The sequence below is a fragment of the Pinus tabuliformis genome, chromosome J (assembly GCF_031772625.1).
Source record: "Pinus tabuliformis cultivar Carrire ecotype Pingquan chromosome J, CPIR1, whole genome shotgun sequence".
Taxonomy (NCBI): Eukaryota; Viridiplantae; Streptophyta; class Pinopsida; order Pinales; family Pinaceae; genus Pinus; species Pinus tabuliformis.
Window position 1 is genome coordinate 594,745,527 of NC_142295.1, and position 144,179 is coordinate 594,889,705.

The 144,179-nt window shown below is 39.7% G+C and overlaps 1 protein-coding gene across 1 annotated transcript; it reads left to right on the forward strand.

Annotated features, from left to right (window-relative positions):
* Window positions 1-40,677: 40,677 nt before the first annotated feature.
* LOC149228391 (programmed cell death 2 C-terminal domain-containing protein) lies at window positions 40,678-97,158 on the forward strand. Its single transcript, XM_089378182.1, has 8 exons — window positions 40,678-40,948; window positions 79,815-79,916; window positions 80,028-80,111; window positions 80,239-80,336; window positions 80,579-80,961; window positions 95,813-96,050; window positions 96,235-96,442; window positions 96,524-97,158. Exons 1-8 carry the CDS (start codon window positions 40,907-40,909, stop codon window positions 96,608-96,610), a joined length of 1,242 nt encoding a protein of 413 aa, XP_089234308.1. The 5' UTR covers window positions 40,678-40,906; the 3' UTR covers window positions 96,611-97,158.
* Window positions 97,159-144,179: the final 47,021 nt, after the last annotated feature.

Consider the following 144,179-nt stretch of genomic DNA (forward strand, 5'->3'; position numbering starts at 1 on the left):
TCATGATGTTACTTATATCATAATCAATTTATCCAAAGACAACTTGTCAAAACCTTTCTTCTTTCACTTCTTCAGTGGCACCAAATACAACTTCAGTATTTCTCAAGTCTTTTTCACAAACATCCATATGTAATTCTTTTATTCATTATTTGGTTTCAATTTTTCTTCAAGGTGTTCATTATGACTGTCATAATATGCCCTACCTCTTAACTGGGAAGATATACCCTTTCTTCTAACCATGCTCCATCTCAACTTAAGGAGATCAATAACTTCATCATGCTCATCATTATGGACATCTTCAACATCTTGAAGATTGTGTACTTGCAAAATTTTAATAGCAAGTACAACCAAATATAAATATACAAAAGTATGAAGTTAACTATATCAAAGTCATATCATTATAGTGGAAGCATAAAAACATTCAAGCTTTAGACATTAAATACCTAAACCTAGTTAGGTTCATAATCAACAAGGATCACATATTTTTACATACTAGACTTCAAATTCTTGCTAGGGTTTTGTCATAAACCCTAGACTCCATCTTCGATACACAAAGCCTTAGATATTAGTAATTTAATCAAATAATAATCCAATTGTAGTGCTATACATCTATAATTTCGACAATATGCTTTTAGAATTACATGTCAGAGTCTAAAAGGGTTTGTTGCAAACCCTAGATTTTATCATTAATCAAGATAACATGGTTGCATATACATATATAGGGTTTCATTATCATGCACTGGCATCTCAAATAAATGTCTATTAGGTAAACCCAAGATACAAACATCGAACAATTTTGACCAGGTTAGGGTTTCAATCAAACAGACGAATATACACCTAGGTTTCATTCCTCTGAACTTACTATAACTATTTCAAGGCTTTTGTTCATAAACCCTAATTCACCAAACCCTAAAAATCTACGACCTCATTATCTAACTTAGACATTAACATCAATCCATAAAGGACTAAGGTTTTTACCATAACATTATCAAAACTCTAAACTTCAAAAGGATAGGATTTCTAGACTTTATCAACAACCCCTAATTAGACTAGGGTTTCATTATTTAACATTGACATACCCTTAGCAACAAGAGGCTAGGGTTTTACAGTAAACCTAGAGGTTAGGGTTTCATTGGAATGATCAAATGAAAAGATACAATGTAACGAGGGTAGATTCAAAACCCTAAACATAATGATGTCAATAATATAAAGCAAATTTAAAAAAAAAGAATGATAATGCATTTTGTATGGAGAGAACCTTGTAAAAAAACTTGCAGTTTATGACATACCTTAAGTTGTTCTTTAACAAACCTTGTAGGGTATCATTCTGAAAGGCTTTCTTTGAAATACAACTTCTTTCATGATTCAATTCTTTCCTTAGAAGTCTCCTCCATAACCATTGTGCATTCGGAAATCTTTCCTAATCAAGGAAAATATAAAGGAAAGGTTATTAATATACAATACAAGAAAATCTCGATGCGAATAGGAAACCAAACATAAAAGAGGAACAAATAACAAGACACTTATATTTTGGTAAAATGGTGAAGGCTCCCTCGCAATCCAATCTTTATGAGGGATACCTACAACTTATCAAAACAATTCAAAACTTCTAAAAATATATATTAGATCTATGAACTCTAAAAACACAAAAGAAAGACATTACAAAACTTAAAGTAGAAGGATATGCAAGGGATAGTATCCCTAAGATACTTTAGCAAATAAGTCTTTAACTTTGGATTCTTCAGGCTTGTTCTTCTTAGGTGGAGCTTCATCGACAACATTTGCATGTTCTCTTTCTCTCTTCTTATTCCTTGCATTCTTAGGACATTGATTTTATAGTGTCCCTTTTGTGACAATTTTAGCACTCAATCTTATATAGATTAACCTTCTTCTTTGGTCCTTTAAACTTCTTTTATGTTCCCTTCTTCTTGTGATGAGAAAAGTAGGCATTTGAAGTGTTGTCTTATTCATCCTCCTTCTTGTGATTTACTAATGAGATGCATGATTCTTCTTGAATGCATGCATTCCACAGTTGTTCAAAGGTTGGAGTATCTTTCCAACTGCTAATTCTTGATGCAAAAGCACTCCAAGATTTTGGTAAACCTAGTAGAGAAACAATCACAAGTTCTTTCTCTGGTACAACTTCATATATAGCTTGGATTTCATCTCTTATTCTAGATTACAAAATATGATGACACTGTATCATCTTTAGTGTCCTTAGTTCATTCTTGAGGCTAGCTATCTGACCAATGTTCTTGATGGTAAATAACTTGGAGAGGGCTTCATACATTTATTAAGTGAAATCTATATTGGATATGTATGGGATTATATTTTACTTCACTCCATCTACTATTAGATTCATGTCCAAGATGTTTCTTTCCCAAAATTTATCTTTTCCTACATCATCTATAGGTTTGTTAACTTTTCCTTGAACAAGATCCAAAACTTTATGCTCAACGAGAATAAGATCTATCCTCTTCTTCCATGCCTTGTCGTTTGAGGCTCCTTCTAGCTTGTTTTTCAAACTTCATTGTCGTGTGTTCTTTTCTTGATATAGATTCTATAATTTCCTCTTCTTATATTATCCTTGTTTTGATTCTTCCTCCTTTTCCCTTCTTTCAATTGACCTTCAAGCTTCCTTTTTCCTTCCTTCTTAATCGTGCTCTAAAACCATGTTAGAAAGTCAAAAAGGCAGAAAGATTTTCTTATGTTGATACTTACTTGTGATATTCTTGTATTCTTATTATCTTTTATGTTCTTCTTTTATGCTCTTTTCATCAAGAAATCATCAAATCAAAGCATGAAGATCAACAACACCAGTTGTAGGCACTCAGCGAGGGCTAAAACCCCTCCCTAAGGGAAAACCCAGTCAAACTCTTCCACTAATCAAATTGATATATACCAAGACTTTAGACCTTCCTCCTCCACCAAGTCAGCCTTCCAATGTGATTCAACAAACTTCAATAGTCTCTTCTAGTCCAACAGCTACAACCCAAAAACAATCCAAAATTTTGGCCTAGCTACTCCAGAATTTCGGCCCAACTACAATACTACAATTTCGGCCCTTCCAGCAACCCAACAAATTCGCATGTGTGAGATATAGAGAGAGAAAATTTAACTTCAAAGATTTCCTTCTCCTTCACTAAGGTTTCATTCCTCTTCCTTGAATTCCACACCGTTTTTCTGCCTCCAACAACTATAGATCGAACTTGTTGTGGATGTGCTCCAAATGAGTTGAGTTGTTGCCCTTTTATAATGGGTTTTGCCTCTCCAATTAGGCTAACTTATCCAGGCTGAGGCCAACTTGGTGGAGGGGGCCTAAGTGGCCTATTTTACATAAAAATAAATTTCTTTCTTGATTGACAAAGCCCAAGAAGGGTGTTTTACATTATGACATGGACAAGGGCACTTGACATTAACCCTATAAGCCTACAATGAAGGCTTTGACCTAAGAACCATTGACCCAAGCATGAAACCCATGCTTTAATAAGTCAATTTATTTTATAATAAAAATTCTTTTTCTTTCTTTTGACAAATACATTACATCATGGCTCAAATACAAATACATTTTTCAACAACTTTTACATGTGCAAGGGTCTTTCCTTCGAAAATGGTTTAGTTTCTTCCAAGCCAAATTCCCTCAGCAACTATAAGCAAAAGGGCTTATATAAGGTCTTTATGGGGGTCAAGAGTCATCTCTTTAAATGATTATTAAATGATGGACCTTCCCATAACAAGACATGTTGTTCCATATTGCTAATTCCTTCATGACAACAACAATGAAGGGACAACAGATGAATAAGTTCTCTACTGATTCTTGGTCTGATCAACATAGAATATATTGGGTCCAATGAAATATGTTTTTTGTAGGTTGTCCCAAGTAAGTGCTTTATTTTTTAGTAAAAGCCACATAAATAAATGGGGGAACAACTTAAGTACCAAATGCATTTTCCCCACAATGGTTGATCATTAGAGGAGTTTTCTTGTGCCAATGCTAGGTAGCCAAATTTCAAAGAGTAGGTTCCAAAAGGACTTGGATTCCAAATCAATTGATCCTCTTGGTTTAAGATCATGAAATGTGAAAAAGTGAGGCTGTGAATGTACTAGTCGTAGAATTTGACATCTAAACCATCTAGATGTAGACCCGTAGAGGACAACCAAGATTGTTGTCCATGATTTCGAGAAGAATTTTGGTTCAAAGTGTACCATGCATTCTTTAGGGAGTGTAACAAAGGTTCTAGGAGCACATTTCATCCTTGCATTCCAATCTAGGGGTCCCTCCCAATGAGAATTTTATTGCCATTTCCAAAATTTTAACTAAGATGTGAACCTACTAAAGGAAAATATTTTATAATTGCTTTCCAAATTATGGATCCATTTGCAATTTTTTTCTCTGTTGATTGGATCTAGTCTAGAGTAGAAAAAGATCTGATATATTTCGAGAATAAGATTATGGGCCATAAAATAATACCTTGAACCAGTTTTCAAACTCCTTTTATAGCAAATTCTCTTGAGAACCAACACAATTTTTAAGCTCCATCCCCCTTTAAGCATTGACAATGTGATTGAGTCCCAGGTTGTAAGGGTTTCTTTTTCCTCTTTTCAAGATCACAAGATACTTAGATATAGTTTCTTGATATTTTGCAAGATGCTGGATGGAATCCATGCCATGGATGCTCAATAAACTGGAATAACTACAATTACTGACTTACATAAAACCAACCTACCATCCCTAGGTAGCCATTTGTTGATCAATTTCTGATTTGTGTTTCAACCTTTTTCAGGATAAAGTTCCCGTCAAATTTTTTTATAGCTTTTAGATTTTGAGATGAAACCAAAGTATTTTACTTCTTCATTGAAATCATAAATTGTTAAGGATAAAATATCCTTTAGAATATATTTCTCTCTTATTTAGACCCCGTCCAATGATGATGAATATGGCATGGTTGATGAGCGTTTTGGTGGCAATTTAAAAAGGATCCAAGATAGATTTTAAGGAATTCGAGTGGTCCAATGAGACATCAGAGAAAAATAAAATTTCATCTACAAATAGAAGATTAATTAGACAACAATGTAGGGAAATTAAGATTCCTTTCAAATTACCTTTGGATCTGGCTGATATGAGTTTGCTTAAACATTATGCAATAAGAAGAAAGAGAAGCGATGATAGAGGGCATCCTTGCCTTAGGTCTCTTTCTCCATGGAAGAAAGGAGAGGAAACTTCGTTAATAAGAAGGGAAGAGGAAGGGGAGTTGAAGCAACTCATCTAGGTGACAAAGGTATGGCTTAACTCAAGGTGAAAGAGAAGGAGTCTAATGTAGATCCAATTGACTCGATCAAAAGCTTTGGATAGGTACACCTGTTGATGGTGCTGGACCCGCCAACATTCAAGGGATCACCTTGGTATGAAGTCCCAACTAGACCTCACACCATTTGGTGTGGGAGTCCCATATGGTATGATGGCCTGGTTGCCATTATCTTAAATATTTGCCTCAACTCTTGCTTTTCAACACAAGAGAGTGGTCTGCTTTGTCTTCGAGTAGTGAGGTTCGCATGCCTAGTGATTTCTAGTGTTACTTGTGTCAATGGTTCTTTCACTATAGAGGGAGAGGGTGGGAGTGAGTCCCAAGTCAGATGGGAGGAAGCCCCAACTCTGTTAGGAACACACAACACAACAAGACGTGCACAACTTCCAGAAGAGCAGTCCACACAGATGCGGTAGTCACAACACACAAGGAAAGATAACACATACAACACACAGTGGAGGAGTCCGCACGAGTGCGACGATTGTTATAGAAATTTTACGTGAAAGGTCTGTCTGATGTCCGGGGAGGTAACCAACACGGGCATGACATCGTTAACAGCTCATACAACAAATTTTCATTAATATATATGTATTACAACAATTGAATGAGTTCAAGTGTTAAACACAGGTTAAAGCAACATGCATTACAAGTGTTCAAGATCAGTCTTACAATAGTTACAATACATGTGTGAAAATGTGTTGGCCTGTTAGTAGGCTTCTGAATTAAGAAAAAGTTCCAAGACACATCGTTGCACCATACATCACTAACCCCGTGGAGCCATTGCTTACTCCTCAAAGAAAAGATTACAGACTCTCAAGGCTATGTGGGAGGAGCCGAGGTGAAAAGTCTTTTGCATGTACAAATGAGGGGGTATTTATAGCCAAGGGTGAAACTCACCCTTGTGGCTATTCAACTACCCTCATGATTGTTTGACTTCCACGACCTTTCGACTTTACATGACTCTTCATATGACAAGTGGGTCTCTTCGACTTCCACATTACATTACATTGATTGACAGTATGACCCACATTAGAGATGTGGATGGCATGACTCATGACAAGACTCGACGTGATAGTGCTTGGTACATTCGTGCTGCTGCTGGTGTGCATGTCGATCTATAGTGTTGCTGGTGATGGATGTCCTCGTGGTGTGTCACAGCTTCACCTCCGCATGGCAAGGTGCGCAAAGTCTTCAATGGTCGTTGGTTTCGCTTGATGTTGCATTTGCATGTTGCTCCTTGCTTGCATGTTGGCATGCTTGACAGGTTCGCTCGTTCGTGAAAAGTGCATGTTCATCCGTCCATCCATCCGTGAACACATCTTGCATGTTTGCTCGTCTGTTCGTCTGCGAACACATCTTTGCATGATTTCCTATTCATGAGCACATCTCTTTGCATGCATCATTTGTTCGTCTGTTGGCAAACATGTCCTTCTGCGTGTACTCCCTTTGTTCATCCCATCTGTCTTCGTGCCATGTTTTTTCGTGTACCTATATCTGTAGTCACTCATGCTAAGATGACATCAAATCCATAAACCTCCTAGTCTACCATGATGCATGATCGTTTCAGATGCAAGTTACCCGAATAGGAGACAAGGGTGCGAGTTTGCGAGCTGGCATGCAGGCTTCGGGCACTACTAGTGAAAACTACGCAGAAGTCACTAGGTGATGGAGATGGGAAATTCAGATTGACAATGACTATCTACGGGGTCTGGCTCAGCTGGCGGGCAAGACTGCGCAATTTTTTAGAGGAGCAGTCCGGGTTGCGGGAAGGCTGGGCAAGCAAAATCTGCACAATTTTCGGAAGGAGTGGGCAGTGGGAGCCTGGCAGCCAAAACTGCGCAATTCCTGGAGGGAACTGGCAACTGGCTGCTGTGACATTGGTAGCAAAAACTACATAATTCCTGGAGGGAACTGACAGTCAGCTACTGTAGCTTGGCAACAAAAACTGTGCAATTCCTGGAGGGAACCGACACTTAGCTGTTAGAGCTTGGCAGCAAAAATTGCGTAATTCCTGGAGGCAACTAGCAGTCAGTGGTTGGGAGCTGTTGGTGAGGAAAACTGCGTTGATACTGGGAGGTTGGCCTGCTGATCACTTCTGCGCAGTTTCTGAGTTGAACAAACTCCTGGGTAACAGAGGGATTTCTCGTGAAAACTGCATAGTTTTCCAAGTGAGCAGTCGGTCGACTGACTAGAGGGCTGGCTGGAAAAATTGCACAATTTTCTGAGGGAGATAGGGACGGGCACTGGGTGTCTGTTCGGCCTGTATGTGCAATTTTATTAGTCAGCGGAGCAGACAAGTTCTACAGCCTTTGCACAATTTTATTAGTCAGCGGAGCAAACAAGGTCTACAGCCTCTGCGCAATTTTTGAGGGGAATCAGTCCCGGGGTGACTACCGGGTCAAATTCTATGGTTGACCAGTAGAAAGGTTGATTGATCCGCTTGCGGGTAGCGCAGCTTGAAATGGCTTTCTTGGTGCTTCTGTGTTGTTCTAGGTGACAGTCAATTGAGTCGATGGCGGGGTGAAGGTCTGGCTATCAGAGGGGAGTCTGGTCATCAGGACTTCAACAAAATGGCTAAGTGTGTGAATGAGTGAAAAGGTGCATACGTGATCTTACAAACACACACTTACATGACTTGACGATGAGACGACTCAAACCATCCAAACACATATGCTCAACATGATTGACTGATAGTGTGAGCGACAAGTTCGACACTTGTGATTGATCATTGGATGACCGCAACAATGTTTGCATGACAATGAATATAACTCTGTGTGTGAGTGCGACGAATGTTTACATAGTGAACACAACATGTACACACAAAGCGAAGACCTTGTGTATGACCAGAACATTGTCACAAGCACGACATTGACATCAACATGCAAAAGTTGTCAGTGGAATGATCAAGAAAGGTGGGTGCGAAGACTCACACAAGCTCACGGAGTGAACTTGTGTGCGTGCAATCATCAACTAAAACTCTCAAAGGAGGCTCTGAAATTGGACACATGCCAAAATTTTGGAGGGTGTCGGAGCTGCTACAACACTTGGTGACACATTGGTAAAACTCTAGCTTCTCTGTTTTGGTTCATTGTCAGCACAGGGCCTTGGTCTTTCGGGGAGTATTGAATCACTGTGCAGGTTACTTCGGCTTCCCCACTTACCCCATGGACATACATGGTTCACCTTTTTCCAATTCAATCAAACATAATCAAAAGTTCAACTTGATCACAGTGTTTTGAAATCGAGAAGGGTAGTTTAGCTCGCGAGTTGAAGATTTTCAGAGTCTAAGTTTTCATCTTTGGTGTTGCTCCGCTGCCAGCAGGCCTGGACAGTACCCCGACAGAGTCACGTAGGAACACACGCATTTCTCCACTACCAGCGAGCCTGGTCAGTACCCCAGTGGAGTTGCGTGCTTCACCTCTCTGCACAAGAAGCGTTTCTCTTCTTTCACCTTTGTATTTTTTTAAGAGGATTGTGCATAGGCACTTATTTATTTTTGGGGCGGAAGAGGGATCCCAATTTATTGAGAATAAAAGAGGTTGTTCCTTCAGAGAAGCATGCAAGACCTTTGACATAGGTTTGCTCGTTTATATTTTCCCCTTCTCCGTTTCTACTAGTTGGATGAGCTTGAACACACAAAGCAGAAGTCTGAGTACAGGCATGGGGCTTCCCAGTGTGGACATAGGTTCATGGTTGGACCAAAAATTCCCTTGCAGATGGCTCGTATTTTCCGTCAATACTTCATCGACCGAAGGTTATAACCAAGCACGGAGAAGACGGACACAAGACTGGCCAAGTGCTGCAATGTCACAAGTCTCTTCATATCTCAGCCACATACTCATTCAAAAGCCAGAACGCAGTAGATGGCAACACTTATTTCTGGAAAACAAAAATAGCAAGGTATTAAGCAACTCAAACAAATGAAAACAAAAATAGTAAGCGAAGCAAACAAAATGAAAACAAAGATAGTAAGCAAGGCAAACAAAATGAAAAAAACAAGCAACAAGCAGACTATGTACATGGCATGGGGCGCGGCCCGACCTACTAGAAGTAGTGCTTGAGATCTTGGTCATTGACGGGAAGGTTGTCAATCTTCCCATCAATTGATTGCATGCGGTATGTGTGTGGGCCAAGCTTCTCATGGACTGTGTACGAACCAATCCACAGGGACAGAAACTTCGTATGCTTGCCTTTGTCTTCATGGGACTTATCCCATTTCAGAACAAAGTCACCAACATTGAAGTTAGATTTCCGTGCAGACTTCTTATCGAACCATCTCTTGATATGGTTTTGGTGGAGCGTAATTTTTTCTTTTACTTTCATCCTTTCTTCCTGAAGCTTGTGGAGTGTATCCATCTTACGCTGAACTAGTTGGCAAGGCTTGGCTTGGGATTCTTGGGATAGCTGAAGTGTAGGCAAGTAGATATTAGTTGGAAGGATGGCTTCTTTACCATAGACCAGGAAATATGGTGTTGTATTCAGAGAAGTTTTGGTTGTTACGCGGTCAGCCCATAGTGCATTCGTCAGGGCGATATGCCAGTTGCGTTGCTCAGAGAAAACGATCTTTTTGATTATGCAGATGAGATTTTTATTCGTGGATTTTGCTAGACCATTTCCTTGCGTGTAGTAGTCGGATGAATGTTTCAGCACAATACCATTTTGTAATACAAAATCATAAATCTTTAAAGATGAAAAGTATGTTGCATTATCAAAAACAAGTGATACCCGAATGTCGAAGCGTGAGATGATGTTCTGTTGGAGGAAGTTGATGACCTCCTGGTCGTTCACTTGTTTGAGCAGAATTTCTTCTATCCACCACGTGAAGTAATCAATTGTTGTTAGAATGTAGCGGTGTTGTTTTGACGAATGTGGGGAAATCTCCCTAATGATGTCCAGGCCCCATTGTTATAATGGTTCAGTCATTGCAACAAGGTACAATTGGGGCTTCTAACCTTTGTGCTCTATCGGTGCATCGCTAACAGACCGGGCACTTGCGCGCATAAGAATGTGCATCCTTGAATAATGTAGGCCAGTAGAAATTGACTCACATAACTTTGTGCGCAGTGGTGTTTCCCACAACTTGACCCCCGGTGGGTCCATCATGTAGATCCTGTAATACCTTCTCTGATTCATGTGCCTCTAGGCACCAGAGCAAGAATTCGTTGTTGTGCTTCCTGTAAAGCACTTCGTGCACCAACTGATACACTAAAGCTTTGAGGTGAAATTCCCTCTTCTGTCTGATGGAAAAGTGAGAGGGTATGGTGTCATGCTCTAGGTACTGGTGCACATCTACATATTAAGATGTTTCATCTTCAGTGGGTGTTGCTCGCCTCGTATCATAAATCTCAACTTCCTGCTCCCAACTGACGAGCTCTTCTTCACTCTCCGATGCGTGTACTGATTCAGCTGCAAGTCTGCAGAGCCCGTGTCCTTTGATCGTGTGAACTCACTTGATTTCAAGATCATACTCTTGCAAGCCTGTCATCCAGTTCGCATGTCATTCACCCAGTTCTTATTGTACAAGCAGTGTGCGGACTGTTGGGTGAGGGACATAGACTATGCAGTGGTTCTTTAGCAAGTAGGGCCTGAAGTGTTTCACCGCCTTGTAAACTGCATATTCTTGCTTGTCAACGGCGGGGTAGTTGAGCTCTAGTCCGTGCATGCTTGCGCTCATGAAGGAGATGGGATGTTCATCATTCATCTTTTCCTTCTGAGTGAGTGCTGCAGCGAGTGAATTATCGAGACGAAGGTGTATAGCAGGAAATCCTTCTTGAAGTCTGGGTTGTAGAGTGCAGGCACTTCTGCAATAGCCTACTTAATATGGGTGAATGCATACTTTTCCCTCTTGACCCATATGTAGACTACATATTTCTTGATCATGTCCTGCATGGGATTGACTATCTGTGCATAATCTAAGATGAACTTCTAAAGGAATTTTATCTTGCCCAAGAAGGACTACATGGATTTCTTGTTGGCTAGGTGAGGGATCTGTGTAATAGTCTGGACTCGTTCCGGATCCACCTTGATTTTTATTTTGGTAACAATGTGTACAAGAAGGTTCCCCTCAAACACTACGAATACGTTATTTTTGAGATTCAAGGAAATCCCGTATTTGGCATCGCTCAAAATTCTTCTTCAGATGGCATATGTGGTCTTCACGTCTTCTTGAGAACACAATCACATCATCAAGGTATACCACTACGCCCTGTCTGATGAGTCTGCGAAATGCGATGTCCATGGCGTGTTGAAAGGTTGTGCCTACAATCACAAGCCTAAATGACATTCGTCTATAAGATAATGTACCCCTTTTAGTATGGAAGGTAGTCTTAAGTCTGCCAGGTTCTGCTACCAGAACCTGATTGTATCCTGAAAAATCGTCGAGTAGAGAAAACATTTGTGCCCCAGATACTATTTGCAGAATGTGGTCCATAGACAACACGTGGTAGTTGTCTTTGTTAGAGGCACAATTCACGTTCCAGAAATCAACACACAAGTGGATTTCCCCAGACTTCTTGCGTATAGGAACAAGGTTTGAAACCCACGTGGAATAACGAACTTTTTATATGATCTGTGCATCCAAAAACTTGGTAATATCTTTCTGTATGAGGGGTTCAAGTGATAGGTGTACTTTCCTTAGCTTCTGTTGATATGGCTTGACCCCTTCTTTGGTCAGAATGATGTGTTGGATTATCCGCGTCTCATAAGTTTTCAGATCATCGTACGTCCCCGCGAACACATATTGGTATTGTTTGAATAGGCAGACAAAGGCTTGCCACTCTTTCTGTGTGCAACATGTGCCGAGATTGACGAACTTCAGATCTTGTTATGTTCCCAAGTTTATTAGTTTGTGCATCATGGTGGAGTTGTGGGTTTTGTTGTTCCTCGGCCCCTGAAAACGTTCTTGCAAGTCATAAAGATTTTCCAAATATGCCACACCCTTTGTGATTGTTATGAAACCAGCTCACAAAAAGATAGAAAAGATAGATCAACGACTTAGAAATCAACCTCTTCAAGGGGGCAACCTCCTTTACATTATACAAATGAACAATTCTTGGATGATCCAAATGACAAAATGTCCTTTCTATATATAGGAGTCTAAGGGGTCACAATATAACCCAAGCCGACCTAACAATAATAATATAAGGGCACAAAAATAGCAATAGTGGGCTTCTATGGGGCACAATCATAACAATATGGGGACAATAGGGGCACAACAATAATAATAAGGGATACAGTGACAATAATAATGGGGGAATCACTAGTATTATAGGGACCTAACATGTCCCTTTCCTTCAAAAAAGTGTTGTCCTCAATGCTTGAGTAGTTTTGGATGCTTCTGTATAAAATTTTCATCTTCCTATGTGGAATCTTCAACGGGTAAGTTCTTCCACTTAATGAGATACTCTGAAATTGATTGATTTCATAGTTATCAAGTTCTTTTTTCTTTGACTGCTTCAGGTTCCAATATGATTGTTCCTTCCTCATCAAGTTCTGGCAATATTGTTTGAATTGGGAGCTTGTCACCTATAACCTTCTTTAAGCATGAAACATGGAAAACTGGGTGCACTCGGGAAGCTGCAGGAAGCTCCAATTTGTATGCCATAGTACCTATCTTTTGCAACACCTTTTATGGACCATAATACTTTGGTGATAATATATTATCCTTCTTAGCTTGCTTAAGGGACATTTTTTTATATGGTTGTAGCCGTAGGAATACCCAATCACCTACATCAAAACTTCTTTCGCTGCGATGTTGATCTGCCTGCTATTTCATTCTATTCTACGCCAAGGTGAGGTTATCCTTTAAGAGTTGGAGAACTTGTTGTTGATGCTCGATGTGATCTTCCACTGCTTGAACCTTAGAATTTTCTCTTAAATATGATGTGATGGATGGTGGATGATATCCATAAAGTGCCATAAATGGGGTCATTTTTGTTGCAGTATGGAAGGAAGTGTTATACCACCATTCAGACAGAGGCAACCATTTGACCCATTGTGTCTGTTTATCATATACAAAGCAATGAAGATATCCTTCCAAACATTTGTTTACTATATCAGTTTTCCCATCAGATTGAGGATGATAAGATGAGCTATGACCTAACTGAGTACCAAGATAAGAAAATAATTCTGTCCAAAAACTTCCAGTGAAAATGGGATCTCTGTCACTTACAATAATCTTTGGGTTTCCATGTAGCTTTTGAATTGTTTCCATAAATGCATTAGAAACTGTACTCGCTTTAAATGGATGAGATAATGCACAAAAGTGTGCATACTTGGTAAGTTTGTCAATTACCACCATGATAACACTCTTTCCTTTGGACTTGGGTAAACCTGTGATAAAATCCACTGAAACCTACTCCCAATGTTAGTTGGAATGGATAAATGTTGTGTTAGACCTGGGGTCTTAATTGTTTCAACTTTATTTTGTTGGCAAACCAAGCATTTTTCCACAAACTTTTGAATATCCAATTTAAGGCCATCCCAAAAAAAATCCTTCTTAACCCTGTGGTAAGTTTTTAGAAATCCTGAGTGCCCTCCTAAGGGAGAGGTGTGCAATTCCCTAACAATCTTTTGTTTGAGCTGGGAATTCTTACATAGGTATAACCGATCTTTGTACCATAACGAATCATTTTTCCAGCTAAATGTATCAAATGTACTGGGATCTTGTTGTAACTTTTGAATGAGTGTCGACACTTCTTCGTTATTCTTCCATTCATCCCTTGCTTCGATTATCCAATCTAGTTGGATAATAGAAATGGCACAAAGAAATGCTTCCACATCCTCATCCTTTCTTGAGAGTGCATCTGCCACAACAGTTTGCTTCCCTTTTTTGTAGATGATTTCAAAGTCATAAGCCAACATCTTTGTGACCCATTTTTGTTGCTCTTCTGAAGATAATCTTTGTTCTAAAAAGTATTTAAGACTATCATGATTTGTTTTTACCTTGAAGTGTCTTCCCATTAGGTAGGGTCACCATTTCTTAAGTGCATGTAGTATTGCCAAAATTTCCTTCTCATGAATAGCTTTGTGTAAATACTTTCCTTTGATTGGACAACTTTCAGAAGCAATGGGTCTTTCTTCTTGCATTAAAACAACACCAATTCCATTTCCTGAGGTATCACATTCCACAATAAAGGTTTTTGTGAAGTCCGATGTAGATAAGACCGGTGCTTGGCACATTGCCTCTCTAAGATGTTCAAAGGCCTTCGTTGCTTCTGGAGTCCATGAAAATGCATCTTTCTTCAATAATGTTGTTAAAGGTGCTCCTCTTCTCCCATAATTCTTAACAAACTTGCGATAATACCCTCTCAACCTGAGAAATCCTCACAAATGCTTTATGTATGTGGGGATTTTCCATTCCTTAATGGTTTTAATTTTGCTAGGGTCTACCTTAACACCTTCATGAGATACAAAATGACCGAGATATTCCACCTCTTGTACTCCAAAGAAAAATTTGGAGCTTTTTGCATATAATTGTTTCTTCTCCAATAGTTTGAGCACCTTGTCAACATGTTGAACATGATCCTTCTAAGACTTGTTGTAGATTAGTATATCATCAAAAAATACTAACACAAATTTTCTAAGGAAGGGTTTGAAAATGGAATTCATTAAACCTTGAAATGTAGAAGGTGCAATGGTAAGGCCAAAAGGCATGACCAAAAATTCATAATGACCCTCATGTGTTCTAAATGTTGTTTTCGGAATGTCTTCAGTCTTCATTCTGATTTGATGATATCCTGAATGAAGATCCAACTTGGTGAAGTAAATTGATCCGTGCAATTCATCCAATAATTCATCAATGACATGAATGGGAAATTTATCTTTAATAATGAGCTTTCTAAGCTCCCTATAATCTGGACACATGCACCATGATCCATCCTTCTTGTGAACCAATACCACTAGAGCAGAGAAAGAACTTTGACTAGGTTGAATTATACCAACCTCTAGCATTTCTGCAACCATACATTCAATTTCACTCTTTTGGGCATAGGGATATCTGTAAGGCCTGATGTTTGGAGGAACACTTCCTGGAATCAAATGAATAGCATGATCATGATCATGAATAGGTGGGAGGCCTTTGGGAGTCTCAAATACCTTGGAATGATTGTCCAAGACTTTTTGGAGATCTGGAGAAATAGATGATTTCGATGTGGGAACCTCTAGTGAACATAATTGTGCAATTATGCCTCGTTGTTCTTTCTTTAGAAGCTTTGTCATTCCGTTAGAGCTGATTATCTTTCCTGGATTCCTTGCAATACACCTTAATTCAACTTCCTTTCCTTTTGAAGAAAATTTCATGAAATTTTTTGAAAATTAAAAGCTATTGTACCCAAGGATTGTATCCATTGGACTCCTAGTACAACATCAACACCACCCATTGGAATTGAAAGCATTGGGCTATTCAATACATATTCTCCCATGGATAGCATGATACTATGGCACTTTCCTGAGAAATTTATTGTTCCTCCACTTGCAACCATCACTTGACACTCTAGTGCTGGATATAGGAAGCAATTCAATTCCTTGGCTATCTTACAATGAATAAAATTATGGGTACTGTCCGAATCAATCAACACTATTACCTTTTTTCTTCCTGATATGCCCTTCTATCTTGATACTTTAAGGAGTGGTAATTCCAACCAATGCATTACAAGATATGGTCGAATTCATTTCTTCTTTCTCTAGGGTTTGTTCCTGGTGTATATCCTCTTCTTTTGATGTTTCTTGTTCCTTTTCTTCCTCCTCTTCACAATCTATGTAAAATAATTTATTCTCAGCACACTTATGACCTTGAGTGTATTTGTTATCACAACTGTAACAAAGCCCTTTTGCTCTTTTTTTCTTCCAATTATTGTGGTCTCAACCTTGTAGGTTATGGATGGCTAGGGGCAACAACACTTCCATCTTTATGATTCTGAGTGGTAGGTTTCCTTGTTGCCATAATTTTGATTTCCATTTTTCTTGCCAACCTGAATGCTTTCTCCAATGAATCGGGTTCCCAAAGGTGAACCTCATGTTGGATGTTATCCTTTAAAGTCCCTATGAACACATCAATCCTATGCTCCTCTGGAATATATTTTAGTCTTATATTCAGTTTTTGGAAGTCCTCAATGTGCTCCATCATTGAACCCTTTTGTTTGAGATTTATCAATTGGCTAAAAAAAGTGTTGCTTTTTGTATCCTCATAATGTGCTATCATTTCATCCGTAAAAATAGCCCAAGTGACAATTTGTTTACGAGAGCAAAGCCATTGATACCATACAAACTGATTTGGTTCCAAATATAAAGTTGCAATGCGTACCTTTTGTGTGTTTTGCACATTATGGAGATCGAAAAATTGCTCCATTTGTGGTATCCATGTTATGGGATCCTTGCCATCAAACTTCCTCATATCGATCTTTGGAACATGGTGGGTCTTCGATCCAACGTTAGAGTCTATGAAATCATGATTAACATTTATTTTGTTCTCATCATGAGTTTCCTTTACTACCCTTTCGCCATTGGTAAGCATTTATTGTAAAAACTCCTTCTTACCTGGGCCAATCGACTCCTTTATACCTAGGTCCATATACTAGTTCCTTGGGCCAATGGACCAACTGCGTAAACCAGTCCCATCACTATCTCCAAGAAAAGGTACCGCTAACAGGCTTAGTCATGCGGTCACCCTCTTGTAGGCTAATAACTGCGACCAATACAAACCAGGAAAAAACAATCCTAATTACTACTTTCCAATTCACTAACCTAGAACCGTATACTTGTTTCTTGGTCCAGGGACCCATCCCAATAACTGAGACACTCAACCATAGGCTTATTACTGTGATTACTAAAGGACTATGCGATTAGTCCATAAACTGAGGCGAGTGGTTCAACTGAAGAAACTGCTGCTTCAACTGTCAATGCTCCCGAAACAACTATCTATGTACCAAAAGTAGGAACAGGAAGTAATGCTAGGAAAGAAGTTGATGCTCTAGCTGCCTTTGACTCTATTACTACAGTATCTGGCACTCGATCTGGTTAGGTCAAATCTGTCTTCAAGTCTTCCATCTTAGCTTCCACACCTTTCTTTAAATCATCCATCTTAGCTTCCACACCATCCATCTTAGCTTCCATGTCATTCATCTTAGCCTCTATGACTTTCTTTAAACCATCCATATTAGCTTCAATTACTTTTTTTGAGAGTGAATTTTGTTGCACTTGGTCTCGTAATTTTGATATATCATGTGGCATTTCCTCCTCTTCTTCGTGAGTCATGCTAGAGCTTTCAGGTTTCTTACTAGGTGTTTCCATTTTCTTTTTTTGGGGCATCAATTAATGATAGTAATGCTTCACTATGCCCTTTGAGTTCCTTCAAACTATTTTTTCAAACCAAACTTATGCAAAAATTTAAAAAAACTACACACCTTTTTTCACTTTGTAGGAGCTCGATATTGAATCTGTTGTATCTCTGTAATTTCAGATCTCCAAGTTCTTAAATTGCTTCCTGAGGTAACCCTTTGAGTCCTCTTTCTAAACCTGTAAGTCTGATCAAGGTTGGATTCTCCAATGAGGAGTTATGCCAAATCTCTCACGATGACCTGATTATAGACTGGTTCAGTAAAGTGAGTTTGTATGAAGTGCCATGTGTCATTGTTTTCACCTTAGGACCTGAAACCGATACACATAAAACTACAGGCTGTCCTCTTTCTATAAATTCTTACAAAATTTATATCTGATGCTCAAAAGACGAAAAAAATTTATGGCGATTTTCCCCATGTAACCTTTTTGAGATATAATTTGGGATCCTGCAAAAACCCTAACTTCCTTGGATCATATCTCCAATAATGTTGTGAAAAAAGATCTGAAATTCAGACCCGAGGTTCAAAGAGATTTCGGCTCAAATAGTTTTTTTTTTTAGCTTCTTAAAGGTTGCAGCAAAAAAAAAAAAAGTTACAGTGAAAATGCCACGATGACCTGTTTGGAGCAGTGAAACCCTAGAATCCAAGGTCTGATACCAAATGTCATGAAACCAGCTCACAAAAATATAGTAAAGATAGATCAACCACTTAGAAATCAACCTCTTCGAGGGGGCAACCTCCTTTACATTACACAAATGAACAATTCTTGGATGCTCCAAATGACAAAACCTCCTTTATATATATAGGAGTCTACGGGGTCACAATATAACCCAAGCCGCCCTAACAATAATAATATAAGGGCACAAAAATAACAATAGTGGGATTCTATGGGGCACAATAATAACAATATGTAGACAATAGGGGCACAACAATAACAATAAGGGATATAATGACAATAGTAATGGGGGAATCACTAGTATTATAGGGACCTAACAGTAATAAGGTGCCCTTTCCTGTTACCAGCTTATGCTTGCAGAGAGCACTCGTGCTCATCGTCATTTATCATTGCATCTTTGAAGATGTCAGCGTTGGCCATGAAACGCAGTATCTGTTGATCATAATTAAACACGCATAAGTTAGTTATGTTATTCGGGACAAATGGTTTGTACAAGATTTCAATAGTAAATCTATCCCTAATTGGTGACATTCTAGAAGCTACGTTTGCTAGAGCATTGGCATCCGCATTACGCGTACGTGGTACAACAATGATGTTAAATGATTGGAAGTTAGAGATCAGTCACCATACCTCTTGTTGGTAAGTTTTGAGATGCGGTGAAAAACAATGAATGGTGTTATGTACCTGTCGTACCACTATCTCTGAATCACCTACCACTTTGAGCGCGACCACGTTGAGGCTGATGGCTTTTAGTAAGCCCAACACTAGTGCTTCATACTTAGCAACGTTGTCTGTGCACTTGAACTCCAAGCGACTTGAAACCGGATGCTTCTTGTTGTATGGGTTGATCAAGACACACCCCGCTCCTGAGCCGTCCTGTGTCTTTGATCCATCAAAGTACATGGTCCACAACTTGTCTGTACACGGACCGTTTAACGCGCTTGTACTACTGCTACTACTGTTGCTATTGCTACTGCTAGTATTGGTGCAATGTATTGTACATGTTTCATTACCATCAGTTGGGCAAGGAAGGAGACCTAACTGTGTGTCTGGTGGGGTCGGAGATGGCCGTGCAGGATAACACCCCAACGTTGTTTCCAAAAGGCAGTTTCCAAACATAAATTCTGCGAAGGCCAACGATTCATTCTTGCCATTGATGGGAGTGACATTGTGCCTCATATACCTCTCAAACACCTGGATTTGGTTGTTTTTGAACTTGTACGAAAGCCACATGTGCGACCAGTCTGTAGCAAAATATTCGTTTAGCTTGCTGGACCAGTCTCTACTGAGTAGTAAACCGTATGAGTCCGGTATGTCCATAACAACTATGTTGATGCATTGGTGGACTCGACTGTCATGAGATATTCGGATGATCACATCTCGAAGTTCACAAATTGCTGGTACAGATGTTTGATCAAGTTGGATGACTTGTGTGGATGTCTCGCTCCATTGTGCATTGATCTTTTTTGCAATGGAGAGCGGCATGATGTTGGTTGTCGCGCCAGAATCAACCAAGCAGTTGTGAACATTACAGTTGAAAACTTCAAATGAGAGCAGGAATGGAGGGCAACCTGAGTTTTCTTCTTCCATCCGGAGTGTGTTTAGCATAGTGGAAAGTGATCCGAGAGGTGTGCTAGCTCCTTTGCTGGTAGAGGTTGCGATGTCTGTTGTTGTTTGCCCCAATGCACGCAGCAGGATGTCTCCCTGAATCTGGATCTTAGCTAACTCGAACAAACTAATGTTCACGTGAGTTTTCTTCATGTCATCTACAATGTTGTAGTCCATAGGTGGTAGACTCACCGAGGTGTCCGGGGTAGGATTGATGTTCGTGTTGTCCAGTGAAGTGTTATGCAATTTGCTTCTCATGGACGTACTCTTGTCTGTCGATGTCTTATCGGACTTGTTTTGTATTTTCTGCTTTGGGGCGGCTGGTGGATCAACCTTCCTCAACAATAGTCTCACATTTTATGTACTTCTCCAAGTGTAAGGGGATCCCCTTTTCTCATAAGATTGTAATGGTCATTTTGCTTGGGGGTTGTTTCTCGATGTTCGTCCTCAACGCTGCTTGCGAGCACTGATACATGTTCACCACATGACCAAAACTTGATGCTTCATCAGGTGCAACACCTTCATCATTATCTGTGTCTTCCGGTTGTTCCTGCATATTGTTTTCTGCATCAAATGTATGACTGCATATAGAGATTGCGACTCGCTTCCAGTCCAAACAAGAGTTCTCGGGGTGGTGTTCTTCATGGAATGAACAGAACTCATAATTTGCGCACTTATCAAGGTGGAACACAGAGCTCTGCACGGTTTTTGGAGTGTACCAGTTGTTGCCTGATGGCATGCTTCCTTGTCTCTGTCTGGGCAGATGACTGCTTGCAGACATGTCCGTTTTCTATTGTTTAAGCTTAGACACTTCTGTTGTCAAGTTCTTAATAAGGTGAGTGATGGTTTTAATATCATTTGTTTCCTTGTCTCTACCTTTGCTCGCCATCACCTGGGACTTTCTGCTCGCGTCTTTGGAGTCCTTTTTTGGTTCATCATCCTTAATAACTCCAATCGCGCGTAGATCTTTCTCAACAACAATAGCCTCTTCGCAATTTTCCAATAGAGTTGGTTTCACAACTTGCTTGATGAACTATGTAATGTTGGTCGGCAATGTGGACGTAGTAATCAACAGTGATGGAGTCATGAGGTTTGGTATCCGTTGTAAACTTGTTCAATATGTGTGTAAACCTCTAATTGAAATCTTTTACCTTTTCTTTCCCCTCCATCTTCAGGCTTCCTAATTCTTTGAGTAACATAGCTGGGGTCTTGTCATCAGCAAACTTTTCAAGAAACATGCGTTTGAATGCACCCCAGTTCTATATGGAGTTTGGTGGAAGGCTGTGATACCATGCAGCTGCGCGACTGTCCAAGGTACATGGAAACAATCTACATGCTACGTCGTCATACCATACCTCAAGGGTCTGCAGCTGCAGGTAGAATTTGTCCAAATGGTCTTCTGCCTTCACTGTGTTGTCAGGGTTGAACTTGATGTTCATTCTCTCCGCTTGCTTTGGGATCTTGTGAAAAGAAACTGGGAGAGCTAATGGTCCTTGATTCATCCATTCCAGATTTTTGTCAGCCATCTCTTCTTCTTCTTCGTCCTCCTCCTCTTCTTCAGAATATAATGGTTCCGACTCTGAGTCTGTTGGTTCGTCTCCACCTCCGCCTCCTCTATTGCCTTCCCCTCTGCCTCCTATACTAGAGTCTGATCCCAAGATCACAAGGGTGTATCATTCCCCTTATCGAAAGACCGGAGGTTTCTCTCTATCTTCAATAACTTTTGCCAGACCTTCAAGTGTGGCAAGAACTGCTTCTTCCACTGACGATACAACAACCCCTGTGGGAGTGGCTTTTGGCTTCCTTGATGTGTATGGAAGATGTTGTATGCCTGGGATCAATCCAACTGCTTTCGTGAACTGGCGAGTGATGGGATGGACGGAGCGAAGGTGATGATATGGAATTTCGTGTTTAGTCCTGGGAGGTGAGAAGTAACCAACTGCAGAGTCGCGTGTAGGTGAGAGGGAGTGCGAGTTACTACCTTGACCAGATGGTTGATGAGTGAGTGTGAGAGAACGTTCAACCATATACAACTGGCAGCCCTCCTTCTAGCACCGTGTTGAGATTGCAACAAGATGATGGAGCTTAGTGAAAAGAGTCGCCTTCACTAAGTGGGCCCGCAGGCTATTTTTGGCGCAAGTCTATTTTTAGACTATGTCTATTTTTAGACATATGGATCATGTCTATGGATTGCAGGTTGTTGTTTATGGATGATTGATCAAGTTGGGAAAAAATAGATGGACTTCTATTTTTGATGAAAGTGTGATTGATCACAGTGTGAGTGATCAAAGTCTATTTTTAGACTGGCTGTCAAAAATAGAAAAGTCAAATATTATTATCTCACAATAATATTTGGACTATAAACTTAATCTTATTCTCTTGGAGCACTTCAGTTTGAGCTACAGAGGTGGCACATGTAGCTGTCAGAAGGAAATACGCTTTTCTTATGAGTCAGTTGAGTTGTTGCATGCATGACTTCAGTTAGAACTCAATCAGTTGAGTTTGGTGGAGTTGATTGTGGAGTTGATGGAGTTGTGTTCAGTTTGACTTGGTTAAACTGGTTGTATTTAGTCTAACTAGCAAATAGACTAGAGATGAGTTGGGTGAATTAGTTATTAATTAATTCACAATTTATTAACTCATAATACAACTAATGAATACATCAGATTAACTCAGTTGCATGTCAGTGCATGTTCAGTTCAACAGGGACAGGTGGTAGAGAATCAGATTGCTATCAGTTGTGACTATAGTTGTGCACCAGATCTTGCACAATCAAGGGATTGAGTATGCCAATGAGTTTGCTCACGTATTTACCCACATTATAGCTTGTGCTCACGTCCAACAAAGTGTGAGTGACTATTTTGCAGGTGAAAAACGAGTTTGGTGAGCCATTCTCATCAGTTCTTGAGCAGGTATTGAGCAGTGGAGGTAGGCAAGCAGTGGAAGAGATTTGGAGATCAGATCTGAGCTGTATTGTGTGTAACAGAGGTGGAGATACTTGTGAGAAGTATTATGCTGTGTAATGTTACATGACTCAATCATTAATATACAGATAGTTGGGGTTTTTAGCGAGATGCTTTCCCCGGGATACATACTGTGTTAATGTGTGAATGCTCTTGATGTTTTATTGTTATTGATGCTGCTATATTGATGATCAACGTAGAGGAGCTTATGTATTGTGTATGTTATCCGCAATAGTACATGATCAGGATAATCTCCATTGAATATGTGTTAAATTATTCAAAATTTCTACATGGTATCGGAGCTGTTGATCATCAGATCTACTATTCAGGAAGTGTTTACATTCTATTTCTCTAGGCAGAGCCTGTAATCGGGCCAGGTAGCCTCTGGATTCATCCTTCCTTTGGAAGGTGAAATATTCCGTAAAAGCCCATATAGTCAATCTCTGTGCGAGAAATATTTTGTTCTCACGAATTCTAGATCGGAAGCAGTTGAGTTGGTTGCTGGTGGAATTCGAATTTGCAGCAGTGTTTTCTTGGTGACAACGCAGCAATGTCTTTCAACGGATTGCGATTGGAGTATGCTCTTGAGGGCAGCTCAAACTATATTGCATGGAAGGACAGGATGGAGGCAGTATTGGATGATAACGGGCTTAAGGAGTTCATAGATACGGATATCCCAAAGCCTACTGATGCTGCTGAGGCGGAAGTTTGGCAAAAGAAGACCGCAAAATGTCGAAGGATTCTGTTGGAGGGCGTGAAGGATCACATTGTGTCCAGCCTCCATGGAAAGGCTACTCCATATTTGATGTGGAAATCATTAACGGAATTATTCCAAAGCAAGAGCGATCAGAGGAAGCTGGCGCTCAAAGATAAATTCAGAAACATCAAATGCGAGAAGGGTGACAGTATTCCCAAGTATCTCACGAAGTTCACTCAGTGTCGAGATGAGCTGGGAAGTGTGGGGGTTACTGTCGATGATGAGGACTTGGTGAGCTTGGCTCTCCTTGGTCTTCCGAAGAGTTGGCATTCATATCAGGACTTTGTCAATGGTCGGGAGAAGTTGCCAGGATGGGAAAGACTATGGTCAGATCTTGTGCAGGAGGAGATCAGGCGGAGTACCAGGGACGGATCTTCGTCAAAGGGAGCTGATGAAGAGAATTGTGCTTTGGTTGCCAAAGCAAAGAAAGGGAAGAGCAAGAAATCTTCTCAGTCTGGTGCGAAAGGCAAGAAGCAGGATATGTCCAAGGTGAAGTGTTTTCACTGTCACCAGCACGGACACTATGCCACAAATTGTCCGCAAAAGAAGAAGAACAAGCAAGCTGCTGGATCTGCAGGGGGAGAGGCCTTAGCTTCTCAGTTTGAGCTTGATTTTTCATTGATCGCATGCTTGGTTTCAAGTGTGATGGGATCAGTGTGGTTCTTGGACAGTGGTGTGTCTTTTCACATGACGGGAGATAGAGATTTGTTCTCTGATCTGGAGGACAAAGATCTTGGAGTGCACATCGAGATGGGCGATGATGGTAGATACAGTGCGACCGGTATCGGTACCATTTCCTTTGAGAGGGAGTCTGGTAAACCCTTTGTATTGAAGGAAGTCATGCATGTTCCAGGATTGAAGAAGAATCTCATCTCAGTGGCGATGTTAGAAGACAAGGGGTATGATGTTGTTTTCAGCGAGGGAAAGGCCTTCCTGCGCAGCAAGACAACTGGTGAGACCCGGAAGATAGGGGTTCGAGTGAGGAACCTTTATCAGTTGCATGTAGATGGATGCACAGCAATGGCAGGCAAGGCAGAAGGATTGGTGAGCCGGGATGATGGCGAGTTGTGGCACAGGAGATTGGGTCACCTTCACCATGGAGCCTTGAAGATACTGCAACAGATCACTACAGGGCTTCCTAAAGGCACACTTGCGCAGTCAGATCAGTGCAAGGGGTGTACTTTGGGGAAGTTTGTGAAAGACACCTTTCACGAGAAGGATAGTCGCGCCATGACGATCCTTTAGAGAATTCACACAGACGTGTGTGGACCTTTCTCAGTTGCTTCGACAGCAAAACACAGGTATTATGTGATTTTTGTTGATGATTTCTCTCGTAAGTGCTGGATCTTCTTCATGCAGAAGAAGAGCGAGACATATTCAAAGTTCTGTGAATTCAAAGCATTGGTCGAGAAGGAGTCGGGGAAGAAGGTGAAGGCTCTTAGGAGCGATAATGGTGGTGAATACATCTCGGACGAGTTCAAGGATTTCTGCAAGACAAAAGGGATTCGTAGAGAGCTCATAGCTCCCCATAACCCACAGCAGAACGGGGTAGCTGAGCTGAAGAACAAAACGATTGTGGGTGCTGCACGGGCAATGTTGCATGATCAGGGCCTACCCCTTCACTTGTGGGCGGAAGCATGCAATACATCAGTTTATGTGCAGAACCGTTGTCCTCATAGGATACTTGGCATGAGTACACCTGAGGAGACTTATTCTGGTAAGAAGCCTGATCTTTCTCATTTGAGGATTTTTGGTGCTAACGTTTACATGCATGTGACGAAGGATGCCAGGAAGAAGTTGGAGCCGACTGCAGAGGTTGGGATATTTGTGGGGTACACTGATACGCCCCACAACTATCGTGTGTATTTGCCAGACAGTGGTAAAACTGTTGTGCGACGGGATATAAAATTTCAGGAGGAGAAAGCCATGAAGTGTTCGCTTGAGAGGGAGCTACACTTGCATGCAGATGAGGAGCTATTAGTTCCTAAGGATGAGCTTCAGGACGTGGATCAGCCACAGGACGAGGTTCATGGAGTGGAAGAGACCACTCATGCAGCGCCAACCATCAGAGGGCGAAAGCACTTGACAGAAGCTGAGCGACTGGCTCAAGATGCAGAGAAAGTTGTAGGACCACCTACAGCCCAACGCAGGCAGAGACAGTCACCTGATCGGTACACTGGATACATGGCTCTTATGAGCAAGTGTGTTGTGACTGAGCCATCCTCTTTCGAGGAAGCTGTGGAGGATCCCGCATGGGTAGACGCCATGGTGGAAGAGTATGATTCTATTGTCAGAAACAGTGCATGGGAGATTGTTCCTAGACCGGAAGGGAAATCAGTGGTGGGTTCGAGATGGATCTACAAAGTTAAGCAGGCAGCTGACGAGAGTGTGGAGAAGTACAAGGCAAGATTTGTTGCCCGAGGCTTTTCACAGATTGAGGGGATCGATTATGAGGAGACCTTTGCACCTGTCGCAAGGTATTCTTCCATACGGACGATTCTTTCTCTCTCAGCGCAGATGGGATGGCACATTCATCAGATGGATGTGAAGACTGCGTTCCTCAACGGAGTCATTGAGGAGGAGGTGTACATTGAGCAACCCGAAGGCTTTGAAGTCTTCAGCAGTGAGTCGCATGTGTGTAGGCTCAAGAGAGCGTTGTATGGGTTGAAGCAAGCACCACGTGCTTGGTACACACGGATAGACAGCTATTTCACAGGACTTGGATTCTCCAAGAGCGAGGCGGATCCGAACCTATACCAGATTGTGGTGGAGGGTAAGTTGCTTATCATTGTACTGTATGTTGATGATTTGATTCTAACGGGTGATGAGCTGTTGATACTGTCATGCAAGAAGGATCTTGCTACAGAGTTTGAGATGAAGGATTTGGGCCTCCTTCACTATTTCCTGGGATTGGAAATATGGCAGCGCAGTGGTGGACTGTTTGTTTCTCAGGGCAAGTATGCTCGGGAGATACTGGAGAAGTTCAACATGCATGGCTGCAAGCCTGTTGATACTCCTCTTCCTGGAGGTTGGAGGAAGGAGGATGCCACTTCGGGAGAAGAAGTGGATGCCACTGTTTATCGACAGTTGGTGGGGTCGCTGATGTATTTGGTCAATACACGACCTGATATATGCTATGCAGTTAACCAGCTTTCACAAGCTATGGTTAAGCCTACAAAGCTCTTCTGGAAGGCGGGCAAGCATGTATTGCGCTACTTGAGAGGCACATCGGGATATGGTTTGTGGTACAGACAGGAGGATGAGGTGAAGCTATGTGGCTTCACGGATGCAGATTGGGCAGGGAGCCCAACAGACAGAAAGAGCACATCAGGAGGGGTCTTCAGTATTGGATCGACAGCAGTTTCTTGGTACAGCAGGAAACAGAGATTCGTGGCACTTAGTTCAGCGGAGGCCGAGTATATGGCAGCAAGTTTGGCTGCATGCGAGGCTATATGGATGAGGAAGATCCTAGTTGGTTTGTTCGGTTCTCATTTGGATCCTACTGTGATTTACTGTGATAACCAGAGTTGCATTAAACTCTCGGCTAATCCTGTATTTCATGATAGATCTAAACATATTGACATCAGGTACCATCATATCAGAGATTGTGTGCAGCGGAGGATCATGTTACTTTCGTACATTCCAACGGAGGATCAGGATGCTGATATTCTGACGAAGGCTCTCACCAGGAGCAAATTCGAGTACCACCGAGGCAGGATAGGGGTTGCTGATAATCCATATCTTGTTGAGAGGGAGTGTTGAGATTGCAACAAGATGATGGAGCTTAGTGAAAAGAGTCGCCTTCACTAAGTGGGCCCGCAGGCTATTTTTGGCGCAAGTCTATTTTTAGACTATGTCTATTTTTAGACATATGGATCATGTCTATGGATTGCAGGTTGCTGATTATGGATGATTGATCAGGTTGGGAAAAAATAGATGGACTTCTATTTTTGATGAAAGTGTGAGTGATCAAAGTGTGAGTGATCAAAGTCTATTTTTAGACTGGCTGTCAAAAATAGAAAAGTCAAATATTATTATCTCACAATAATATTTGGACTATAAACTTAATCTTATTCTCTTGGAGCACTTCAGTTTGAGCTACAGAGGTGGCACATGCAGCTGTCAGAAGGAAATACGCTTTTCTTATGAGTCAGTTGAGTTGTTGCATGCATGACTTCAGTTAGAACTCAATCAGTTGAGTTTGGTGTAGTTGATTGTGGAGTTGATGGAGTTGTGTTCAGTTTGACTTGGTTAAACTGGTTGTATTTAGTCTAACTGGCAAATAGACTAGAGATGAGTTGGGTGAATTAGTTATTAATTAATTCACAATTTATTAACTCATAATACAACTAATGAATACATCAGATTAACTCAGTTGCATGTCAGTGCATGTTCAGTTCAACAGGGACAGGTGGTAGAGAATCAGATTGCTATCAGTTGTGACTATAGTTGTGCACCAGATCTTGCACAATCAAGGGATTGAGTATGCCAATGAGTTTGCTCACGTATTTGCCCACATTATAGCTTGTGCTCACGTCCAACAAAGTGTGAGTGACTATTTTGCAGGTGAAAAACGAGTTTGGTGAGCCATTCTCATCAGTTCTTGAGCAGGTATTGAGTAGTGGAGGCAGGCAAGCAGTGGAAGAGATTTGGAGATCAGATCTGAGCTGTATTGTGTGTAACAGAGGTGGAGATACTTGTGAGAAGTATTATGCTGTGTAATGTTACATGACTCAATCATTAATATACAGATAGTTGGGGTTTTTAGCGAGATGCTTTCCCCGGGATACATATTGTGTTAATGTGTGAATGCTCTTGATGTTTTATTGTTATTGATGCTGCTATATTGATGATCAACGTAGAGGAGCTTATGTATTGTGTATGTTTTCCGCAATAGTACATGATCAGGATAATCTCCATTGAATATGTGTTAAATTATTCAAAATTTCTACACACCGTAAATGTTGACAGTGCTGGACCCACCAACATTCAGGGGATCACCATGATATGAAGTCCCAACTAGACCTCACACCATTTAGTGTGGGAGTCCCATTCGGTTGCCATTATCTTAAAGATTTGCCTCAGCTCTTACTTATCAACACAAGAGAGTGGTCTTCTTTGTCTTCCAGTAGTGAGGTTCGTGTGCTTGGTGATTGCTAGTGTTACTTGTGTCAATGGTTCTTTCACTGTAGAGGGAGAGGGTGGGAGTGAGTCCTAAGTTGAATGGGAGGAAGCCCCAACTCTGTTAGGAAAACACAACACAATAGGACGTGCACAACTTCCGAAAGAGTAGTCCACACAGATGCGGCAGTCACAACACACAAGGAAAGATAACACGTACAACACACAGCGGAGGAGTTCGCGCAAGTGCGACAGTTGTTATAGCAAGTTTACGTGAAAGGTATGTCTGATGTCTGGGGAGGTAACCAACACGGGCAAGACAATGTTAACAACTCATACAACACATTTTCATTCATATATATGTATTACAACAATTGAATGAGTTCAAGTGTTAAACACATGTTAAAGCAACATGCATTACAAGTGTTCAAGATCAGTTTTACAACAATTAGTGAAAACATGTTGGCCTGTTAGCAGGTTTCTAAATTAAGTGAAAGTTCCAAGACACATCGTTACACCATACATCACTAACCCCATGGGCGAGGCGTTGGAGCCACTACTTACTCCTCAAAGAAAAGATTACAGACTCTCAAGGCATGTAGGAGGAGACGAGGTGAAAAGTCTTTTTCATGTACAAATGAGGGGGTATTTATAGCCAAGGGCGAAACTGACCCTTGTGGTTGTTCGACTACCCTCTTGACTATTTGAATTCCACGACCTTTCAACTTTACTTGACTCTTCATATGACAAGTGGGTCTCTTGGACTTCCACGTTACATTACATTGATTGACACTATGGCCCACAGTAGAGATGTGGATGACATGACTCATGACAAGACTCGACATGACAATGCTTGGTACATTCGTGTTGTTGCTGGTGTGCATGTCGAGCTGCAGTGTTGCTAGTGATGGATCTCCTCATGTTGTGTCACAGCTTCACCTCCGCATGGTGTGCGGAGTCTTCGATGGTCGTTGGGTTTGCTTGATGTTGCATTTGCACGTTGCTCCTTGCTTGCATGTTGGTATGCTTGATAGGTTCGCCGGTTCGCGAAAATTGCATGTTCATCTGTCCGTCCATCCGTGAACACATCTTGCATGTTCGCTCATCCGTACGTCCGTGAACACATCTTTGCATGATTGTCCATTTGGGAGCACATCTCTTTGCATTCATTATTTGCTCGTCCATTGGCGGACATGTCCTTCTACATGTACTCCATTTGTTCATCCCATCTGTCGTCGTGCCATGTTTGTTCGTGTACCTGTATCTACAATCACTCGTGACGAGACAACATCAAATCCATAAACCTCCTAGTCTACGATGATGCATGATCATTTCGGATGCAGGTGACCGGGAGAGGAGACAAGGTTGCGAGTTTGCGAGCTAGGATGGAGGCTCCGGGCACTACTGGTGAAAACTACGTAGAAGTCACTGGGTTATGGAGATGGGAAATCCAGATCGACAATGACTGTCCGCGGGGTCTGGCTCAGCTGGCGAACAAAACTGCACAATCTTTGAGAGGAGCAATCCGGGCTGTAGGAAGGCCGGACAGGAAAAATCTACGCAATTTTCAGAAGGAGTGGGCAGTGGGAGCCTGGCAGCCAAAACTGTGCAATTCCTGGAGGAAACTGGCAGTTGGCTTCTAAGACATTGGTAGAAAAAACTACGCGATTTCTGGAGGGAATCGACAATCAGCTACTGGAGCTTAGCAACAAAAACTACACAATTCATGGAGGGAACCGACAGTCAGCTGTTGGAGCTTGGCAGCAAAAATTGCAAAATTCTTGGAGGGAATTGGCAATTAGCTGCTGGCAAGGAAAACTACGTTCATGCTAGGAGGTTGGCCTGCTGATCACTTTTGCGCAGTTTCTGTGCTGAGCGAACTGTTGGGTAGCATAGTGCTTGCTCATGAAAACTGTGCAGTTTTCTGGGTGAGCAGCCAGTCGACTGACTGGAGGGCTAGCTGGAAAAATTGCGCAATTTTCTGAGGGAGACAGGGACGAGCACTGGGTGTTTGTCTGCCCTGTCTACGCAGTTTTCTCAGTCAGCGGAGTGGGTAAAGTTTGCAACCTCCACGCAATTTTTTAGGGGAATCAGTCCGGGGGTGACTACTGGGTCAAATTCTCCGGTTGACCAGCAAGAAGGTTGATTGATCTGCTTGCGGGCAGCGCAACTTGAAAATGGTTAAGTGTGTGAATGAGTGAAAAGGTGCATATGTGATCTTGTAAACGCACACTTACATGACTTAACGACGAGACGAATCAAACCATCCAGACACATATGCTCAACATGACAGACCGACGGTGTGAGCGACAGGCGCGACGTTTGTGATTGACCGTTGGAAGACCGCGACGACGCTTGCGCGACAATGAATATGACTCCATGTGTGAGCGCAACGGATGTTTACATAGCAAACACAACATGTACACCCGAAGCGAAGATCTTGTGTATGACCAGAACATGGTTGCAAGCATGACATTGACATTAACATGCAAAAGTTGTTGGTGGAATTATCTAGCAAGATGGGTGCAAAGACTCACACGAGCTCATGGAGTGAACCTGTGTGCGTGTAGTCATCAAGTGAAACTCTCAAACGAGGTTCTGGAATTAAATGCAGGTCAAAATTCTAGAGAGTGTTCCATTCGCTACAACACCACCTTATAGAGAACAACTCTTTTCTTTTTAATGTGAATGAAGTGTATACCTTTTTGGGCTAGTCTAATCACCTCGCGTATTTGTCTTCCTTCCCAAAACCTGAATTGTTCTAGGGAGATGTTGTTTGGGAGGACCTCTTTGAAGCAAAGGTCTAGTTTGGAGATAATTTTTTAAATATAGTTACAAAGGGATATAGGTCTAAAAAGATCAAAGGAGTCAACATTATCCACTTTAGGGATTAGGGCTTTGAAGGTTAAGTCAAAATAAGTAAGAATTTGACTTGTAATCCAAGAGTATTCCACTACTAAGAGTAGGTCCTCGCCCAAGAAATCATAACATTCTATATAGAATTCAATTGGAAATTCATTTTAACCTGGGTTCTTTCCCTTTCAGAAACTATGTAAGACCTTTTCAAGTTTCGATTTAGTGACTTCAACCTCTAAGGACTCATTTTATTCATGGGTGACATATATGGGAGAGAGCCTAGCTATATCCAAGATGTGTGCTATGGATGCTCTGTTGTTTTGCTAGAATATTTCTTTGAAATATTTGCACCCTTTATGGAGATCTCCTAGAAGGACGTGGCCATCAATACATCATATTTTTTTATGACTTAGATGGTGTTTATGATCTTGAGATAATTAGTTATTCGTTAAAAATAATTTGTGTTTTCATCCCCATCTTATAACTAGAGGGCCTTACTTTTCATTCTCCGTTCTTTTTCCTTGTCCTAAAGCATTTTCCTTCTTTGTTCCTCCAAATATTTGATGTAGGTTCTATGGGTTGAAGATATTTTTCTTGAGGAAACTAAACCAATAGAGTATTTTAACTTAGTCTCGATCTCATCCAAGGATTTGGCTACCTCAACCCTTTAGTGTTTTTTCCACCTTGAGATGACACCCTTAACTCTCTTAAGATTTTCCTGAAAATGTATAGGAGGGGATCTGATCAGATTAGGGAGAAATGGATTCATTGGAGTTTAATGGCTTCATGGAGAGAGGGATCCTCAAACCAGGTAGGATTTAATTTGAAAGAGTTTGTGGCTTGGATAAAACGCCTCCAATTCTAGAATAATGGGGAGGTGATTCGAGTCCCCTCCTATAGTGACCCACCATTTGAAATTAAGATTTTTATCCATAATATTCTCCGAGATAAGAAAACAGTCCAATCATTTAGAAACAAGTGCAAAACCAATTATGTTGCTTGACCAGGCGATAGAATCTTAACCGAAAGAATCTCACATAGGCTGATGTATTCCAAGTGATCAATAAGGAAACTAGAGAGATGGTTTACTCTTGTCATATTTACCTAGACCTCAAAAGAATCTTTCCCAATGATGGTAATGCCCAAGTTCATAAAAGGCAACTTTGTGAAGGATAGTTAGAAATCCTTTGGGTCATCATAAGGCATATTGACCACTAGAGTGGAACCTGATGATTATATGAAGACTCCATGCCCAAGGATGTACCAAAGGGCACTTGTACCATCAGATATCACCAATCAACAGAGTTTTTAAACTCTACTTCTATTTCTCATCATCTTTCTTGTACTCAGATTCCACACCTTGCGGGGAATTGTAATAAGTGATACTAGTAATGATGAGTTTTGAGTTTGTAATAGGCCTAGGATGTTGGGACTCGATCTGCAAAGAAGTACACCTTGGAGTGTTTATTTATTTATTTAATTATCCCTTTTTTCAGAGGCAGATAATTTTCTGGGTTTTTTCACTCACTTTTTACCCCAAATTTGTGGTGACGGTTTGAAGGTTGAGCCCCTAATACATCTTAGTGTCTAGAGTCAATGTATATTACCATACTAAATCACACAGAAAAATTCATGGAATTTGGTTAGGTCTAGGTAGTCATTTATTTATTTATTTATTTATTTTTATTTTTTACATTTCTCGCAGGTCAAAATTTGCAAATAAAATTGTATTTAAATTGTAATAAGTGTAGTCTAGAGAAGTTGTATGGGGTATAACTAATAAAAATTACACCTCTCACCTTCAACTTTTTACTATGACACACTTTGAGGGGTTAATAATGTGTTCTGGACCCTCAAAACCCACATTTCCTAAGTTTAGTGGAAATTGTGGCATTTAATTAAGCTATAATTAAATAAAATAGAGAGAAATAAATTATTCCATGTGACAGAATAACTTGGAAATTATCCAACTCAAAGAGTTGAGTCAACAGACACGTGGAAGATGATTGAGCACACTGCATTATAAATACACCATTATTTGGCGAAATCAAATTTCCCAGAGTTAAAGTAGCAGTTGCAGATGTGGAAAATCGAATTTATTAGAGAAACCCATGTACTGAAGGAATATTCTACAGAATATGTAGACTGAGGATTTTGTGGGGCCTTCTTTCATTGTTAGCTCAAGTTGTTTCTACACTTAGCACTTCACATGCAGGATTATGAGTTTCACTTGAGGAAATCACACAGTTCCTAGGGATCTGCGTAGAGTATCTTTGGTATCATCATCTGAAGTGGCGGTACTTGGTTTGAGTTTGATTTGGTTTGACTGGAGTTATCTCATTACTTTGGTTCACCCATGTATATGTTTACCGTGCCATATAAAATATTTCAATTTTCCTTGGGTGCCAATGAATTCGATTTGCCTTAGTGTCTCTGTCATCTCCTCTTGGAACTCGACCTGCACTTTCTTGCGATTTGCTCCAAGTTAAGTTCTCACATGCATTCTACCTTGGGATTTTTTCTCAACTCTATATAATGAGGCTATGTGCTCTCATATTGTATCATGTTACGAGCTATTGGGCTTGAGGAAACTCTGCCATTTTGTACTTACATACTTTCTTAATATAATTAAGACTTTAGGACTATCTGGCTGGTGTTCTCTTGGCGTTATGAGGTGATGTCCTTTCATGCTATTGTTATCGTGTTTAATTTATTTTTCATATTGAATTAATATTAGTTTATACTTGCCATCTTTCTTAGACTGATGTGTGCAAACTATCTTGCACATTATCATTGATTTAGAGTAGTATTCTAGGGATACGCTTGCCAATTCATTTTTGGAGGAATGCTTGGTCTATCTTATTCATTATATTGCTCTAATCCTTTGCAAACTAATACTTGTTCAAGTGTGTAGGAAAGATCTTTTGTATTGTGTGCAGGAATCCATCTAGAAGTGGGAGAAATATCAATTAGATCAACTCACTCCTAGAGTCAAAGCGATCCAACGAAGAGAAAAATAGAGTTTTCTTACTCTATAGCTACTTGATCATCCATTTAAATTTAAAATACTTATTTGATTCTAGCTCTTTCAAAGTTATATCTCCTATTCAAGAGTCATTTCCAAAGCTAGGCAAGTATGGGGGTTCACTCCCATTACTTGAGCTAGTATTTTGTATATTAAATTGTAGTTTAGTTTTGGTTTTTTTTTTCTAATTTCACACTGACAATTGATTTTGTGTTTTGCAGTCCATAGGCTTGAGCATTGGGCAACAAAGAGCTTGAGGAGAAGCTTTGGGAAACTACTCACTCGTGTGTATGCAGGACCCCCTCATGCTATCCAAAGACTGATTTCTAAGGAGGTCGTATGCACTTGGGAGAGAGTTGAAAACTCATTTAGGTCGTGGGCCTTTTGAGCCTTGTGAATCTCTTTTGGAGAGTTTTTTTTCCAACTTTAAGTTTGTTGTTATTATATTTTTTGGGAGAGAGTCTAGCTTTGTTAGATGCTTATCTTTGTAAAGATCTCTTTCATATTGTGGACAACCCTCTTAGAGGCATTTTTACTCACTTGAAGTGCTAATAAAACATACAAAAAATTGTTTGAGGGAGCTTGGTATTTTTCCCATGGCATCCCCCTTCCTCATTTAGAGGAGGGATTCTTGTGGGTGGCCTAATTTTGCTTCTAGTTTTTTTTAGCTTTCTAGCATTTAATTTCATTTTGTGCATACTTAAAATCAACACATTTCACTCCACATGCAATTTTTACTAATCTTGTATTTAAATTCCCACATGCATAAGCTTCCAAATTGTAAACTTGAACAAATCTTATCTTATGCGCAAACACTTCATACTTGGACAAGTTTTAATTGCTTCATAATTTTTTCAAGTATATGCTTCACTACTTGGTCAATTTATGTTATATGTCATGGAAACTATTGGAGCACTATCATTTATTTGAAACAATTGTAGCTTAAAGCAATCTATTCCATTTTACTTGCCTATTTTCCATTTAATGGTGCAAACACATATGAACTCATTTACATTCTAGTCTCTCAAGTTTTGCAACTATCTTATTTCTCTTTGAAGCATTTGCATGTAGCATTATTTTAAATTGGGGACTTAACACAATTTGCACTTTATCTAGGCATTTTAGTATAGGAAGGCCCTAAGTCTCATTAAGATTTTATCTCCAACATAAGTTGGTCGAAGTAGACATCTTAGGAACCCTCTACTCCTCTATTGACTCCTCACTGTGAAATCCATATCTTTAGGCGAGGGAGAGGTCTGAGGATTGAAGAGACATTTATTTTACTTGTCTCTTGATGGTTTGAGTTTTCATATGCAAAGTCTATTCCAAAAGCAAGTATTGTAATCCTTTCAAACAAGTGCTTTCTTTTCATGCTTCAAGTTTAATTGCATATTGATGTCTTGGTTTAACACTTCTTTTCTTTTACATTTCCAAGTTAATTACTAATTGTTGGGTTTTGGAAAGATATGTTTTACATGTTTTGATTCATAAAGTTGATTATCTCCAAAGCATTTTTGTATCTTGCAATATCTTGTGCTGACAATCTTTTGTTTACATTTTAGGGTTACCTTGCTTTTCTTTTGAGATCATTGCATTTTACTTTGAGCGAACATATCTTTAAATTGTTGAGCAAAGTCCTTATAAGACACTGGTTTTATGATTTTTCTCATGTTAATGATTGACATTGTTATTTCAAGTTGCTCACATCATATTTGCTCATAAATCCTTAAAAGTAATCCATTTTCATTACAATACTTTCTTAGAAACTCACATATTTTAACTTAACTTTTCATTAGGGACCACCCCCCTTGGCTAACCTAAGAGATAGCTCAAATGTGACAACCCCTTCTTTGAGTTCCTTGCCACCAACCACACCTTGTGGGGTTGAAGGATTTTCTCACTAACTTGTAGGTAGGTGTAGGCAACAGGAGATAACAAGGCCCATTGATGTTGAAGCCATGAATAAACAAATCAAGCTCCAAGATATGAAAAAAAGAGGATATATTGGCACGGAAAGCCCAAGATGAAACCAAGTGGATATGTTTTGTGTGCCAACTTGTATTTATTCCTCTAGACCACCTTGTTGCATCATTGGCTACAAATTTCCAACAAGGGAAGGTTAATCTTAACCGAGTGGTTGCCTTAGCTCCTTTGATTATCAATTCTTGAATAAAAATTACACGAGGATTATTTGACTCAACTAGTTGTTTTAGAGCCAAAATTTTGTGGGGGCTAGAAAGATTAGGGAAGATAAAGGTAATGAGAAATCTTGGAGAACGTCCAAAAGGGCAGGGCCAAGGGAGAAGACAAGGGAGAAATAACCCATTTTAATTATATGCTCCGAAAATGATAGGGGGTTGAATCAAAGATACCTATGGACAGGGGGGGCTCCAAACAGTGAGAGGCCACAAGTATTAGTGCTGCTTTGATTTCTTGGGGTGATAAAGTTGTTTCCTGACCAACACCTTGAGTGGGAGTTATCTCCAGACAATACTGAGTATAGGGGGAGCTTTGAATTAGGGCCATTTGAGCCACAAATACTACCAAGGAGAGAGGAGGAAAGACCAAATAGAGAGAGTATTTCCTTATCCATATTTTATTAGTAGTCCCTAGTGCACAGTCATTACTGAGATGACCATGTGCATGACAACAACCACACTTAAAAGACACTCCTTCATAGTCGAGACTCTGGTGGTGATTCATTGAGCCATATTTTATGTAAATGGAGTCAAGTAAACAATATACCAAATTGAGCCCGAATAGAATTCTGGACATGCCTGTGTATCCAGTTTGAAGAAAGGACATGTTTGTCTTGTAATAAAAACCTAGGGTGTTTCCAATTTAACTGAAAACATCTCCAGACCAAAATATGAGTGGTAATCCTGAGATTTGAACCCATACATGAATTATTACAGTTTCTCAAACCTTGCATCAAAATCCAGTGACCATTGCTTGACTAAAAGGGCTTGTGCGCCCCAATACCATTTTCCCTGCAAGATTTTTGCCATATCCTCCACAGAGGAGGTGATATAGAGTAACTAACCCTTCACTAATATCATGCAATGAGGTGTATACCCAATACAATGTTTGAAATGTTGTTCAAACCATTTTTGCATAACTTCCATGGACATCCGTTTACTGGAAAACCTACCCACCATTGATTGTGTCTACATATTGCTAATTTTATTGAGTTGCGCATCCATGCCCAGAACCAATCTAGGTTTGTCTGCCTTCATCTTGATATATTCATGGGTTTCTTGGAAGGAAAGTTAGTCGGAAGGGGTAATGTGGTCGCCAAACATGTAGGTGTCTCTCTGCCATGAAGCATTTCGAGCAAAAGAATGTTGCTCAGGAAATCAGGTTGGTAGGTAGGAGAGTGACATGGGAGGTAGTCCGTAGAGAGGGAGAGGTGCAACACCAACCCTGAGCAAGTGATAATAGAAACCAAAGGGGAGCGATGAAGAATGCATGTTTGGATGAGGAGGACGAAATATAAGGTGGAGGGCAGGTGGCCTTGGTAGAGAGGGTGGGTGAAATGATACCCTATAATATTAGATCCCATCATGACTAAGTATGGGGCTTGACGAGAGGGAATGAAGTCACTTGTGTTAGGTTGCGGGGACCCAAGGGCCATACTTGGCTGAGAAAACAAAACCTCCAAATCGACATTGTCAAAGGGATGCTTTGTAGGCCCACACCAAATGCTGACCTATTCCAAAGGGCAAAGGAGCATACTATACTAATTCCTCCATGGAGAGAAAATCTTAGCATATATTGACAATTGATCCAGGGAGGAAGGTTGCAGGCCCTGTACCCTTTTGGCCTTGAACCTTGGCTTCATCCTTAGCTCCACCAAAACCATAAATGCCTCAATGCTTAAGAGGATTAATATTGTAGTTGACATAGTTGAACGAGTTCCTAAGGATTTTATGAGGTTAAGATTCACATCGATGTTCATTTTATTAAGGAGTTTTCAAGATCTTGTTGAGAGTACCTTGGCTACATGGGAGGAAACTTGGGAGATTGAAGATTAAGGGTTCTAGGAAGGAGGCTAAATGGTCTTATGGGAAGTTCAATAAATTTAAAAGAAGTAGCCATTATTTCAAAGAACTTGTATTAGGTGATAGATTTCTTGATTAAGATGTTTACGATTTGAGATGAGATGAGATTTAGAGATAAAGGTAGATAATATATGGTAAAGTTTTAAAGAGGATGGTGGCGAGAGTTAACATGAAATATCTATTTGCATGAGTTTTCTTCTTGTAAATCTAGTGGCAAAGGGAGCCATCAATTTTATGACAATGATGAGTTATATGAAAGAAATGCAAAGATTTTTCTAAATTTGGGAAGTTAATTAGATTAATTTGGAAGGGTTCTTTAGTCATGCAAGACAAATATTTAAAAAATTCCAACAATGATACATGACAAAAAAGTTTCATTTATGTAAATGTTTCTAACATTTAGGTTTTATGCGAAAATTAGTAAGGGTGCATCTTGTGAGATGTTTCTTGAAAAGATTGCTAATGATAAGGTAGACAGAGTACCCCATAGCCATAGATTTAATTTTCCCATAATAATTTCCTTGGAAACTAAGAAAGGTGGATTATAGTCAAATTATGATATGGTTGGTAAGATTGAGGTCAACATGGAGGGAGACAACATCAACAACTTCTTTCATAGAATTTTTGGTGAAAATGGAGACAACATCAAAGCTAACACTCATGTCATGCTTCCTAAGATGAAAATTAGTATATGTTTGGATAAAATCTAAGAAGTCCCTAAAATGATGGGTTTTAATTGACAAAGGGTCAGAGTTTGTTGGCAAGGAAACTTGCAAGAGTGTAGGTTGGGGAATCAATGACACTCACAATGGGTTTGAATGGAGACTAATATTTTGGGAGTGCTGTAGATTCTGAGGGTTCGAGGACCATTAGAACTTAAACATTTCTTGGCCATTTCTTAAACATTTATAAAAAACATGCTTAGAAGTCTTTTTTTGCTTCTTTCTCATGAAATACATTTATTGAGAAACCTACTAGACACTCCCCCCCATTTTAAGGATGGTACCTAGGGTAAATTAGATTACACATAAACTTGAGGTTTTATCAACAACGTGCTCAACAAGAACTCAACATGCCACTTGCGAGAATTTCACTTACATAAAAAGTAACAATTCATTCTTACAACTGTTTAGGCTAAACCCGATTAACTACATGTTTATAAATCTTATTAACATGATTGTGATTAAGTTGTTGATCGATTTATAAATTAAGAAGACCACTTAATTTGGAAAGGTAATAACTAAAATGTGAATATGAATGTTTAAGTAATAATCAAAATGAAAAATACAACTTATTTTGTTTTATTTTTTATTTCGGGTAAACCATTATCCTTGATTATGGGGCCTCGCCCCAAAGGAATTGGAGAGAGTAAAACTCATGATTAGCAAAATAAGAGAATTAGAGAGAGTCAAACCCGTGATTAGCAAAATAACTAACAACAATATAAAAAAACCTTCATATTTCACTCTAGACCACTTGAAACTAACGCGTAAGACTAAAAATACAACTTAACTAAATATAAATTAATATATAACAATTTTTATATGAAATATCCTCTTTAACATAATAATGAATTTTTCAAATAAAAAAATAATCATAACTAAAATAATAACTTAATAAAATCACCTACCAAAAAGGAGAAAAATAATGTGAGTGGCCATCCTAATCCCATTGAATTATAATGCCCCAAGTTGAATCTATGCTCATTTCTAGTCCTCATAATATTTAAATAAAGAGAAAGTGGAGAAAGGAAACTAAACCCACCAAATACACTACGGGAACCGGCATCTCGCCACAAGAGCCTCGTCACGATCTGGGGGCTCATGGCCTGTAGCGATAGCGGCGGAAAGTGGAAAATTATTTTACTAAAAAATAGAAGGCGAAAGACCCACGAGTATACTCATTTGTATGATGTGTATTTACACAAAATATACGTACATGCGAGAATCGACTATAAAACACAAGCCAAGGGAGGCTCGCCGGGCAAATGGGGTTTTGATGAGATGAGTCACTGCTGATAGACTCATCTCATTCCCTCGTTTAACGTCTGCGGCCTTCAATTCCTCTGATTTCATCTCAGCAAGCAATTCACACTCACACTCATTCTGCGTTTTCTCCTGTCTAATTCCTCCCTTTCATTCCTCCCATCCATTGAAAGATAAAATTTGTAATCATAATCGAAAATATTGATTGCATCAATGGGTCGTCCGCTTCCACCAGGAATTGCCCTCGCAGATAAGGTACATATACCGATTCAACATTTTGTTTCATATTTTAATTTCTAATACTATGAATTCTCTCCCTCTCTCCTAATTCATGGGGTTTCAGGCTCAAAAATCAAATAGGTCCCTACCCTTTTCAAATGGGTTTTTTTTCCATTTTAGTTCTTTATTTCTTTTAAATTTTAAGTTTGTGTGTTTGGTCATATGCCTCCAATTTAGGTTCTCTGTTATGAATTGCCCGTGTGGGATCTTTTATGGATTTGAAGATTTAATAGGTCTTCTGCAAAAGAACAGGAAAAAATAAGGCACTAGGGTGATCTTTATACCTTTGATATGGGATCTTTTTTCAAACGAAGAGAAAGTTATATCCATTATTAAGATTCTTTAAACTAAATAGGATCGCTGTTGAGATAATTAGGTACTTGTGGAGATAATTGGCTGCAGTTGTTTCAGTTCTCCTATTTTCTATTATATGGTTTTGGGAAAACAAGTTGGATCCGTTCCATGAAAAATTCAATTCTGTTGGATGTTAAGCGTTCACATGTCTATTTCATTTCAAATTACACGTCAACTTGAGTTCTGAAAAGCAATTCATAGAGCCATTTGATGATCACTATGTTTTAGTAGCAATCATTTACTAAGTTATGTGTCCTCCATCTTCCTAGTACATATAGGAAATTTTTGAATCAGTTGAGAATAAAAATAATTTGTTTGTATGGGTTCACTGGTGAGATTGAGTAGAGTTATGCCATCCATTAGGGCTCCGTTTTCTTCGTGATCTACACTCTTAGAGTCTTTCAAAGGTATGACACCAGGTGCAAATCACAGGCTGTTTTGGCAGAATAGATACCACTGGGACCTGGCATCTGAGCCAAAGGATGTTTTCCAATCTGTGGTGCAGCCCCTTGGGTTCTTTTTTTTCTCTTTCTTTCTGATAAATAAAACTTTATGTATCAATGCGCGGATAGAAATATATTGCATGAACATGCTTCAAGATAACAGGAAGATTTTAATTTAGTTTTTGGAATTCACATTCACTGATCAGGGCACGCACAACTTCGAAACCTTTCCATTTCTTCACACTTTAAAAAAATTAAATGCAGATATGCATGGTACTAAAAAAAGTAGTTTTAACGTTGTAAATACTTGTAAATTTTAAATTTTTTTCTTTCTGTTTATGATGATAGACACCCCAAAAGGGATTTCACTACCTTAATTAGAGGGACAGTACCCAGATGGTGTTACAGCTCCAAGTTTGTATCTGCCATCTCTGCTAGATCCATGAAGCATCGACCTACCGGAGTGAACAGTTGATCCTGACTCTGGCCAGTATGTACTCTGTATAATCTTTGTAGCTATTGCAACTTGCAATGAGCGTCATGGATCAGAGGGTTGTGGCCTGCTTGCTGTCTGCTTTCTCCTCCTTGTGTTTTGCTGTATTAGTTCCTTCATCTCATACATCATATCAATCATAATGCTCCATCTTTTCTTGTAATCCTTGATTTTTTGCTGGAGGATCTATCCCATCATCCTTGATTTTATGCTGAAGATCCGTCCCAGAATAGCAAAATTCATTCCCATATTCTCCATGCTTTCTATGTTCTCTTTTACCACTGATCCGTATTAGAGCAACCTATGGCTGCTGCAATTCACCAACATGGATCCTCTATGTTTTCTTATTATACTGTGCAAATTTAATTACTCTGCAAGGAAACAATGCTGTATATCTTTCAAACCAGAAATGCACAACTATACAAACAACTTCACTCACAATAAAACATGGAGAATTTAAATTTTACCCTAGAGAAACCCAATTTAGGAAAACTTTAGTAATGAAATGGATTCTGCTCAGCTCTTTGTTAATCTTAACAATTACAGATTACAAAAGGTGCATGGAGCTCTGCTCTTGGCCAAAACTCAATTTTGTTGTTGTTGGTCTAGTGCTGTCTGTCCTTTTTCTGTGGTTCTTTCCAAGTTGGGCATTGTTCTGTCTTATAAAAAAGAATTTGTCTTCTTGTTAATAGCCTTTTAAATCTCCAATAAAAAGACAACCTCCTGTGCTTTTTATCTATGTCCTCTTACATAGCCTCTATTCATGCCCCTTTGGCATCCTTCTAATGCCCAATGCATCGAAGAAACAGTTACAGAATGATTCGAGCTGTAACTGACTTTTCCCAATGTGGCCAAGATGGGGGAACAAGTATCTTTATTGGTGACATGTAGCACTCTATGATTAGAGAATAGCCCATGTGTCATTCTTTGACTTCTTCCCATCTGTTTGCCATTGTGGCCAGGGTGGGTGTTAAAATTGGCAACTAGGGCCAACTTCCACCTTAGGACAGCTCATATGATGGAGATGATTATTGCATTGGATTCCTCTTTTGGAGAAGTACAATTTTGATATAAAGATCATTTCATTTTGACAAGCAGAAATGAAATTATGAATTTATTTCTCTTATGGAGAAATTTTAAAGGTCGGCCACAGTCAAATGTAGGCTCATGAAGCCCAATAGACGTGTCTCTTCACCCTCAACAAAATATATAAATAGAGGAGACCTTTTCCTCATTTGGACATCATCTCATGACATCATCTTCTCCCTCTTGGTTCATACAACTTGGAAGTGTCTCTCTCTTTCTTAGCACGTGTGGCTGATTCTCTCTCTCCTTCGGATGTGTGGCAAAAGGCTGAGTTCTTCTGGGTCAAACAGGCCGAATTTCAGAAGCGTTGACCAGGGGTGATTTGACCTGCGTTGACCTCGGTTTTTGGGCCAGAAGTTTGATATTCCTAGGCTGCATTTATTGGCACGAAAATTGAGAAGTTTGGGACAGGTTGACCAACGTTGACTTTAGATTTGATTACTGAAAATTACAGCATTGTTTCTCTCTCCTTTGACTAGGTTTGGCCAATTTGTTTTTGGCTGATTTTGACTCTCTTGGAAGGCCGAATTGGACTACTGTTGACTGAGCTGATTGGAGGACATTTTGGGCAGCTTTGAGCACCATCGACTTTCTGGTTAGGGCTGCATTGTCTGCTGATTTGTTTGCTGATTTGGCAGATCTGTTTTGGGCTCACAACTATGATATTTGTACTCTCTCTCTACCGAACTATGAAGAATAATAAAAAGATTTGATCAAAGGGTTTCCCCACATTGGGGTTTGTCCCTGGCATCCGCCACATCTTGTGGCCTCTTGTCTCGGCTTGTTTTTTGCATATGATTTTATGTTCTATCTACATTTACGGTCAATGTTTATAAGTTAAATGTGATTGCTATTGGATATAATTGGAATTTGTCATTGGGCTGCTAAAGGAACATTGAAGTAAATTGTCTTAAGCATAAAACATACCATTGTTATATAAAATTAACATGGTATCAGAGGTGAGGTGAAAACAAAGCCCAAGCAAGAGGGAAGCAAAACAATCACTAAGGGAAGCTGTTGGACAATGACCTGGAACTAGTCCCAATGATGACTACATCTTTCTTCAAATTCGAGGACAAACTTAAGGACAAATTTGACTATCATGCATGTAAGATGACTTTGGATTTGACTTTAGAAGAAAATGATGACATGGACTATGTCAAAGGAAGAATAACAGAGCCTCCTTCAAATGCATCTGCTGTTGCTCAAACCAAGTACAAGAAAGGTGAGGTAAAAGCTAAGAAGATTATTGTTGATTCCATTCATAAGCCTTTGGTTGCATATATTTCTGATTTGGAAACATCTAAGGAGATGTATGAAACGTTGGTTGGGATGTTCAAAGTGAACAATGCAAATCAAATTCTCTTTCTCAAGAACAAGTTGAAAGACATCAAGATGGATAGAGGAGAATCCATCCAATCCTACTTCATGAGGATCACCGAGATCAAGAATGATCTCCTATCTATTGGAGAAGTCATTGGTGACAGGGAGCTCACTCTTATTGCACTTGGAGGCCTTACAAGAGATTGGGATGTGTTCAATGCTACCATTCTCAACAATGACAGGATTCTGGGATTTGAGGAACTATTGGCCGGATGCAGTTAAGAAGAAATAAGGGTGATGGAAAGAGACAAGCCCTCAAATGGAAACAATCCTACTGCCTTCTCCGCTCATTCTAGAAGAAGGAACAATCAAGGACAAGGGTTCAAGCCGAGGTTCAAGGAAGGAAGAAAAGGAAGGTGCTTCAATTGTAACAAGTTTGGCCACTTCGCTAGAGAGTGTCCTCACAAGAAGGATACTCCAAGAGATGATGACAACAATAATAACAACAACTTCAAGGGCAATGGCAATCAAAGGAACAACAGGTTCAATAACAAAGGAAAGAGGAATGCTCCTGTTGCTCGAAATGGAGGTGGTCGTCCTCCCAAGAAGTCGAGAAACTCCAGGTATGATGAAGCTAATGTTGTAAAGCAAAATGAATTTTATCTTATTTCTGCCCTCTCCACCGCCTCTCCTCTGGATACATTGGACCATTGGTTGATTGATAGTGGTGCCTCAAGGCACTTCACTGGGTACAAAGAAGCTCTCTCAAACTTGGTTGAAAAGAAGACAAATATGGAGATTATACTTGGGGATAATGCCACTTATCCTGTGAAAGGAATTGGGACCATTACTCTTCACTTAAATCAAGGTCAAACCCTTCACCTACAAGAAGTGCTATATGTACCTGACTTGAAAAAGAACTTGGTTTCTATTTCTGCGATGGAAGACAAAGGTTTTAAGGTGTCATTCATTGATGGGAAGGTTCGTCTTTGGCAAAGGAATCCAAGAGATGCATTCACTCTAGGATTCAGGGTTGAAGGTCTTTATTAGGTTGGAGGAAGTCCGTTGGGAGCAATGATTTGTGACACCTCTCTTCAATCCGAATTATGGCACCGAAGATTTGCTCACCTTCATTTCAAAGCCTTACCCGATGTAAGGAAGATGGTCACAGGGATGCCCGAATTCAACTTAAATCATGAAGGTGTTTGTCAGGGATGTGAAGCTGGAAAACATACAAGGGACCATTCCCCTCAAGTGAAACTCAAACCATTGATATTCTTCAATTGGTCCATTCTGATCTATTAGGTATGTTGCCCGTGACAGCTTTGGGTGGATATTTGTACTTATGCTATTTTTGTGGATGACTTCTCTCGTAAGGCATGGATCTATTTCTTAAAGAAGAAGAACGAAGTATTCAAATGGTTCCTCTCCTTCAAAGCCTTGGTTGAGAATCAAATAGGGAAGAAGATCAAAATATTGAGGACCGATAATGGGACCGAATATGAGTCTAATGAATTCAAAGACTATTGTAGAGAAGCTGGCATTAAGAGGGAGACTACCACCACATATACTCTTGAACAAAATGGTGTTGCCGAAAGGAAGAATCATACTATCATAGAAGCCACCCGGGCTATGCTTCATGATCAAGGTCTTCTGAAGTTCTTATGGGGAGAAGCTGCCAACATTGCTATGTATGTTCAAAACCGATCCCCACATCAAGCTTTGGACCTCAAGACACCTGAAGAAGTATTCACCAGTAAGAAACCCGATGTTTCTCATTTTAGAATTTTTGGTTGTCCCGTATATTTTCATGTGTTGAAAGAGAAAAAAAACAAACTAGAAGCATCTGGGGAGAAAGGAACATTTTGTGGGCTATAGTGAAACTTCGAAGGAATATAGAATCTATGTGCCTAGTTAAAGGGAAATGGAATTAAGTCATGTTGTCACTTTCGATGAAGATTTTGCACTTAGAAAGATTCAAGATCTTCCTATTCCTAGGAAGGCCAATGATGATGTTGATGTAGAAAAGCAGGATGAATCTCCGTCCGATGAACCGATGCCCGATGTTGAAGGTCCAATGGATCCCATTGATCCACCTCCTTGTGATCCTTCTACTACAAGAAAGAGGCCTTTGTGGCTTAAAGATACTCTTGCAAATGCTGAGAAACACATTGCACCGAGGGGGACATTTCGTGAAAGCAAGAAGCTGAATAGGTACCAAGGGTACATAGCTATGATGAGTACCATTGTACAATTTGAGCCTTGTACATTCGAAGAATCTGTGAAGCAACATGTTTGGAAGGATGCGATGAACGAAGAATATGAATCGATCATGAAGAATGATGTCTGGGATGTGGTTCCTAAACCCAAGGATAAGTCCGTGGTCATTTTGAAATGGCTCTACAAGGTCAAACATGGAGCTGATGGGAGTGCTGAGAAATTCAAGGCCAAATTTGTAGCTTGAGGCTTCTCTCAAAAGGAAAGAGTAGACTATGATGAGATATTTGCACTAATTGCCCGATATCCCTGATGAGCCTCATCATTGAGTAATTATATGGGCCTTAATTCACCTCCTAGCTTAGTCAAATCAACTATTCTCACAACTTATTACATACTTTTGATTATATTTTGTTTATGAAATGAGTTAGAGTTGGATATGTTGCTTTGTGGTCTAATATGCATGAAATGCAGGAATAAAGGATAGAAGCAAGGAATTATGGCAAAGACCTTGGTAAAACTAGAATGGGACAAGGGAGTAATTATAGTAGGTAAATCCTCCTCATTTACTATCGTTCCATTCGAATATTCCTTCACCAGCTCGGAGTGCAAACAACCATCACTTTGAAGACTAGAAGACAGTCGAGCAAGTGAAAAGGACAGAAACCAGTTTTTCTTGAATTAGAGGCCAAGCCTCCCTAGTGGGAAGAAAGTCGTTAGAGACTTCACACATATAAATAGAGAGGTTTAGGACCTCAGTAGGATTCAAACTTCTATTGTAAAACTCTGTTTTATTTCTAAGCTACAAAGACAGTTTGCTTTGTAATCCATGGTTTTTATAATAATAATGAGTTCTGTTTAAGCCAGCTCTGAGTTAACTCCGAGGGCTAAAGCTCTTGGGTTAGGGCCCGACCCAAGCAGCCAAAGCTCCTCTTTACTATACATGTATGCTAGCATAGTTTCCTGGTTTTCATTGTTCATTTGCTTAAATAGCTTCCTAGTTCTATTTATTTGTTTAAATAGCTTTCTGGTTCTGTTCAGTTGCTTAAGTAGGATTCATGGTTTTTCTGGTTATTTGCTTAGGTAGCTGCATTTTCATTACAGTAGTGTAGAGTAGATCGGTTGTGCTGTAGTTTACTTCCATTTGTGCCTTCTTTCAGTTTACAGGTTAGCTAGGCGAAAAAGATCACTAGCAGGTTGTGCGCAGGTGTCTCGGCCTCATCTCCTCCCTCTAGGACCATGACTTGAGGAAGAGACCCTTCAGCAGCCCCAAAAACACAGGTCTCTGGTTCTCACATGGGCTATGGAGTTTGTTGTTTAATGCAGTTATTTGTTCACCCGCACTGGTTTTCTTTGTCATTTTCATTTGAAATCGCCTCCAGTACGTTCCTCATGCATCGCTTCCTTGCCGTTCGATCACCAACAAACCTTCACAATCACTATTCGATTCACTATTTTCTCCAACTGTTGCCTCGCGTGGAGTCCACCACTTACTTTATGAACTTTAAGTCCCCATTGTCGATCTGCCTCGCCTGATTCGATGGCTATCGCGTCACTCGATCACTTTAGGCGCTTTAAATCCCCATTGTCGATCTGCCTTGCCTGATCTGACAGCTGTCGCTTCATCCGATCGCCAACTAGGTTGGCCGATCTCCATCGTTGATCAGCCCCGCCTGATCCAACGACCATCGCGCAATCTTGCGTGGATTAGTGCACGAACGTTATCCGCCTGAGAGCGCACGAGAAACTACTTGCTGCCTTAGAAATCCGCTCCCTCATTTCCGCACGTTTGTTTTCCCCGCGATGTGATCTCCGTCGTTCATCTCTTGATTTCACCCGCGCGATAAGATCTTAGCCGTTCATCGCTCCTGTTAGCCTCGTCCATCCATCTTTTGACTTCACTCGCGCGATTAGATCTCGGCCATTGATCTCCTGTTAACCTCGTTCGTCCATCCACTCACCTAATCCCTCGCGACACGATCGTTGTCGTTCATCTGCTTTGTTCCCTTGTTCGTCCATCCATTCACTTAACCCTTCGCGATAAGATCTCCACTGTTCATCGTGTTAGTTGACCTTGTTCGCCCATCTATCTACGTAACCTCCTACGATCCAATCTCCGCCATTCATTTGCCTTTCACCCGACTGATCCAACGGTTCTTATGCACTGTTGCTCCCTCACATCTTCATTTCACTGATTTCGACCTCCGATTGCTTTTTCCGCTTGAAACCTGATTTAGCCTAAGTTTCTTTGTTACACCTTAGTCTAGTTTTGATGCTCTTTACTTCTGCAACTTAGATAATTAGCATTAGATTAGTGTTAATTTAGCAATTTTGCTTAGCATAGCTGTTTAATTGGTTAGTTAGGTTATGGTGTAAGTTTAGCATTTCACGCTGTTTTCTTCATTACTGTAGTAGAGTAGCTCTCTCTTAGAATAGGTTTTCTCTCCTTCCATCAAAGAATTAAGCTTCTTCTGACCCTATAGAAGTTTGGCTTGGAACCCCTGGGGTCTCTTGCTAGACAAATAGTGACAACAAGCAAGACCTTCACTTCTACTTGTGCATATAGCATTGTCACCTCCAAGTTTGTACGAACCCCGGGTTGATAAGTAAAGCTGGTAGCCCTGGGAGTTGCAACATTATTGTTGCAATACCTAGGCTCATTACTTTTTGGCGCCATTGTCGGGGAGGTGTCTAAGTAGAAGTAATTACTGCTTTTCTTCTATTTCTAGTCTTCAACTTTCATTTCTTCTACTTCTAGTCTTCAATTTTCTTCCATTAGCCTATTTTTGCAAAAGTAATCTAGTTTCTTTCTTTCTTTCAGTTGTCATTATCTGCTTTCCTTTCCATTTTGCAAGTACTTTCTAGCTTTAAAGAAAATCTTACAAAAACCAACCCAAAATCATTTTCTTTCATGCCTCGTAGGAATAGGAACAATTTAGGGAAATTCTTGACAAATACCCCCACTACATCCAACAGTCAACCTTTTCCCTTCTTTGGTGACTGCGAAGTGGAAGAACCTTTAGGTGAGCAACCTTACATATTTGAAGAACCTACAACAGAAGAAGAAGAGGAAGAACCCATTCCTACTCAACCAATGGCTGGAAAACAAAATGACAGGGGAGATAGAGAGAGAATTGAGAATGCCTTCCCCATCAGGGAAACCAATGGGGACACTAAGATGAAGAATATAAGCCCCTCTGCTCTACCTCATTTCCATGGCCTGACCATAGAGTACCCTGACACTTTCCTATTTGAGTTTGCTGTTATATGCCGGACCTATGACTATACAGATGATGAGCAAAAGTTAAAACTGTTTCTATCTACCCTCAAGGATGCATCATTGCGCTGGTTCATGGGTTTACCTGGAGATAGCATCACATCTTGGGCTCAAATGCAGTAGACTTTTAACAACAAATATAGGGACCACTGTAGGTCAAAGGATACTAAAGAAGAGATTTTCAGGATGACCATAGGCCAGGATGAATCCTTAGAAGACTATGAAGAAAGATTCCAGCTCAGTTACAAAAGGGCCAGGTGCACACTTGACCCTGAGTCACTAACGCTGGTCCTACTTAGAGGAGTAAGGGAAGATCTTTTGGATACCTTACATATGATAGCAGGAGGAGATGTCTACCAATTACCCTATGAGGATATTAAGACTGTCTTTGGAAACCATTTTAGGGCAGCCAGGAAAAAGGGTAGGGGTAGTCAACTTATGGGCAATACATCATCCTCCAACTTATCCATCAAGGGTGAAATTGGAAATATGTTGGAAGATTTTAAAAGTGATATGCTGCAAACCCTTGCCCTGCAATTAGACACCATGAACATCAAAAGGAAGCAAGAGGAAGCAGAGAGAGCTTTGGCCATCTTTTGTCCTAGATGCACTAGGAGGCATCCTAGGAATGAATGTCCATTGAACTGTATTAAAATTTGCTTAGTCTGTGAAGAAAACCACTCCACAGACAAGTGCCCTTCTTTACCTGGACTCAAAGCTGTATATCAAGGGGCTGAAGGTGTCACTGAGCAGCTTTGCTACATCAACCAAAGGAGACCTCCTGGGCCTAGACCATATCAATAGGGTATGCAAGGGTCATCCCATGCATATTACAACCCCAACCAAACCACAACTATACCTTCTTGGAGACCCTCTGCTCATCCTTTCTGGTCTACACCCCCTCCTTGGTACTTATGCATCTTAGTATCAATCCCAGCCAGCCAGCCAACCAGTCATTTCAACCTTATGTTCAGCCACAACATTAGTGGAATACCCACCCCAGGGGTGGAGGCCCCAATTCAACAATGTTCCAGCCCTATTGCCTCCACCACCTACCCAACCACAACTCCTGCACTCTGCTCCACCTAAGCAACCCCAGATGCTTGCCTAGCCAAATCCGAACCCAAACAATAGGCAGGCTCAACAAGCATACAGTGGAGAGACATCATACCCAGCTTATGCTATAGAAATCTAGGAGATCAACCTAAGATCTGGGAGAATTCTCCCTGATAACCAACCTCCCTCTCCACATGGGGAGGTTGAGGAAGAAAGAGAGGAAAGCAACCTTAAATTAAATCCACCCTTTCCTGAGAGATTAACCCAACCACTCCAGCCTACCCTAAAAGAAACTGAACTTCTGGGAGAATTGAAAAATCTATGTGTAAAGATCCCCCTTCTCTAGGCAATCAAAGATGTTCCCATTTACAATAAATTGATTAAGGAGAAGTGCTTCAAGCATCCAGGAAGAAGAAAAAGGGATGCCCCTACCATTAATGTCATTGGGCAGTTGTCTGACTTAATGCTGGGGCAGGTAATATGTCCAAAATATTTGGACCCTGGAAGCCCTGTAGTAGATGTGCACATCAATGGCACCATTGTCCCACACACTCTGATTGATCTTGGGGCTGCCATTAATGTGATGACTAAGGACACCATGCTCAAGCTCAACCTCCAAGGGTCATTAAGGAAGACCACAACAGTTTTGCAACTTGCAGACCGTTCTTCAGTCACCCCTGAGGGAATTGTGAGGGATGTGATGGTCTCCATTGACTCCTGGGAGTACCCTGTAGATTTCATAGTTCTCCAGCCTAAGGCTAAGCTTATTGGTTACCCTCTCATCCTTGGGAGGCCATGGTTGCCACAACTGATGCTTACATTTAGCTGCAGAGCTGGGAATATGACCATTAAGAATGGGCATCTGTCCGAATAGTTAGTCTTATACCCTCTTGCTCAACTTACCCTAGAGCATGATTTACCTTTATGGTTAGAGGAGGAGGAAGAAGATGAAGTTTATTCTGCCCAACTTTATGCTTTGGAAGCAACCATAAGAGGAGGACGGCAAGATGAGGATGACTTACTTGAACACCTGCTCCAAAGTCCAACTCCTAGTTCATTACCATTAGAAGAGGAAGTAAGGGAAACCCAGAGCAATCATCCAATTAACTTATGCTTGGCCAATTCCAACCCACTCCGTGTCAAAACCATAGAATTTGGCCTAGAGAGAACTTTGAAAATTAACCCATCTCTTTTTGCTTTAGAAGAGGAAAAGCTATGCAACATGTTGAGAGAACACCTAGAAGCCTTCGCTTGGAGTTATAAGGAAATGAAGGGAGTACACCCTCAGTGTGTACTCACCACATTAATGAGGAAATCTATATGGATGATTTTACACCTTATGGCTATGATTTCCAAGAAGCCCTGACTAATCTAGGCAAAGTATTACACAAATGCATTGAAATGAATCTGTCTCTTAGTCCAGAAAAATGTGAATTTTTAATGATTGAAGGGACTGTGCTAGGTCATTTAATATCTTAGCAAGGACTGCAGGTGGACCCAAACAAAATAGCAATCATCCAAAGGGTCCCACCTCCACAAAAGCAGAGAGATGTCAGGAGTTTCTTAGGGTTAGCTGGATACTACTGACGTTTCATAAAGGACTTCAGCAAGTTGGCCTCTCCTTTGTTTGGGTTGTTGGCCAAAGATTCTAAGTTTATATGGTCAAAGAGCTGCCAAGAGGCCTTAGACATTCTAAATGATAAGTTAACCACTGCACCAATCCTTAGAGGCCCAAATTGGGCCCTCCCTTTTCTTATTCATGCTGATGTCTCACACAAAGCCATAGGAGCAGCCTTAGGTTAGGAAGAGGAGAAATTGCCCTATGCCATCTATTTTATCATAAGAACCTATCAAAGGCTGAGCTTAAACTATACTGTGACCGAAAGGGAACTCCTGGCTATTGTGCATTCATTGAACAAATTTAGGCATTACATTGCAGGCTATCAAACATTTGTGCATACTGATCATGCTGCAATCAAATATTTAATGAATAAACCAGATGTGAATGCTAGAATCATAAGATGGTTGCTTTTATTACAACAATTTGATCTAACTATTGTTGATAATCCTGGTAAGGAAAATGTTGTTGCTGACTTTCTATCTAGGATGAATTTGCCTGCAGGTGAAGAAGGAATGGTGGATGACCAGTTACCAGATGAGCATTTGTTTGCTATTTCAGTTCTTTCCCCATGGTTTGCTGATATAACAAACTATCTGGTATCATCACAATTCCCACCAAACTTGCCCTCCAAAGAAAAGAGCAAGATATTAAGAAAGAGTGCCCCCTTCACCTGGATTGGGGGCAGTCTGTTCAAACTTGGCCCAATCAAATCTTAAGAAGGTGTGTAAGGGAAGAGGAAGTCTTTGACATCCTTCCGACTTGTCATGATGGACCTTGTGGAGGTCACTTTGCAGAGAAGAGGACAGCATTCAAAGTGTTGCAGGCAGGCTATTATTGGCATACTCTTCATCAGGATGTGAAAAAGTATATTAGTCAGTGTGATCGGTGCTAGAGGATGGGAAAGCCTACTCCAAGAGATGAAATGCCCCTACAACCTCAAGTGACTTTCGAGCCATTTGACAAGTGGGGCATGGACTTCATTGGGCCTATCAACCCTCCTTCAAAGCAAAAACAACACATCATTGTGTGCACTGATTATTTGACTAAGTGGGCTAAAACCAAGGCAATTAAGGCAACAATAGAAGAAAAGGTGGCTGAGTTCCTAAGGGAGAATATATTCTACAAATTTGGGTACCCTAGAGAGCTAGTCACAGACCAAGGCAGCCAATTTACCTCTAGCATGATTGAAGAATTGCTCAGCCATCACAAAATCAAGCATAAGACCTCCACTCCTTATCATCCATAAGCTAATGGGCAAGTGGAGGTGACCAACAGGGCACTGGAGAACATCTTAACCAAGGTAGTGAGCAGCAGCAGGAAGAATTGGGCAGAGAGACTGGTTGAGGCCACCTGGGCCTATAATACAACATGGAATACCACCACTGGATTTACACCCTATGAGCTGGTCTTATGGGAAAAAGGCTTTGCTGTCCATTGAGTTTGAATATAACACATTGAGGATGGCAGCCTAACTAGATTTGGATCTCAGTTATGCACAGAAAGAAAAGTTGTTACATTTGAATGGCTTGGTGAATTCAGAATGCAGGCCCTCGTACATACAAAGATAGTTTAGCTTCAGAGGAAGATCTGGCATGACAAACACATTAAGGAGAAGCAATTTCAAGAGGGAGACTGGGCATTGTTATATGATTCAAGGTATAAAGACTTCAAGGGCAAGCTAAGGACAAGATGGCTTGGACCTTATGAGGTGGAAAGATGCCATGACAATGGTTCATTGCAAATCAGAACTATTGATGAAGAATCCATTCCATTGCTAGTTAATGGACACCGATTGAAAATGTATAAGAGGCCTTTATCAAAACAAGAGTTCATAGACAATATCAATAAGACAGTGATGATGGTGGAGCAAGTTCCAGCTCCTCCCTCATTAGGACACTGAAAAAGAAAAAAAGAATAAGGATTCAGGTGAAAACCTCCATGAGGCGCTTGAGTCCCATCTTTGGGTTGAAAACCTTGTGAGGCGGCCCAAGGATGAGAAAAAATGAAAAAGAGTAAGAAGATCCCTAGGTGAAAACCTTCCTTGAGGCGTCCAGGGCAGATATCTAGGGTGAAAACCTATATGAGGCAGCCTAGGTGTTTTTTTTCAAAAAATATATAATAAACATAATTGTTATTTGCAGGTGGGTGAAAAAGACAAGCAAGGAGCAAAGAGAAGATCCAAAGGCAACCCTGCCTCACATATATTCATCTCCTCCACTCCTTTCCATGCATCCCTCCATCAATTCCATTGTTTTTCACTTCATTGCTTCAATTCAGGTGAAGATTGTGTTTTCTACAGAATCACCTCAACCATTACTATCATCCCTGCATCCACATACACTCCTACTCCCTCTGTCCATTCATTACAGCATCCTCACAGCACCAGCCAGCAACATGATGAAGAAATTCTAAGGGAGACACCAAACATTGCCAAGTGGTAATCCAGGAGCTCCACAGCAGCAACAACATCAAATCTAGGAGCTCCACAACAGCAACAACATCAAATCTCTAGTCACAGACATCTGTAAAAGCTAATAAACCATCAGCAAATAATAGAGGAGGAAGAAGAACGACCATCAGTAGCACCTCTGATCTTTGACAACTACAACATGGCATCAAGACCACAGCTAAGTATCCCACGCACTCACTCATATGCATCATTTGATCAAAAGTTGTAAAGGTTATGAGGTAGTTGGTTTATAAGTGAAAAGGTGGAAAGGTGGCAAAAAGGAAATTCTTTAATAAGTCAAAAGAGAATGCAAGAGTCTATAGATACAGTGTTGTTATGACAACGATTTGAGAATGCTTGAAGAATTAAGACTTGGGGGAGAAACACTAGTTCACCAAAGACTCAGCATACCCTATTTCTTGATGCAATCACTCATAGACTCCAATAGCAAAGTAAAGGAAGGAAATTCCCAACAGTTAGTTCACCATGGGTTGATCAGGATCCTCATTAAGGATGCCCTCCAAAACCTCAGGATCCCTATAAAATGGTCAGTCTTCAGAGACTTACCAGCAGAGGATGACATCAAAACCCTCATCTATGATGTTAGTCCTTCTGTCATGGAGAAAGAAGAAACTAATACAGAGGAACATGATGAAAGAGAACACAAGGAGGATGATGCTGAAACAGAACACAAGGAGGATGATGCTGAAACAGAGGAAGAAACTGATGGAGATGAGAAAGAACAACAAGAGGAAGAAGGCATTGAAACAGAGGAGAAAGAACAACAAGAGGCCATCCAGTGTAGGATGCCAACTAAATCCTATGCTCCTTACCTCAGAGAACAATAGCTGCAATTTCAGATTAAAACACTAGCACAAAGGGGCACCATGCCATTTTAGGACTACAGGCAGTTTATTGAGCTTTGTGATCAAAATGCACTAGAGGATAGGGCCAAAATGGCTGAGTTTTACTTGCACAACATGGCCCTCACAGACATGAATATTTGGGATCTTAATGCAGAGCTAAGAGATCTACAATTAATGGCTTTGGCATCATCGATGAACCATAAGAAGTCAAGGGCTGCAGAGATGAAAAGAATATTGGCCAGAGAGCAAAATGAACCTTTTTTCATTAGAGCTGAACAATCAAATCCCATGGCCCTAATCAACACCCATAATCTAATTGCAAATGATCCTCAGTTGGCACCTAGATATCTTGCTGCCCAAGAGCATGCAATTTCACATTTTGAGAATATGTTTAGGTTGCTAAGAGATGATAATACAAATGCCTGCTAAAGGAAATGGAACACACTGCCACACAATTTGAAGATCAAAGAATATCACTCCCCTCAAAGGTTGAGAGAGGCACTCAACAAGACACCTATGTATAAGCAATCAATGCAAAGGTTGAAGGTCAATTGGATAGGCCTAAAACTCAGTCCACCACTACTCCTAGGGATGCTAGAAGGGAGAAAAGAAGAAGAGGAAAAGAGGCAGTGGGAAGAAGTAGAAAGGAAAACAGGGTTTTATAAACAAGAAGAAGAGACCACAACGGAAGCGTGGGATGTCAGAGAGGCTACCAGAGCCATGAAGGACATGGACATTGACTAAGTTGCTCAGAGGATGAGCAACACTTTCAGTAGGGGGATGATGATGAGCCTCATCATTGAGTAATTATATGGGCCTTAATTGGCCTTAATTCACCTCCTAGCTTAGTCAAACCAACTATTCTCACAACTTATAGCATACTTTTGATTATATTTTGTTTATGAAATGAGTTAGAGTTGGATATGTTGCTTTGTGGTGTAATATGCATGAAATGCATGAATAAAGGATAAAAGCAAGGAACTATGGCAAAGATCTTGGTAAAACTAGAATGGGACAAGGGAGAGTAATTATAGGAGGTAAATCCTCCTCATTTACTACCGTTCCATTCGAATATTCCTTCACCAGCTCAGAGTGCAAACAACCATCACTTTGAAGACTAGAAGACAGTCGAGCAAGTGAAAAGGACATAAACCAATTTTTCTTAAATTAGAGGCCAAGCCTCCCTAATGGGAAGAAAGTCGTTAGAAACTTCACATGTATAAATAGAGAGATTTAGGACCTTAGTAGGATTCAAACTTATATTATAAAACTCTGTTTTATTTCTGAGTTGCAAAGACTTGTGACAGTTTGCTCTGTAATCCATGGTTTTTATAATAAGAATGAGTTATGTTTAAGCCATCTCTAAGTTAACTCTCAGGGCTGAAGCTCTTGGGTTAGGGCCCGACCTAAGCAGCCAAAGCTCCTCTTTACTGTGCATGTATGCTAGCATAGTTTCCTGGTTTTCATTATTCATTTGCTTAAATAGCTTCTTGGTTTTGTTTATTTGTTTAAATAGCTTTCTGGTTCTGTTCAGTTGCTTAAGTAGGATTCATGGTTTTTCTGGTTATTTGCTTAGATAGCTGCATTTTCATTACAGTAGCGTAGAGTAGATTGGTTGTGCTATAGTTTACTTCCATTTGTGCCTTCTTTCAGTTTATAGGTTAGTTACGCGAAAAAGATCACTAGCAGGTTGTGTGCAGGGGTCTCGGCCTCATCTCCTCCCTCTGGGACCGTGACTTGAGGAAGAGGCCCTTCAATAGCCCCAACAACACAGGTCTCTAGTTCTCGCATGGGCTATGGAGTTCGCTGTTTAATGCAGTTATTTGTTCACCCGCACTGGTTTTTTGTGTCATTTTCATTTGAAACCACCTCTAGCACGTTCCTCATGCATCGCTTCCTCGCCGTCCGATCACTAACAAACCTTCACAATCACTGTTCGATTCTCTATTTTCTCCAACTGCTGCCTTGCGTGGAGTCCACTGCTTACTTTATGAACTTTAAGTCCCCACTGTCGATCTGCCTCGCCTGATTCGACGGCTATCGCGTCACTCGATCACTTTAGGCGCTTTAAACCCCCACCGTCAATTTGCCTTGCCTGATTTGACGACTGTTGCTTCACTCGATCGCCAACTAGCTTGGCCGATCTCCATTGTTGATCAGCCCCCCCTGATCCAACGACTATCGCGCGGATTAGTGCACGAACGTTATCCGCACAAGAGCACGCGAGAAAAGTGGTTTTCTCGTGCTACGTGTCGCGCAGTAAGGCTAATCGTGTGAAATTTCCAAATACTGCTTACAGCCTGAAGGGCGCGCGAGAAACTACTTACTGCCTTAGAAACCCGCTCCCTCATTTCCGCACGTTTCTTTTCCCCGCGATATGATCTCCGTCGTCCATCTCTTGACTTCACCCGCGCGATAAGATCTTAGCCGTTCATCGCTCCTGTTAGCCTCGTCCATCCATCTCTTGACTTCACCCGCGCGATTAGATCTCGGCCATTCATCTCTTGTTAACCTCGTTCGTCCATCCACTCACCTAATCCCTCGTGACATGATCTCCGCCGTTCATCTGCTTTGTTCCCTTGTTCGTCCATCCATTCACTTAAGCCTTCACGATAAGATCTCCACCAATCATCCGGTTAGTTGGCCTTGTTCGCCCATCTATCTACGTAACCTCCTGCGATCCAATCTCCGCCATTCATTTGCCTTTCACCCGACTAATCCAACGGTTCTTATGCACTGTTGCTCCCTCACGTCCTCCTTTCACTAATTTCGACCTCTGATTGCTTTTTTCGCTTGAAACCCGATTTAGCCTAAGTTTCTTTGTTACACCTTAGTCTAGTTTTGATGCTCTTTACTTCTGCAACTTAGATAATTAGCATTAGGTTAGTGTTAATTTAGCAATTCTGCTTAGCATAACTGTTTAATTGGTTAGTTAGGTTATGGTGTAAGTTTAGCATTTCATGCTGTTTTCTTCATTACTGTAGTAGAGTAGCTCTCTCTTAGAATAGGTTTGCTCTCCTTCCATCAAAGAATTAAGCTTCTTCTGACCCTATAGAAGTTTGGCTTGGAACCCCTGGGGTCTCTTGCCAGACAAATAGTGACAACAGGCAGGACCTTCACTTCTACTTGTGCATATAGCACTGTCACCTCCAAGTTTGTACGAACCCCGGGTTGATAAGTAAAGCTGGTAGCCCTGGGAGTTGCAGCATTATTGTTGCAATACCTAGGCTCATCAATACCACCATCCATTCGATCATAGCCCTTGCTGCCTCGCAAGGATGGAACCTTCATCAGATGGATGTAAAAACTGCCTTCTTGCATGGTTCGCTTAAGGAGGAAGTATATATGGAACAACTCGAGGGGTTCGAGGTTCAAGATCGTGAGACACATGTATGCAGGTTGAAGAAAGCCCTCGATGGGTTGAAGCAAGCCTATAGGGCTTGGTATGAGAGGACCGATAAGTATCTTAAGAAGTTAGGATTTACGAGAAGTGATCGTGACCCGAACCCTTACTTCAAGGTTGAAAAGGACAGACCTCTCATTCTGGTCCTTTATGTGGATGATCTCTTTTTGATAGGTGATGACCCTCTCATTCATCAATACAAGAGGGAGTTGGCTTCCGAGTTCGAGATGAAGGGATTGATGCATTATTTTCTAGGGTTGGAGGTCTGGCAAAAGCTAGGTGAGATTTTCCTTTCTCAGGGAAAATATATGGTGAAGCTACTTGAGAGATGTGGGATGGTGGACTACAAGTTCGTGACTACTTTGATGGAACTCAACTTCAAGAAGCTATGTGGAAGTGTTGTTGGGCCTGAATTGGCAAACCCTACCGAGTATCGTCAACTTGTGGGGGCATTGATGTTCTTGGTCAACTCTTGTCCTGACATATGCTTCGTTTTGAACACGTTGAGTTAATATATGGTAAAGCTTCATCACATTCATTGGATTACTGCCAAGAATCTCTTGAGATATCTCCGGGGCACAATCCACTATGGACTAAGATACACTGCCGGGAATTTGAGACTACATGGATATACAGATGTTGACTGGGCTGGCAGTGTGGTGGATCGTAAGAGCACGTCTGGGTGTTGCTTCTCTTTGGGGTCTGCTTCTATATCTTGGATGAGCAGGAAGTAGAAATCGGTTGCACTAAGCACCACCGAGGCTGAATACATTGCTGCAAGTATGGCTTGTTGTGAAGCATTTTGGTTGAGGAAGCTCTTCAGTGAGATATTTGAGCACGTTCTAGATACCACCACGATCTTCTGCGACAACCAGAGTGGGATTTGTCTATCAGAGAATCCTGTGTTCCACGACCGCTCCAAGCACATTGATATCAGGTACCACTTTATCCGGGATATGGTACAACAGGGAGCAGTTAGGCTCCAACACATAAGGTCAAATGAGCAGGTTGCAGATATTCTCACGAAGCTTCTTGGGAAGGTCAAATTCCTAACCTTCCGAGAGGAGTCATGGATCGACCCTCTTATGAGGGTCCCATATGAGTTGAACATAGAGCTTTGGGAGCTCCTGGGGGGCATGGGATACTTCTTGGAGCTAGCTATGAGTGACCATAGGGTGAGTGGTTCCCCTTCCCCTATGATACCCCATTATGGTTGACATGTGTGTAGGGTGAGTGGTTCACCTTCCCCTACCTAGGCACATGTATGTAGGGTGAGTGGTTCACCTTCCCCTACAAATGACATATGCATAGGATGAGTGGTTCACCTTCTCCTATGGCATATGAGCAAGATGAGTGGTTCACCTTCTCTTGTTGTTGCCTTGACACACATCCTACCCATAGAGTCCGGGACTCATCGGTAGTACCTCTCATCTGGCCAATGAGTTGGGAAACGCTGGTTAGGGACCATAGCACTACCGATGGACGCATCGTGTACTGCCGTACTCCCTATGACTATGATGCATGGTGTTCAACAACTTGATCTGGGATCAAGGATTGACTTTAATCAGTGGAGAGTGGTATGATACACTCTCGATCACTTCTTCATTATTACTAAATGGTTTAGTAGAGCAGGGCAGTGATGGTAGGGATCGTTCATGATGGTAGGTTGGCATAATGCTGGATTGGCTAGTGGAATTCTCCCTAGTTGAGAGGGAGTGTTAAAATTGGCAACTAGGGCCAACTTCCACCTTAGGACAACTCATATGATGGAGATGATTATGGCATTGGTTTCCTCTTTTAGAGAGGTACAATTTTGATATAAAGATCATTTCATTCTGACAAGTAGAAATGGAATTATGAATTTATTTCTCTTATGGAGAAATTGTTAAGGTCGACCATAGTCAAATGTAGGCTCATGAAGCCCATTAGATGTGTCTCTTCACCCTCAACGAAGTATATAAATAGAGGAGACCTTTTCCTCTTTTGGACATAATCTCATCACATCATCTTTTCTCTCTTGGTTCGTACAACTTGCAGGCATCTCTCTCTTTCTTCGCACATGTGGCTGATTCTTTCTCTCCTTCGTATGTGTGGCAGAAGGTTGAGTTCTTCTGGGTCAAACAGGCCGAATTTTAGAAGTGTTGACCAACGTTGATCAGGGGTGATTTGACTAGCGTTGACCTTGATCTTTGGGCCAGAAGTTCGATTTTCCTAGGTTGCATTTATTGGCATCGCATTTATTGGCACGAAAATTGAGAAGTTTGGGATAGGTTGACCAGTGTTGACTTCAGATTTGATTGCTGAAAATTACAACAGTGTTTCTCACTCCTTTGACTGGGTTTGACTGATTTGTTTTGGGCTGATTTTGACTCTCCTGGAAGGCCAAATTGGATTGCTGTTGACGGAGCTGATTGGAGGACATTTTGGGCAGCTTTGATCACCGTTGACTTTTTGGTTAGGGTTGCATTGTCTGTTGATTTGTCAGCGGATTTGGTAGATCTGTTTTGGGCTCACATTTATGATATTTATACTCTCTCTGTGCTGAACTATTGAAGAATAATGAGAAGATTTGATCAAAGGGTTTCCCCACATTGGGGTTGATCCCTGGCATCTACCACATCTTGTGTCCTCATGTCTTGGCTTGTTTTCTGCATATGATTTTATGTTCTATTTGCATTTACTGTCAATGTTTATAAGTTAATGTGATTGCTACTGGATATAATTGGAATTTGTTATTAGGCTGCTAAAGGAACATTGAAGTAAACTGTATTAAGCATAGAACATACCATTGTTATCTAAAATTAATAGTGGGCCTCAACTTCCTTCTTAAGGTTTTGTATTTAATTTTCTTCTCTGTTGTAATGTGGAGGTGTGTGGAGGGTGGAGCTCTAGCATCTTAACCCCGAGCTTTTATGCCCCACACTTTGCATTGATACTTATGCAGAGCATGGAGAGTGGACCTCTCAAGCCCATTCCTTCTTGCTTTACATGCTTGTGCTGCATCGGTCTCTTAGCATCCCCTCTTGAGCCTATGGTTGCTAGATCTGCATAGCCTTAACCTTTTATTGCCTATTATTGTGGGGTGTAGAGTTAGACTGCTCCAACTTGTCAAAACCGCCACATGCACAAAGCTTGCATTCTTCTTGACTTAAATGATTCTTAGGTTTACTCACCCTCTTTGCTAGGTGTGAAGTGTAATGGTCACGCCTTCCTTCTGAGTTTTATATCTATCTCCACATAAAAAGGAAAAGCTTTGCCTTTCAAAGTCTTTCATGAACTTTGCCAAGGCATTGGATAACGGACATTTTCAAAGATTATGAGTTGAAAAATAGGCCTAAAGGAAAAGTTGTTCTTCTAGCAAAGATGTGAAGGAGAACCTTAAGAAGACTTCATCTAAGTTTTGCATATTAAAAGATTGTCTTGGTGTTTTAGAGCTCTATCTTCCCCTCTCCCTTTCTCTCTCTTGCCCTTTCTCTAGTTCTCTTTGCCAAACAGATTGTTGAGCACTTTGTGGGTAGCTCAAACATAGAGAAAGTTTCTCTCTTCTACAAAACTTTAACTAGTTTAGCATTTCTCTCTCTCCCTCACACTGCTTGTCTAGGTATTTGCAATCTTTGGAAGATTGCATTGGCAAAGTTGTAAAAGAGAGTTGACATAAGCACGAATTAAGTGGACAACAATGAAAAGAAAGTTATGGAGATTGGCACACAAAAGGACAAGCACTACCATCTTGTAAGAAAAAGACATTAAAATTGAGTTTAAGCTTGGCCAACAATTGAAGGTAATAGAGACCTATGTCCACAAACTGGATCGAGGGATAGAAGTTAGAAGAAAAATTGTAAATGAAGAATTTGAATTCTTGAAGTTAGCTATTGAGTCCTCATACAATGTGACCACCACATTTGAGTAATTGATATGGGCCAAGTAGATTAAAGCCTTTGCAACAATGGTGGGAAAACTACAATTGAATTACCTCAACAACATGAATACCACATTCATGTTGAGGATGAACCACATTTTGTGGTTCGATATGCATCGATCTAAAAATCTTCAATGTGATGTATCCGAAAAAATCTCTTATAACATCATGAATTGCAGAAGCTTGCACTCAGAAACATGAATAACGTTGCTAACGTAGAGTTTAGGATGGAAAAAATTGAGCTTGATAGTAACATAGGATATGGATTGGTGATATTTAGAGAACTAGTAAAAACTTGGAATTCAAAGCTACAAAGTTGAAGCAAAAGCCCAATAATTGAAACACAAATTGAGATAGATTGAGGAAAGCCAAGACGAATGGGATAAGAGTCCAAAGCTAGTAGATGAAGAGTACACAACAAAGGCTATCATAGAAATGAAAATGTTTGTAGTAAAGGTTAAGAAACTAAAACAAACTCAAAGCAACTCAAAACTTTAACTACATGGATAGAAATGGTAGGCACACCTAGTCAAGGAAATGGTGAGTAAGGTGGTCATGCCAAAAGAAGTAAAAAACAGAATGATTGAGGAATAAGAGAGATAGCAAGCTTTCCAACATCCTTATGAAGGGCATGGAATAAAGTGATGGGAAGGAGGAACTGACCCAACATCACGAGGAGTTTTCCTGAGGATGTTCTAGGTTGGAAGAACTCAATCTAGATGGTAGATGGATAGGGAAAAATAAGTGACTATGGGCAAAGATCATTCATCCAAGATAGTCCACTAACATCCAAGATAGAAACCAAAATATTTGGAGAGAGACAAAGTGTAGTTAAAAGGCACAACATGGAGCCAAATTAGTAAAAAGTGTTGAAGAATCTAGGGCATCTAGGTATGATGAGATTCTTCAGATGATGATAACTATTTGTGAGGTAATTTTTACTTTTTCTTATTAGCACAATCTTCTCTTATTATTATTAGAGTGTGTTCTCTTACTTCATCAAACAGTTATCAAAACAAAAGAGACAAGAACACAAGATGTTGGCTCTCAGCCAGGGCAAAACCTCTCTCTCCTAGAGAGGAAAACCCTTCTGCAAATTTCTCTTATTGAAGCTTCAATTAACAAATGCCAAACCCTAGACCCTTGACAAGTAGATCCTCCAAGCACAAGACACAATCTCTCTTCCTTCTGTTCTTCAGTCAATGCCTCCTTCTATGCTGCACCTTGATCTCTTTCTTTTCACTTCTTCCGGCAACTAATGGCACTTTCCTTCGCTCCTTTTCCGACAATTGTAGAAACCCTAGGTCTCCTTAGAGACCTCTTCTTTGGTGTCTTCCTTTCCTTCTCTTGGCAATCTTCCTTCTCCTTGACACTTGGACTAGATAATGAGCCTCTTCTTTTGGTGTATCTCTGAGTTAGAGGTTGATCCTCTTAACCCTATTGCAGATCTGATTTCTTCACACGTGTGGCTGATATAGGGCTTGAAATAAACCTTTTTACTTGCCTCTTTACTTCGCTTTAGGTGTCCCCTTCTTCGCTTGATGAGGAGACTTGGATTGCTGATCTCTTCTAGCCCAACCGAGCTACTTCTTATGACTGCAATTGTAGATCTGATATGGCAGCAGAATGAACCCTTTCTCCTTCACACGTGTGATAGAAAAGAGCCCTAAAACAATCCCAAAAATTCAGATTTCTTTTTTCTCTTCTTCGCTGGCCTAGAAGCAACGTTTTGCTCTTCTTCGCACCTCCTTCTTGACCCTCTTCTTTGCTAACTTCAGAGATAGCTTGATGATCTATTGGTGACGTCGAGCTGCCCTATATATAGGAGTTTGCCCCTCCTATTTGGGTCGACTTGAGCTAGTGAGGCTGATATGTCCTTACGTGCACCAAAAAATTCATTTCTTTGAGCCGACCTGAAGAGGAGACTTGTCTTTGCTTTGGAGAATCTCTTTTGACATATTTCTTTGACTCTAATACATAGATTTACATAGTGTAACATGCCCACATGGGTCTTCAACAATTATATTGACTCTTTGACTTTCCTAGAAGCACTTAAACATGTGCTTGACCTATCAAATGGGCAAGAAACCCATTCTTGATAATGACAAAAATAATAATTCTTTTTTTACAAGTACAAAGATCAAAATTACATTTATGAAAACTGAACCTAGTTACACTTTCTTCAACAAAAAGAAAGGTATAGCTCAAATGGACACAATTCAAAGAGGTGATTTATCAGGGAAAGTGGGCGATTCTATAGAATGGGAGAGCTAGAGTCAAGGATTTATAAAAAACAAAGAAAGAATAGAGAGGTGTGACTCTAGGGGTGCAAAGCATGCATGCACTATAAAAGAGAGCTTACAATTCGATGTTAGGTTGCACAAAGACGACAAAAAAACAAGTTCATGTGGTTGGATATCTTCATTGCAATGTGCGACATTACACCCCTAAAATCATATTTTTGCAAAAGGCAAGGACTAGTTAGTGAAGATCCATATTGCTACCTACACATTGACATCATTTTACTAAAAGAAGAGGGAGACATCATGCTTGTAGGCAACTTTAACATAAGAACATGGAATCTTCAATTACTAAGCTATGTAGAGAGTGAGCACCCTTTATGGCTAGTTGAGGAAGAGGGCATATGGAAGAGAGACTTGGTGGACACTTACAATTAGATATTCCACTTTGGGGAAGAAAGTCTCAAAACATGCAATACACTTGACCTTACCATTTTTAATGGGTTAAAAGATTGGAAAGTCTTTGGTAAAACTAGTTGAATTGGATTGGAACTAGCTGCAAAATAGGTTTGAAGAATGAGTGAGGACCGATTGACAAGGGCCATAATATGGGTGGATGTTGGTAATCTTGATTGGAATTGGCATAAAATTGATTGGTTCAAGATGGAACTAGCCATTAGTTTGGTTCTTAAATTGGCCCAGACTAATTGGTCTCTCTTGTTTTGATAATATTGCTATAAACCATTTCCTTAGATAAGATAAGATAAATGTATTAATGTCCAACAAATGATCGCCAATCCTATATAAGACAAATTAGAAAATGAAAGAGCATTCTAATGTAAAACCCTAGATGACCAACTCCAAATAATGAAGAGGCAATCTCAGAGAAGGATGTACAAGATGAGAGGCTCATTGACCAATGGTACTAGTCGTAAGAGGCAATCGTGGATCAATACAAGTCTCTCTCCTAATGAGGTCGAATGGAGAGAACTTAACATATAAATACTGAGGTGAGAAATTGAGCGAATACTATGTTAATATCTATAAGGAAGGGCTTGTCGTTGAGGTCAAGAAGATCTTGATTGGTAGCTGTATTGTTTGTTGGAATGAGGTTTGATTTGGGGGCACTTCTACAATCTCACTAAGACAGAAATGGAGCCCTGTGTCCTCACTGATCTGGAATCATCTCTCTCCATCTGTTGCTTGGTGCCTTGATGCATGAGCACTGTAAAACATGATATGTTGAGTAGAAGCTCATCTCTAGAGTGGATGTGGTTGGATCTTGGATCTCGTAATAAATCAAGCAATGAAAAATGAAGTGCTCCTTAATCTCTACCTCCTGGAGATAGTACACCTGGCAGATTTTCTCTGAGCGGCTAATTTGGTGGTTTGTCTTGATCTGGAATCTAAGAGACCCAACTCTAAACTAGCCCAGGGGTGTCCAAAGAGCGTGCATCCAATGGCGAGATGTATAAGGAGGTCGAATAATAAGTCCATCTCTCATAACCGTGAAGTGTTTAGCATAGAAGGCCATCTTCGAACATAACCCACCTTGAGGGTTGATCGAAGTGACCCTCACAAACTGCTTGTAGATGTCGTCTTTGATGATCATGTTCAACTCTTATTGTGTAGGTAGAAGGTGATTGGGCACATTCAGGTTATATTTTGTTATGAAACCAACTCAAGAAAAGATAGGTCAACGCCTTAGAATTCAGCCTCTTCGAGGGGGCAACCTACTTTACATTATATAAATGAACAATTCTTGGATGATACAAATGTAAAGACCTCCTTTCTATATATAGGAGTCTAAGGGGTCAGAACATAATCAAAGCCGACATAACAATAATAATGTAAGGGCACAATAATAACAATAGTGGGCTTCTATGGGGCACATTAGTAACAATATGGGCACTACATGGGTACATCAATATAATAAGTGGGTTGTACTAATAACAATAAGGGGTTAAACTAGTAGTATAGGGGCCTAACATGCCCCTCTCCTTCAAAAAGCGTTGTCCTCAATGCTTGAGTAGTTCTTGATGCTTCTGTATAAAATTCTTGTCCTCCCATGTGGAATCTTCAGCGGGTAAGTTCTTCCACTTGATATGATACTCTGAAATTGATCGATTTCGTAGCTGTCGGGTTCTTGTTTCTGTGACTGCTCCAAGTTCCAATATGATTTTTCCTTCCTTTTCAATATCTGACAATATTGTTTGAATTGGGATCTTTTGCAACTTTTGAATAAGTGGCCATACTTCTTTGTCCTTCTTCCATTTGTCCCTTGCTTCGTTTATCCAATCTGGTTGGATAATAGAAATAGCACAAAACAATGCTTCCACATCCTCATCCTTGAAGAGTCTTCCCATTCGGTAAGGTCGCCATTTTTTAAGTGCATGTAGTATTGCCAACATTTCCTTCTCATAAATAGCTTGCTTTAGATGTAGCAGTAAAAATACCCAGTCGCCTACATCAAAACATTTTTCACTATGATGTTGATCTACCTGTTGTTTCATTTGATTTTGCACCGAAGTGGCGTTATCCTTTTAAAGTTGGAGAACTTGTTGTTGATGCTCAATGTGATCTTTCACTGCTTGAACCTTTTTCTTCTTGATATGTCCTTCTACCTTTAGAGTTTGAGGAGTGGTAATTTCTTCCAATCCTTTACAAGATATGGTCGGATTCATTTCTTGACGCTCGATGTGATCTTTCACTTCTTGAACATTTTTCTTCTTGATATGTCCTTCTATCTTGATAGTTTGAGGAGTGGTAATTCTGACCAGTGAATTACAAGATATGGCTGGATTCATTTCTTCTTTCTTGATGTGATCTTTCACTTCTTGCACCTTTTTCTTCTTGATATGTCCTTCTATCTTGAGAGTTTGAGGAGTGGTCATTCTTGCCAATAGTTTACAAGATATGTTCTGATTCATTTCTTCTTTCTCTGGGGTCGGGTCTTGGCATATATCCTCTTCTTTTGATGTTTCTTGATCCTTTTCTTCCTCCTCTTCATACTCTATGTAAAATAATTTCTTCTCAGCACACTTATGACTTTTAGTGCATTTGCTGTCACAATTGTAACAAAGCCCTTTTTCTCTTTTTTCTTTCAATTGTTGTGGTGTAACCCTTGTAGGTTGTGGAAGGCTAGGAGAAACAACATGTCCATCTTTAAAGTTGTGAGGGGTAGAATTCCTTGTTGCCATAATTTTACTTTCAAATATGTCACAAAGCCCTTTTACTCTTTCCAATTGTTGTGATGTTGCTTTAAAAAAGGTGTTGCTCTTTGTATCCTCATAATGTGCTAGCATTTCCTCCGTGAGAATTGACCACGTAACAAGTTGTTTACGAGAACAAAGCCCTTTATACCATAAAAATTGATCCGGTTCTAAATATGAAGATGCAATACATACCTTTTGTAATAGTTGTACACCATGTAGATCAAAATATTGCTCCATCTGAAGTATCCAATTTACCGGATCCTTGCCATCAAACTTCCTCATCTTGCTTTTTCTTGATTTTAGGACCTCGATCTTGAAATGACCGTAACTCTGTACTTGCAGATATTTAAGTTCTGAAATTTCTACCTGTAGTAGCCCTCTGTGTCCTCTTTCCAATGCCACCAGTCTGATCCAAATTGGATTCTCCAAAAAAGAGTTATGCACAATCTCCCAAGATGACCTGATTATAGACCTTTCCAGAAGAGCGAACTTGTATGAAGTGCCACGTGTCAATTTTTCTACTTTTGGCTCTGAAAAAGATATACAAGAAGCTACAGTCCATCCTCTTTCTGTACCTTTTTACGAAATTTCAATCCAATGCTCAGAGATAAAATTATGACTATTTTCCCCAGGTCACCTGTTTGGAATGTAATTCAGGAGTCTGCAAAAATACCAACTTCCTCAGATCATATCTCCACAAATATAGCGCGAAAATCTCTGAAATTCGGACCCGAGGTTCAGAGCGATTTCTTCTCAAATGGGTTTTTTTTGCAACTTTTGAAACGTCGCAGAAAAAAAGTTATAGCGAAAATGCCACGATGACCTGTTTGGAGCAGCGAAACCCTAGAATCCAAAGCTCTGATACCAAATGTTATGAAACCAGCTCAAGAAAAGATAGAAAAGATAAGTAAACGCCTTAGAATTCAGCCTCTTCGAGGGGGCAACCTCCTTTACATTACATAAATGAACAATTCTTGGATGATACAAATGTAAAGACCTCCTTTCTATATATAGGAGTCTAAGGGGTCAGAACATAATCAAAGCCGACATAACAATAATAATGTAAGGGCACAATAATAACAATAGTGGGTTTCTATGGGGCACATTAGTAACAATATGGGCACTACATGGGTACATCAATATAATAAGTGGGTTGTACTAATAACAAAAAGGGGTTACACTAGTAGTATAGGGGCCTAACATATTTGAAATGGGGAGATGATCAATCATAATGCCAACAAATTTTAGGAGATTTAAGACACCAACATACCAACATCTGCTTGAGAACTTATGGATGCAATGGATTCAAATGAATAGTAGGCCATGTAAGGGTAACGGTCTTGCCCCTTTGCTGTGTCTACAAAATTCTAAATGCAGTGCAAGAGTGGGACGAAATCAAACACTGTCTCAAGCCGAGAGGGATAAACACCAAACTCTGCAAGGATGATGGGTTGGGGGATTGATTGCTTACACCTGATGATGCAACGAAGAAGTGTGATCCATACTCTCTTTAATGGAGACCAATTTGATTTTAGTAACTCTGGATCACACACCTCCGAGCCATATAGGATGGTGGGCTGAACTAGAGTATTCATGAGTGATATCTTGGATGCTATGTCTTGGAACTGGTTTTGAAAACATTGTCTGTCAAGAAAGGCAAGGGAACCATAACATTTGTTGACTCGGGGTTGGAGTGCATGGTGTAGGTAGAAATGAGGTCTTGTGAAGAGTACCTTGAAATAGGTGTATGTGCAAGTGATCTCAATCTCCTCTACTTTGAAAAAAGAAATGGTAATGAAAGAGATAATATTGTTATAGGCAACTTCATCTCATTAAGGCACGTGATAAAGAAAACATGGGACAATAAGGATGACTTATATTATTGCTTTGTAGATTTCAAGAAGGCATTTGGTACAATGTTGAAGATGAAGTTGTGAAAAATATTAATAGAGATGGGGGTTGCGAAGGAGTTGAAGGAAGCAATTCACTACCTATAGAAGTGTGTAAAGGCATAAATAAAAACCAAGGAACCATTATAGGAATGCTTCAGCAATGACATTAGTGTGAAATAAGGGCGTGTGCTCTCATCCCAAGGTATTTGGACTCTACATTAAACTTGAGAAATGGATAGATCAAAAGGAGTGGGGGGTGTGTGTATAACTTGGATCATCATAAAAATCCTTCTCTATGTAGATGATGTTATCTTTGTAGAGTTGACACAACACAACTTACAAGACCACTTACAACTTTGGAGAGCTTTTGCAGATATGTGGTGATGAATGTGAATATAATTAAGACCAAGATGGTCCTCTACTCACTCAATAAAGTTGAAGCACAAATCTAGGTAAATTTTGGAGGGGAACAATGAGGTCACCAAAAACCACAAATATCTAGGGATGGAATTTAATGAAAGGTTAAGATGGGACATGTGCAAAATGGTTGTAGGGTGTTTGGAAAGTACTCTTCTCACTCTAGAATAGATGTGTAACAATTGATATATGGGATTGGGATATGTTACGTTCCTTTTTTAGGTACTCATGGGACTGGGATATGTTATGTTCTCATGTATGTATGTGGAGGTATGGGGGCCTAGCACAACTAAGGCCTAGTAAATTTAGCTTAAAATGGTACAAAAGCATTGGATAACATGTGCCTTGAAGGTGAAAATTAGCACCTGGTGCAAGATCTTGCTAGCTAAAATTTTCCTGTACCCCATGGAGATGGAGGCACTTAGAAGGTTGGTTTTGTATTGGCATATGGTGGAGCCATGGATACTGACAAAAATCAGCTGGGAAGAAGTGAAAAAATGTAGGACATGGTTAGAGGAGTATGATGTAATTGAAGAACAATGTCCAGTGGACGAGAAAGTCTTAAAAACACACTTACAAGAATGTTACAAGAAATGGAGATGGAGGAAACATGCTAAGAGGAAACAACTATACCATATAGATCAATTCAACGCACTAGTAAAGGTTAGTGTTTAGGAATACTTGCACATCACGTGGCAAGAAAAACAACAAATGGCATAGATGCATACCACAACTCTCACACATTGAGGTGTGAGACACAAGGATGGGTATTTGAATATGCAAAAAGAATGAGGTAGAATGGACCAACATTTTTGGATGTGTTGTACAACCTATACACACATTAAATAAGGGTGAAAAACTAAAATTAACAATTAGTGAGAAGCTTTTTAGGAAGAAATAGTAGGGGCTACAATGAACATGGTGGCAAGAATGATGAATGTTAGACAACGTTCAAGGATTAACAAAGGAAGGATAAGCGAAAATAAAAGGGGGGTAGAGGCGATGATGTCTGCATGAGTCCAATACTTCTTTGTACCATGACCACAGACCAATCGTGTGTTTTGTCAACTTTGATGAAGGTTAGAGATAAGATTCAAGGATCACAAAGGAAGGATGGGCAACAATGAGGGGTGGGGTGGGGTGTGCAAAGGAGGTTGTGTCCAAACGAGTCCAATACTTCTTTGTACCATGACCATGGACCAAACCTACATTTTGTCAACTTTTTTACTTATTTTCCTTATTGCAATATTTTTTTCAATCTTTTAGGTATAGTTTGACTTAGCTAGAGGATTTTGACATGCCTGAAGATGTTTTATATGGAAGCATTTTAGTCCCATAGGCTAGTTGGCCTTGTGGATGGTTTAATAAAATTTGTATTCTATTCTATTATTTCTTTCTCCTTGTAAATAAATCCTTGGGAAAATTTTGAGCACTTCGAGGATGGTACCCAATGTAAAGTGAGCGATGTAGACGTAGTGTGATCATCCCTATGAGAATCGAATTAGAGACTTGTGTTAGACTATTGAGTTACTCTAAAATTATTTACACCATGCTTTGGGGTGCTTCATGAGATTTTTGGTACAGTTTGTTTAACCCCTGGATGGTCTGAGATGGATTGTAGCATGAGAGATGGCCCTTAACGGATATGCACAATTGAGATAGCTTGCTCAGTGGTTGCTTGACTGACCTTGATTGTAGTCTCAATGTTCTTACCTTGCGCATTGGAGATCTCTGTGCTAGTTTGATGGATGCCCTTCATCGGGTCCTAGAGGCTTGTGATGTAGTGTTGTGGACTTGCCTTGTGTGGCTATATGACGTTAGTGTCATTATTGTGCATGACATTGCCTTTAAAACTTGATACTTACATCTAGAGTGGATGTATCATTTGTGTGGCCTATAAGGGATCATGCAGGTTGCTTAGAAGGGCTTAGGCCCACATAGTATTGTTGGCCTTGCTTACCTCTCATATAAATAGAGAAAGCAAAGAGTCTTTCCATAACATAGTCATTCATTCCCTTGTATTCACTCCTGTGATGAGATGTGACTAAGAGAAGGGAGTGCACATTTCCTCTTTCTCTCTCTCTCTATCTATCTAGCCTTCACTTGTACAATTGTACTCTCTCTCTTGATGTTAGAGGTCTATGGCTTATCCTTTGGATATTGGAGATTGGGGTTTTGAGAGACAAACCATAGGGTGGATTTGTGATCAAAAGAGAAGAGGAAGGCGTCTTGCATTGGATGTTGTGTTGGAGAGAATCATGTAATTGGATCTTCTTGGTTGAGCAACAAGCCATACTTAAATGATTGACCCTATCTAGGGATTTTTGAATAGTTGGAGTTGTACTAGCCTTGAAAGAAGGCTATGGTATGTACTTGTACCTCGTCTTGAGCTCGTATATGAAGTTTTTGATTGACGTCATCTTGTGTCATTTTCATATTTGAATTTCAGCTATATATGTTCCTTATGCTTTGCGATTTATAAACATTTATGTTTTTCTGACTGGACATAAGTAGAATGGCAAATTGTTAAGTGATTTGACATCCGAGGAAGAATATAAGTGGCTGATTTTCATATTTGAATTTCAGCTATATATGTTCTTTATGCTTTGCGATTTATAAGCATTTATGTTTTGCTGATTGGACACAAGTAGAATGGCAAATTGTTAAGTGATTTGACATACAAGGAAGAATATAACCGGCTGAAACTTATATTTTTGTTCACTATCTTTTTTAAGAAGTTTGGGGCTGTTTGAAGTGAATTATTGTGATCTTTCCATTGCTTTTTTATACTCTAATTTACATTGGTCCTAAAGGCTGAAAATTCTACGGCTAACATTTGAGAAACTTTCTAGGAAGAAGGTGAGATTTTAGTTTTACATTAATTGATCGAGTGCATGAAGTTTCTACAACCTGCACAACTTGCTAGGTATTCTATTCTATTTTTTTGCTTCCTATCTCTCCCTTTTAGGATTTATTATAAGCCTAGATTCATGTTAATAATTCCTTTATTCCCTGAGGTTGTGTTGATCTCGTCCCTCATTTGTGCAAGGATTTTTGCTAGATAGTTTATTGTTTCCTCTATATTTTGAGCAAACACATACATTAGGCTTCCTCCAAGGTCCCTTATAATTGCTCCTATGCCTACTCCCCTTGATTTTCTCTAGACTCTCCATCGTAGTTCATTTTGAACTTGGGTGGGTCTGGATGTTTGCAAAGTTCCTTGGAATGGGTTTCTTTTCTTTGAGGAGTTTGTCTTGACTTTTATATCTTGCATCTTGATCCTCATGATTTTATTTTTGCTTATTCTTTTGTTGATGGTTTGATGTCTTCTTTTCTCCATTCCCTGGCTTCAATGCTTTTTTTCTATATTTCCAGTTATTGTTTGATACAATTGATTAAGAAATAAAACTTTGTTATAGAAGACCTTGTTGTTTTGTTCTTTCCATATGTTCCAGAATCCATATAATAAAACTTGATATTGTTTTCCATACTTTACTAAGGATTCCTGGTTCGAATATCCTATTGGGTTAGTATTTCATGATATCTTCTTTCCATTGGCTATTTTGGTGTTCTTCTCACATTTATTGATACCATTTTCAAACATGTTCCTGCTATTTGGTGTGGATAAAAATATGATCAATTCCCTCTTTCCTTATTGTAGAGAACACAAAAGGATGGTCCCTAGTTTTCTTTTTATTGAGTTTTTCCAGAATCCAAATCATTATAATCTATTTTATAATTGGCCACAAAAGCTGATATTTTAGTCCATAAACTTGGATTCTATATCTTCCTTTAGATTGGTTTGTCCTCCACATTATCCTATTGACCTATATGATGAGTATAGGTTTGTTTGATAATATATGAACTTGAGCTTGATAATCTCCGTCTTAGCCTATCTTCTCCACTTTTGGGATCAATTGTCTTTTTAGTGGTTGTCAGAGTCTTTCCTTAGTCCCATTCTTTAGTCTTTTTATCCTTTGGTTTAGGAGTTTACATTCTCTATCTTTCTAGTATGCCTTTCCTTGTCCATATTTTTACTTTTTTCCAGTGAACTCTTCAAAGATCTCTTTGGTTTCTAAAATATCTCCCTAAATTTTTAAGGGATCTTTCTATCACATGCATCTTCTTAACAAAGTGTTTGCTCTTTATTCCTAAATCCCCAAAAGCATTATTCTTGGACTACTTTGTGACCATTTTTAGCACTACTGCATATAAAAATTCCATTTGATAGGTTCTCCATTTAAGAGAGGTCTTCCCATTTAATTCTCTCGGCATATTTATCCCTCTAAAGTTGTGTCCATAATGTTGACTTCTTAGTGAAACATGACCATATTATTTTCCATGTAAATATTTGTTTCATATTCTCAATTTCCTTGTTCGGTTCCCCTTTTCCTCTTTGGTCCACCAATAGCCATTTTCTTTTTTGTTGAATTCCTCCCTACATAAAACCTTCATGCAACCTTTCTATTTCTTTTGTAACTTTCGTTGGCATTGCAAGAGTTGAAAATACATATATAGGAATGGTCTGCCAAACTATTTTTATAAGCGTAATTTTGCTTGCTAGAAATAGCAAATCTAAACAATCTATTGTTGATATATGTCCTAATTTCATTGGTTATTTCCACCCAAAAGAATGATCTCCTAGAGTTTTCAATTAGGGGAACTCGTAGGTACTTGGATGGGAGTGTTGTCTAAACAAGGATCTACTTTGGACCGCCATATTGGCATTGAAGAAGAATATGGGACAGCTATCTCTTGATGCAAAGGAAGGAGATGGAGCTAGATGAGTTGATTGGGGTCCTTTATTGTAATTTTTGCGGGGGGGAGGGTCTTCTTGATTTTAGGTTTCCTTGTTACACGTTTTTGAGCTTAGATTGTAATTAGTTGTAACTTGTACCTCTGCGAGAATGTCCCGAATATTCTGATCATATTCCAATGCTTGTAGATCCATGCCTACATCTTCATTTCTTTTTCTCCGTCAACACCCATCAGGATCCCCTTAGTTCCTTGACTAGTTTGAGATTTTCCTCCAGATTTGCTTCTCTATCTATTTCTATGAGCCCCTCTTGGCCCTGCTCCTCTGTTATCATGTGGATATTGTCTCATAGGGTGTTTCTGTTAAAATTGGAAACTAGGGCTAAACTCCATGTGGGTCATCTTATTAATGGCAGCTGATATTTTTCTTGGATCCCTCTCATCGAGAGGTGTAGGATTGATCTAAAGATCATCCGATTTCGATAAGTATTCATAAAGATATGAATTTATTTGTGTTGTGGGACAATTTGTCGGCCAGCGACCAAATAAAGCCCACTTGTGCTCAACTTTTTAGTATAAATAGAAGTGGTCTTCAAGTCATTTCAACACACTTGGGATCTCTTCCTCTCTACTTGTCTTTGGGTTTTAGTAAGAGGAGAGATCCTAAGGGATAACACTGCCCTAATCTAGACGGAGTGCCCTAGGCTCTACGCTGCTCTAATGAAGAAGCCCTAGATGCAGGAGGAAAGGGAGATCTAGCACGGTGAAGGAGGCCTAACAGCAAGCCCTAACGCTGCCCTATGGAGAATCCCTAACGTTGCCCTATGGAGAAGTAATAATACACAGCCATGGAAATGAAGGCAGAAACCCTAGCTGCAGGTCTGAGGAGAAGAGATGCTCTCAATGTAGTTGCTATGCTGCCTAATGGAGATGGCACCTAAACGCTGTCCTAGAAGAAGTGCTCTACACATGGAATGCCCTTGCTGTCATGAAAGGAAAAGCCCTTATCCTATACACAGTCATGAAAGGAATACCATTGCTGTCATGGAAGGAATGCTCTCACACGTAAACGCTGAGATAAAGAAGCCACACCTTCAGCTATCCTTAATGCTGTTCTAAATAAGGATGCTCTATCTGCTGTTTGGATTGAATCACAATCATGAATGATAGATCCAAGTCTTATGATGAATGCTGTAACATTATAGACAGCATAGTATATGACAGCAAGATGTATGGTGCAGCAATGGTGCAGCAGTATGGACAGCAAGAAGTATGGTGCAGCAGTGGGACAGCAATGCTACATGGTGCTGCAATGATAAGCAATGGGACAGCAAAGGCAACTTGGTGAAGTATGGTGCAACAGTGGGACAACAATGCTACATGGTGCTGCAATGATAAGCAATGGGACAACAAAGGCAACTTGGTGCAGTATGGTACAGCAATGGTCAATGGCATATAGTGCACAACGGGACAGCAATGATACAATGGTACAACATGGGACAACTAGTATTTAGTGCAGCAAATTCATGGTGCTATTATGGTATGGCAAAGCACAACAGGACAGCCATGACATTGTGCAGCAGTGGCACAATGGTACAACAGCATGCAAGGGACAGCAAACTAACATTGGGACAGCTGTATGGTACTTAGCAGCAAGTACACCAAGCATGCAATGGTACAACAAGCATGCAAGGGACAACAAACAAGCAATGGGACAACTAACATGGACAACATGGTTCAATCATGACACATGCACAGCAGTACAGCATTAGGTGCAGCAGTGATAAAGTCCAGCATTGTGATGATGGGTGCAGAATGGTGCAGCACAGTGAGGTGTAGCATGATGACGAGATGCAACACGATGATAGGTGAAGGAGTCACCTTGGAGAATCAGTTGAAGCAGTGTGTCTTCAATTGATCTCATGTATCATTTTGTTAGAGATGATCTATGCTCTCATCTATATAAGTCAAAGTGTTGACTTCAGTTGTAAATGTACTATCTCTCTCTCTGCTGAATTATTGAAGAACATATAAGAGGAATTGATCAAGGGTTTCCCCACGTTGGGGTTTGTCCCTGGCTAGCGCCACATCTTGTGTCCTCTTGTCTTGGCTTGTCTTCTGTGATTTATATTTATGTTCTATCTGCAGTTTACTTTAATGCTGATGTGATTGCTAATATGGAAAAGATATTGAGCTAACTGTGAAAATTGAAATAAATTGCTCTAGCATAGAACATACCTAAACTTAACAGTTTCTTTGTTTTTCTTCCTTTTGATTCGTGCACTCCATCCTTCTCTGTCTGGGTATCCCTTATTGATTTAAGCTTCTTGATGATGTCTTTTGTACTCTGTTAGGTTTTCCTCTGCTGTTGCTTTGTTTGGTTTAGGTTAATTGCTCCTAGTGCTCTCTTTGTTTCTGTTTCCTTGTTGGAAATCTTCTTTCTTTCTCTCTCCCCATGATTATATTTTCCATGTGTCAGATGGTACATTTTTTTCTGTTCACATTATTTGAGGCCTTTAATTTGTTTATATTGGGATCCTCGTTTGCTATATTTGTTCCCCTTTTTTCTCATTCCTCTTTTTGTTTTCTCTCCCTGGAATATATCTGCGAATGGCTTTTTCACCTGGGTTAGTGGGTGGTTTAGTTTGTAGTTCCTCATCAAATGACCATGGTAATGACACATCCTACATCTGAAAGGGATTTTCTCATAAATGATTGTCTGGATGCATTATTCATCCTGGTATTCTAAGATCATTGGTTATGGTTATGTATTTGGTAGGTTCATCAACACAAACATTTGCATATGAGGTATACCTTTTTACTTTTCCTATCTCAGATGATTTGCTGTATATACCCAGTATATATCTGATATCTTCTAAGATCCCCACAATTCAAAAGTAAAGCCCAATCTATATTGGTGCTTTGGTGAAATCCTCTTTTTTTTGTTAATGACTCGAATCTCTTCGACAAGTATCCCATATGCAGCCCCAAGGAGCTTAAAAAGTGCGGTTCTCCCTTGAATTTTCTTTCAGTGTCCTCCATCCATGAGGAGATTGCCATGACTAAACCTTTACATATAACATAAAGTTGAACGAACCTTTTGCCTGCCATTTTACTGAGATCCACCATCAGAGGGTTTGTTCCGAAAGCCAGGACCCCATATTTCTGGATATTGCCATGTGGTCTTTCATATTGATATATTGCATGCCTCTTCCATCCTTGTGACGTGGTCTCCAGTCTTGGATTTTTTTCCTTCCTTTCCAAACAGCCCCTTGGGCATTTGGGTTTGAGATGGCCACACTACTGTCACAGTGTTGGTGTTAATTTCAACCACCACCTCCCTGTACGGAGGCTGGGTAAATTGGGGTCTTCCCCCACCCATCCTGCTTGAGAAGCCATTAGACCTCCAGTCCCTGCACACTGAAAAAAGTCCTAGTTCTCTCCTAACTGAAAGCACTCCCATTGGGGCGTGTTTCTCAAGGCACTTAAAAAATGTTTTTGTGCAAACTGCAAAGTGAATTCAAATACGTATGCTGGAAATGCATCCTTTTATCTTAGATGGAACTATCCTACAATGTGCAATCTTGTATTTGATGGATAGAAGAAATAAATAGCAGTTTTACTTAGCTAACGAATATTAAAGATTTTCTTTTCTCTGACCCGTAAATGTTAACTTGTTGGATGTTCATTAGGTTTTGTTAATCTAGCTTTCTGTTGCAATTTAGATTTTATGGACTATTTGATTTGCCTTTAGTACTTCCCCTACTTATTTTAGTAATTTCTGATGAATTTTTTCCTTTTCTTGACCATATTTAGCCGGTGAAGGACGATGTTATCATCCTGGGTATGCCTGGTCCATGGGCAGAGGACAACTGTGAAGCTTCTGACCCTTATACAACTAAAATAGGTGGCCTGCCGGTGAGTGACCAGTAGAAAAACTCAGTAATGAGCAACTGGATAGGGATTAATGATTTTTAGCTGTAAATTACTGGAACTCTTTTTCTCACTGCACTTTGCATATATTCATAGGACTGGCCAATGGCAGCGGAAGAAATCAATCGTGACTTGCTGAAGTGTGGTGTATGTGGGGGAGACCTTGGGCTTGTTGCACAGGTCTGTTCTATTTATACTCTTTTCTTCTTTACTTTGTTCACTGTTATACTTGTTTTTCGCATGATTCTGTTTGGGTTCTTCTTATTTGTTTTTTCCAAGCAAGGTTATAACTTGACATTATTTGCAGGTCTATGCTCCTCTTGAGACTGATACGCTTTACATTGAAGAGCGTACTCTCTTTATCTTTAGCTGTTTACTTCCAAATTGTGGGATCAGTCCACTCAGGTATTGCTCTGGAATTCTATTAATTTCCAGTAATTAGCGTCACGTGCTTTTCTAGGGCACTTCTTGGAGTCAACCTATTTGATATTTTTCTTGATAATCTTTATAATGTTTTGCTTTTAATTAGTCAATATTAGCCCTTCTTTTTTAGGAAATTTTATGATTGAAGTGCTTTTCACATTAATGAAATATCAACAGTAAAGTACCATTTTTGATGCTCTAAATTGTGCACTGCCTGTTTTCAGTTGGCGTACAATAAGGGTTCAGAAAGACACTCATGCAGAATCATCTCAATTAGGTGTTGTTAATGGAAGATCCATGTTAGAAGCTTCAAGTTCAAGTAGTCAGAGTACAACTAGCATACGGTCACCAGACAGGGCTACTGGTGAAGAACAACAGCAGAACTCCGATGTGGATGAATGGTGGGAAGATGACATGTGGAGGTCTGAAACAGATGGAGAGGATGGTGATGATTATGGGACACTGGAAATGCAGGAGCTTGGTAGGGCTTTGCAGGAAGCTGGCTACATGGCTGCTCACCCCCCTGAAAATCAGAATGGTGGTAGTCACTCTGTAGACGAGGAAGTTAATGTCATTGAATCTAGTATTGTGGAAAACAACTTGCCAGGTAACATATTTGGCTTCTTGGACAATGATAGTTATTCTTTTTTAGATGAGTGTCTATTTATTTTAACTAGTTTCATTTCTTTATGGTAGATTCGATGATCTTTGTAGAGGATATCAAGTGTAGCTCTTAATAATGAAGTGTGAGCTTTTCTTATGAACCCTTTTATGTCTAAGATGCTTGTTAACTTTGTATGTACGAAGGGGGACTTACACATTCCCTGTTTCACAAGGGAGAGGATGTTGAGAATTTGATAGGGCAATGATTATGATTAATTCTCTTTACTTGATAACTGCTTGTGGTTCCTTTTACCTATTAACTTTGTTGCTTATTATTATATGTGTGAAGCATCAAACAACTACCAAAACAAAAAGCACAATGACACAATATATAGGCTGCAAGCTAGGGCAAAACCTCTCCTCTTGAGAGGAAAACCCTTAAATCTCTTCTCTTCCTTATAGATTCTTCAATTGACGAATTCCAAGACCTTAAGATTGAGACCAATACCCTCCAAGACCAAGACCAACCTGTTTGAGTGATGTGCCAACTTCGATCTAGTCAAACGCAATCAAATTTCTTCCAGTAGCACCTTCTCAACCTTGTGTTGCAACTTGCAATATTTTTGGCCTCCTACTGCAGATTTGAAATTTCAGCCCCCAGTAATTGCTGCTGCCACACGTGAGAACTTCGATCTTCTTGTAGAGCCCTCCTCTAACGTTCGCTTGCCTTTCCTTGACCTCTGGAGCTTGAGAGAGACCCTTGGTAGCCTTCGCTTGACCTCCTTGCCTCCTTTTCTGAAAGATCTAACTTGTAGAAGGATGCCCTAGGTCAGATCAGAAACCCTAGTCTTCTTTAGCACGTGTGAGAGAGAAAGATAGCCCAAACACAAAAACTTCTTTGTCCTTCTTCTCCTTCGCTACCTCTTCCTTTTTCTGCCTTTGCTAGAATGAGAGATGAATGAGTGTCATCAAGGAGGACGAGTCCCCTTCTATATATAGCCTTCTTCAAGGGTGGACGTGGCTCTTTCTTTAGGCCGACTTGCCAGCTGCTAGGCCAACTTGGCCTTGGAGGGTTTTCTGACACTTTTAAAGACAAGAATATTTTTCTTTACAAGTTACAATGTGCCCAGTGAAGTCTTCAACTTATGACAATGGCTCTTTTGACTTCTTGACCTAGGACAAACCCTAGAAGCATTCAATGGTTGCTTGACCTATAAAATAAAAGACCTTGAACATGAAACCCATGCTCCAAAAACAATAATAGTAATTTATTTTATTTCATAATTTACAAGAATCAAAAATACATTTCATACTTACGAAGAATGAACCTAGTTACACATTTTTCAACACCCCCTTTTAACTAGGGAGGTATTCTTAAGAGGTATATGGACATTCTCAATCTGAAGAGATATCATAAGAAGAGTTAGATTGGTAACCCATTTGTCTAACATCATATCAACCAACATTGTCACATAGCAAGGACTTGACTAACAACTCTATCTCTCCACAAGATTAGAGCACAATGTTGGGGAGACAAATGATTTATAGACACCATCGTCATTGTCTCTCAATGTACATACTCCACTCAAGTATTCACCGAGTATGACCTTCTTTGGACTATTATTGTCTTGGATAGCTAGTCCTCAAAGAATATCGGTCCACAACTACTCTTATTTTGGATGCCCTATCACATCCTCAAAGAGTATCGAATGCCAAATGGTTACCCAATCCTCCACTCTGTCTTCCAAAGTGAAGACAAGAATGATGTGCCTATCTCTCCCTCTCAATTAGGGAGGATATATCAACCAAGCCAAGCTTGTCTTTCAAGTACACAAGCTTCTTGTTAGGAAGAGATTTTGTCAATATGTCAACTACCTGCTCACCAGTGGAGATATATTGTAGCTGCACAACACCATTTTGTACTAGCTCTCAAATATAGTGATACTTGTTGTTTATATGCTTTGTCTTTCCATGAAATACTGGGTCCTCAGACAAACGTATACAACTGGTGTTATCACAACGTATCACTGTAGTGTCCATCGGTCCTTCGAATAAGTCGGATAACAACTTCCTCAACCATACCGCTTCTCTGCTTACATCACAGGTTGCATCATAATCAACCTCAGCACTACTCAAAGCAACTTTGTCCTGCTTTCTGCTCATCCATGAGATCATAGAGGATCCCAAACTGAAGCATCCTCCTGTAGTGCTTTTTCCATCCTGCTCACTGCTTCCCCAGTCGGAATCTGAATATCCAATTAGGTGGATCATTCCTCCTATCGTATTTTAGGCAGTAGTGCATAGTTCCTTGTAGATATCTCAGTATATGTTTTGCTGCTATCCATTGATCATGCTTTGGCTTCACTTGGAATAGACTGAGAATGTTTACTGCAAAACATATGTTAGGTCGAGTGTTCACCAAGTACATCAGTGAGCCAACCAATTGTCTATATTTGGAAGGATCCACAGGGCTTGATTCATAACTCCTTAGTCTTTTCAAGTTTGTGATCATCGTAGTGGTCATAGGTTTGCAATCCATCATGTCAAACCTCTTCAACATCTTGATCACGTACTTTCCTTGACCTAGATAGACTTCATTAGGTCCTTGCCAGACTTCTAGTCCCAAATAGTAATGCATCAGCCCTAGATCCTTCATGTCAAATTTTGTTGCTAGTTGCTTCTTACATTATTCAATTTGACCTTCTACACCTGTTAAGAGAAGATTGTCTACATACAAAAGAATGATTACAGGTTCTCCATCTACAACCTTGATATAAAGGTTCAGATCAACAAAGCTTTTTGTGAAGCCTATTCTTTGACGATATGCATCCATTCTAGCATACCATGCCCTTGGTGCTTGCTTGAGGCCATATAATGATTTCTTCAATCTGCAAACATATGCCTTTCTGTCTTTAACTTCAAATCCCAAGGGTTGCTCTATATAGACTTCCTCATCAATTGTGCCCTTCAAAAATGTAGTCTTGACATACATTTGATGGATGTTCCATCCTATCGATGCTGCTAGAAAGACCAATGAATGAATCGTCTTCTACCTTGCTGTCGGAGCAAATGTCTCGTCATAGTCGATGCCTTCTTGTTGGGAGAAGCCCCTAGCCACAAATCTTGCCTTATACTTATCTATACTTCCATCTGCCGCATGTTTGATCTTGTAGATCCACTTGGAAGTTACCACAGATTTGTCTTTGGGTCTAGGTACAATTTCCCAAACTCCATTCTTCATTATGGATTGATACTCTTCATTCATGGCATCCTTCCATTCCTGATGGTTGACAACTTCTTCAAAAGTGGATGGTTCTGCTTCCATTAGTTTTGTCATGTATGTAGCATACCCAAAATATCTTTTGGGTTCCTTGCTTTCTCTAAGTGAACCTTTTGCTGTCCCATGACCTTTTGCATCAAGTAATGCACACTTCAACCAATTTGGTCTCTTTCTTGATTCAGGGAGGACTACAAGTTGAATGGGTTCACTGGGACCCTCATCTTCATGATGAGATTCTTCTTCCCTGTTAAATTCTTCTTCAAATACTGGAAGTTTTTTGTCATCAGAGTCCATGGGAAGTTCCTTAGATTTCTTGAATGCAATACTTTCGTCAAATATGACATCTCGACTTACTTCTATATGGTGTCCTTATGTAGATTCTATAAGCCTTAGAGGAGTTGTTGTAGCCAACAAATATTCCTCTCATGCCTGAAGGATCTAGCTTCTTTCTTTTATCCTTTGGTATATGAATATATACGAGACACCCAAAGATTCAGAGATGATCTACAATAAGCTTCTTCCTAGTGAATACTTCTTCGGGAGTCTTGTTGTCCAGTGATCTGTGTGGACTTCGATTTTGAATATATACTACAGTCTTTGTGGCTTCTCCCCACAGAAATTTTGGTAGATCTTGATCATGTAACATTGCCTTTACACATTCTTCAATGGATCGGTTCTTTCATTCTGCAATTCCATTTTGTTCGGGATTATATGGGACGATCAACTCCCTCTTAATATCTGATTCCTTACAGAATGCTATACTCTCCTTGGATGTATACTCTCCTCCATTATCGGATCTTAGTATCTTGATTCTCGTTCATGTAAGGTTCTCCACTTCAGCTTTGAATTCTTGAAATTTTGTAAATACTTTGTCCTTGGTTTTCATTAAGTAAACCCAGGTCTTTCTTGAATGATCATCTATAAATGTGACATAATATAGATGACCTCCAAGAGATTTAGGAGTCATAGGGCCACATACATCGAAGTGAATGAGATCCAAGATTTCTTTTGACTGTGAAGCACTGCTTCCAAATGGTCTCTTGGTATTCTTACCCAATGCACATCCCTTACATACTCCTTCATGGTCTTCTTTTAGTTTAGGTATTCCATCTACTATGGAACTTAGAGTTGGGAGGATCTTGAAATGAAGATGACCAAATCTTCTATGCCATAGTTCACATGGGCTAACTTCAATGTGAACCAATGCTTGAGCTAGAGGAGATATCAGCTTGTAAAGTCTTCCTTCTCGAATACCAATTACTCTAGCATTTTCTATGCTTGAGTTTTTACTCCATACAACAACTTTTCCATCAATGAAAGCTACTCTATCACCCTTATCCTCTAGACTTGAAATGGAAAGTAAGTTCTTATGCAAACCTGGAACAAATAGGATGTTGTTGAGATGAATGCTGCTTCCATTCTCCAACTCTATAGAGGTTGATCCAATGCCTCTCATGGGATAGCTTTTGTTATCTCCAAGTTCCACTGAATAAGAGGACTTTCCCTTTGATAAGGTCTTCAATTGTTTGTGATGACCTGTCATGTGCCTAGATGCACCACTGTCAATTACCCAAATGCTCTTGTCATGGAATGTGTCAGTGAGTGTTGAGAAGAGACCTTCATCCTTTACTTCGATTACTTCCTTTGTAGCGAATAAGAGACTCCATGCTTGATGTTTTTCTTGAGATAGCTTGCTACCTTTGAACACTTCTTGATGAAATTCTTCAATGTGTTGGAGATCTTCATGATGCCCTTATCCAACCTTAGCTATGATATTGTGTTGAGAATTTGATAGGGCAATGATTATGATTAATTCTCTTTACTTGATTGTAACACCCTCATCCCATATCTACCTAAGTAACCAACCAACCGGGGTAAATATGCAATGAGAGGCCACTATAATGGGATTCAACCTCCTAGGTGACCTCAAGGAAGTGGAATCGAGGGAAACACACCACACAAACCTTTCACATTAGCAACAGATGTCCTAGGAGCCATCCCAACGACTTAGGTAACCAACCCCTGAGACCAACTGAAGTTTTAGTGCATCAAACCCTTGGATGCTCCCTTGATATGGACAAGGGTGTGTTTGGGAGGCTCCAATCGGTCCCACAACAAGGCATGGGTGCGTCTAGGACTTTTTTCCCTAGTGCTGTGCCTACGACTTCGATATTTGTGACACTTTTTCAGGCCTAGAGCCCAGGTCACTGCCTAGAACTCCATGACACTTTTAGAACGAAAAGATAACAACAAAATAATGATACAAATGCAATTACTTGAACAAGGACTGACTAGACCCCTACTAGCCATGACAAGCATTTCGTCGAACATGTCACAAATATGTAATCTACAGGGTTAAACAACAGATTTGAGCATAGGGGTCTCATACTAATTTGAGATTCATTATGAGGCATTGTTTCCTTGGATCATTAGTTGCATTATCATCTATTAGGTCATAGATACATTGTTCATTCATTTACAAATCAAAACATGAGGAGAGCCATACATCATCACTGTCATAAGACATGCTTATAACCAACATAATAGCAACGGAAATATCAATGATACATTAGCCATAGAATCCACATATAAACCAGTACATTTACACATAAAATACCAAGGAAAGAACCTCTTGTTAATGAATGCAAAAGCCAACCCGATATGGGACTACCACATTCCACTCGACCATAGATTGGTTGAGCCAAATCTCTCTTCAACCAATCACCCCTGTGCCATATTCCAAGCATGAATGTGGGACTCAAACCAAAAGAACCTACCAGGGCATGCCGAGGCTAAACCACCTCAACCTCATCAATAGAAACCAAGCTTTACCACAATCCATACCGGACCACTAGGCCAAAACAATAAACATGTAATAACAAGATTTACCATGATCTCCACTAGATCACTAGGCCAAGACAAGCATGGATGCCACCGGAATTCTCCACCTATATCGTGAGGAATTTTCCTGTCTCCTAGTCTCAAGGCTTTACCACAATCCACATCGAATCACTAGGCCCTAACCGAGACTCCACTCTCAAGGGTTAACTGTATATTCCATCTTGGGATTACTAGCCCTGATGGAGAGCACCCACCTCTAGGCTTTACCATATATACCGCCATTCACCGGTCAAAGATTCTTAGGCCGACCGAGGCAACACAACATTCGGCTTTACTGCAACTCACAATGCGGTTCAGGGGTTACTAGGCCATGTGTTCTTTTATTCAGAGATCCACCTCACTCAGCTTCGAATCCATCTGGCAATCCAGCTCAACCAAAACATGAGAACCCCATCACACCATGGCTATCCGGAAATGGCAAGGCTAGGCTGAAAAACATTGTCACACTTGGAAAAACCCATGCCAATGACAAAAAGAGAACCAAGAACACACATGCAACACCATGCATGCCAAATATAGCAAGGAAACCACACATGCAAATCGATACTTGCAAAGAATCCTGTTGTAGCTGCTTGATCCTACTCTTCCTTGCTTGATCTCTGCTTCCTCTTTGCCTCCTTTGCATTTCTTGATCCAATGCTGAAATGCTCCAAGAAAATTCTAAGTGTCCAAGAGTGAGAGAGAGAGAGAGAATAATGAGAGAGTTCCAAAATTGAACTAATAACTGGTTACATTGACCAATCCTGAGCAAAAGCTTGAGCCAAAACTTGCCAAATGATCCTCAAAAGCATTTTTATCAATGAGGCCTCTATTTTTTTAATTTCCATTATTTTCCTTCATTTTCCTCCTCACAGGCAACTTGTGACCTTTCACCTTTCTTTTCTCCTAATTTCCATTATTTTCATAAATAAAATGCCAATTAATGCCACTTGTCTTTCCAAAACCTTTGCCATTGCCTTTGTCAATTTCCTTTAGCCATAATAACCGAAATGAACACCCACTAGGATGTTTTTCCTACCATTCAGCTTGGAATACGTGTCCCATGATCTCGGTCTTATATTTTTTTTACATGGGTTTTTTTAACCAGGGCTATTACATTGATAATTGCTTGTGGTTCCTTTTTACTTATTAACTTTGTTCCTTATTATTATGTGTGAAGCATCAAACAACTACCAAAACAAAAAGCACAATGACACAGTAGGGCAAAACCTCTCCTCTTGAGAGGAAAAATCCTTAAATCTCTTCTCTTCCTTATAGATTCTTCAATTGATCGAACCTAGCTACACATTTTTCAACAGAGGAAAGGCATATGATAAATGCCATCTCCAAGTGATGGACTGATATATCTGATATTGCTCACCAACTAAGTCACATGACACGTCCTCCAAGGTCCCCTGTCCCGTATTTTACGTGTCGGACACGAAAACGGCCCTAAAACGTGTCGAAAACGTTTTTCATCGTGTCCTGTAAAATGTAAAACGTATTCACTGGTTTTCGTCGTGTCCTGCATCTGGAAAACGCGTATTCCGTTGATAGAAAATGTTGCCTACATAAGGTGCAATTTTTTTTGAAAGAAACAAATAATTTTTGAGTGGGGCAACTTAATGATCAAGTCTAGGCCCTAGTATTGATATGCTATTCATGGTAATGTTAAATTCTTAAAGTAAAAGTGACATTCTCCTTAATCTTCATTTTCATCCTTTTACTTAATTTTTTACATTACCATGAAATGACTCAGGATGTTTGAGAGTGGTTCCGGCCTCATTGGATTTCATATGGAGAAAGTAGAATTTTAGATTTCATTCAAAATGCAGCAAACTTATCAGTTTTTCAGGATTTTAGGATTGGGAGATTGTAATGTTTCCAGGTGACACCACCTGCCCGGGCTACCCCTGCCACCAGTAGAGGACGTGGTCTACCTCCCATAGCTCCTACTTCTAGTTCTTCAGCTTCTAGAGCATAACAAACTCCACTGCCAACTCCACCAGCACCAGCATCTACATCTAGAGGGAAAGGGAAAGCTGTGGCATTTTCTTGCAAGAGGGGCAGAGGAAATCAATAGGATTAGACTTTAGTTATTTTCTTATGTGCTTGTAAGTTGTACATGAACGATGAACATTGAATATTCAAGAATCAAGACCAAGCATATCACATTCTAATTTCTAAATAGTAAATTTTGATTCTATTTATTTTTTTAAAGTGAACTATGAACTTTGAGAAGTAATTATATTTTAATTTGATTAGATAAGCTGCAACCTGCAATTTAATATGGATAAAAAACTATATCTCGTTATATATATATATATATATATATATATATATATTTATTAAATATATGTAAAACATGTCCCCCGTGTCCTGTTTCCAGGTCGCTGCGTTTCGTATTGAATACTCGTATTTACGTGTCCTCCGTGTCTCGTGTCCTCGTGTCATGTGACTTAGCTCACCAAATATAAGAAATAATGATAAATATGCCAATTGGCCATTTTCTTGTTAAGACAAAATTAAGCAAGATATGACATTTAAACTTAATGATGAACTGATATATCTGATACTGCTCACCAATAGAAGAAAAAATGATAAATATGCTAATCGGCCATCTTCTTGTGAATAGAAAACTGAGCAAAACATGACATGTAAGATTAATTTATGTAAACATAACACTGTTTGCTGAATCTCAAGCACCTGGTGAATTTAATGTGTCATTTAGGTAAAAATTTATTGGCACAGAATTAGTTAATGTGTGAGCGTGTGTATTTGAATAGTATACGTGTGTTTCAGTCATGACATTTAGCTAGAGATATTTTTGCATAATTTGTTGCTCTTTCCTAAACTAGATGGCAAGATTTATCATATTTTTTGTGATTTTTTTTTGAATTACCTTGTTGCAAAATCTGAACACAATCACGAACCAGGTCACTACTTGGCACATAAGTAATAAAATTCTAAATTCACCTTGTATATATTTAATCTAGAGGATGCTTCCTTTAGGCCTTAATGAGCCGAATATCCACTGCCTATTAAGAAGTGGGACAGTGTTTAGCAATAAATGGCATGTGACTTTGCTTGACTAAATGGCCACATGATGGTTTGAAGCCCCACCTAACGGGAGCGCACTAGCCCACGCAGAAAAACATGTTACATGAGGGAGACAAACCTTGCTGGGGGCTACAATGACACCCCACTTTCATTGATCCAGCAAGCCCCCCCTTGTCTACCTTTGTATAGACTTAGAGATTGGAAAAACATTCAGTCAAGACTTAAAAAAGAGGATTGTAATCTATCACACGGAACTATAGTTCCTCCTTTGTAATGTTGAGATTCAAAAAGGAAAGGAAGCAGAGAATCTAATGGAACCAAAAAAAAATTCAAATTTTGCAGTAACTCAATCACAAGTGTGCCAAAGAGAGAACCTAAGTGCACTAGAGGGAGAGGGAATATGTCAAATGTATACATGCATTACACAAGTAATGCACAAGTAGACATAAAAGAAAGAGCCAAGGATATAGGTGCCCTTAGGCAGGGAACAGTCTAGAAGAGAGATCAAGAAGATCACAATATGAGCTGATGATGAGAGCTTGAGTTGTGTATTTATTCCACAACTCAAGCGAGGTGTTTTTGCAAGAGGGGTATGTGGGCCTACAAAACAAGGGCACACACCCCAAGCGGGTTGTTGAGCCTACTTATCAAATTTGACTAGGTCAGTCTTAACCATGTATAGTAATATAATAGAAGAATAAAGAATTATGGCCTTAACCATGAGTACAAGTAATAACGATACATTATCCATGCCCATATGTACAAATTACACCCTTAGTGGTAATTACACATAATGATGATACATGAGCCATGGCCATATCTACTGATTACACCCATAATTACAATTGACCCCTTTGAGCTAAACATGGGACCTCAGAGAAGTCGTTACAATATAAGATAACAAAATTTACTTCCCATTGTAATGCTGAGAAGACGGCTAGATTACCCCCCTTGAACTCAAGTCTACCCCTTTAGAAAGTCATCAAGATCATCAATTGTTGAGATTGAGCTAAGTTTCTTGCTGGCCCCCTTTCTCACTAAGCAAGAAGGGCTCAAGGTGGAGGAGATTCTTCTTGATATCATGTGGATGGATTAGCAAGAAACTATGTTGTATCAGTGAGAGTGGAGATAGCTCACTTATGCATAAACCTTGACCTATCTAACAAAAGAGTAATTGGTGTATGATAATCATGCAAGGTGTCGACCTCATCATTGGTAATGGAGTTGATCTATTAGGAGCATGTGCACACTGCAACATGAGGACTAGATGAGTCACGGATAACAATATTGTCATCATTAACATGAGGATTGGATGAGTCACTATCAAGAGTATCCTCAAGGAGTGAAGAGACATTTATAATAGGAAGACTGGATGAGTCATCTATAGGGTCAACATAAGCCATAGGAATTTGCTGAGATGTTGTGGGAATATTTGAGAGAGTACTCATACAATGAGATAGAATTGACCTCATACTTTAGAGAAGAGTTCATTAAAACACACAATGAATCATCTAGAAGAACTCCTGCATGGTGATGAGAAGCAACATGATGCATATAATAGTGCTGAGATCCATTTGAAGAATCTTTTGAAAGAATTAATGGAAAGATCTTGGTGGACTTGTTGACCATTCATGTGTCAACTACCCTATAGGAGAGTACATTTCAGAGCAGCCAATTTTTTGTTTTATTTATTTATTTTTTACAGATTTCATCATCATCATGCAACTTCTGGTCATCATATTCTGTTCCAAATTCTACATTCCTTCGGGGTCACTGTAAAAATGTTATAGTATGATGAAATTGAGTCATGTAACACATAGGTAATTTGCTAGTGAGTTTCACTCTAGGGAGTTTTTTTTCCTTAGCTAATTATTTGTGTTTTTCAACTGCAAATAATTGGTTAAGTTTTTCTCCCAAACATACCCCAAAGCTAGAGTGGGGCTTGATGGTGAAGTCTTAAGTGAGTCCTAGTGTATAGAGTCGATGTATAAAGTTTCGCAGAATTTGGTTGTGTTTAGAGGTCACTTTTTTAATTGTCAAATTTCCCCTTTTAAACGGGATTTTTATGTAATATTTGATGTAAAGATGTAAAAGGTGATGTCTATAGAAGTTCTAGGGGGTATGAGTACTTAAAATTACACCTCAACCCCTAAACTTTCTATCTAGACACACTTTGAGGGTGGAAAAATATGTTTAAACCCCTCTAGAGTCATTATTTTTATTTTCTGGCAAAAAATGGCAAAATAATTAGCCGGAAAATGGTCAGAAAATTAAAATAAAAGAAAAATAATATTCTCTCCGAGTGAAAAATTAAAAAAAAAGGATGCGCATTTTTAAAGAAATGAATCTCCACAAATCAAACAAGGAAAAATCCCAGAAAATTTCGTTAGGCCAGAAAAAAAAAATTATTCAAGGAAAATCAAAATTTTTATTCCAAGGTGGTTAAATTGAAGGAGAAAATTTCGAGGAAAAATATTTTTTGGTCCGAGATCAGCTCCATCTTCAAGGAATTTGATTTTTTCCCTCTAGATCAAGGGACAAGATTGTTTTGACATGGATCGAGCTTCCAACTAGCTGTTCTATTCCAGTATCATGTCAAATTTGTGCAACTTCTTGGACCCAGCTGTGTTCACTTGGAGAGGGATCTAGATCTCTCATTTTTTCTATAAATTGAGCTCAAAGATCCTTATTGGTGTATAGTTACCGTGCACCATTATTTGGACTGGGGAGACACTTTAGATTGGGCAGATCTAGTGGATTCTTGTTTGAACCACTAGACTTTCTTCGCACAGTGCTGTCCCAGAAAATTGGTGGAACATAGGATTTTTGTCCCTGAATCTCACTTTTCCTTTGGCACATGTTTTATTTTGCCCCTTGAAAATACTGATGTTTGTCCTCGAATCACTTGTGAGAAGAAAGTCTAGTGGTTCAAATTTTTTAAAAGTATGTAGAAAATTGAAATTCTCTTGTTTGATCAGATCTTGGGCACTTGGGGACATTCTTGTTTGAATCAACCAACTACTCAGGGCATAAGAGCTAAGAACCCATAGTGGGATTTCTCAAAGACTTGTCATTCAAAATTTTGAGGGAGTTTTCTTGCCATTTGCTCCACAAAAAAATTATTTATCTTCAAATTTCTCTTATCCTAAAGTGCTTAATTGAATAGATCTGCTAATATAGAGGTATCATATTCTATTTAAGGATTGGAGTTGTGAATATTAGAAATTACAGAAAATGTAGGGAATCTATTGTCAAATAGAAGCCAACTTTGGTAAAGTGGGAGGAATTGGGGGACACGTTTCCCCAATAGTGGAATGTCTGGGAATTCCCTTCCCCCCTAGAAGGGGGATGTCTAGGTTGCCCCACCCATAGTTTAACTTTTTGTGCAAACAGCCTGTGAAGATAGAACAAAGATGGGGGTTAGAGATTTGAGGAGTCTGTGACCTTGGTAATTGATGGTAATATTGACATTCTCCTTCATCTTATTAGTATATTACCTTTTCTAATCCTTTTACTGAAATTTTTAATATTACCATTAATTGTTTCAAGGTGTTTGAGAGTGGTTCCAACCACATCAGACTTCATTTGGAGAAAGTAGAATTTCACATCCCATTCAGAGTTCAGCAGGCTTAACAGTTTTCAGGATTGGCAGGGTTATAGTGTGTCCACTGGATTGCAAAGTGATGAATTGTTGTTGTTGGGATTTTATCATTGCTATTTTTATTTTTGTAATTTTAGAGATGGGGACCCCTCTGCCATGAAATTCAATGCCACACTGTCCCCCCTGAATTTACCTAGAATTTTGGGGGTGCTTCCACACGTCAACCTTGTGCGTCTCCCTGCTCCCATGCTCTGCTGTCCCAGAAAATTGGTGGACCATAGGATTTTTGTCCCTGAATCTCACTTGTCCTTTGGCACATGTTTTATTTTGGCCCTTGAAAGTACTGATATTTGTCCTCGAATAACTTGTCCTTTTGGCACAGGCTTGTTTGAGATCTTTTATGGAGGTCAGAGGGTTATCCCCACAGGTTAAGAAGATCTTCAAACAGAGATATTACCATTGATTAGAGATCAAGGCTCTTTAGAATCAGTTTCAAATATATAGTGTTAATTTTAGTAGTCTCTCCCTTTTTTTAATGCATTGTTGTAGTGGAGCTCACATTATTGGAGAACCTTAAGTGGTATATACTATGGAGCATTCTTGCAGCCAGCTGACTAATCTTTTTCTGTAGTTGGACAGATTCAGCCATGTTTCCTAGTCCCTGAATCCTTGCTAGATATTAACACTTCAAATTGATGGCTATTGATTAATCTGTTGTTTGTCTTTACCGTTAAGTTACTGGATCTGGATTTGGATCGAGGTTAAGAATTTTATTCAATGGTTTGGATACAATATGGCCCAAGACAATAACCTTTCATCAATATACATACAGTACAAATCAATATGCTCATGCCAAAGCCCATGAGAAAGTCACTCAGCTGTCAAAATATGCCAACTGCAGGCAAGTTTATAGCTTTGCAATGCATATATATCTTGCCCCTAAAACAGAGAGCAGGCCGATGTAACAGTGTACCTCATGTCAATATCTGTACAGTACAAATCAATATGACCATGTCCAAGCCCATCAGAAAGTCTCCTAGCTGTCAAAATACACAACTGCAGGCAAGTGTTTAGGTCTGCAATGCATATCTTGCCCCGAAAACACAAGCCGGGCCTCCATAACAGTGTCTTGGGCATTAAAAATTCCAGACTACACCTATGTAACAGCTTGCTAGCCACATATCGGAATTCTGCATTAACTTCTGGACAAAAGTCAAATCTTTGTAACAGTTGCTCAAGACAATACAAAAATGGCAATGTATAAATGCGGAACAGGCTTCTATATCAACTGGCCGGGCATGAGAACAAAAACGTGGATCAGACTTGAGAATCAGATTTCTGGGCATGAAAATCACAGACTAGATCTGTATGTCATATAGCTGGGTATGAATTATGCTTATGCAAGTCAGGCATTAAAACTGATCACTGGCACAATTCAGACCATGCTGGGCTTGGGAAATAAAAATCAGACCTAAATACAAAAGTTTCAAAATCACATCGCTGAACATACAAAACTCTTCGCTGCAATAATCCAGACTGATACTTGGCAAAACATGAGAAACCCTTCTACTTACAGTGTAAGATGATGCTTTGCTTTGGTGCTTGAGTATGAAGGTTATCCTCGTTTTTTAGGAGTTGAAAATTCACCTTTTCTGCTGGATACTGCATGAAATCTTTACCCTCGATGTATCCTGGTTGGATCTGGATGTGAAATGGGGACCCACAGAACCTGAAAGGAAGGACTAACAAATCCAGCAACTTAGCCTTGATGCAGTCTTTTATATTCGAAGTTGCGTAGGATGTACAATTCTATAATCGCGAAGTTTTGCTAAATATCTTACAGGCTACTAATTCTTCTTCAAGCTAGTCATTTCTTTTATTTGACTATTGGAGTTCTTTCCTTTTTGATACCCCAAATTTTTGGTTATTTACTGAGTTGTATATATATTTATTTCTGACGATAGACTTTGTGCTTTTCAAAACAGTATTTCAATATAGAATCACTCAGGGAATTGTGTTTGTGGTTGGTTGCAGTGCTTCCTTGTTTTTATATTTACTCGCAAAATGAATCACATCCATCTCGTGGCAGCAGGGCCGTATTAGCGTTGCATGCCTCTGTGGACTTTGAAGAAAGACACAATTATGGTTATGAAGATGTATGCGAGGAAGATTGGAAAGGAGAGGAATATGAACATGGCAGGGCCTTGAATGCAGACCGAACCTATCTCAAGTTCAAGAAAAGGCTAGATTGCTACCCAGAGCAATGCTTCAGGTAGTAATCAGAGTATGATTGTTACCTCCTTCGAAAATTGTTGATAGATTCTATTCAAATCATGGTATACAGTACTGTTTCTATAGAAGAAGTATAACATTATTTTTTCTAACTATGTTGGTAAATTTGCAAAGATTTTTTCAATTGCATTAGATACTAAGTGGGTGGTCTGTTCAAACTTCAGATATTGCCATGGAGGGCAACCACTGTTGGCAAATAAAGATCAAGGAGATCCTGGTGTTTGTCCGTTGTGTGGAGGACCAAGAATCTATGAGATGCAGTTAATGCCTCCTCTTCTATATTACATGCAGCAAGCTTGCAAGGATTCGTCTTCAATCTATTCAGCTAATAATTGGGAATGGCTAACAATTTTTGTATATACATGTGCACAGGTATTGCCAGCCATTTGTGTTTATGGTTTATTTTGCAGTTGAATACCATCTGTGCAGTCTATTAATGTAATTTCATTGCAGAGTTGTGTGGGGGCAACAGGAAATAACGACGGAGAAAAAAAATGGTTTGTAGTAGAGGAGGCCACCATTATTCAATACGAAACCTGACTTTACATGGACAATCTCGAATTTGTAATCATTTTTTCTGAAGGAATCTGGCAGAAGCCATTTTCTGTCGATGGGGCTCTGGTTTCCCCAAAAAGAATCGATTTTCTACTGGGAGATAATTTTTTCCCACAATATTGCAATCAAAATGTCTGCCTCAGATCTACTGACTTGAATTTTCCTGTGAGGGTGGTCATGAGTGGTCATGGCTGCAATGGAACTATATGCTAGATCTTTCAGCATTTTCCTAGTCAGCAAGAGGATGCTTAATAAAGTTTAGTATTTGTGTACCGTATTTAGCAGAACATTTTAATTAGGACTATTGAAACCAGATAGAATAAATGGTTTTGAAGGTACATGTTAGCACACTTTTGGGTTATCTGGAGGAACGCGGATATAAAATATATGATTATGAGGGTGAATTGGGTTTGCTCTTGACGAATAAAAGCTGATCATGAAGCTTATGTAATGAGATTGGAGGAGAACATGTTAAAATTATTTTATTTCTTGAACCTATTGAATATTGAAGAACCATATTGGCTTTGAGTTTAGGTTTTTCTTTTCTTGTTATGACCTCTGATTTGTATCCAGTGTATACAATGAATTGTTTGAGAATGCTGTTTGGGGATGGTGTAGACAGGGTATTGTCTTTTGTCATATCCATTGGCTTAGGTCCAAACATTTTCACAAGGTAATGGGGATAGATGTACACGTAGCACAGACAGGGTGTTGTCTTTTGTGATATCCATTGGCTTAGGTTCAGGCATTTTCACACAGTAATAGGGATGGATATGTATACGTAACATATTCTGTATCGTGTTTATTAGTGTGGGATGTATCTGTGATTTGGATTTTTAGGTTTTGGAGTTGGCCTGTTAAACTTGCATTTCACAAGTAGGATCTGTCCCATGTTAGTCTCTAGGAAGAATTCACCGAGAAACAAAAAACTGGAATAAATTTCTAGTTCAGTGATAGAAAATCAAGGATATATGTTAGAAATGGGGTGGAAGTTATTGAGAAGTCACTGCTTGACGAAAGCAAAATTTGGTTGTATTCCATAGGAATTCCGATGTTAATTACAGGGGTGTCAATAATCTAAGGATTCAAGTGATCACTAACTGTTTTCATTAGTAAGGTCTTTTCACTGTTCAGAACCTGGGGATGAATTTTTCCTCAAAATAGTTGATTGACGTGACTGTTCATTCAGTTATCATGCCCTTGGGTTGTCGTTAATCTTCTAGAGTATCTCCTGTAGAAAACTTCATTTTCAATAAACATTACATGCTTACATCAGTTCTTCTCAAATGAAAAGATGGTCAGGGAGCTCTAGGATTGCCTGTGCCATGCATACATGTTTGTTCACAATAATCTTATACGAGGCAAGTTCTATGCTCTCTAATTTCATCTGGAATTACATAGATATTCAAAATGGCAGAGAATCTTTTTCAGTGTCTTCACAAATAGGAAGAAGCGTAGTGCATTTGAATCATTAGAGAAAATAATTTCATTCCCATCAGCTCTATATTACCCTTAAGTCATTTCTGACAATTGCAGTTGGAAGAAGGGTATGTTGGCTAAGACTGTTGATGTGAAACTTAGCTTGATTCCTGTAGAGCGGTGGTAAATGGCCAAGCGTATCTCATTGACCTTAGCTGTGATATTTCTCCTGTAAAGAAAGTTCGCCAGAATAAAACGTATGATTTGGGTCATGGGCCTTTTTTATTTATTATTATTATTATTTGTCATTCCACAGAGCAATGTATGTTGATATCAGCCTAGCACAAATGATTTTTGATTTAAATTTTTAATCGTTTGGTGGTATTTACATTTGGATGATGCTTTTGAGTGGGTGTTTGTCAAACTTAATACACTGTGATGTGTAATGTTTTTTTGACAATATTTTACATCTGTTTAAATTCAATTTAACTTGGGATCTGGGAAGTGTTGAAACTTATTAAATTCACTATGTGATGTTATTTTGGCAATATTTTACATCTGTTTAAATTCAGTTTAACTTTGGATCTGTGAAGTGTTGAAAGAGATTAAATTTGTTGAGGGACAATCTTTAACTTATACACTAAAAGAAAAAACTTGTACCTCAAGGGATATTAGCCCTCTGTGCTTTGTTAAATGCATAGATCTATTGGATTTAGTTTTGAGCCCTCTTTGCTTTGTTAAATGCATAGATGTATTGGATTTAGTTTTGATCTTAATTATTAAAATGCTATCATCACCAACATTGTATTCTATAGACATTGAATGCCATGAGAAGGTTATATGATATCACCCTATTCCACACGTTTATATGGCGTGTTACTTGTTTATGTTATTTAACTATTCATATCCATGTGGCCTGTTATCTGTGCATGTTATTTGAATACCAATCGCTGTTAAAGAGGAGATAATGAATAATATGTTATTTAACTGTTCATATCCATGTGGCCTGTTTTCTATGCATGTTATTTGAATACCAATCGCTGTTAAAGAGGAGATAATGAATAAGGCTGGTCAGCTGAGAGGAGGTAAAAAGCTCAAGAGGAGGAAATTCGAACATGTGTAATCTAAAGAAATCATTGAGTTCAGGGAATTTAAACGTGTATATTGGATATCCGATATTATCATTGTATACAAATACTATTTTGTAAGGGAGCAATGCATAGGATCTAAAATGAGGGGTATAATTGGTACTAAACTCTTTAATTACCCTGGTGGAAGGAAGATATTTGTTATTCAGAATCATTATGTAATTAAATTATTTTTTAATTTTTGAAGTTGACCTTTTTATTTATAAAGTTTAAAACTTCCATGGATCAATAAGAAGTGAAATACATGATATATCATGATTCTTTTTTTTGGCATAGTGTTATATATATTGATAGGAACATTGCTGAGATGTATGATACTGAGAATAGCAAAGGAGACAGATGAATAGAAGAAATAATTGCAGAGGTGAATCACCAAAATTGGGGCCTGTACTTGGAGTGATCTTTCTTTTCTTTTTCGAAACCTTGATCCAACCTTCTAAAGGCAGGTTTATCAAAGCAATCTGAAGATTATCATTTTGTGTTGAAGGGGATTCCTTAACAGAGTCTGAAGAAGTCGACTCATGAGCTCATTTCAATACACCTGAAGAAGCATTATTATTCACTATCGCTATGCTTGCTGAAGGAGCATGGTTCACAACATGAACCTTGTCCACCGAATGGATCTCATTATCAGATCCTTCATCATCCTTGTCCAAAGCAAAGGAGGCCTTGCTCACCATGAGAGGGTGGTTGCAGGGCTTCCAGCTTTTAGCTTTTGGAATTTCGAATGTTCCACTTTTGGTGAGATTTGATGAAAGGGCAAGAATTTTGTAAATGGCCTGTTTGACAACAGAAGTGGCAGCGAAAAGTGGTATTCTCATATTCCAGAGCCAGAGTCTAGTGAAAATCACCTATTTTAAAAATGATTTGTTATGGTAGCCCTTTACTAATATCGGTTTCCACACAGATTCTGTCATATGTGTAAAAGCCAAGTTGCCCACGAGAGGCATCCATTGCAAGGAAACGACCTAGGGAGTCTCCAATGCCTTGAAAGATTGAGTAGTGCCACAAATGAGTAGGCAAATTAGGAAGCTAGACCCATAATGGAAGCTTGGTAATCATTGTTGTGGAAGGGTCAAAATCCAGAAACCAAGGGGTTAGGAACAATCCAACAATGCCATTCTAGGGCCCTTTAGATAAAACTTTTTGATAATATTTTGATTCCACAAATATCACAATGAAGAAGCTTTTTGAGCATTAAATAACCTTGCAAAATTCCACAAATATCACAATGAAGAAGCTTTTTGAGCATTAAATAACCTTGCAATTCTTGGTCCATGAAGAATGAATTCATTGGTAAAAATCGAGCAGGGCCATAAACCATTAAAATGACATATTAGGGCTGACTCTTCATAAAGTTGATGGAGATCCTCAAGATTAGGGTGAGAGATTACCAATGAGAGGAATTTCTCGCATTTTTCAAATAGAAACGACCCAAGAGTTGCCTAGGACTGAGTTGCGTTAGGGGAGGGCTAAGCATGGACCACACATCTTTATTAGAAAAAACCCGAGAGGAGGAAGGCTTACCCACAACCCCCCTTAAAAACGAAGAGCCATAAAAACAATGACATCTTTACCAATGTTATAGACTGAAAGAGGGGAAGCATCATTCAACTGCATACCTTTGAGAAACAGGGTTTGCCTGACAAAGGGAATACCCACTTGGAGCTCTAGTGAAAACTTGAGGTCCCAAACCAGATCTGAGAAACAAACATTGGAGCATTGAATCCCAGAGATAAGCTTGACAAAGATCTGATAAGAAGTTTGTGAATCCGGTGAAGGGTTTCTCGATTTCGTGTTAGTAGGGATTGTCACGATGGTTCCTAGGCCCGCCTCTCTAGCTAAGTTGGGACTTGCCCGAGCGACGACATCTCTCTCATCAAGGCTCTAGTGCTAAGTTTCAAAACCAGGCTCATCAAGACCTCCTGTCTGCCTACGATTGTATTGAGAGCGGGGTTGCTTAGTAATAGAGACGAGAGCCATAGTGTGATTGTCCCTCCTCGTTGCGGATCTGGACTAGCAAGAAATTTCGACTGCAACGCGTTTATAAACCTAGTGGCCTCCCTCTCTTGAAAGGTCTTTTAATTTTTGTAGTAGACTTTGAATTACTTATTATTATTAATATTATTATCGGTGTTGTTATAATGGTTTATATTTGACACTATAGACAAATGGGAGACAAACCCACATATATACCCCTTTTGAGATGTAGAAAGCACCTCTTAACACAACAACAAAGCTTCTTATTTCTATGTTTCCTAAGTGAAGTTGTTATTCAAGTTGAGCAATGGAAAATGTCTCTTTAGTTAAATTTGTGAGGTAATGTTCATTCATTTAATAAATAAATGTAAATGGAATGAATATTCAGATTAACCAAACCAACAACAAATGAGTGATGCTTATTGATTATTGAAGGGTAGTCATTAGAGTAACATGTTGCCATGCAAACAAGTTAGGTTCTTTAAGTCCATCTGATATAAAGTGCTATCTCACACTAGAAATTGAAGAATAATATAGGCATTTTTTTTACTTCATTATGTCAACATACGTTTAAGGTAAGGCAACATTTCACAATGATTTTCTTATGGAAGGAAATCACTAGTTCACTAGTCTCTTAAGGTTGCATGACTTTTCAATCAACTAAGTTTCAAATATAGTGCATTCTACAACTCTCACAAGGACTCCATGCTTTATTTATAACAACACGGAAACCCAATTAACATAACCAATCTCAACTACTTGGTGGTACTTTTTTAATGAGGTTGCATTACATCTATTTAGTACAAACAAACAAACAAAGTGGACTCCTTACATTGAATGACTTCCAATATTATTACTTGCCCTTTGGCCCCCCCATTAGATTCCTTGGGAAAATTCAAACATTGAACTCTCATTGGGAAATCATTGCCCTCAACACTTGTTGTCATGAGGTAAAAGCATAAACTAGGGTCCCATGGACGAGTGTTCATTGTAATGGTGAAGTAAGGGAATTAGGGTCCCATGTAAAAGCACTAGCTAACACGCTGATGTGGTCTAACAAGTTCCACCATAGTCTTGGGTTTTGTGTATGAGTGCTGATTGTCACATTGAAGTAGCTAGTGTCCCATATGCAAGTACCACTACAACATTGAAGTGATTCAAGGAGGTCATTCACAAACCTGGTTTCCATGTCCAAGAACTCATGTTGACTTTCAAATGAATATACTTGTGCTCAATAATTTGTTGAGAATGTTTCTCCTAATGCCTAACATGGTCATATGGACCCAAATATATAGATCCAATAATATCCAAAAAAAATTGTTCACGTGTCAAATGTTTTTCTAAAATGCACATCATTACTAGAGAATAAGCAAGTTGAAAATTGGTAATTATAACTAACTCCTGACTTCTTGTAATAATAATATTACATAATGTGGATTAGAATCTTTAAAATCATTGAAAATTAATATTTCTTTAGAAATTATAACCTCTTCCAATGTATAGCTTATCAAAATCCTTCCATAAATCATACCAACCATAACATATGTTGCTTCTTTCAATGTTACTCCAAATTTCCATCATTTGGATTGTTTATAAAATGTTATAAGCCATTGTGAGTATGAAAGTCACGACATTGTAGTGAAATTTGACAAGTGTCATCGTACATTGAATATGGTTGGAAGTATATCATATAATTTACTAAATCAAGCCTCAAATTAATACTTTATAGTGAATACTTTTGGCATACAAAAACTAACTAAATGGGTGATTTTAAATCAATGATGTTTTCTTTTATTTTTTAACAGAAATGAGTATATATATTTTTATTTAATATATGTTTGGACATAGCAAATATTCAAGAGAAGTGTAACATTTTTGTGCTTTTTACTCTGGTCCTTTTGATGATCATTGTTACTAGCATTTTTGAGGGACTCCTATTGTTTTCAAAATTCATTACATTTTGATATGTATACATTCTACAAAAGCAACCTAATAAAAATAAAAATTTGTCGCATTTCATTTATTACTTGAGTCCAACATCATCTTCCAAGGGTAATTTGTTCCAATTCTTAGAACTAGATACACTGGAGTTATTGCACATAAGTTGAAGCTGTTCTTGCAGCTCCAATGTCTGCTGACCTAGGGCCTCTATTTCATTCTTGTGCTTGGCAGATTTGGATTTCAAAATCTGCATCTTCTTTAGTACATTGGCATTTAGTTCCACCTATTCCCTCAGCTTTAGGTTCACTGCCATTAGATCCATTTGTAGCTCCTCCATTTGATTGACCATTAGCATGTCCTTCACAGTTGCTAATGCCCAATTCTTTTGCTTTACCTGTTCTCATTTTGGCCCAGACGATCTGAGAGAGTTTGTTGCTTCCCAAGTTTACAAGCCCAACCTCCGCCTTTATATCCAAGCAGATCTAAGGATGCCTTTGAGTTCTATTCCATGCTGGCGCGGAAAACTGATTTTTTCTCTATCCTTGTCCTTGTCACTATAAGTTGAGGAATGTCGCGTTGGAAGACTTCTATTTTTTGTTGCCTCTTGAGTAAGAGAATTCACACTAACATGAGGTGTGTTTCGCAAGCTAGTGAAAAAATAAGCCAAGACAAGGGGTGGTCGGAATCTAGCCTTTCCAAAGCATTAAGTCTCCACCAACACCCAGTTCCTTGCTCGCACCACCAACCGCCTTTCTGGTTGAAGGCCACGACATCGCCATAGATAGATTTTGCCTAGATTTATTCACTAGGTTAGAGATTTTTTCTTAATTGAATTATCCTTGCATGAGGATTTGGCTCACCAGGCTGGCTGCTTGATACATCCCAAGAAACTTCAATTCATGCAATGCTCTTGGCAAATATATATCTTGAGCTGGTGGTTTCGAGTGGGACTCCATATTTCCGTGATGTTTTTATTTTTTAAATTATTATTATTATTTTTTAATCCAGAAGAAAAAACACTTCCTTTCTATTCATATAAAAAGAGAGTACATTATCATAGTTACACCACATTATCAGTCTTCAATTTCCCATGATCAAGAAATTCAACAAAGAAGATCAATTTTATAAGTCTGCTACCAATCTATCTCTTGTATAACATAAACATCAAAGAGAGTAAACTATCAATCTTGTCACCCTACGGGTTGCTATGAAAAATCGCCCAAAAAAGATGCCTTGTTCTAGTGAGTGTATCTTAAATCCTCCACTAAAAAGAAACATGCATAAACTAGATAGGAAAATAATCCAAAATGAAGCAAATTATGCAACATATGCATAGTTTATGGAGCCTATGTTAACCAATGAGTCCTGTTCGAAAGCAACATAGAAGATCCTCCCCTGTTCCTTCACGATCCCCTCTTTGATAAGAGATACACAACCATATTTTGCGCCCTATAGATATGTTTAAACGAGATTACTTGGAAAGTCCTCACCAGAGTCTGAATGAGCCTCGTCCAGTTAGGCAAAATGAGAGGGAAAAACTATGAATGGAAATTAATCCAATCTATGATGCCCTTCGAATCCCCATGAACATGAAGGATCTTTATCCCCAACCATTTGGCACATATGAGGACGCCCCAAAGGGAAACAAGTTATGCTCTGCTGTTTGTACCAGTGCCTCCATGCAACCAAAAATGATAGGATCTCCATAGTGAAAGAACGATGAAAGCTCCACAACCACACTGCCTATTAGAACATGCTTCGACGAAAAAACCAATTGGGAGATTATTCCATATATCTTTAACCCTGTTTGTCCTCTTATATGCCTTCATTTTCTTTGGTCCAATTTTTGCCTAGTATGCATGGAACTTTAAGATTGTTTCCCTTAAATCAACCGATTTTTGCTCAAGATTATGGAATTCTTGCATTGCCAAATGATCCAAATGATATAAAAAGGGAGAGAAAAATATTCCTTTTGTGAAATGAACCAATGGTGAAGGTTTTCTGCTAGTGTACCCTTGTTCCTGTTCAAACCAATGTTGAGGTGCTCCGTGACCCATGTCCATACAACATTGGCAAAAGTGCAATGTAAAAAAAGGTGATTTAGGTCCTCTTTCCCATTTGTGCACAACAAACATATACTAGGTCCACAAAACCCCGTTCTTAATAGATTCTCCCATGTGAGAATACGATTATGGAGGGCCAACCAACAGAAACATTTCGTTTTTTGAGGTAACTCCCAATGTCAAATCTGCTGGAGCCATATTTTGAAAGCGAAATCCTCTTCTGCCCTTAGAAGACCATGGTAAATTTCCTTTTCTACAATCTTCCCATTCTTAACCTGACCGTTACAAACTAGACTATCGCTCTGTTTAGAAAAGGTGATACCCACAACAAAAAGATTTGAGAGATATGCATCCCATTCTACAACAAGCAAACCTATGAGGCTGATCTCATCTGCCCTTATCCAAGAGTGAGAAATATGTAGGCCTCCTGCAATGACTATATGGTTAAGAAATAATTTACCTCTTTCATGGAGAGCAAAGAGGAGGAAAATGTGAAAATTCGGAGACTTAGAATCCTATTGTAGCAATTGGAAATTATTCACCTAATTGTTATTTTTAATTAACAATTTATTTACAGTTTCCTACAACAAATATTGAATAACTCACACTGCAATCTATACAAATAAAACTGCGGAAGAATAAACACAGGAAGAAATGCTAGCACACACACATAAATTTACACAGTTATTTTTAGACCAATGTCCCCATAAAAACCCAACTTGGGAAAACTGGTGCAACAACTGAGGGTTTTAATATTAAACACCCGTGAAATAATATGAGTACAAATGGATGACGTAACTAGAAATTCTACAGAGAAATACTGGCAAGAAAAATATAGTGAGGAAATATCCTCACTCCATAGGAAAATTCGGGCTTTGACCTCAGCAGAAATTGAGTCGTTCAAACTGGCTTTGCGTAGCTACTGCGTCAACCTAGTGCATTCACTTATGCACTCAGCTTGAACCAGCTTCTCCTCAAGCCATTTGGTCTATTGTTGTCTGGGAAAATGTCTATCTTGGCCTCAAGAACCTCTGCCTGACTTTTGGCACTAAAACTGTGCTTTTCCCCAGCAGATTCGAAATTACCTCTAGAGGCTACTACGTTGCTCTGCGTCAGCCTCACTATGGCTCACTTGCCTCTTTGCAAATGCACTCACCGGAACTAGAATCCTTCCTCTAGCTTCACTGTCCTTGCCCCTCTCTCACTGCTTCGATCTCATTGGCTCTCTCTCTAACAACTAACTGTTGCTACTTTGGAAATCGATCTGCTCATGAAATCGAACTGCTGAAGTGTTTTCTCCAAGTGCCCATCGACTTTTTCTTATAATCCTATGTTGGGACTCCAAAAACCAAGATTAAATCTTAATTGATGGTTAGGATTAACTTGAAGTTGATATGTCTGAGTTTTTAGAACATTCACACCTTGACCTAATTAATTCTGATTAATTAACCATATTCCCTAAGTTTAGACTTAGGAAATATTTAAAAACTTGCTAATAATCTAATTAAGTCATTTCTAGGCGGAATTTCCAGAAATGATTTATGGGTTTTGGAGATCTCCTGTATTCTAGCCTCCCCAAAAAATTTGTGGCTAGACCACATCCGACGCTACAAAAACTAACACTCCCTCTTAGCGAGTAATGTGTTCTAGTGCTCTACTGCACATCTTGTGACAACACCCTGTCTCTGCATCATCTCTTGTCATGTTGTTGATGTCTAGAACTGCTGCTCACCAACCACTGTGAAAATTTGGTACATGCTGCATCTGTGCTACTGCTGACCCTGTTGAATTGCTACCAACACTGCATCTACACTGCAAATCCCTCTCATCTGTTGTCGCTGCAACTACAACAATTGCAATTGAAAAACATCCTAAACACTAAATCAATTGTGATCAGTACGATGCATCTGTCTCTCGAGTCCTGACTGCTACTAGCTAATGCAATGTCTACTGAAAACTCTGCACTGCTACTGACTCTACACTGTGCCAACTGCACTGTTACCAACTCTGCACTGCGCTCCCCAACATCTGACTGCTGCTAGTTTGCAACTGCCACTCGACCTCTGACTGCATCTATTGCCACTAATCTATCTTGCTACTGTATAATGTGGCCCCCTCTAGTAAGGTACTTATATAAGAGGTGGAATCCCCAAGGATCTTGCCCATCTATAGCTCTCTGAGGCTACAAAATCAAGTCACCCCACCTCACTCTTGGAGGTATGTCAACAAACATAAAAAAGTCTTCCTCCATCTTGGAGGACAACTTATCGATCTGTGCTGATGCTGCCTGTTGTTCCTGTTTCTCCTCCTTGTTCTTCTTCGTGAGAGGACACTGGGTACTGTAGTGACCAAGTTTACCACATCTGAAGCACTTGAACTTTGACAGGTCCTTCTTTCTTTGATCCCCTTGCCCTTGACTGGGACCCTTCAATGTGAGGGCCACATTCTCCTCCTCCTTCACCTGCTTCGATCCACTGCTGATGCCACTGATGGAGCTCTTTAATAGAGCTCGTCTCAAATCCTTCTGTTGCAAATCAACTCACATCCTGTCCCAATGTGGAAAGGTATCTTTGCCTAAAATACTTTGGAAAACACATACCACTCCTTGGAGACACTATTTAGTGTCAATCTCACTATCTCTGTGGGTTGAGGCGCTGACCCAACAATTGACCACTGGTCTCAGATCTCCTGAATCCTGGTGAGAAAGGGGTCTATGCTTTCCCCCTTCTGCATCTTGATGCATCTCAGCTTCTCCTCTAAGTACATCTTCTGCTGCTCGTAAGTGCCCTGGTATAGCGTGGAGAGAGTCTGCCACATCTCTCTAGGAGTTCTTTGCCAGCGATGTGTGAAACAATGTGATCCTGGAATCCATCTAGGATCAACCTCTTCGTCCGTGCCATCTCCTTTTTGTACTCCTTTAGCTGATCTGCATCCTAGGGAACTTCTACCACAACATCAATATATGTCTTCAGGCCATATTCATATAGAAGGAAGGACATCCTTGCCTTCCAGATGACATAGTTGGAAGCTCCATCTAACCTATCCTGATCTCGAAGTCCAGCAGTGGCCATCTCAACAAATGTCGAAAATATCGTCTTCCCTTATGCTTGGTTGCTGTTAGGATATTCACACTCCCTTCTGGAGTGAGAAACTCTGCTAACAACGACTGCTGATCTGTAAGGGAAATCGAACTTCTTGAGACTAGAAGTTCCCTGAGGAAATTTTTTCCTCAGTATGTGCTCTTCTTCCACCTGACGCTAGCTCTACTCTAGCAAGATGCTGCAAAACTACTATGTCCATTTAGAGATATACTCTGCAAAAATACTGGGCTGCTCCCTTTGCCTTTGGAATCACTCGATCTGGAGAGATCAAAATTTTCTGTCTCTCTCAGAAAAACTGAATCTCCTCAAGAATCATCTTCTTGGCAAGGGGATTGTGCTGCCCTCTTGGGTTTCGATCTGCTACCCACAATGAACAACGAAACTCATTCTGTCTTCACTACTGATCTCTCCCGCTGATCATCTGCGGTCTAATACCATGTGAAAATTTGAAAACCCGGAATCCTATTGCAACAACTATAAATTATTCACCTAATTGTTATTTTTAATTAAGAATTTATTTATTGTTTCCTACAACAAATATTGAATAATTCACATTGCAATCTACACAAATAAACTATGGAAGAATAAATGTTGGAAGAAATGCTAGAACACTCACATTTACACAATTATTTTTGGACCAATATCCCTGGAAAAACCCAACTTGGGAAAACCAGTGCAGTAGTCGAGGGTTTTAATATTAAGCAATACTAAAATAATCTAAGTACAACTGGATGCTGTAAATGGCAATCCTGTAGAGAAATATTGGCAAGAAAAATCTATTGAGGAAATATCCTCACTCCAACGAGAAATTCAGGCTCTAACCTTAGCTCAAATTGAGCCGTTCAAATTGGCTCTGCACAGCTATTGTGTCACCCTAACGCAGTCACTTATGCACTCAGATCGAACCAACTTCTCCTCAAGCTGTCTGGTTTACATATGTCTAGGAAAATGTGTCTCCTAGCCTCTGGAACCTTTTCCCATCTTCTGGCACTAAAACTCTGCTTTTCCCCAGCAGATTTGAAATTTCCTCTAGAGGTTACTGCGCTACTCCATGCCAGCCTCACTCTGGCTCACTCACCTCTTTGAAAAAGCACTCACTAGAACTGGAATCCTTCCTCCAACTTCACTGTCCCTTCCCCTCTCTCATTGCTTCGATTTCACTAGTTCCCTCTCTAGCAACTAACTACTACTACTCTGAAAATCGACCCGCCGAAGTGTTTTCTCCAAGTGCCCATCAACTTCTTCTTATAATCCTTTATTGGAACTCCAACGACCAAGATTAAATCTTAATCGATGGCTAGGATTAGCTTGAGGTCGATCCGTGTGAGATTCTAGAACATTCACATTATGACTTAATTAGTTTTGATTAATTAACCATATTCCTTAAGTTGAGACTTAGGAAATATTTAAAAAATGGCTAATAATCTAATTAAGTCGTTTCTAGACAGAATTTCCAGAAATAATTTCTGGGTTTTGGATATCTCCTGTATTCTAGCCTCTCCAAAAAATTTCATGACTAAAACGCAATCGATGCCACAAAAACTAAGACATAGTGATTTCCCATAAAACCTTTAATTATGTCTAACCTGATTTCTATCTTTGCTCCATCTCCCACATTCTACCCTAGATTACTAAGAAACCATTGCATATTCTTCATCATGTTGGACCATATGATTGATGAGCTTGTTTTTTTTTTGGCACCTGCGTTGATCCATTTAGAGTAATGTTGCAAGGAATTAACATCCTCCATTCTGATCATAATCCCACATGCTTTTGGAGTAACCATGACATTGCAATGCATAAATGATTCCCACATGAGAGCCATCATCTCTGTGAGAGATTGTCCTATGGTACCCCTATAATTCATCCTGCTTTTGGTTTCAATCTCGTGTGAAGGTTGTATGCATCCGATGTTTGCATGCGGATAATTGGATGGGGTTTCCACAACATCTAATCTCGTGTGAAGGTTTTATGCATTTGGAATTTGCATGTTGATAATTGGATGGGGTTTCCACAACATCCGTTCGGTTCCCGTCACATTTTTTTATTTTGATGCTTCCATCATTCTTGAGCCCTGTGCTTTGAGCACTTAGATGGGAAACTAATGAGTATAGTTCAATCATATAAATTTTTTTAATGTAGAAATTCAACCCCCTTTTTCTGTTTTAAATTAGGGCAAATTCCGCCACCCGAATTCTCCATTTGTCTCTAATTGCCCCGCCCGGAGATGGTAGGCATGGTTGGCACAATTATTAGCCTTTGCATTGTGTTGTTTGAGAATATGCATGTACTATTTTCTTAAAACATTTCCCATCAACTTTCATGCTCTGTTCAAAAGGTTCTCCAGATGATTATCATTGGGTGAGTTTGGTTGCATAGGTGTTTAATAATGATAAGTAAGTCCCCCAATATAAATAGTGATTCTCGATTTTCCTTTGCTTGGTTATTGATGTGTTCCAAGAGTGTATTTGTGACTTGGATACCTTTTTTCCCCTCTAGTTTCCAAAATGAATTTATCCATTAGCCTCTTAAATCTTCTTTCTATTATAGTTGAGGCACCCAAGAGGAATGATATCATCTCTAAATTGAGAATGGTTAATACTTCTGATTACTGTAACATATCTTATTCCAGGATGACGTTATGTCAATCTTTCATGCTCCAACTTGTGGTTGAGAGTTGTTGATTTTACTAGTGTAGTCCAGACCAGTATAAATTTTCAGAATTGATAGCTAGTAATGATATAACCAATATTCTTTTACTTTCCAATCATTAAGTAGCTATATATGAAAAACTTCAACCATTCATTTCATCAATAGAGAAAAATAGAGATCACAGTAAATAATAAGCAAGAGACAAGAGACACCAAAAATTAGGCTCACAACCAGGGAAAAACCCACCCAACCAATCTTTCCTTATGAGGGAGAAATTCTATCCAATTCCAATTTGTACAATAACAGTGTCAGGTCAACCATTGACCATCCAAAATATCCAAGTCAAATAAAGTCAAATGAGAGAGAAACCATACTGATATTTTCCACAGTCAAAGTCAAGTCAACAATCCAAATTTCATCTTGTAGAAGTTTGGTCAAATTGAAGGTCAACACAAAAATTCAATGCCAAAAGTCAACACAAATCACAGAGCCAACAAGTCCAAAACTTAGTCAACCATAGTTAAAGACGCCACATAATATTTAGCCTAAAAAATAGCTCGGACAAACATGAGAAGAAGGATGACTCAATGCTGGTCAATGTAGTCAAAAGAAGAAAGTCAATGTGTTGAAAATGGCAACAAGAAATGCTAAAAATATAAGTGCTAAAAATAGCATTGATATAAATTGCAGTTTGGGTACCAGTGTTGGATTGAGCAACAAGGAATGAAAAATGGAAGTGCTAAAAATAACATTCTATTTTTAGTAGTTCAGGATGGATTCTTATTTTTAGTCAGTCCCTGGACTAAAATAGGAAGTAAAATTCGAATTTGAACTTAACCGCTGTTTGAAAATTAATTAATTAATTCATCTTGAGTTACTTAGTTAAGGAAAAACAAACTTGAAGTTTATGTGAGGACATGCAACAGTTTATCTATTAATTGAGGAATTTATCCATTAGTTAAAGAGATAAAGATGAGTTGTAATTAGTTGGCTCAGTTAACTGAGTCAAGTCCAGTTAGATTAATTTAATAGTTTGTTAAATTAATGAGATTTCATTTAGCTAATGCTTGCATGCATGTAACTACTGTATTTCAGATAACTGAGTATTCACTCATGGATAACTCATGCATGTCAATTCAGACAGAGACCCAGTTGAGATCAGAGAAGGGACAATGTACTATCAGTTGGATGAATATTTTTCCTATAAAGGAAGCTCATCCATGATGAGGATTTATCTCCTTCAGGACTGCGTAGTTGGATCAGAGGTTGGTGAGTGTGTGAAGAGGCCAATTCACACAAGTGGCTGCACTGGACCCCAATCAGAATTGCGCAAAGAAATGGGAGGCTTGGAGGGCATACCAGTGGTTAGATAGAGGCCTTTGACTGTTTATGAGTGCAGAGGTATTGCAGAGAGAGCAAGATAGCTTTTGAGCTGATTCTTTTTGTGATACTGGCTATATTTCCACTTGTATGATAATACAGAGTTGGGCTTTTAGGCTGAGGCTTTCCTTGGGTAAATTCCTCTGTGTTATATGTGATTGATTTCTCCATATCAGTTATATGTGTTTTTATTGATATTGCTCATGTTCGATTAAGCTTCCGCTAAATTGTTTGTAGAAGTAGATCAAGTGTTTTGCTTTAGTACATTGCATTACCAGGTGATCTACAGGTGGGAATTTCTACATGGTATCATAGCACAGGTGATTAAGGAAGAACAATATACAAGAAGGGAGAAGTTGAAGTTTGTGATTCCTAAATATAGAAATCGAGTTCTTATCACATCTCTATTTCACCTATGGCGTTCTATGGTTTGAGACTCGAATATGCCCTTGATGGCAGTTCAAATTATATAGCCTGGAAGGATCGCATGGAAGAAATACTAGAGGATAACGGTCTAAAGTACTTCATTGATCAAGAAGTCCTCAAGCCGACTGGTGTTGCTGAGTTGGTTGAATGGAAGAAATGTGTGGCTAGAGAAAGGAGAATCCTTCTGGAGGGAGTTCGAGATCACATAGTCTCGAGTTTCCATGGGAAGGAGACACCGTTTTCAATGTGGAAAACATTGGAAGATTATATCAGAATAGCAGTGATCAGAGGAAGCTAGCACTGAAGGACAAACTTCGAAAGATCAAGTGTGAAAAGGGCAACACGATCTCTATGTATCTGAACAAGCTCACCACATGCAGGGATGAGCTTGGAAGTGTAGGGATCGTGACAACTGATTGGTGAGTCTTGCACTCCTCGGTCTTCCTAAGAGCTGGCATATCTACAAGGACTCGGTTAATGGAAGAGAGAAACTGCCAGATTGGGAACGAATTTGGTCGGATTTGATGCAGGAGGAGATAAGAAGAAACACCAGAGATGGTTCCTCATCCATGGAGGATGAAGAAAACTGTGCCTTAGCGAGTAAGGCGAAGAAGGGGAAGGAGAATGTTTCTCTTTCCGAATCCAGTTCTTCCCATGGTGGGAAGAAGTTTGACAAATTGAAAGTGTGATGCTTTCATTGTTATGAGGTAGGCCATTTTGCTACAAATTGTCCACAGAGGAAATCCAAGAAGGGGTCCGGGGAAGGATCTGAAGGTGAGGCACTTGCTTCACAGTTCGAGTTGGATTTCACGCTCTTCGCATGCATGGTTTCATCCATGGTGGGAAGTGGTTGGTTTCTTGACAGTGGAGCTTCTTTCGACTTGACCGATGACAAGAGTTTAGTACTTTGGAGGAGAAAGATCTCCAGATACTCATAAAAATGGGTAATGATGAAAAGTATAGTGTCTCAGGTGTAGGCACGATTATTTTTCAAAGGGAGCATGGAGCTTGCCTTACCTTGATCGATGTTAAGTATGTACCAGGACTGAAGAGAAACTTGGTGTCGATCGCGATGCTGGAAGACAGAGGCTATGATGTAGTCTTCAGTAAGGGAAAGGTTTTCCTTAAACACATCATCACTAGAAAGATGAAACATATTGGTGTGCTAGCCAAGAACTTGTATGCTCTTGAGGTTCAAGATGCATGCAAATCCTTGAGGAGCAAGGCAAAGGTTAGAGACTTGGTGGTTGAGAGGGAGAGTAAATTACCTCTCAACATGCAGTCCCAGAAGAAGTCTCAGACAATTGTGGAGGAGCCATACTTGGAGATGCTGAGAGGAGAGCGAGTGGAGGCATCCACTCATGCAGAGACCTCCAGTAGGGGAAAATTTCAAGCCAAGTGGGCGGAGGGATCACATGCAACCATACCTCCAGGTGTGAGGTGGGACAATGTGAAGTGATAGTTCCATGAAGGTTGAAATAGGGGCAGGATCCTTGAGGTACCCAACCTATTTGATTAGACCTTGCTATGGGAGCCCCGATGAGGAGTTGCAGGACTGGCTGAGTGGGTAGAGATAGATGCGGATGGAGCGGCAGAGAGAGCTACAGTGCAGGAATCCCAAGACAGTGCAGATCTAGCAAGCTGCAACAATGCGAGAGGCACAGAGAGGTGTGAAATGGTGCGAGATGCATGGAGTGTTGCCGTAGCTCAGAGGTCAGAGAGGGAGCACTTGTCAGCGGCAGATGGAGCTTCAACATCAGAGTATGTTTCTAGCCCAACAGAGAGGTCAATTGGGAGTTTTTTTTGTTTCTAGAGTTGCTGGAGCAACCACACTTGGTAGAAGTGTTGCATGCATAACATTCCAAAGGTACAGGATCAGGTTCGAGTTTAAGCCTTTCTTGTTGAGAAGGAGTGTTGAGGATGACAAGAAATGCTAAAAATAGAAGTTCTAAAAATAACACTGATATAAATAGCAGTTTGGGTACCAGTGTTGGATTGAGCAACAAGGAATGAAAAATGGAAGTGCTAAAAACAACATTCTATTTTTAGCAGTTCGGGATGGATTCCTAGTTTTAGTCAGTCCCTAGACTAAAATAGGAAGTAAAATTCGAATAACAACTGTTTGAAAATTAATTAATTAATTCATCTTGAATTAATTAGTTAAGGAAAAACAAACTTGAAGTCTATGTGAGGACATGCAACAATTTATCTATTAATTGAGGAATTTATCCATCAATTAAAGAGATAAGGACGAGTTGTAATATTGAGTTGTAATTAGTTGGCTTAGTTAACTGAGTCAAGTCCAGTTAGATTACTTTAACAGTTTGTTAAATTAATGAGAGTTCAGTTAGTTAATGCTTGCATGCATGTAACCACTGTATTTCAGATAACTGAGTATTCACTCATGGATATCTCATGCATGTTAGTTCAGACAGAGACCTAGTTGAGATCAGAGAAGGGACAATGTACTATCAGTTGGATGAATATTTTTACTATAAATGAAACTCATCCATGATGAGGATTTATCTCCTTCAGGACTGCACAGTTGGATCAGAGGTTGGTGAGTGTGTGAAGAGGCCAATTCACACAAGTGGCTGCACTAGACCCCAATCAGAATTGCGCAAAGAAATAGGAGGCTTGGAGGGTAGACTAGAGGTTAGATAGAGGCCTTTGATTGTCTATGAGCAGCAGAGGTATTGCAGAGAGAGCAGGATAGCTTTTGAGCTGATTCTTTTTGTAATACTGGCTATATTTCCACTTGTATGATAATACAGAGTTGGGGTTTTAGGCTGAGGCTTTCCCCGAGTAAATTCTTCTGTGTTATGTGTGATTGATTTCTCCATATCAGTTATATGTGTTCTTATTGATGTTTCTCATGTTCAATTAAGCTTCCGCTAAATTGTTTGTAGAAGTAGATCAAGTGTTTTACTTTAGTAGATTGCATTACCGGGTGATCTATAGGTGGGAATTTCTACACAATGCTGGTAGGAGATGCTCCTATATTCCTTTGCATGTGTGAGAGATTCCTGTAATTTCAGATTGAATTTGTTGCATGATAAGATGGTGCAAATGAAGTCCTATTATGCCTTATTTATATGTGTCATGAGAGGTGGATTTTCACACGTGGGGACGACTTGTCCTTCTTGAGTCCGACTTGGTAAAACATGAAAATTGGAATTTTCTCCATTAATTTCTAATGAAAATACCAACCATAACTACTCATTTTTCAACACTCCCTCTTAGCTGGGGAGGTACTTTTCATTCTCTCTTGAGATCAATCTTCCCAACGAGTTCATAGGTCTCACAACACATAGCCTAAGGAAGAGATCACAAGCAAAAGTTTCTCTCTTCCAGGATCAATCTCCCCGACCAATCCTTAGGCCTTACAACACACAACCTAAGGAGGATATCACCAATCATCATAAGGAAATACACATAGCATCCAAATCATCTCAATACATATCCTCGACCACAAGGTCTCACAGGACACAACCTAAGGGAGGAATCACCATCTCAATGCATCTCCTTGACCACAAGGTCTCACAACACACAACCTAAGAGAGGAATCACCATCTCAATGCATCTCCTTGACCACAAGGTCTCACAATAGACAACCTAAGGGATGAGTTTCCAAATCAATTTCCCCGACCACAATGGTCTCACGATCATCATGACCTAAGGGAATGATAGTCTACCCAACCAATCCATAGGTCTCATGGCCTCAGCCTAAGGAAGATTGTTGATCATATGATGCTATGTAATCAGTGCTCCCTCTCTGCCATAAAAGGGTTCTCAACAAATCCAAGTTGTTTTTGAAATAATCAAAATTCATCCCAGACAACGACTTGTCAGCACATCAACAACCTTCTCATCATTAGGGACATATTTCAGCCTCACAACTCCCCTCTGGAAAATATTCCAGATATAATGATAGTTTATATCAATGTGCTTTGACTTGTCATGGAACACTGGGTTCTCATAGATCTTCACACAACTTTGATTATCACAATATATAATGGTCGATTTCAACGCTTGATCAAACAAACCAACAAACAATTTTCGAAGCCACAAAACTTCACAACATGAAGAACATGCAACTATATAATCAACTTGAGCCGTACTCAAAGCAATAGAAGTTTTCTTTCTACTATAACATGAAATCATAACGAAGCCCAATCCAAAACAAAATCCAGAGGTGTTTTTTCTATCATCAGATCTTCTATCCCAATCAACATCAGTGAATCCATGGAGCTTCCATTCCCCATTAAAATCATATCTCAGACCATATTCAATGGTGCCACACAAATATATCGATATATGTTTAGCTTCAACTCAATGCAGATGCTGCGGCTCAACCAAGAATTGGCTCAATGTGTTCACAACATAACAAATTCCAGGCCTAGTGTTCACAAGATAATTCAATGAGCCAATTGATTTTCGATACATAGAGGGATCAATCAAATCAGATTCACAGTCCTGGATCTTCTTCAAATTTGTCACCATCAAAGTATCCATGGACTTGTAATCCATCATGCCAAATCTCTTAAGGATCAAAATAGTATATTTTCCTTGGCCAACAAAGATTCCATTAGGATTTTACCAAATTTCCAACCCCAAACAATAGTGCATAAGACCAAGATCCTTGATTTCAAATTCAAAAACCATATCCCTTTTACACCGGGCAATCAAAACTTCAACCCTTGTCAGAAAAAAAATCATCTACATACAACAACAATGTCAATAGCTCGCCTTCAACAACTTTGAAATACAAGTTTGGATCAACACCGCTCTTCTTGAAGCCAAGACTCAACAAATAACCATCAATGTGAGAGTACCATGCACGAGGAGTCTGCTTCAATCCATACAAGACTTTATTCAATTTGAAAACATGTGTTTCTCTATCGTGGACCTCAAAACCTTGAGGTTACTCAATATAGAACTCTTCAATGACTCCATTTAGAAAAGCAATCTTGACATCCGTTTGATGTAATTTACAGCTTGCAATAGAAAAAAGAGTAATGACAGATCTAAAAGAAACATACTTGGGAACAAGATAAAATGTGTCTTCATAATCCTCTCCCTCTTTCTCGGAGAATCCTAAGGCCACAAATATTGCCTTGTACATTTCAACACTTCCATCAATAACATGCTTCATTTTGTAGATCCATTTTGAAGACACAACAAACTTTCCTTTAGGCCTTGACATGATTTCCAAAACATCATTATTCAATGTAGATTTATATTCTTCAGTGATAGCATCATTCCAAACTTGTTCCTCAACAACTTCTTCATAGTTGGATTGTTGGATTGAGGGGGCCTGACCTAGGTTCAGAGTTATTTATCCAAACAAATCCCTGTACTACTGGCCCTTTCGGCAATAGCTTGCGGAGAGCGGACTGATGTCTCAGCCAAAGCAGTATGGGGGGATGCTGGAACCAAGTTTCCGCACCCTTGAGATGTCTGAGGGGTCGATTTAGTCCAACTGTGAATATCTTCGCACATGTCACTTCGTTCACTTTCCTCACCTACGAGGTCTTTGCGATCTATTATAATTGCCTTCGTGCAGCCCTAACCAGGGGCTGAGGTGCTTCCACGCTACTAAGGCAGCGATATGCGCTCTTTTCCTAAGTTACACTGTGGATCTTACTTATCTTCTTATAAATATTAGTTAACTTCGCGTAAACAAATGCTTATCTTATATTTGCTTATTCAACGCATTCATATAAGTTCGTGCAGCAAATAAACAATAAACTTGCAATTCATACCCAATATACTTCAATGCATAAAACATGAAAAAGACACACAAAATGATAAGAAACTTCTCTTTATTATTACTTCAATCAGTTACAGACTCAACCCACCCTGCGCACTCAGCTGCGGACTGCTAGGCCTCTGCGCACTCAGCTGCAAAGCCTTCTTCTACTTTACTACCCAAAGACACGACTTGAAGCTTCAACTAAGACTCAATTCATCATCATTAGAACTTACCGACTTCTTAGATCTCCCTTTACACTTAGAGCCTCGCTCTATTTATACAATCCCATGGTCCGCAAACCATGGGTAGATCTTTCAAGCCGACATTACATTACAAAAGTAAGGGCGGACAACCCTATGACTCAATTACAACTTCGCGCTCCGTGCCCACAAATCGTGGAGTCTTTACATCGGACTTAGTCAAAACTTGGGCTTTAAACCCCAAAACTTGCCTTGGGGGATCCCGCGCCCAACAGGCCCCCAACACAAACATTGTGACTCGCCCTCGAGTCACTCTATCGGTGTGGAGATCTTCGCGCGGGGACTTCCCAACTCTGCTCGAACTGATGCAAGGTTGGCAGTGCACTGAGTGGTTGCCTGTTGTATCTCCTAGATGCGCTGTTCAGAGACCGCGGTATCTGAACTGCTTCCCTGTATCTGCTCTTGTGTCCCCTGCATCTGCACAAGCTTGCCTTTAATTATTGCTGTGATGACAAAGGCCTCATCGATCCATGGTTGGATGTGTGCCTTCAGAACCGCTTCTTTGTGTCGCGCTGCGTCTACTTTCTCCTTAAGCGCTTTTGCCTATTGCATTTGCATGAGCCTCTGTGTAAGGGCCACCGTCTACGTGGTCCCTTTGACATTGTCATATTGTTTTTGTAGCTCATGCACATCTATTTCTAAGCGCTGTATGTTCAGGTCCTCCTGTAGAGTGGTGAGGACCTCAAACAACTCTTCCAACATTTTGGTGCAGTCCTTCACTACACTGCTGATCTCTTTGATTCCTGCTGTGATGGTGCTGGCGCGCTATTCCATACCTTTGGAGGAGTTGAAGGCCATTCCTTCAACCGCAGCTCTGATATCTGAAGGTTCAACTCCAGCTGAACCTTGGCTATCTCTTCTCGTGCCTCGTGCACCCCTGCTGCTAACTTGTGGATGTGTGCCTTTGCTGGGATGACCAAATCAGGGACCATTTGGCAGGCCTCCTCAACCACCTACACCATTTGCCCATTCTGCACCACTACCTCGTCATGCTGTAGGCTCAGTTGCTCTATGTTGATTCTTTGTTCGCTTCACACTTGTAGCGCGCGGCCCTCCCTGGCCCGCAGTTCTGTAGTCACTCCATCCTGCAGGACATAGAGCATCTCTCGAGGGAGCGCAGCCATGTTGATTCCTACTTCTTTCAATGCACTAACCGTAGGCTTGTCGGTCTCATTTTATGTAACCAGTGCCCCCTCTGGCAGCACTATTGTGTTGGTCGTGCGGGCGCGCAACATTTCTTCAGCCACGACCATTCCTACTGCGAGGCTGGTTGAGAGAGTACCAGTCTAGGGAGTGCGCACTTGTAACTCCTGAATCTGTGCCCGGAGGGACCCCAACACAATCTGATTCTCCTCCGCTAAGTGTTGGAGGGCCTCCGCGGTGAAATCGAACACCGTCTCTCCTAAATCGTGCAGATCTCCCTTAGTGAGGGTGATCGGGTCAAAAGAAGTATTAGACACTTTCGACTTCTTTTGTTGCCCCACCTGCTCTCTCGAGCATTGGCGCTTTAACTGTGTCGTCGCTGTTTGTAGGTCCGCGTCACCCTCCTCTGTCTCCGCTGGGTCCTCCCCTTACAAGGGAGTTAGGTAATTCTATGGATCAGGTGGTCTGTGATGGGGATGGGCTGCTCCAGCCACAAACACCCATCATGCACGAGGTAGTGCAACTGCTTGATGACGAAGATAGTCACTGGGGCGCAATGGTAATGCGCACCCAAAGCATGTTCAACAACCCTGCCTTTTTGACTCCATGCAACAACTTACGTAGCTCCAACTCTACGACTCTTGCCGTGGTTTTTTTATTCGGCTTCATGAGCTGTGCGTTCGCTAGGTGAGGGAATTTCTAATGGTCGACGAGATCCCAATCTTTGAACTTCAAACTCGGCACCTGCCCCAGGTGCGCTCCTTCGAAAATGATATCGTCGGGTAGCAGTGGAGTTTGTAGAGAGCTTTTACTCTCATTGATATCCTTGGGCACCTTTGCCTTCCCCTTCTGCGAAGGACCATACACAGGCAGCCTGGTTAGAGGGTCCGCGCCCTCGATTTCTTTCTCCACGTCTTCGTCCTCATCCTCTTCTATCAGGATGTCCTCAAGGTCTTCCTCCTCCTCATCGATTTCCAAATTAACTGCTTTCCCCTTTTCTTCCATGGTCAATTTAGTTGACAACGTGTTTCAAGGGGACACGCACTAGTATCATGGGTTGCTTATCTTTCTTCTGTCTCGGCGTATGTTTGTCCTCTTATATGCCTTCATTTTCTTTGGTCCAATTTTTGCCTAGTATGCATGGAACTTTAAGATTGTTTCCCTTAAATCAACCGATTTTTGCTCAAGATTATGGAATTCTTGCATTGCCAAATGATCCAAATGATATAAAAAGGGAGAGAAAAATATTCATTTTGTGAAATGAACCAATGGTGAAGGTTTTCTGCTAGTGTACCCTTGTTCCTATTCAAACCAATGTTGAGGTGCTTCGTGACCCATGTCCATACAACATTGGCAAAAGTGCAATGTAAAAAAAGGTGATTTAGGTCCTCTTTCCCATTTCTGCACAACAAACATATACTAGGTCCACAAAACCCCGTTCTTAATAGATTCTCCCATGTGAGAATACGATTATGGAGGGCCATCCAACAGAAACATTTCGTTTTTTGAGGTAACTCCCAATGTCAAATCTGCTGGAGCCATATTTTGAAAGCGAAATCCTCTTCTGCCCTTAGAAGACCATGGTAAATTTCCTTTTCTACAATCTGCCCATTCTTAACCTGACCGTTACAAACTAGACTATCGCTCTGTTTAGAAAAGGTGATACCCACAACAAAAAGATTTGAGAGATATGCATCCCATTCTACAACAAGCAAACCTATGAGGCTGATCTCATCTGCCCTTATCCAAGAGTGAGAAATATGTAGGCCTCCTGCAATGACTATATGGTTAAGAAATAATTTACCTCTTTCGTGGAGAGCAAAGAGGAGGAAAATGTGAAAATTCGGAGACTTAGAATCCTATTGTAGCAATTGGAAATTATTCACCTAATTGTTATTTTTAATTAACAATTTATTTACAGTTTCCTACAACAAATATTGAATAACTCACACTACAATCTATACAAATAAAACTGCGGAAGAATAAACACAGGAAGAAATGCTAGCACACACACATAAATTTACACAGTTATTTTTAGACCAATGTCCCCATAAAAACCCAACTTGGGAAAACTGGTGCAACAACTGAGGGTTTTAGTATTAAACACCCGTGAAATAATATGAGTACAAATGGATGACGTAACTAGAAATTCTACAGAGAAATACTGGCAAGAAAAATATAGTGAGGAAATATCCTCACTCCATAGGAAAATTCGGGCTTTGACCTCAGCTGAAATTGAGTCGTCCAAACTGGCTTTGCGTAGCTACTGCGTCAACCTAGTGCATTCACTTATGCACTCAGCTTGAACCAGCTTCTCCTCAAGCCATTTGGTCTATTGTTGTCTGGGAAAATGTCTATCTTGGCCTCAAGAACCTCTGCCTGACTTTTGGCACTAAAACTGTGCTTTTCCCCAGTAGATTCGAAATTACCTCTAGAGGCTACTACGTTGCTCTGCGTCAGCCTCACTATGGCTCACTTGCCTCTTTGCAAATGCACTCACCGGAACTAGAATCCTTCCTCTAGCTTCACTGTCCTTGCCCCTCTCTCACTGCTTCGATCTCATTGGCTCTCTCTCTGACAACTAACTGTTGTTACTTTGGAAATCGATCTGCTCATGAAATCGAACTGCTGAAGTGTTTTCTCCAAGTGCCCATCGACTTTTTCTTATAATCCTAGGTTGGGACTCCAAAAACCAAGATTAAATCTTAATTGATGGTTAGGATTAACTTGAAGTTGATATGTCTGAGTTTTTAGAACATTCACACCTTGACCTAGTTAATTCTGATTAATTAACCATATTCCCTAAGTTTAGACCTAGGAAATATTTAAAAACTTGCTAATAATCTAATTAAGTCATTTCTAGGCGGAATTTCCAGAAATGATTTATGGGTTTTGGAGATCTCCTGTATTCTAGCTTCCCCAAAAAATTTGTGGCTAGACCACATCCGATGCTACAAAAACTAACACTCCCTCTTAGCGAGTAATGTGTTCTAGTGCTCTACTGCACATCTTGTGACAACACCCTGTCTCTGCATCATCTCTTGTCATGTTGTTGATGTCTAGAACTGCTACTCACCAACCACTGTGAAAATCATCATCATTAGATCTTACCGACTTCTTAGATCTCCCTTTACACTTAGAGCCTCGCTCTATTTATACAATCCCATGGTCCGCGAACCATGGGTAGATCTTTCCAGCTGACATTACATTACAAAAGTAAGGGTGGACAACCCTATGAATCAATTACAACTTCGCGCTCCGTGCCCACAAATCGTGGAGTCTTTACATCGGACTTAGTCAAAACTTGGGCTTTAAACCCCAAAGCTTGCCTTGGGGTATCCCGCGCCCAACAGGCCCCCAACACAAACATCGTGACTCTCCCTCGTGTCACTCTATCGGTGTGGAGATCTTCGCACGGGGACCTCCCAACTCTGCTCGAACTGATGCAAGGTCGGCAGTGCACTGAGTGGTTGCCTGCTGTATCTCCTGGATGCGCTGTTCAGATACCGCGGTATCTGAACTGCTTCCCTGTATCTGCTCTTGTGTCTCCTGCATCTGCACAATCTTGCCTTTAATTATTGCTGTGATGACAAAGGCCTCATCGATCCATGGTTGGATGTGCGCCTTTAGAACCGCTTCTTTGTGTCGCGCTGCGTCTACTTGCTCCTTAAGCGCTTTTGCCTATTGCATTCGCACGAGCCTCTGTGTAAGGGCCACCGTCTGCGTGGTCCCTTTGACATCGTCATATTGTTTCTGTAGCTCATGCACATCTATTTCTAAGCGCTGTATGTTCAGGTCCTCCTGTAGAGTGGTGAGGACCTCAAATGACTCTTCCAACATTTTGGTGCAGTCCTTCACTACACTGCTGATCTCTTTGATTCCTGCTGTGATGGTGCTGGCGCGCTATTCCATACCTTTGGAGGAGTTGAAGGCCATTCCTTCAACCGCAGCTCTGATATCTGAAGGTTCAGCTCCAGCTGAACCTTGGCTATCTCTTCTCGTACCTCGTGCACCCCTGCTGCTAACCTGTGGATGTGTGCCTTTGCTGGTATGACCAAATCAGGGACCATTTTGCAGGCCTCCTCAACCACCTACACCATCTTCCCATTCTGCACCACTACCTCGTCATGCTGTAGGCTCAGTTGCTCTATGTTGATTCTTTGTTCGCTTAACACCTGTAGCGCGCGGCCCTCCCTGGCCCGCAGTTCTGTAGTCACTCCATCCTGCAGGACATAGATCATCTCTCGAGGGAGCGCAACCATGTTGATTCCTACTTCTTTCAATGCACTAACCGTAGGCTTGTCGGTCTCATTTTATGTAACCAGTGCCCCCTCTGGCAGCACTATTGTGTTGGTCGTGCGGGCGCGCAACATTTCTTCAGCCGCGACCATTCCTACTGCAAGGCTGGTTGAGAGAGTACCAGTCTAGGGAGTGCACACTTGTAACTCCTGAATCTGTGCCCGGAGGGACCCCAACACAATCTAGTTCTCCTCCGCTAAGTGTTGGAGGGCCTCCGCGGTGACATCGAAAACCGTCTCTCCTAAATCGTGCAGATCTCCCTTAGTGAGGGTGATCGGGTCAAAAGAAGTATTAGACACTTTCGACTTCTTTTGTTGCCCCACCTGCTCTCTCGAGCATTGGTGCTTTAACTGTGTCATCGCTGTTTGTAGGTCCGCGCCACCCTCCTCTGTCTCCGCTGGGTCCTCCCCTTACAAGGGAGTTAGGTAATTCTATGGATCAAGTGGTCTGTGATGGGGATGGGCTGCTCCAACCACAAACACCCATCATGCACGAGGTAGAGCAACTGCTTGATGACGAAGATAGTCACTGGGGCGCAATGGTAATGCGGCACCCAAACCATGTTCAACAACCCTGCCTTTTTGACTCCATGCAACCACTTACTTAGCTCCAACTCTACGACTCTTGCCATGGTTTTTTTATTCGGCTTCATGAGATGTGCATTCGCTAGGTGAGGGAATTTCTCATGGTCGACGAGATCCCAATCTTTGAACTTCAAACTCGGCACCTGCCCCAGGTGCGCTCCTTCGAAAATGATATCGTCGGGTAGCAGTGGAGTTTGTAGAGAGCTTTTACTCTCATTGATATCCTTTGGCACCTTTTCCTTCTGCTTCCGCGAAGGAACATACACAGGAAGCCTGGTTAGAGGGTCCGCTCCCTCGATTTCTTTCTCCACGTCTTCGTCCTCATCCTCTTCTATCAGGATGTCCTCAAGGTCTTCCTCATCCTCATCGATTTCCAAATTAACTGCTTTCCCCTTTTCTTCCATGGTCAATTTAGTTGACAACGTGTTTCAAGGGGACGCGCACTAGTATCATGGGTTGCTTATCTTTCTTCTGTCTCGGCGTATGTGGTGATTTTGGGATTTCCGCAACTATCTTGGCACTCTCAGGGGCATATTCTACTGTCATGGCCTGCACGGCCTATTTGGTGGTCATTTCTCATATTTCCCTGGATTCTTCAGACGCTGCCATTTTGTTTGTCCAGAAATCTCTCAACTGCTCAACTGGGTGTTCAAACAATGCTGTCAACAAGTTAAATAGGTCTCGGTTCAGAATACTCTGGGTGTACGACAACTCAATTCTCAGATGACCAAGTGTTGTTTGCTGGGCAACCCTTTGTAATTTATAGTGCCTTTTGAATTCAAATGCAATCGTTCCCCCCAAACCTGGTCCATTAATGCTCCCTTGGCGGCAGATTTTCCAAAATATTGCCCATAAATCTCACCTTAAATTCCTGCCGCTCACTCAATTTGGTCTCAAACCAAGCATCACATAGTGAATAGTGACTATAATGGTCACTTTCCAGCTAACCCGCGCGACAACGCAGCTACCCTTGCGTTGTCGCGGACCCTGTGACACTTCACTCCTGCGCGCAGCCCTGACATCGCGTAGCTCTTGGGTAGAGTAGTTTATAGTCCTATGCCTCCTTTAAACTGCCTGGAGTGCTAAGACTGTGCTTCCAACGGCTAGTCAGGTGGCTGCGCCACCTGTATATTGTTTCGACCGACCATCGCTTACATTTTCTAGGAAAAGTTCGCCTTTTAACTTTAATACATGCATCGCACCACTATCTGTGATCCCCTTAGTAATACGCAGTCCAATCCAAGGTATCAAAATGATCAATTCTCGGTGGTAGCCTCCAAATTTATCATCGTAATCGTGCGCATCTTGGTTTATCACCACAATTTTCTTATCAAGAAAGTCCTTTATTCCTTCCTCAAGCTTCTTGAATTCTTCTTCCGTCATGGTGCTTTTTGCCCTTAACCGAACTCTTTCCTTCATGAGTTCTTGGAGCCTAAGATCACCCTATTGGATCTCTTCATCAGGTCCCAAGCGCTCTTTTTCGTCGAGCTGCGGGATCCCTTCTTCCAAGGCTTCGCGAACTGTCATATCCATGGGCGCTGCTATGCGCGGACTAGGCATAATATACTCCATCGGTATTACAACGTTTGCTTCATAAACCAGCCTAGAAGGTGTCTGTTTCATCAATTTCTTGCACGTCGCCCTATAAGACCATAAAACTACTGGTACGCACAGGTCCCAATCACTTCGCTGCGCATTACATAACTTGTTCAGTGCTTCGCACACTTCGTTAAATGCGTCTGTGTGGGTAACCTTCTGCACACTCGTTATTTCCACACTCTGTCGTTCCAACTTGAGGGACTGTTCGCGCAATTTCCCCCCCAACACATGCTGATTGACCATATTCCCCAACGCAAAGTCCACGTGCATCCACACAGGTTGTTTACCATATGCCTGTACCCACTTGGACAGATGCGCACACGGACCATCCTGTACATTGTATTTATCTGTTAGTCACATCTTAGGCTTCCCAAAATGCATGCACATCATTCTCCTGCATTCACGTCAGTCCTCAAAGCTTCCTTGGTGCGTGACCCACCACTTCGCTGGCGTAGCGCGCAGTACCCACTTCAAAGCCTAGAAACATTGCTTTTCTGGTACCTCCCTTTCAAATCTGTCCAAGAAAGCATCTACCTCACCTAATCCATCATAAATAGGCAAATCTATCACTTCTGTCGATATGCAGGGCAATGATCTTTTCATCATGTTACAATTCAGCGTGGTTACCTCGTGTAACCGGTTTTTCCATCGCTCTATGTCTTCATCCAAATCTGACGTACATGAGCTTTCGTGCTCCCATGAGATTTGTCCATCCGCGGTGGGATTTACCCAGTCTTTCTCTCGCGTGGTTATCTTGTAGATGCAGTCCAAATCATCGTCGCTTTCATAGTCGCGCACTGGCTCTGTGTAGCATGATCCTTCTCCAGGGTCCAAAGGTACGACTACGCACAAAGACTTCTTCTCAAAATTCATCTTGTGCTTCTTCAGATTAATCACTCCGTTCATGTTAGTGGCCCAATCGATTCCTAAGAGTTGTTCCATTGCTCCGTAATATATAATTTTCTAACAACTGGTATTAGAGCCGAAGGTCTATTTGGATGATAAACTCGTAGGAAAGAAGGGTTCCTCATTCGAGTGGGAGCAATGGCGGAAGATGGTAAGTTTAGGGTCGAGAAATTTAATGGCCAAAACTTCTCGCTATGGAAGATTATCTGTATCAAAAAGATCTGTACCTACCATTGAGCGGAAAAGCAAAGAAATTATTCAGAGAACATAAATTAATATTGAGAATTACTGAGAGGAACAAATATAAAAATTAACCAGCAAAAACCATAAGCACACATGTTTATCCGGGAAAACCCCAAATTCGGGGAAAAACCCAACCTAATAATATTTCATTAGCATTGGCCAAAACCTTGGCCAATCCGACCAAGTGAGCCTTCACCGCTCACCTCCAGGCCTTACATTACAATGGAGTCCTTCCAGCCTTTTATAAGCTCCATTACATATAATACCACGGGTAGAATACTATGGGTGCATAATACCATGTGCCCCAAAACCATCAATTTTTATCTGGTCAACTTTGACTCTATCCCAAGTCAAGTTTATCTAACAGGAGTGCGGGGTAGGGATTGCTGTCATCAACAATCTCTATCACTTCAAATTTTGATAGTGCACTCACCCCTTTAATATCCACGGTGATTCCCTGCAATCTCCCCATAGGTATTATCTTTTGCTTGTTCACCATTTACAGATGGATAGGAGACCATTGCAGCATAGGTCTTCCCATGCACTCCCATGTTTGCTTCGGCAGAACGTTCGCGTCTGATCCTAGGTCCAGAATTACTTGGTCCATCTCATATTCTCCAATCTGCGCGGTCAACCTCATTTCTCTTCCCGTCCTCGTCGCATGCTTTCCAATCTTCCGAACTAAGCGCGACTCTCCTGGCGCGGTCCCAACGCATATTTTAATGAGTTCCTGCAATCCCTTTATAGCCTCACTGTCGTGCAGTAGCTTCATGCATGTTTCTAGGAACGTCATAAGCATAGATGGGTCCATTTTCGGCTTTGGTCTATCTTTTCTTCCTAAAGTGGAGGCATCAACGAAGCTATTCTTAGCTTCCATGAAGGGTTCCTTAGCGTGCCCCAAAAAAAACTCTGCTTCTTTTGTCGGAGCCTTGCGAACCCAAGTACCATCTTCAGGCTGTTTTCCTTTATCATCTCCCATTGTTATTCCACTTCAGAGCACAAGGTTCACATTTGGATCTTCCTCGCGTGGCCCAGACCTCATCATCTGCAGGTTCTGAGTCGGGGGCAGTGGTAGTGCTCCCTTGTCACGCATCCTAGCTATCAATGTAGGACAATCCTCCATCTCATGATCAAACAAGGTACAAGACAAACATGATGGACGCGTTGGATTCGTAGAATCACGGGCATAATATCCTGGCCCTCCGCAATTGTAGCATATCAGCTGTCCACGACCTCTTCCAGGTCCTCCTCCACCTCGACCTCACCCGCGCCCCTGAAATCTGGTTCGCGCCACTCCTGCATTTTGGTCAAGGGGCTGAGATTCAGCCTGAACTCTGTAGGTGGGAGTTCTATCCATCATCAACTCATAGCTTCTACAAATGCACTCATCGTGTACAACCGATCTACAAAAATTGCAGAACAATTGTTGCAAATTTTGTGTACTTCAGTAATGAATAACAGTTGTCCGTATCATGCTTTCCTCCTATTTGACAAATCATGCACCACAAAGCAGGTGCCGCGCAAGGTCCTTCTTGTGCCTCCAATATTATTGACATTGGTCCTCCTCCCACGAGGTAATTCGCGAATACCGGGCAGTGGTCCTTGTCATGACCCTGACCCTTACATTTAATGCACCATACCTCTTTGTGCACTTCTGGTTGGGATGTCCTGTGCTGTTTCAAACTCTGCATCTCAAGGCATAAGTTTTTCAATTGTGCGTGGATCTGCTGAACTCCTAGGTTAGGATCCTGTATCAGGGTCTCATGCAGCCTCATCGCGATCTCCAAGGCCTCTGCCTGAGTCGTTAACCTCTGTTGTGACAGCGCGTTCCTCAAATGCGGCGTTAGTGATGCTACAAACCATTCGCGGTGCTGTCCATCCGTCAAAGTCATATTAGCTTTGCGAATTGTGCACTTTAGTCTCTGATCCAACTCCAAAGGAGTCTTGCCTGGTAGCATTGTGATCTCTTTGAATCCAATAATCAACTGCACCTATGACTTTGTCCTGCTAAATTCTCTGTTCAATGCAATTTGGATATCCGTGATCCCTGCATTCAGATTGTCATTAGAATGCTTAATATACCAGGTCAATGCGTGATCCTGCAGAGCGCTGACCAGTGTTTCTTTTTTACATTATCATTTGTAACTCCCTGTGCTTCCCATATGAATCTTATCACGAACCAAAACTGGTCCAAATCTTCATTTCCTACTCCCTTGAACACATGTAACTTTATCGCGCTTGCCATATTGACTCGCGGTGGTGGCGAAGGTGGTACGGGTGAAGATGGAGGTGAAGGCGGTGAAGTTGGTGGTGGTGTGGGTGGGGGTGGTATGTGCGGAATCCTCTGCCTTATCAAATTGATCGCACTTCGCGAGCTCTTCCTCGTCCCCTCGTGGAGGTGAAATCAAAGGGCTATTCTCTGGTCCCTTACTTTCTTCGTATCTGTAGGTTTTTCAAATTTGTGTAGCTTCGAACATCAAGGTAATTTCATAACCCTCTTTTCACACAATAACATTTTAATCCAAGTAATCAAAGACTTTACGTACTTACCTCGCGGTCCTTTGAGAAAGCGTTGCTCTGCCTCGCTATAGCTGGCTGAAGTATCTACCGTGAACTCAATGAATCCTCCTATAATCCGATCGAGCCAGTGATCAATAGTGCGCACAATCTTATCCTCCGATGCTTCCAATTTTCGCACCAACTCTGGGGTCCACACAATAGGATTGTCGAGCTTCCACCTTCCTTGGATGTCTACTAGCTTTGCAATCCACTCGTACAGCTCAGTAGGGAAAGATGCGAAGAAAACTTCGTGGATCTTTGGGTACAGGTAGTAGTCTAACCACTCTTCCTTTGATAGTTGCAGATTCTTATTCTCCTGCGCCATGAACTTGTGAATTCTCCTGTCTAACCAACCTTTAATTTATTTCTTAGTTGGATTCCAATGATACGACATCAGACTTCTCTATGCAGATTTCGGTCCCGACAACAGAACCATTTGTTGGCTTGAGGGTGCTTGACCCAGGTTCAGAGTTATTTAGCCAAACAAATCCATGTACTATTGGCCTTTTCGACAACAACCTACGGAGTGCGAACTGAGGTCTCACCCGAAGTAGTATGGGGGGATGTTGGAACCAAGTTTCAACACCTTTGAGATGTCTGAGGGGTCGATTTAGTCCAACTATGAATATCTTCGCGCAGGTCACTTCGTGCATTTTCCTAACTTGCGAGGTATTAGTGATCTATTATGATCGCCTTCGTGCAACCCTAACTAGGGGCTAAGGTGCTTCTGCATTGCTAAGGCAACGATCTGCGCTCTTTTCCTAAGTTACAATGCGGATCTTACTTATCTTCTTATAAATGTTAGTTAACTTCGCGTAAACATATGCTTATCTTATATTCACTTATTCAACACATTCATATAAGTTCACGCAATAAATAAATAGTAAACTTGCAATTCATACCCAATATACTTCAATGCATAAAACAGGAAAAAGACACACAAAATGATATGAAACTTCTCTTTATTATTACTTAAATCGGTTACAAACTCAACCTGCCCCGCGCACTCAGTTGCAGGGGTCCATGCGCTTAGCTGTGGACTGCTAGGCCTCTACGCACTCAGCTGTAGAGCCTTCTCCTACTCTACTACCCAAAGACACGACTCGATGCTTCAACTAAGACTCAATTCATCATCATTAGATCTTACCGACTTCTTAGATCTCCCTTTACACTTAGAGCCTCGCTCTATTTATACAATCCCATGGTCCACGAACCGTGGGTAGATCTTTCAAGCCGACATTACATTACAAAATTAAGGGCGGACAACCCTATGAATCAATTACAACTTCGCGTTCCGCGCCCAAAAATCGCGGAGTCTTTACATCAGAATTAATCAAAACTTGGGCTTTAAACCCCAAAACTTTCCTTGGGGGATCCCGTGCCCAACATGGATGGATCAGGATCAATGATTTTACACATCATGTGTACATAACTAGAGTAATTTCCCTGAAGGTCCCATGAGGTTCACCATGTCCTTCAACTTCCTTCATTGTTATTTCAATCTAGTAAGGTCTTTTTCAAGTATCAGGTACAATGGCTCTTGGAGATTCAATAATTTCATGATCATCAGATTCTTCATGAGGACATTTATCCATCGGTTTAGGTTCTTTAGAATTTGATTCCACATTATTTGGAGCCACCTGTATCTCATCATCAGAGTCCAAGTGTGAACTCTTGGACTTATAGAAAGCAACATCCTCATAAAAAATAACATCCCTGCAAGTCTCAATAAAATGTTGTCTTGAAATATAGACCTTAAAGGCCTTTGAATTCTCACTGTAGCCAACAAAAAATCCTTTCTTCCTAGAAGGTTCCAATTTTATCCTTTTCTCCTTAGGCAGATGCACATAAACATGACATCCAAATATTCTCAAGTGTTCAACATTTGGTATTTCAACTGTGAAGACTTCTTCAGGAGTCTTGTAGTCCTATATTTGACGAGGGCATCTATTTTGAACATAAACAACTATTCTTGAAACTTCTCCCCAAAGAAACATAGGCAATTCTTGATCATGAAGCATGACCTTGGAACATTCCATAATAGTCTTGTTCTTTCTTTCGACAGTTCCGTTTTGTTGAGGATAGTAGGGAACTATCGACTCCCTCTTTAATTCCATCAGCCATGTAGTAAGAAATCAATTCCTTGGAAACATATTCTCCTCCATTGTGAGACCTTAAGGTCTTGATCCTCGTTCCTGTAGCATTCTCAACCTATGCTTTAAATTCAAGAAACTTTTCAAATACTCGATCCTTTGACTTTAGAAGATAAATCCATGTTTTTCTAGACTAATCATCAATGAAGGAGACATAATGTAAATTTCCACCCAAGGTTTTGTCAGACATAGGCCCACAAACATTAGAGTGCACAAGATCCAAGATTCCTTTAGATCTACTATCATTGCTAGTACATCTTCCTTTAACATTATTTACAAGCGTACATCCCATGATGCTCAATTTTAATCTCAGATGCACCTTTAACAAAATATTTCAATCTAGTCAATGCTTTGTTATGAATATGAGCATACCTTCGAGCCATAGTTCACAAAGATTAGCGGTGCTGTGTAGCAAGGATTGAATTGAATGTCCAATAAGACAATATAGGCCTCCAATTCTCACACCAGTAACCTTAGCATATTCAAATGAGGTATCCTTCTTCCATAATATAACTTTTCAATCAAGGAAAGAAATTCTACATCCTTTGTCTTCAAGAGATGAAATAAACAACAAGTTTTTATTCAAACCAGGAACATATAAATGTTGTTAATTGATACATTACCTCCTGATTCCAATTGTAAGTTTGATGAACCAATTCAATTGACTTCATATTTTCCATTATGTCCAAGCTCAACCCTTTGTGCAATCTTATTTTCGACCTATTGAAAGAGATGACCATGACTCCTAGTCATGTGTATAGAGGCACCACTGTCCACCAACCATATCTCATCATGACCTACAATGGAACATGTAAGAGCAAAATAAAATGAGAATTCATTATCATATTCATTCTTTCTAGGCCTCCTCTTATGTGAGTATTCATCAAGGTCAACTGCAGAATTATGATGCTTCCCTTCTTGAATAGGATCTTGTAGCAGGTCTCAAATTAATTCTTCTACCATAACTTCTTTGAAATATTGAAAAATTAGGTATTCTTCTACTATTGTTGGAGTGAGTTGCAAAATCTTCTTCATTTTGATCTTCAATCTCATCTCTAGAATTCAATCTTGATTCTTCTTGAGTGCAGGCATCCCATAACTTATCAAAATAAGGTGCATTTTCTCTTGCACTAATTCTTGTTGTAAAAGGATCCCAAGATATAGGTAAACCACCCAAAGCCAAAAATACCAGTTCTTTGTCATATACCTTCACTAATGGCCTTGAGTTGATCTCTTATTTGAGATATCCTTACAAAATATGATGCCACTGTATCATTCTTTGTCATCTTGATATTGCGAAGTTGACATCTCAAAACTATAGATTTTGATATAGTATAAAATATAATGATGGAATCATACATTTCCTTGGAAGTTTTATGATTAAAAAATATAGATAATTAGATGATCCCTAACAGATTCTATAATGGTGCTTCTTTCCAAGATATCATCTTCCTGAAAAATTTCTTTCCTTGCTTGGTCAATTGGTTTAGTAGCTTTACCTGTAACAATTCCAAAAACCTTGTGTCTTGCAAGTAATAGGTCAATCCTATCCTTCCATGCCCTATAATTAGTAGCTCCTTCAAGCTCGTTCTTTGCCTTCATGAAGGAATTCATGATGAAGATGAAGATGATCAACCAAAAATCAAAAGATGAAGACTTCCACACTCTTTAAGGTGATCTCAATGCTTCTTCAAGGTGATCTCACAACTCTTTCCCCTCACCACACTACTACATATAGGACTAAATTCTGATGACATAGTCTGACATTATGGACTGTACTGTCGCAAAATACAATAAACATGTCAATTTTTTCAATTTTTTTTTTTTTTTTTTTTTGTGTAAAGTCCCCGCGTTCATTGCAATTTCGACTAACAATTTCTATGCAGTTGGAATTGTGAACAAAATTTTATAGGGTGTTGTAATTGCGACTATAAAATTTGTTGTTCACAATTGCTATGACCTATTTTAGGAGTTACAATTGCGAAGAACAACATCTGTATTTGAAATTTTGACAATCAGTGGCATTTTTTGATTCCGACGTCAATTTGACCATTTGTTTGTTGGTCATCTTTGACTTTGACTGGTCAACTAATGTTGTAATTGTGATGAAAAATGAATATATAAATATCCCACATGTAAGAGATGTTGCAACATATTTTCTATAACTACAATAATTTTGAAAGGTTATAAGGTCTTTTTCGCAAGAGAAAATTAGATTTTGTTTTATATAATTATTTTGTGGTTGGGAAGAATGTCACAAAACATTAATAGATGGGGAGATAATCAACTAGGGTTCAATTATGCTAAACATTATTTCCCTTGCAAAGATTGCAGGTGCATAGGTCCACAAAGAATTTCATATGTAACAATTGATGGACATTGTAGGAAGAATGGGCACATTGAAGGGGGTAACCAATATCATCTAGTTGTAAGCTATATTTTATGAATCATCATATATATTTTCTTCATATTAATTGTATTTGTAATTTTTTCTAATTTTTATAATATTAATTGTTCTATAGATTAATTTCACACGATTGTTTGTAATTATTATAAAGTCAAGATGGCACCCTAGGTACTGTGATTTGAATGTGCCAAGAAGTATTACTAGAAATGATGTTCTACAAGTTGAGGAACAATATGGACCAGATATGGAAGATCAAGATAATGATTCGATGGAAAAATATGGGAATAGTAACGTAGTTCAAGATGACAGGACAAATCAATTGATCCAAAAATTCTTAGGCAATGAGAACAATGATGTTAGTTGCGATGATGAACTTGTGCTAAAGAAGGTAACGACACCACTTTATGAAGGCTTAAAAGAAAATATTTCTTTGCTAGATTATTATTGGTGAACCTAAAGGTTTTGAATGGTTTGTCAAACACTTTGTATGCCATAGATCCTAAGGTATAATGTAATATGTTTCATCACATGAAATGTTATTTTTTTTGATTTTTTTTTTTTTTAATGTTCATTAATGTGTAAAATAAGAATGCAATATTTATGGTTAATATTATTTACACTAACTAGTGATTTTTTCATGTTGTACTAGTTTGTTAGGTGAATTCTGCTACCATTTCCAAATAAGTGACCTCTCACATACCAAGATTTATATGCTGTTAAGAAATAAATTGGAATGGAATATCAAGCTATAGATGCATGTCCTAATGATCATATTAGATATTATGGGACAACATGCATCAAAAAGAAATTGCCTGAAATGTGACAATAATAGATATCAAACTGATCAAATAAAAATAAGGTGCCTCAAAAGGTTCTTCCTCATATTCCCGTAATTCCACGTTTGCAACGATTGTTCCAGTGTCAAGTCATAGCATAATTTATGGATTACTATGCATGGAAGAGAAGTGGAGATGGCTTTCTTCAAATGCCTATAGATGATTATTCATTTAGGAAAATTGAGGAAAAATGGCTGCATTTTAAAGATGAACCTCACAATGTTAGGATTCCATTCACAGCTGATGGTGTTAATCCATTTGGAGAGCTCAGTGTAACCAATTTTGTTATCAACAATATCCTTCCTCCTTGAATGCCAATAAAGAGGGAGCACATTATGTTGACAATGATTGTTCCATGTATTTGTTTACATTAAATTTTTGAACATTGTAACATTTTCATTTGTGATCTTGTTTGTTGCATAATATGTTATATTTATTCATTTACTTATAGGTACATATCATGGTAGTAATTATGTGTAATTTCAAGCAATTAGGGAAGTACCAAGCTAAATATATGAATGTATATATCAAGCCTCTTATCGACAAGTTAATGAAGTTATGCACTGACAACACTATGTATGACATTTGTAAACCAACAAGGGAGAGGAAATTTCAATTCTATGGAATACTTGTATGGACAATTCATGATCCCTCGAGGATAACATATTTTTGTGGTATGTAACGTTCCACTACACTTTAATGGTATATAATTATTTCAATTAGATCATATAATTCATGTTTTTTAAATAATACCTTCATTTATATTAATTGGAATTAATCCATCTCTTGTAGGCCTTCAAACAAAGGGTAAACTTGCATGTCCATTTTGTGGTCCTAAGTTGAAATCTCATCGTTCAACAATATTAGGAAAGGAGGTGTTTGATGAGTATAGACACTTCCTCTCTAAGAATCATAGGTATAATGCTACTAAAAAACATATTTTCAATGGAAAAAAAGAGATTGGATTAAAACCACGAAGAATGACAACCCACCTTTGGAAGTTGGAATACAACAGAAATCATCATAAAGGACATGGGCTTCCACGAGGAATGAAAAGTTATCCTGCTCAATTCATGATGTTTCTGTACTATGAGCATCTAAAAATAGCTCATTTTCTTGATATAATGCATATCGGGAATAATGTGACATAAACTTTATGGTAGATCATAGATGGTAGGAGGGATATAGTAAAAATCCTCAAAATTTGTAATGACACTATGGAAGCCAATCATGCAATGAAAAGTGGCATACAATCAAGTATCAATGGAAACTGAAATAACCTTCCATGGTTATTAACATAAAAGTAAAGTGATGATCTAAAAGAGGTCATTCGAAGAATTAAATTTACCACAAAATTTGCTTCAAACATAAATAATATCTTAACAAAGAAAGGTGAATTTCGTGGGGTAAAAACACACGATTGACATACCTTCATTAAGATAATTATTTTGGTATATATATTTCTATATTGGTATATATACATGTTTATGGTTTTTTTTTGTCTACTTTGGATTACAAAAATAATGATTCATTTTTATTGTTATAATATGTTCTACCTCTATGTCTCCTAGATGCTTCGAGAAAAATGTTAAACAAGTTATATATGCACTTGGAAAATACACAAGGTAAGTAGCATTTTATATGATGAGTGTTTTTTCAATTAGTCAAATAATTTCCAAGTTTTTTTCCAAGGAAAAAGGCGTAATTTTATTAGTGAAAACAAAATTACATGTTACATTTTACTGAGAACCAAGCATCATCAAGTCTATGACTGATGATAAGCAGATATTTGCAAAAAACCAAACTAATATACAATAAGGAGAAAAGCTAGGCTTTTATCCCCTTCTTTTTTTCCACCTTGCACCATTCCCCTTAAGATGGTGTATCAGAAATAAGTGCAAGTTGATTACCAGGTTTAGGCCTTGCATTGTACTTGTCTGAATCTGAGTTGTCTATTGAATGGGTATGTTTATACCCACTAGTTTCCATACCTTCTGGATTATTTTATGTTTGTACCTGGTTGTCCTGTATTTCATTGAGGTCTTGAGGGATTTCCCCTTAGTTTTCTAGTACCTGTGTTGTCTGGTTGTTCCTAGTTTGTACAGGTTCCTCCTATGATTTGTCTTCCTACTCGTCCTGGTGGGGTGGAGGGAAATTCCATCCTTTGGGCCATTTCCCATTCTTCTTCTTTCTGCGGGTGTCTTTCTTGCCTTCAAGGCACATATTTTGTAGATTCCCTATTTGTTTGCAGATTCTACATCTGAAGGTTGTGTTCTCATAGTCTAGTGTCTAAGTCCAATTCATCTGCTTATGGATCAGTTGAATGTGGTTCGATAATCCCTTGCTGAGATCTACTTCCACACATATCCGGGCATGTGTGTAGATCCTTTCTTCCAATCTTTGGGTATCCATTTTGATATATTTCCCAATGATGTTCCCGATTCTTGTGAGTACTCGCTCCTCCCAGAAATGAAGTGGGAGGTTGTGTAGTCGGATCCACACCGACATTCTGGTGACAACCATGGTGTTTGCATCAAATTATGGGAACCATGGTGTGATGAAAAGGCCCGTCGATCCCCAGAACCATGGTCCATCCTGTATAATACTGTCCCTAGCCTCTATTGAAGGTAATTTTACTATGAAAAGCCGCTTTTAACAGAGGTGTATTTCACATTCTAGTGACAATTTGGTAAAAATACAATGAAATAACTCCACAGGTTTTGGCTAGAAACAGTTAAAACGACAAATAATTTCTTGTGATTCAAAAGCAACACAATGCTCATCTGTTTCTGAATTATCTATGGTAAGTTCTAGGATTTATTTCAATAGCTCCACAATGTATGGGTTGGGGGATGTCCAACTTGTTTTTTTGGTTTTAAGACTGTTCTTTTCCCTTGTAGGATGTTCTTGAAAGAGGGTCCTCCATTCATTTGCTTCATTTTGGCTTTTGTGTTTTTCGAAGAACTGCACCCATAGCTTCCGGATTTTAGAGATTTGTTGGCAGAACCTGCACCACCCCTTAATCTCAGGTTGAGGGTTATGGAGGATGCTAGTTGAATGTGATAGTCCTGTAGAAACTGGATGTCCTGTATGTTATGCCTTCAAAAACCAGGTTTTGCATTTGTATAGGGTATCCATCTTGTTGCAAGATGTTGTGATTTAGCTGCTGCACACTATCTACTAAATTAATCCATATTAAAAAGGAAAGCCCAACAAGAAATTTAATAAAAAATTGAAACCGTATGGGCATTACCAGGTTCCGAGAGCCATGCTCCCCCTTTTTTCCCAGAAACCGCTCGAGAATGGGGGGCTAGTGAGCCACAAGGGGGCCAGATGGAGCAAGAGATGACAATACAAGGAGCCAAGTCCATCACAACAGAGACAAAAAACAACACATGGGCCGACTGAGCCATAGGGGAGCTCGAGTTGTAGCATAAAAGAAGACAGGGCCAAGAAAACGGTCTGCTAGCAGTCCCGATGAGGTCAGTAACCGGAGCCAGGAGAAGAATAAACGCATGGCCTAAAAACACAAAAAACAGGAGAAATATAATCGAATGACCGACGCCCTCCCTTGCACCCGCATTCCAACTGAGTTCCCACAGTGAGCAACTCGAGTAAAACTTGATTGATAATGGAGCCATATGCTGAGCAGAGGCCACCACAGGGTTCCAAGCCATATTTTTGCAGGCAGCTAGGGTTTGATGTTCGGTATGAAGAGCTATGCCGACCCGCCACAAAGTCGCCAAAATCGATCACTTCACTGAGAGCTAGGGAGACCCCTGCGACCTATCCAAATCATGCATACTTGCATCGATGGCCCCATGTAGACAGAGCCAAAGGAGGCCGAGATTTTCCCTATTTTTCCCAGGATACTGAACCCTCCATCGACCAGTTATTTCTTGTTCACCATGTGAGTACCCCTACGAATAGGACCTGGCGGCTGCTACCAAGAACTTGTTTTCGCATAGAGTAACCCTAGCTCCAGTTTGCGCCATTTTTCTCCCTCCAGGAAAAGTCCCAGAATACACTTAATTGAAGTTTCTTGTAATTCGATAATTTCCAAGTTATATGAATATGTTTATTAATTGACCATGCCTTTTCTAATGTATTTGGCATATTGCAGTTGAAACACTACAAGGCTATCTATTACAATGGTCATAAATTTTGCATCAAAAAGTTGGATGAAAAGAGGAAAACTTCTGATTGTGGGACACTTGCATACTCAAATATTATCCCATAATCAGAGACTCAAATAATTGATTGTGGGAGGGTTTTGAGACAAAAATATGACTCTTAGATCGAATTTGACAATCAACCGAGATCACCCAGATTTCACCATTGTGCTTCACCGTGAACCGGGAAAAAGAGGTATTTGCAGAGATTTGTAAAATAAGAAAATGTTAATAATTGATTCTATAACTTATTGTTTTTCATTCTCTCTATTAATTATCTACAAGTTTTAGTGAATCAATTTAGGGAGGGCCACAAAAGTCTCTTGAGTTGGTCGCAATGTGACTTGTACTGAATGGGGCCAACACTCAATTTTTTTTAGTTTGTGCTTTTATGCATTGAAATTTGACATGGATATGGTAGATGAATGCATTGATGGTATGGGAGGGTTTCAAGACTCAAATACAACTCACAAAAAGAATTCACCATTATGACTCGTGAATGAGGCCAATGTTGATTTGTTTTTTCAATTTGTGCTCGTACAGACTAAAATTTTACATGGCTATAGTAGATGCATGCATTGATGGTTTGGTAGGATCTAAATACTCAAATATCAAACCAAAATATTTCAACAATCAAGTGAGATCAACTAGATTTTTCCATTGTGCTTCATTGTGGACAAGGAGAAAGACGTGTTTGTAGAGATTTGTCACTTCCGAAAGTGTTATCGATTGATTCTTTACTTTATTGCTTTTCTTTATCTATATTCTACAAGCTTCAATGAATGAACTTTTAGAGGGCCGCAAAAGTCTCCTGAGCTCGCTACGATGTGACTTTTACTGAATGGGGCCGACATAGTCCCTAGGTGAGGGTTTTATAATGGATCATGTTTAGATGTGACTCCCTTATTGAGAGATGGTCATTTTGTGAAGATGGGTAGAAATAAATTCATTCAAATGGATGATATTTTGGTGTATAACACAAATCCAATTTATTTTTACATAAAGGTAGGTGTATATGTCCATATTTATCATGAACATTGCCTTGCATGTCTAAAGATGAGCCATTGAAATTTTCATATGCTATGGAAGTGTCTGATTGTTTAGTAGATGTTTCCATTGTTGGAACATTCTATTGGGAGATGATATTTGAAATTTATTTGGATGCCATGCACATATGTCACCATAAGCTTAAAGGTGTGAATTTGTATTCAAATGAAGTGGCGTAATACAAAAAACTAGTTTTAGTAATACCAACTGAAATCATTGTGCATATGTGTATGTATTAAAGAATACGTCAATAATGTTTACAACAAAAATGAAGATAAAATTGTGTAGTATAAATCAAATTACACTACATAATTTTACCTTCATTTTTTTGTAAGCATTGTTGGTACACACACACACACAACATTATTTTATCTTCATTTTTGTTGTAATCATTATTGATGTATTTTTATTATTATGAGATCTATTAAAAGGTGAGGCATAAGAAATTTAAAGGGAGAATTTGAACTCTCCATTTTATTAATATGAATGATGACATGCACACCACTTTCTAAATTCATGCAAAAAAAGGTGATGATGTTGTTGTCATTACGACATGATAGTTGCCTCTACACAATATGGAACACACAATGCATTACCATAATTGCAACCACAATTAGTACATTGTCACAATATTCATCTTCTTTCCTACGAATATTTCAATCACATAAGGTCTTAGAACATGACACGTAGTGAATCTTATGTGTAAGACCCTTGTTCAAATGAAAGTTTCATGGTTACTTTTGAACTTATTACAATGCATTATGTACCTCATAAGATTGTGAAGAAGAAGAATTCAATTGAGTTCATTTTAGAAGGCTAAAAGGATCATAAGGATGTTGTTTTACATACATGATAAATTTTTCATAATAAATAACAGTGAACTTTAGGTTCAACTAGTGATCATACCTAACCTCCTAGTAAATGGATTGTGGGACAAACATTTAGATTTCGCTATTTATATAATATCTTATAGCCTCATGTGATAAGTGCACCTTTCATAGAATTCAAATCAATGACATCCCATCCATTGTTGTTATGGATTAGGGATAAGGTCCAATGCACCCAACCATTTAAGGCTATGAGCAATCCACCTTTCATTAATATATGTATATATTCTTTCGCATAATTTGTGTATATAATATAATAATATACAATATAGAATATATATATATATATATTAAAACACCTTTTTGATTTTTGCATAATTCATTTGTTTCCAACTAAGCTTCGATGCCACAACGCGATGAACATTGCCGGACTCAAACCGTGACTGCTCCTTGCTCCAAATTTTTTACCAGTGACAAAATTTTTGCCTCGAGGTGAGAGGACTCAAACCGTGATTGCTCCTTGCTCCAAATTTTTTACCCAGTGACAAATGTTTTTCCCTGAGCTCCGATGAGACTTGAATTGTGGCTGCTCCTTTGTCCAATTTTTTTTCCCTACTGCTCCTTGCTCCAAATTTTTTTCCCTGAGCTCCAATGAGACTTGAATTGTGATTGCTTCTTGCTCCAAATATTTTTCCCAGTGACAATTTTTTTTCCCTGAGCTCTAGTGAGACTCCTTGCTCCAAATTTTTTCCCCTGAGCTCCGCCTTTGATCCTTTCTCCTTGCTACACGTTCGATCCTTGCTCCTTGATTTGCGTTGTGAGATGAAGAGGCTGCATTTCACTCACTGTTCAAGCATCGCGCCAAAAGAGACAACGAAAGGCTGAGATCAAAATAGTAATGTAAATCAAACCCTATTTTTGTGACTATTTTCATTCAAATTTTGTTTATTTGAAATTTGAACCATAATTACAGTCTCTAGTGAAAACCCTTCCATGAGTATTTTGATATAATTTTTTTTTAATTGAAATTTCAGCAACGATTATAGTCTAAACGTGACCATTCTTTTGTGCCCCCCTTCCTCCTTCCTCCTCCTCCCTTCACTACTTCTTGAACCTTCCCATTGATACCTTTCCTGCTTCGCTCCAATCATATGATCTTTTCCACCTATAGATTCAATGTGTAAATTCAACTAGGTTCCTTGACTTGGTCATTCTACTTGGTTGAGAATGCAGGTGGTCGATAGTGGTTTCTCGTAACCCAACTTGTGAGTCACTCCCCGTGGTCGCTTGACTAGGTCAAAAGGAAAATATTTCAGGAGTAGTGTACAGGAATTTCCCAATAGGAAAGAAACAAGGTCACCGACACAATTGATGAGACAAGAGACTAGGTTTGGTCTTCATAATGACATATGTAATCATGATTTTATGTATTTGATGCAATGAGAAAAAGAAATTTATTATTATTCTTGAGGCAGGGGTTTCATGCTCAAGGGAAATTTATTTTTAGGTCAAACACCCATTGAGTGATTTTAGGGCTTGTCATTGAGCCTACAAGTCAAATGAGTCATTTTCATGTATGAGACCCTTTTGGGCATGTTACATATTGAAAAGATAAATTTATTTGAGTCAAAATAGAGTCAAAAGACCCTCCAAGTCAGCCTACACAAGTGGACAAGTCGACTTAAATAAAGCAATTCATACCCTCAAAATCCTATAAATAAGAAGGAACTTGACCTCATTAGGATATTCATTCAAGCAAGTTTGATCTTCTCAAGACAGAAGCTGGAAAAGGACAAAAAATAAGGAGAAGAAATAGATCGAGGTTTGGGGCCTCTCCCACTCTCGTGTTATGGTTTCTACATTTGCTAGGCAGATGAAAAAGAAGGAGAAGAACTAGATCGAAGTTTTTGGGTTTCTCTCTCCCTCGTGTTAGGGTTTCTACATTTGCTAGGCAAAAGAATTTGCTGGACAAAAGAATTTGCTGGACAAAAGAATTTGCTAAGCAGGTTGAATTTGCAAAAGAATTTGCTGGGCAGGTTGAAGTTGCAGAAGAGTTTACTGGGCAGGTCAAAGTTGCAGAAAATTTTGCTGGGAAGGTCTAAGTTACAGAAGAATTTGATGGGTAGGTTGAAGTTCTAGAAGAATCTACTGGGTAAGTCGAAATTGCAAAAGTTGCTGGAAGCAAGGTTTGACTTGGTCTTGGAGGGTCTTGGTCAAAGGTCATAGGTCTTGGAATTCTTCAATTGAAGTTCTATAAGAAGAGAAGAATTCTCGTGGTTTTTCCTCTCAGTTGGAGAGGTTTTGGCCTTGGCTGATCACCTACATCTCGTGTCCTATTGTCTCACTGATTTTATTGTTTGGTAGCTGTTTGATGATAAAGAACGCTAATAATAATCAAGTGTAAGCAAAATATAATCAATTTAAGTAAAAATATATCACAGGAAGTTAGCAAAGTAAGAGAAATCACCTAATCTAGCTTCCCCTAGATTCGTCAACATGGTATTAGAGCTAAGGTGACAAGACAAGGAAAGGCAACTTAAATAAGGACACTCAAGGGCTGAAGCACTAGAAAGGCATCTAAGAAGCATTAAGAAGTTCGATCAGTAGAGAAAAAGAATCCTAATACCTAATGAAGAAATAAGGAGAAGTGAAGC

What these genes read in the sequence shown, in the direction of transcription:
- LOC149228391 (XM_089378182.1), top strand. Translation starts at nt 40,907, where the DNA reads ATGGGTCGTCCGCTTCCACCAGGAATTGCCCTCGCAGATAAG. An exon ending in GAATTGCCCTCGCAGATAAG is followed by an intron (nt 40,949 to 79,814) that starts GTACATATACCG and finishes GACCATATTTAG; the next exon opens with CCGGTGAAGGACGATGTTAT. An exon ending in TGTGGAAAACAACTTGCCAG is followed by an intron (nt 80,962 to 95,812) that starts GTAACATATTTG and finishes GGTTGGTTGCAG; the next exon opens with TGCTTCCTTGTTTTTATATT.